This window comes from Podarcis cretensis, assembly GCF_951804945.1.
Source record: "Podarcis cretensis genome assembly, chromosome: 13".
NCBI classification, from domain to species: Eukaryota; Metazoa; Chordata; class Lepidosauria; order Squamata; family Lacertidae; genus Podarcis; species Podarcis cretensis.
The window spans coordinates 41224819-41333859 of record NC_137182.1 but is presented as its reverse complement, the minus strand read 5'-3'; the positions used below and the strand labels follow the sequence as shown (position 1 = coordinate 41333859).

Genomic DNA, 109041 nt, shown 5'->3' with positions numbered 1-109041 from the left:
TTTGGACAGTAAGAGCTGTTTGACAGTGGAATGGCTAAAGAAACATTGGAATAGAACCCCAAAAGCACTATAAGGTGGAACAATTTCTTTGTATTTTTTGGATGTCTTGTGGTTTAATTTTAACTGATTTTATCCAGCTGTATTTTATATTGCTCAGTTGCTTTGAGACTTTTTTGTATAGAGATTAGGAAATGTAATAACTAATCATAATCATAAATATTCTTGTTGCTCTCTCCTTTCCAGTGCTCCTGCTCAGCCCTGAGTTTAAGTGAGTGTGCAAGGGCCCCCAGGAAGGAAGGACTCCAAAACCCACTCAAGATTTTCCTGGGATGTTTTGGTTAGCTCTGAGTTTCTCCAGGGAAGGGGCTTTTTGTCCCTGGGATCCAAGGCTGGGATAAGGATGTGGAAATGTGGGAAGAAGCGAAGGGATGTAGAGGGCCAAGGAGCAACCATTCCATGCAGGTGGGGAGTGGGAAGCAACCTGGCTTAAAAATTTGGATTTTCAGCAATTCTGCTGTGCTCTCTGGTGGGCAAATTGGGTGTGTGTGATACTGTGCTGCCCTTTAGGATGTGTAAAAGGCCCACCAGGGTAAGGCACGTCATGCCCCAACCTGTAGCCTTCTAAAAATGGAAGACAAAAGGGCTGGCACAAAAAGGGGGCCCAGGACACCGCCCTTAATTCCAGAACTGTATTGAAGCACACCAGAATTCCACCTGCCTCCCCAGCCTGACATCCTTTGGGTAGCCAAGACATCTGCCTCCTGCAGCAGCCCTTTCAAGATGTTGTCAAAGCTCTCCTTGACAGGGAATGTGATGATGGAAAGAGTCACAATAGAAGCTTATAACTGAGGGGTTTTATTGTGTAAGTGCTATGCATTGTTAAATAAAACATGAGACTGTGGAGAGATGCTGTGTTAAGTGTCTGTCTATGTTTCATGCTCAGAAAAACAACTTCTGTTGATGTCCTTCTGTCAAGGTTTGAGGCCTTGTGTTGTTATTGCAACAATAATAAAACAACAATGACAACAATTGTACAGAAGGTCTGTTTAGCAGTAACTGCTTGGTGACAGGTTAAAAAAATTTACGTGGGAAGGAACTGTGAGACTTAGGCAATTTCCTGTCATTTTCTTGTGCTCTTACAACAATGGAATTCAGAAATAGTAAAAGAGCCACAACCAATGTCAAAGACCACAGAAAATACCACTGGAGTTCCCATTGTCTCTCTTGGTCTTATTTCCCCTCAAGGTCAGCAATAAGGAACTTGTGTTTGGATTTCAGTGCTTTGTAAAACAAGTCTTTGCAAGTGTTGCTCCAGCTTGGCACCAGCCTGTAGAGCTCCCTCATTTTTTTTTTCTGGGCTGGTTTCTCTTGAGGAGATTTTTTGGTACCGCTCCTCATCCAGGAGGGTGCCAAGCAGCACATGCAGAACCTCTTCGACATTGGTGATCCTCTGGATCAGCTGTTCCTGGTGATGGCCAATTAAATGCATCTCAGATGAGAATGGAGGGTGGATCTCTGTCAGATGAAAATAAAAAGAATTGACTTAAACACGCACACACAGTTGTAGATGGCTCATCTCTCCCCAGAATTCACTAAGTAGGGAACTTTTCTTCCTTTAAGCACTTCAGCCTCTCAGACAATTGCAGAGACTGAAAACAACTGAGAATATTGTTGGATTTGATTAGGTGCTAGGAAAGGTTATATTTATTAGATATCATCCTTTCTTCCTTAGAAAGACTAGCTTTAGCCATTTACTTTTAGTAATCCAGGATGTTTTACCGCCTTTTCTCTCCCTTAAAATAATAATTACACAAAAGCAGTCTTTTAAGAGGTAAAAATAGCATCTACTCAGAATACATCTTGAAGAATAACAGGTACAGTAGCTTGATGCAAGCAGGTAATTGAGTTACTAAGACAGGCTAAGTCTAGCTTAAAAATGGAGTCTGAGTTTGAGCTCAGCCTTAGAGATGTTCTACCATGGTGGAAAAGAGAAGAAAAGGAGATAGTGCTCAGGCAGGGAGGAGCATATATAACTATGCCCTCTTCCTGTCAGGACACAAAGGGGAAGTGATCTCATGGAGTTCTCTCCAGCAAGTTTATAGGAAAACTCTTTGAGCCTCAGCCCCTTCATGCACCTATCTGGCAAAACATGAATTGTTGGTTTGACTGTATTAAATATGAGGAGAGACTCACCGATTGTTGAAACAGTACTGAAGGACAGTGCAGAGGTCTGAATGCAGCCACTAGGACCTGGAAAGGAAGGGAAGAGAGAGCACATATGTATGAAGCATGCAGACAGAAGCAAAGCAGAGGGTGAAACAGGAGTTCCAAATTTTGTCCAAAGCTCTCTAGAATATCCTCCAGTTTAGATGCATGATCCCAAGTGTTACAACAAACACACAAACACTGATAGGGAAAGGAAGTCAGGATATACAAACTCAGAGTCTGAGTTGCTTTTGATATGAAGAATTTGCTGAGTTGCCAGCATTCCCATTTCTTGACAAGCGTGATTGATTTCATAATAAGAAAGAGAAAGTTTGCCGGGTGTAGAGCTGTAAAATCTAGAAGTTCTTAAGTGATGTCGTATGTGCCCTTCTGCACATTTCAAGCATGGGTGGTAGTGGTGGTGAATAACTATAAGTCAAAGGAAATAAACAAATCATTCTTGCTGACCTTGTGCTGGGTGCAAAACAGAAGACTTCAGCTCTTCTGAAAGAGATCAGGAAAGAGGCAGTCAAGGCATGTGGCTTGGATGTCCTTTTCCATCTTTCTATGGTTCACCCTTGTGGCGCTCCCTTGGTCAAACCTCACCTTGTCTCACATAGGCCTCCCATACTAGCTCATCCTTGTTCTTCTCTATCAGGCTGAAGCTGAATTTGTCTTGCATGTGTTCAGCATAGAGTTCAAGGTACTGCTGCTCCATGTCTGCAGGGCAGGTACTGAAGCTCCAGTAGCTTTGGGGGAAATGAAAACTGGAAAAGAAAAAAAATATGATTGTGGCTCAGCCCGTGGCCTTTTCACCCAGTCCATCAATCAATAGGGTAAACAGAAAGCTGAAAAGTTTCTGCTTTAGTTCCTCCAACCCTCATAGCTCACAGCCTCAGTTCTCTACCGGCAACACTTTCCATCATTTCTGTATCTCCCCTTGGGGCAGACCGTGACATGATCTAAGTTTTGCAGAAAGAAGTGAGATCCAATAGTCAGAGGTTTGATGGTCCCAGGGGGTTTCCTGCATTCTCCATGAAGGGCTCTTCAGCTTGTGGTGTTAGCCGGCAAACACCTTCAGATCATCCTGCCCCAAACCCTTCAGTGGGGAGGGAGGAAGGCGACTATCTGAGGTCCCAAGAGGTGCGGGGCAACCGGTTTCTGCCCTTCACAGACCTTGTCGCCCTTCTCTCCCGGAAAACTTCTCTCCAGCTTCTTCAGTTCTTCCTCCAGGGGCTCCTCCACCATCTTGCCTCTTCCCTACCTGTTGCAGTCCAGTAAGGAGTCTCACCCACGGGCAACAGAGAGGGGCAAAGAAAAGCTTGGATTCTTTTGCCTCCACCACTCCTGGCATTGCAACAGGAGGAGGGAGGGAGGTGTGGCTAGCCAAACTAGTCTTGTTGTCCTGTGGCGGGTTTCCAGTTTCTTCCCCTCTGTTAGAGGCCTCAGATGTGCACACCCCTGGAGACCTGCCTCACCCCATCTCAGTCTGTACCAGGAGTCTAGTGGCTCCTGGCAATGGCGGAGGAACCCTCTCCAGCCCCCAGGGCAGCACAGCCCGTATGGACTGCGCATATTCGGCATCCCACCAGTGCGCACTCCATATGGAATGCCACACATGCGCAGTCCGTATGGGATGGCACTTGCGTGCGGTGGTTGTACGGGCTGCCGCTCGAGCGGCATCCCGTACGGACTGCGCACGCATGGCAGCCCGGACAATCGCCATGCAAGAGGCAGCCCGTACAGCTGCTGCGCACGAGAGCGGCCGCCTGTATGGATACCTGTACGGACGCTGCGTGAGTGGTGCCCATACGGACTGTGGCCACCGTCGGCTGCTCTACAGCAGGGGGGAGGCAGGGGCCATCTTGTCACCCTCCTAGAGTGGCACCCGGGGCAACCCGCCCCCTCCACCCCCTTCCTACGCCACTGGCTCCTGGAGGGTGCCACTGCCCCATCTTGCGCTGCAGCTGATTTTATGGGTATTGAAATTGACGCATGCTTGGCTATTCCAGGAATTGTATCTTTTCTGGACCTATGAATTAGAAGGAGGCTGAGGCATACAACCTACCGCCTCCCCCCTCAAACTTATAACAGTTATGTAGCAGGATCTCTGTCTCAGCTGGCTGGTTCCTGTCTTGGCTGGTCTGGATCAGGATTGTCCGTGTAAATTGGCCATCATGACTCAGCCAAAGCTGAGTTTTCCCAATGCTCTAACCCAGGGGTCAGCAACCTTTTCCAGCCGTGGGCTGGTCCACCATCCTTCAGACCATGTGGGGGGCCGGACTATATGCCCCACAAATAACCCAGAGATGCATTTTAAATAAAAGGACCATGGGCTGGATTGAGAAGGCGATTGAGCTGCATCTGGCCCCCAGGCCTTAGCTTGCCTACCCCTGGGTTAGGGTGTTCCAAAGGGGTATTCTAAGGGTTAGGGACAGGCCAAACAAACCGTTTGCTAATCTTAAAGCCCTGACCATGCAGTGAAGGAAAAGACAGCTTTTAGGTAACCTGGTCTGCAGTTGTTTAGAGCTTTGCATGTAAGTAGCAAGACCTTAACTTAGGCTCAGTAGCTAATAGGTGGACTCCACAGAACTTTTAGCATGGGTGTGATTTGTTCCTGATGAGGAAAGGCCACTCGGCCTGCACAACCCATTAGAATAAATGGGTTTAATATACTTCATTGACACTAGACAGTGGTGTGATGCATTTTCTATTTGACTGTCAGCTAATTTAATAAGAAATTCATTACAGAAACAGGAAAGTCTAGCTGCAAAAATAAGTCACAAAACTAATTTATTTGCAAGTGATAGTTTAGTATTTTCAACACAGCAACACCTGCACCCTTTGAACCAGGAAAGCAATTCATCAGCGGTGTAGCTAGCCACATGGGTGCCCGTGCCGGTGTACACGCCCTGCACCTGGGGGCAGGGTGAGTTACCCATGGGGGCAGGGCAAGCTGTTCATGGGATGGGGTGAGCTGGGGCAGGGGCACACTGCGTGGAACCTCCATGGGGTCCACACACCACCTCCAGCGGGCAGATGCAAGCCCCGCGCTTCTGTTTTGGGCAGCACGGAGCCTGCAGGCACCTGAGCCACTGTGGCAGTCCTAGAGCCATGCCGCCTCTGAGGTCACGGCTCCATCATCTGAAGTAAAATGTACAAGGAGGAGGATAATGAAGCCTTGAGAAGGGTTGGGCAGCAGCTGCAAGAGGCTCCGCAACTCAACTTTGTGCTGATGGATGGTGGCCAGTGAGGGCTGCGGTTGTGGTGTGAAGTTGTTGTTGTCGTCATCGTCCTCCTCCTCCTCCTCCTCCTTGGAGTGATGGAAGCTCACGAGACCCAACCATAGCTCAGCTGTGGAGGCTTTCGGTCTCACTCTCTCTTCCTCACACAGTAGTTCTAAGGAGAATGAGGTGACAGTGGAGTGTTGCACAACCCCACCCACCAGTGTCCACTCCCAATGACATCAGCACCAACAAAGCTGAAGGCCCAAATGAGGGTGGGGGGAGAGTGGGGGAGAGAAATAAAGCTGATCATAGAGAGCGGAGGTGTTACAGCTCCATGCGAGAGTGCCTCTCAGTCTACAGCAGAACATCATAGAGAGGTGGGGATGAGAATGGTATCTGGGCAACTGCCTAAGGGAGCAAAGAGGTGACATACTTGACAGAGTAGAGAACAGCCTCCTCCAATCACACTCCAGTTCTTATCATGGGGATATTGGAGGGTATGCATGTAAGTTCTTGGGAAAATACATGGTATGGCTTTGTCTTCAGGAGTCACCTAGCAACAAGGAGGTGGATTTCTGGTGCCTTGAAAAGGGTCTTGCCTTCTGCCTTCCCTTGGGGCCTCATTGCCCTTCCAGGTCATTCACGAGATGTGGGTTTTTGGCCTTCAGTGCCTCATACAGCTTATTCTTGCACCGGAGGTCCCAGCTTGGCACAAGCTTGTAGAGCTCTCGCATCTTGTCTGGGTTAGTTTCCTGGGCAATGATTTTTTGGTATTGCTCCTCACTGAGGACGGAGGCATGCAAACTATCCAGCACTGGTTCCACTGGGATGGTCCGTTGGATTAGCGCCTCCCTGTGCCGCTCGATGAAGTGCACGTTGGAAGAGTTTGGAAACTGCGGCGCTGCCAGGAAAGAGAAAAAGAACAAAAATCTTGCTACACGTTCACACTGCAGGCTTAAAACTTGTTGCCTAACTCATTTCCTCCTCCCCCACGCCCTGGGAATTGTAGTTCCATGAGGGGAGGGATTGTGAACAGAGCATTCCTAGTAGCTCACCTGCCTAAAATTCCCAGAATTCATTGGGCAAAACCATAACTGTTGAAGAAGTATAAAACTGAAATAAGTGAGAGCTGTTGGAAGGGAGCCAAGGCTGGGGCCAGCCCTACCATTAGGGAGAGTGAGGTGGCATCATAATTTGGGGCATCATAAACGACAGCAAATTGTCAGGCAATTAATTCATTACTATTTCACATAGTATTATATTTAGCTTTATCTTTTCTTACTTTGGGACGCGGGTGGCGCTGTGGGTAAAACCTCAGTGCCTAGGGCTTGCCGATCGCATGGTCGGCGGTTTGAATCCCCGCGGCGGGGTGAACTCCCGTCTTTCGGTCCCAGCTCCTGCCCACCTAGCAGTTCGAAAGCACCCCTAAGTGCAAGTAGATAAATAGGTACCGCTTTCTAGCGGGAAGGTAAACGGCGTTTCCGTGTGCTGCGCTGGTGCTGGCTCGCCAGAGCAGCTTCGTCACGCTGGCCACGTGACCCGGAAGTGTCTCCGAACAGCGCTGGCCCCCGGCTTCTTAAGTGAGATGGGCGCACAACCCTAGAGTTGGACATGACTGGTCCGTACGGGCAGGGGTACCTTTACCTTTACCTTTACCTTTACCTTTACCTTTACCTTTACCTTTACCTTTACCTTTACCTTTCTTACTTTAAAGCCCAGGAATTGATAGAGGGTGGGACTGAATGACACTTGGAATCCCTCCAAACTCTACAAATTCTATGTTTCTATTATTATTGTTGTTATTGTTGTGTATTGAGTCAAAGGAATTTATATCTGTATTATTATTGTCTGTATGTGCATTAGGGTAAAGTAACTGCCTTTTGGTTCCAGAGGGTACAGCTACTATTGGTTCATTTAAGCTGCTGTATTTGGATCCTCTGTCTTATTGGTTTCCTCCAAAAGGCAGGACTGTGATTGCCTGATATTGTTCCCTCCAAAATGTATCCTTTCTAGCTAGTTCCCTGTCCCTATAAATGTATCTCTCCCCTCCTCAGGGTTCAGTCTTGTTGCTGCAATAAAGAAGTGTTACTAGAGAGCTGTCTCCAGCATACTATGTCAAGAGAGCTGAAATCACAAACCCCACGTCACAACAGTTATCATTACTGAACCCAGCTTTCTTCCACAGAGGCAATTACACTATCCCTATACGCTCTAGGACCCTCATACTTATGGGACCGCCTCTCCTGGTATGCCTCGCGGAGGACCTTATGGTCCACAAACAATAACACCTTGGAGGTCCTGAGCCTCAAGGAGGTTAGACTGGCCTTCTCGGCCCTGGCCCCAGCCTGGTGGAACGCTATGTCACAAGAGACTAGGGCATTGCGGCACTTGACATCTTTCTGCATGGTTTGCAAGATGGAGTTGTTCCTCCAGGCCTTTGGTCTGGGCCCAGTCTGACCCCCCTCTTTTTACAAGACCCTGCATGTAAGTGGCCACTCTCACTCCTCCAACTGGCTCATATAAGACCAGTACAAATAGCTGGGCCTGGTCAGCACTTAATGTTCCCAACCCCTATAGTTATAACTCATGGGTTGCCATCATTCTGATCTTAACTTGATTTTAAGTTGTATTTTAATCAATTGTTTGACTTTATGTTTTAATGTATTATATACTCTGATGTTAGCCACCCTGAGCCCAGTCCTGGCAAGGGAGGGCTGGATATAAATAAAAATTATTATTATTATTATTATGCCATAAAAACCTTATCCACAAGGTTATCTGTCCTTGGAAGAAGACAAAGTTATGGAACATTGTCTCACAGATTTATGAATTATGCTTTCGGTTTCCGAAAATTGTTCGAAAACCAGAACACTTACTTCCAGGTTTTTGGCGTTTGAGAACCTAGGCATTTGAGAACCAAGGTACCACTGTACAAAAGTTATTTTTCATTTTTGTGCAGTGTATGTTCTACTGTATCACCAGCACTTCCTATTGGGAGGAAGATAAGATACAAGTACAATGAAAGAAACAATTAAAACCTGCTGACCTTGGGCTGGGTGTATAATAGGAGAAACCATCTGCCCTGAAGTTAACTCATCTGAAAATCAAGAAGAAAAAGTCAGTCAAAGAGGGAATGTGACCCGTAGTCCTTTTCCATCCTGCCTCCCAAGATATGACTCAACCTCACGATCATCCCTTGTTCAAAACTCACTTTTTTTTAAATGGGCCTTCCAAACAACTTCAGTCGTGCCCTTCTTCATCAGGTAGAAGTTGAACTTCTCTTGCATTTGCTCAGCAGACAGTTCTACGTACTGCTGTAGTTTCTCTGCATCCAGGTATTGAAAATTCAGTTCCTGTGGGAAAGAATGAAAACTCTGTAGGTGTGAATCTGGTTTGGCCCAACCCACCATTGCAAGGGAGTCAGATTAAAGGGTGAAGAAGGATCCTCATTGAATTTCTCCCGTTCTCAGACTTCACAGTCTTGGTTGTGCCCCATCAAAAAACCACCATCATCTTCATGTCTCACCTCAGGATTCACTGTGACATCCTCTGGAGTACTAAGAGAGACCTGGGAGCCAATCATCAGAGGTTTCAGGGTGACAGGGGGTTTCTCTATTCTCTTTGAATTTACTTCACGCTTATCGACCGCCTGGGAAGGGTAAAGAAAGTCACTTTTGACATACGCAGACAGGGAACAAAATTTTGGGAAGACTAGATGCCTACAACATTCTTGGCATTGTAGCATCAGGTAATGCAGGAATGGGGAACCTGATGCCCTCCAGATGTCATTGGACTCATATCCTCCCCAACAAGCATGGGCCAAGGATGATGGGTTTCATAGTCCAAGAACATCTGCAGAGACACAGATTCTCCATATGCAATATAAAGAAAATTAAACCACTATGGCACTAGAAGCTAAAATGTGGAGCGGAGATTTCCTGGCCTCATGAGGAACTGATGCCAAGGCTCTTGGACTGGGCAGCCAGAACTATGAAGTGACCGAGAGGTACCATCAATCCTGGGTCCACCTGCATCTTCTCTTGATGAGACCATGCAGGAAACCACAGAAGCCATGAAACTTCATGATTTGAATGAAGCATAAGAAGACATTTTAAGGGAAAGTTTAAACTGAGAAGGCAATATGATAGTCTGCTTTATCTCCCATGTACCAACACTGCAAATCAGGAAGAATGTTTTTCCTCAGGAGTTATCTGAGAAAGCTCTACCAAGCTGATTCCTTAATGAATGAAGCAGTATTTGTTCATTGCTAAATACGTTTGCTCTGAAGGAAGTCAAAACAAAAAATTCCTTCCAGTAGCACCTTAAAGACCAACTAAGTTAGTTCTAGGTATGAGCTTTCGTGTGCATGCACACTTCTTCAGATACACACCAGTGTGTGTATCTTCTTCAGTGTGTATCTGAAGAAGTGTGCATGCACACGAAAGCTCATACCTAGAACTAACTTAGTTGGTCTTTAAGGTGCTACTGGAAGGAATTTTTTGTTTTGACTATGGCAGACCAACACGGCTACCTATCTGTATCTGAAGGAAGTGTTACTGATTTCAGGGAAGGCTTCCAGGAGAATGTGCTTAGGGCTTTCACAACTCAGTGACAACCCATTTGTTTAGAGAACCAGACAGTGTGTGTAACAAATGAAAAGGGCATATTTCAATATTGGAAAAATCACTTTAAAACAACAGTGCTGGTGGGAAGCTAAGTAACCCAGCAGTGGGCAACTTGTTAATCTTCTCTCTACTGGCATGTTGATGTTGGGTAGAAGAGATCAAGTCCAACAATTGTGCATAGTCAGGGTTAAAAAAGGTAAAGGGACCCCTGACCATTAGGTCCAGTCGTGACTGACTCTGGGGTTGTGGTGCTCATCTCGCTTTATTGGCCGAGGGAGCCGGCGTATAGCTTCCGGGTCATGTGGCCAGCATGACTAAGCTGCTTCTGGCGAACCAGAGCAGGACACGGTAACACCGTTTACCTTCCCACCAGAGCAGTACCTATTTATGTACTTGCACTTTGAGGTGCTTCGAACTGCTAGGTTGGCAGGAGCAGGGACCCAGCAACGGGAGCTCACCCCATCACGGGGATTCAAACTGCGGACCTTCTGATTGGCAAGTCCTAGGCTCTATGGTTTAACCCACAGGGCCACCCACATCCCTAGTCGGGGTTAATAAGATCAAGCAAATGACCCAGGCAATTGGGAATACCAGAGATGGAGGTTCCTGGTTACCTTTATTATCGAAGGGTCATTGGGCAGAACGTACAGGTGAAACGTTGGCGTTTCCAGCTGAAGCCTATGATAGAGCAGTACAACAGTGTTGATCTTTTGCTTAAACCACTTTTTGAAAATGACTCCAAGGGAAGAGAACTTGGGGTTTTCTAACACAGCATGGTGAGGCTCCACTCTGTCTGGTTTCTCCAGCCTCATCTCCCCATCAACAAAATGTGCAATGTAGACATGGGAACTGTCGTCACCTGAAAAGACAAACATGTTAGCAGTGGGAAAGTGACAAAAATCATCTTCACTTAACCCTCACTCTCCCTGTTCTACGCAAGTATATGTTTTCTCATCATCAACTAAGGTTTTTTTAACATCATTTCACAGGATAATGTGGGCATGGCGGCTCACCAGCAAGATACAAAACATCACAGAAAACAATGAAATAGAACTGTCTTCAGCTGAAAAGACGAACATGTTAACAGTGGAAAAGTGACAAAAATATCATCACTTAACTCTCCCTATTTCATGCAAGTATTCATTTTCTCATTGTCATTTAAGAGGTTTATAACATCATTTCACAGGACAATATGCTTGCATGGCAGCTTAAAACAGAATGCAAATCACAGAAAATAATAAAACAGCACAGTTGGAACATTTTGAAAAATTGAAACAAATCACAAAAGTCTGGTATGCCAGCACTCCTGACCTCTAGAACCCACCCATAGCATTCTGGAAACATCAATGGACATTTAGGACTCCTCCTATTATGGTTATAATGCTGGAAACTTCTTCCCTGCCATACCTTCAAGACACAAGAAATGAGGGATGTGAATGGCTGCCACAGCCTCTGCTGCATCCACCTTAAAGTTGAGCAGTGGGCCAGCGACATGCAACTCCTCAGTGTTCTGTTCTTCCAGGAGCTTCGGCCATGAATCAAAGTGGTATGTTACGGTCACAGCTTCTTTCACTTCACATATGAGACCAGTATCACCGCAATGGAAGGAGCCAGCCTCAGTGGAGCACACTCTGAATGGCACAAAGGGGAAGATGAAAAGGAAAAGGGGACCCCACTCGGTGTACCTTGGGATCTCAAATTTCAGCAGCTCCCTGGGCAACGCCAAAATTCAGCACCTTACCCATGCCTCTCGCACTCCGTTCTGAATAATAGTTGTGGCATCTCCTGCAGAGACCCTGAGGCTCCACACCCTGTGCGACTGAACTGGCTGTGTTCCCCTAAATTTGCCTTTGAATAGCTGACATTTGGGTTGTTGAACCAAACTGTGGGAATGTTGAGGGTGGCAAGAGAGGATATATTGATTATTAATACCCTAACTTGCGCTAGCAAGTTTCTTTATATAGCAAAGTGCATTCCCCTTCTTATGCAGCAGAATCTGGTTCCAGACTCGTGTGAGTCTCTTAAGACTATAGGCAATTCAATCTGGCTTGTATTCTATTATTCCTGGTAAGACCCCTTTAGGTAAAGGTAAAGGACCCCTGACAGTTAAGTCCAGTCGCAGACGACTCTGGGGTTGCAACGTTCATCTTGCTTTACTGGCCGAAGGAGCTGGCGTTTGTCCACAGACAGTTTTTCCAGGTCATGTGGTCAGCATGACTAAGCCGCTTTTGGCGAAACCAGAGCAGCGCACGGAAACGCCACTTACCTTCCCGCCAGAGTGGTACCTATTTATCTACTTGCACTTTTACGTGCTTTCGAACTGCTAGATTGATAGATTAAAGACCCCTTTAATCCCTCCTAAAAGAATAAAGACACCGCAGTCTTATTCATAAGTGCTAAAAAGTAGTTTACTTACATTCAAGGAGAACACAGTGGGAATCCTGAAGGCAGGCTTAAGGCTTAAAGTTGCAATTATGTACAATGTGCATTTACCCCATATTGGGGAATAACCCAGTGCTACTGCTGGCTGAGAGCCAGCAGTGCAGTCCAAGCTGGAAGCAGGTCGAAGGTGAAAGGTGAAAGAGAGAGGAGGGGTGCATGACTTGGCCTCTTATCAGGTCTGGCAAGGTCACAACCACCTGCTAGTCACATGCAAGAGGAAGGATGCTCCAGCCAAGTGCAATAGGAAGTTCAGCTGGCTAGACCCAACATTCCCCTGCATGTCCACTCTAGCAAAACAGGTAATGTAGTACTTGACTGCTCTGGTGGATTACATCCCACAAAAACTAGTAGAGAAGAAAAAGAGAAATTGATTTTGGGGCAATGGCAATAACGCCAAGGAAGGGACAGGGGACAAGAGGAGCTGAAATGACTCCCTTCCTTCAAGAAGCTCATTGGGTTACCTTGGGCCAGTCACTGCCTCTTAGCCTAAAGTACCTCACAGAGTTGTTGTGAGGGGGAAATGGAGAGGGGAAAACCATGCATGCCACCTTGAACTCCTTGGGAGAAAGGTGGGATATTTTTAAGGAAGAGAAACAACAATTCCTCCAAAAATCCAGACTCCAGATTTTTCACCTTTCTCAAACTCTGCATCCTTCTTTTGATGCTACCCCAACCTGAAAAGGGGGCGGGATATATACAACTGGAAGTTAGCAACAGCAGTTCTTCAATGTAATGTTTTTTTCCAGCTCTGCTCCATGGAACCCAGGAATTCCTCAGTGAAGACATCAGGAATGGTGGTTAAGCTTCCTTCAAAGAGAATTTGTCCACAACAACTGACCGTTCACTGCAATATGCACATCACAGATGTACTCTCCATAAGTTTTACTGAGAGCCACCATATGTGGTGACAGTGAGACCCACACTGTTGGACTCTGTTGGACAATTCAAAGTACAAACCTGAGGGGAGAATGTTTCATAGGGGAGGGAGGGGAGAGAGATAGAGATAGATAGATGACAGCTATAGATAGATGATAGATAGATAGATAGATAGATAGATAGATAGATAGATATAGATGATAGATAGATAGATGATAGATGATGATAGATGATAGATGATAGATGATAGATGATAGATGATAGATGATAGATGATAGATGATAGATGATAGATGATAGATAGATAGATAGATGATAGATAGATATAGATAGATAGATAGATGATAGATGATAGATATTGCGAGAGAGAGAGAGATCACACACCTGTAAGCTTCATGGCCCCTTTCTGAATCCCAAACCACCTCTGGTTTTATTTTTTCTGGAAGATCCTATAATGAAACCATAATCATTCATGTAGATGCCAGAATCCATATCCCATCTGGAAACGGGGCATTATTGTCTGTTCCTAAGACCCTTGAGACCACACCCTTCTAAAACAGATGTGACACAGGAAGATTCCACACTAAACTGGAATCACAGCATTAGAGTTCTGCAGTAGTGCAATGATCTTTTTAGATGGAAAGTGTTTAAGCACTGGAAAATATGGGACGATTTGAAACGTGACATCAACTGGACCGCCCGTAAGATAAGAGCGAGGCAAGATGATTCCTGACTAAATGGAAACAGTGTGCTAAGTGTGCATTGCAATGACTCTCACCATGAGTTAGTAGCACAAGGAAACAGCTGTTTAGATGCAGCCTTATTTCCTGCTACCAGGCTCTAGCTTTGAATAGCAAATATGTAAATAATTATCTAAGATGGGATAGTTGCTAACCTTAGGGGACCAGAAATTTAAATTCAGTGGCTTCATGTTAAAAATATCAATGTGTACCTTATTCCTGTGGGCGGGAAATGCACATCAAGACAGGTCGGCCTCTTACCTCACTGGGACACCGGCCACATAGGACACTTTCCCCAGGACCGGCCGGGTTCTCCATCTTCATGCTTCCTTCCCTCTGTAAACATGAGCAAGGCAAGATGATTCCCGGCTAAATGTAAGCACAGCAAGGCAAGAAGATTCCACATGAAACTGGAATCACATAATTACAATTGTGCAGAAACGCAATGCTTTGTTATTGATTTATTTTTTATTTTATTTTTTTAGCACTAGGAGCAACCTGTTTAGAAACAGCCTTGAGGCTCACTACCAGCAATTAGTACCGAGTAGCAAGATAATTAATTAATGTACAAAAATACCTAAAGAGGGACAAGGGCTTTTTACAGTGCACAAGAAATTCAAATTCAGAACCTTTCTGTTTGAAGTACCCATTATCATGGGTGGTAAATGCAAATGAGAAGAATGCCCACCCTTTACCTCACTGAGACACCAGTTGCTTGTGATAATCTCCTCAGAACCTACTGGGTTCTCCATCTTCATGCTTTTTTGTTCCCCTCCATATAAGGGGGATTCTGAGTGTTGCGCTGTAAAAGAATGACAATTATTTGCCTGCTATGACTATTGGAAGTTGGTTTGCAGGGTGAACACATAAAAATACAATATTTCTCAAGAACCCATAGGATGTGAAGAGTAGCGCCTTGTGTGAGGCCAAAATTCTGTGCCCCAACTTCTCTCTTTTCATACTACTCAGTTCACTATGTTATAGTTGCAAAGCCCTGCAGCACCCTCTAGGAACCAGTCTTACTGCCCAAAATCTGCCTCTGGTGTGTATTGTGGCTAATGCCATGTTTCTGGCTCAGGGTTGGCCCAATACATTTTTCTACCTGAGGCAAACCAGAAAATACCCCCTATGTAACCTGACTAAGACACTGAACAGAAACCAGGTGATCACTACTACCCACTATGATCTTAGACACATCCTTTTAATCCTTAAAAAAAAGAAAGAAAAAGATTTCTTCAGTGTTGTTGAGAGCACATTGAGCAGCAGGTTGGCCTTGGTGACTTCCAAAGTCTGTTCCAACCCCAAAATGCTGTTATTCCATTCAGAGCAAAAGCTCAGCCTTGGTCAACCTCGTGGTAGAGCCATCTCATCTCTCCTACTGACCTTGTTCTGGATGTGGGCCTGAAAACTTCAGCTCCTCTGAAAGAGACCAGGAAAGAGGCAGTCAGAGAGAGCATGTAGATGGGATGTCCTTTCCATCCTGCCTCCTGAGCTATGGCCCAACCTTGTGGTCCTCCCTCAGCCAAAGCTCACCTTGCCTCACATGGGCCTCCCAGACCAGTTCATTCGTACTCCTCTCTATCAGGTTGAAGTTGAGCTTGTCTTGCGTGAATTCAGCACTGATTTCAAGGAACTGCTCCTCCATGTATTGAAGCTCCAGTTCCTGTGAGAAAGCTCTGTAGGTGTGAATGTGACTTAACTGATGGACATTTTATCTCCAAATGCTGAGAAGAAGCTGAACTGAACTAGCAGACTTTACTCTGGGCATAATCACACTCAGACTCTGGGTTTAGGAGATGCAAGCAGCCATGGTTGTTTTTGCATCTCAACAGGAGAGACACCAAAAATGTCTCCAGTACCAAGATGAGGATAAAGAAAAAGGAAGTGGTAAATGAGATATCAGTGTAGCACCTGAGAGGATGTCAGCACAGGTTAGGTCAGACAGGACAATCTAGGAAACAGGGAAGTCTCTTTACTCCTCTGCCTCCCTTTCCCCATGCAGACACATCTGCCTCAAGTGCAAGCTGAGATGCATTCCAACACTTCTAGTGTAATTCCCCCACCTCCCCACCATTCAAAAGGGGGTGAACAAAAGACTGAAGGGATCCTGGTTTGGTTCCATACATTGTTAGAACTCACAGCCTTGGTTCTCTCCAGACAACCCCTGTAATCATCTCTGGTCTCCTACCTCAGGGCAGACTGTGACACCATCTAAACTTTGGATGAAGACGCGAGAGCCAATCTTCAGAGGCTTGAGTGCTCCAGAGGGTTTTGGCAGTCTCCTTGAAGGCCACATTTCCTCAAATTTATAGACATTCTGGGAAGGGCAAACATGGTCACTTTGGAGGCATGAAAGGAAGACACCAAATCTATGGAACACGGGGTCCCTTTGCTTACTCCTGCATCTTGGATAGAGAGGGATCCAGAAGAGATGTCTCCTCTCCCAAGGATGGCATGGAGAAGAAGGAAGTAGAGGTCAGCAACCCAAAGAATTTCTCTCTAGTCTGAAGGAAGGTCAGCAAAGGTTAAAGGAAGGTCTAGGAAAACTTAGAAAGTCCTCTCTCTAACTACTTTCACCCATGCAGCTACATCAGCCTTCAGCACATACTGAGTTGCATCGCAGCACTTCCAACAGAATAGACATTTAATAGTATCATTGTTTTCATAATGAAAATCAGGCTAATAATCTAGCCTGCCTGGAACACAAACCAGAGTTGGAGATTCTCAGTTACCTTTCTTAGGGAAGAGTCATTGGGTAGGAGGTACAGGTGGAATTTTGGGACTGAGATTTCCAGCTCCTGATAGAGCAGTGCCATGGCGTGGACCATTATCTTTCGCTTAAACAATGCCTTTTTGAAGATGACCCCACAGGTATAGAAGCGTGGGGCTTTCAATACAGCATGATACGGCCGCACATGATCTGGCTTCTTCAGTCTCATCTTTCCTTCAACAAAATGTGCTATGTAGACATGGGAACAGTCTTTACCTGAAAAGAAACACAAGGGAAACATGGGCAAACGTTTCACTATACTGTAGACTTGAGTTTGGGTGAGAAAACTCACCCCTTCTCCTTTCCTGTTTAATGCAAGTCAAGCCACTGGCCTGATCCAGCAGACCCATTCTATGTTCTTAAGTGTTTATTTTGTTATCATAATCTAGAGGTGTTTTTAAAAGCCCGCATTACAGAACAATGTCCTCCCAAAGCAAGTTACAGCACAAAATACAGTATACAGTAAGTCATATAAGTCATACAGTACAAAGTATAGTAAGTCAAAGAAAAAAGCAGAATTCTTGCAAAAAGACAAGAATTCTTGCAAAATCAAAAGAAGCCACAAAAGGCAGATAAAGCATTGTGATCCACTGAACCAGCCCATAGCATTGTGATCCACTGAACCAGCCCATAGTATTGTGATCCACTGAACCAGCCCATAGCATTATTCAGCCATCAAGGAATGTACATGATAGACAAAAGGAAGAATCTTAAGCAGGAATGAATATTACCACTCTATTCTTGGAAGCTTTTCTTCCTACCATACCTGTGAGACACAAGAAGTGAGGGAAGTGGACTTCTGCCACAGCTTCTTCTGGATCCGCTTGGATGTTGAGCAAAGGACCAGCGACAGCCAGCTCTATCATTTGCCATTCATGCAGGTGTTGAGTCCATGAATCAAAGTGGTATGTTATGGTCACAGCTCCCCTTACCTTAAATATAAGGTCAGTACAACAACAAAGGAAGGAGCCAGCCTCAGTGAAGCAAAATCTGAAGGCGAGAAAGACAAAAGGGGTTGAAAGAGATTGATGCAGCTTCCTGTACTGTTCCGGCTGATACTCTTATAAGCAATTTGGGGGTCATGTCAAACGTGCTCTCTTGATAACAATGATCATTAGCAGTATTTCAGTCCAGCATTGACTGGAATTTTGGTACTTAACTTTTGGTTCTTCATCTGATACTGTGCTGTGGCATGGGTGTAGCCAGGATTTATGTTAGGGGGTACAAGATTTATGTCCACTACTCATTTCCCACAGTGATGTGCACCCACAGGGGCAAGCAGAGTATGCCTTAGAGTGCACCACAATGTGGGAGCATCACCATATCCATATGCAATGCAGAAAACATTCTCTGATGGTAGGAAGTACTACTCACCTGTAAGTTTCATGGCTCCTTTGTGAATCCCAAACTTTCTCTGGTCTTATCTTTCCTGGAAGCTCCTACAACAAAGAATAAATTGTCTGAATTGATACCATATTCTTCCTCCCATCTAAAAATAGGAACACCCACTATGACCACACCAAGGAGCCCTTCTTGAGCTCCACCCCACAGCTCCACATTGCTAAAAGCTCTTTATACCTGCTGCATTTTGTATTCATTTTTAGTATAGTAATTGGACCTGTGCTGAATTCTGAAACACTGTGTGAACTGCTGATCCATTAAAAAAAAACTTTAAAAGAAGATATAATCTTCCAAAATATCTCATTATGGTGATTATAGCATGGCTGCAACCCAAACATCCATTAACATTTCCTCCCTAAGTACTGATGAGGGGGAAGAAGGGGACACTGTGGGTTGGCATTTGGTGTCCATCCATACCAGATTCTCCCACTCTCCTTTCACCCAGAGAATTATTTCTGGAGACACCTGTGGACATGGCAATATTGGAAAGTACTGTACCACAATGCATACAAATGAAGAAACATTTAAGCTCCAGGAAACAGGAGGATTGAAATGTAACAAATAGCTGGACCCCCCACAATATATGAGTGACGCAAGAAGATTTCACACTAAACTAGAAACACAATGTGATAAGTGCCCATTGCCCACTTGCTATGGTTTATTAGCACATGGAGCCCCCTGTTTTGATGCAGCCAGTACAACCCTTACCTCGCTGGGACACTGGATGCACATAACGCTTTCTCCAGGATCTTCAGAATGCTCCATTTTCTGGTTCCTCGTTTCCTTTCTGAATAGGAGGGATTCAGACTGCAGCACTGACTGGTCAGAAACCTGGACTTTATTTTTAAACCAGTATGACTGTTGTGAAAATGAAGAAAGAGGCAAAAAATGACCTTGAGGAATAAGAATGACGAGAAGTCAAATCCACCCAGTACTGCAAATAGCAGGATCCAAACAGAAGCTGGACGTACCATTTCTAAACATTCCAGGAACCGACAACAAGCTTGCTCTCCCCTTTCCAGGATTATACTTAGCAATTTTTTGATTTTCTCTTTAGAATCTTTCTCCATTTTGTAAACGTCTTTGTATTCTTGTAGTGTGATGACAGAGCAAGAGTGTAGGGTGTGCAAAACGAAGTCTAGGTCCTCTTCAAGAATTTCAATCAACTGTTCTCTTCCCTTGCAGATCATCTCATCACTAAAGAATGCGAATCTTTTCAATGACCTGTGGCAGAAACAGAAGCAGGGGGAGAACTAGAACCTGGTTAGGTGGCCAACTTGCAGCCAGAGGACCATCGGTAGCCCTCAACTGCAGACCTTGGGGCCCACCAAGACTTGGGGAACCTTGCCTTCTTTTCTTAGCCTTAAGCTGTGCAATTTCACCTTCATAATCAGGTGTGCCAGCAGGTGAAGAGGGAGCTAAAAGCGTACGTGTGAAATGAGTGGAGGGGAAAGTGGTGTGTGTAAGAGAGAGTGGGAATGAGAATTGTGAAGGTGGGTGTATCTGAGCAAGTGTGCAGGCCCCAACACACTACTCACCTGCACACACAGCCCTCAGGGATAAAAAGATTGTCCTGCAGTCCCCTATTCTACAACAACAACAACAACAACAACAACAACAACAACAACAACAACAACTTTATACCCTGTCCATCTGGCTGGGTTTCCCCAGCCACTCTGGGCGGCTCCCAAGAGAATATTAAAAACATGATAAAACATCAAACATTAAAAACTTCCCTAAACAGGGCTGCCTTCAGATGTCTTCTAAAAGTCAGATAGTTGTTTATTTCCTTCCTTGACTTCCGATGGGAGTCTATGAAATAGACTCCCTCGAATATCCTCCCAGTAACCCCAGTCAGTTTTTATCTTTAGTTCTTATCTTAGCATTATTATCTTTAAATGGGCAGGATGAGGGAGTCTGAGAAACTGTCCACACAGTGGCTTCGTTGTAGAGGCAAGATCTGACCCGGACTTCCCTGTTTCACAGCTCACTATATTCCACCAGCTCTGCACCTTTATGGTTGTGGAGTGAGGCAGGCCTGAAAAGTATCTGGCAGCCTGACAGCTTCAGCAGAAAATATGCACTTTGGTTTTACTGCCCAATGGTTGACTTAGAAAGTCATCTGTGGGCAGGAAACAGAAAGGTTCAACATGGTGATCTAAAAAATATTCTTTCTTCCAAGCAGCCTTTGCCTTTAAAAAGCACACACATAATTATTAAATTGGTGCTAAAGCATTTATTTGTTTTAAGCAGAAGAGCTTGCTAAATTACTTATAATATTTACAGTGGTACCTCGGGTTAAGTACTTAATTCGTTCCGGAGGTACGTTCTGAACCTGAAACTGTTCTTAACCTGAAGCACCACTTTAGCTAATGGGGCCTCCCGCTGATGCCGCATCACCAGAGCACAATTTCTATTCTCATCCTGAAGCAAAGTTCTTAATCCGAGGTACTATTTCTAGGTTAGCGGAGTCTGTAACCTGAAGCGTCTGCAACCTGAAGCGTATATAACCAGAGGTACCACTGTGTGTGTGTGTGTGTATCAGATATATACGTTTCACTGATTTTACAATCATTTTGACATTCAAAAACTTTACTTCCTTCCCCTTCTTTCTGCAATTCCTTAAATTTATTTTTATTTTCTGCATATCCAGATTAACTTAATTTACTTATTTATCTTCTTTACTCTTATATATACTCTTATGTAGCTGCAGGTTATTACAATAATCCTGCCAGTGTTTTTATCTGTTTACAATTTATCTGAAAATATTCAATAAACCATTTCCATTCTTTTATATAAAAAAGTTTGTTATCTTGGTTTCTTACTCTTCCGGTAAGTTTCTCCATTTCTGCATATTCCATAAGTTTTTGCATCCATTCTTCCTTTGCTTGGACTTCTTCTCTTTCCATTTTTGGCCAAGTAACATTCTTGTCATATAATGTTTAAAATTGAAGTGTTTTGCATTTGTTTTGCATTGAGAGTGTATTTTGATGTAGTGTTAACTGAGAGGGGAAAACACATTGCTAAAATGGTGGTTTCAGTCACTTAAGTAAAGTGTAGAAATTACCCTTTGGTGGCTCTTTCTGATGAAAGCAGTTCCTCCAGACCTTGAATAATTTTTGAAGACAATACTACAGCTGTCCGATGCCTTGAAACATGCTTTTCAGGGGGTTTCTCTGCTGTTAGATATATTGAGAAAGTGAGTACACATAAACAGTTTTACTTAATCAAACCCATGGCCTAGCTGAAGTTCTGCCAGAACCATCAGGGCCAGGAGGCATATATAAGTAAAGGGTAAGAGATAATATTGTGATGGCATTGATTTTATAAAATCATTGTGAAACTTGAAGAGATACTGACTCAGAGTCTTCGCTCCGATTTTGTCCAGAATATATATTCAGAATGCTGCACAGGTTTCAGACACACCCAAAGCCCGTCTAAGAAGCTTCCTTTACACCCAGCTCCACTCCTAGAAGAAGACCATCAGACTCAGCCAATGTTCTCACTTCCAAGTTCCTTACCTTTCCCGATGAGACGAAAGAGCCATTCTGGCAAGGGCTCACATTCAATGGCCTTCAGCACCTCTGACACCACTGCTACAGAATAATCCTCAGCACAGTATGTAAGCAGCAATTCTGTGAGCTCCCAAAGATTTGCTTCCTCCAGCAACCCCTTGGGGATACGGACATAGCCTTCCTTGAAGGGGAACACACTGAGTTTATCCTTGAACTTCTTCAGATCTGACTCCTTCAAGGTTTTCAGGGTGACCAGCAGGCATAAATGTGTAATCCTTACTGTTGGAATTATTGATGTTAGTAGCAGTATTGAACAGAAAAAAATCCAGCGTTCCTCCATTCCCCTTCCCCTTCTCTTCCTGTTGGAAAACCTTGAATAGGTAGCACTAAGTGGGAAAGGGCCGTGGATCAGCGGTAGATCACATGCATACAAAGGATCCCAGGTTGAATCCCTGGAGTCTCCAGATAGAGCTGGGAAATATTCCTGCCTAAAACCTTGGAATGAGCTGGACCAACTGGTCCAATGTGGCCCAAGGCAGCTTTCCATCTTTCTATGATTCCAGCAATTCAGCCTGACTCAGAAGACAGAAACCACTCCAAGGGGGTTAGGAAGGCCTGAAGACTCTTTTAGTTTACATGCCTCTTAACTACTTGCAAGCTTCAAGCATGAAGAAAAGAAAAGTAGACCCCACAAGGGAAAATCTGAACCTCAAGCCAAAGGACCACAAGAGATTCATGTAAACTGTTTCTTTGCTGTTCTCTGCATCCTAAGATGAAGATACTGTATTTGCAATTTCTTAAGCATTTGCAATCCGGTTGTTGAAAGCTACTGAGAATTACTGCCATCAGCCAAAAGCTTTCTATAGAAAACAGTGCATGTACTAAAAATATCTCAGCTTGATATTTTTTGTTACTTATTACTGCACTTTGGGGCTAGGCTAATCTAGGAGCAGGGAGTCTCAAGCCCTGTGGCCAAATGGGCTCCTCCAGGCCCCTCCTTCAAGCCCTTGGAATGCTCCCCAGGCCACACCCCTCACTGACCCCGCCTGGAAACCCTCCTGGGGTGCCTCGGCCTTCCTGGAATGGGGCCTTGAGCTCCGATCAGTGCTGGCGCACTCATGAGGCAAGGTGAGGCATGATCTACAGGGGCAGCAGATCCCAATGCAGATCGTTATTCCCCACCTTGTTCCTGATGTTCCTTCTTCCCTGGTGGGGAGTGGATGCCATTTTTTTTTGTTTCGCCTCTGGAGCTAAACTCTCTTGGGGCAGCCCTAGCTCCGATAATGCTTCTTTCTGGTCTAGATGGAGGGCAGAGGGATGTGTGAAAATACCAGCTCACTTTCCGCAGGTAAAAATGATTGACACCCATCATTCTGCTCCCTTTCACTGCTGGCCCTGCCTAACATTGGCCTTTGCTGGAAAAGTTGCCCCACCCCTGGGCGACTACAGCCATGGGAGGGAGCTGTGCTGTCAGTACAAACAGAACCCCGAGGTCTCACCACCACCAGCCGGATGGATCCACCCCTCTCCGGAGGTCCTTACTTAGCCTGATGAAAACAAAGAGAGAGCCCACCGGCGGCTTGTAGTCCATCGCCTGCAGCACCAGCGCCGTCACCTCCACGGCATAAGCCTCGCCATAGTAGTGGATTAATAGATCCCTGAGCTGCCGAGCATCGGCTTCCCTCAGCAACCTTTTGGGGATTCTTCCGACGCCCTCCTTGACCGGGAATCTGAGCAGCTCGCCCTTGAATTTCCTCCAGTCCTGGTCCCGCAAGTCCAGCAAGGTGCCCAGAAGGAGGAGCGCGGCGCAGTGAATCGCCCAAGGCTGCGGCTCCAGAAAGAGCGAGGGACCCGCTTTGGGCAGCCGCGTCGCGGGGAAAACGCTGCCCTCGTCGTCCCCCTTTCTGGGGGGAGCTGTGAAGGAGAGAGCCGGGAGATTGAGGACGATCTTCTTCGACATCGCGCTCCTTCTCCGCCAGCCCCAGCGCAGCAGAAACCACGGCCACCCAAAGACCCAGATCTGGAGACTCGGCCAAGGGAAGTGGGTGCCAACTCCCCGGGGGAGAAAGGCTTGGCGAGAGGGCAGCAGCGGGAAACCCGCTCCGAGAGCCGCCGGCTCTCTCTCCTCTCCTCGTCTCTTTCTGTTCCCTTTGGCGAGCAAACTCTCCTTAAAGATCCTGCCCTCCGGCAGCTGCAGGAGACTCGAGGGCGGGGTTTCGCTTCACCTTTCGGGCTCACCTGCTGCCCAGCCCTGCGCTGGAAGAACTTGGCCCAGAGGTTCCTCAAGGAAGGACTCCGAAGCGCAGTTCTCCGAAGGGAAGAGAATTCGCTCTCTCGCTCTCTCTTTGCGCAGGATCTGAAGCGGGGATGAGCGCCCGGACGGTGGGACAGGAAAACGCGTGAGTGTGCGAGAAGAAACTCCTCGTCCTTCGCGAATTTAAAGCACCCCCCCCCCCAAAAAAAAAGCAATATTGGGAGCTGTATTTTGTTAAGGGTGCTGGGACGCGTGTGCGAGGGAAACCATGGTTTCCAGGATTCTTATTGGGGGTGGGCTTGAGATGCGTGTCGGCAGCTTCTAGCGCATTTGTTGCGCACTCCAGGGCCAGGTTTCGTTCTCCTTTGGGGGATGTTCTTACTAATTCCCGACCCACAAAGGGCTGGAGGAACTCCTTCACGAGTCCCCCGGTAAGTTTTGTGACGCAACAAGTATTATTATTATTATTTTAACATACAAGCATATCTCTGCAAGTGATTGCAACAGGTAAAATCTTCTCTCTAACCAGATTCAACAGCCACGCGGCTGCACATTCTGTGTTACAATAGGTAACTGGTTTCGATTTCTCCACCTGGAAACCAATTTTCCTGTCTTGTTTGTAAGCCTCCATTATTTGAAAATAATGGAGCCAATCTCGTACCTTGGACTTTATTTTCTCATAACTTTGTAAGGATAAGAATTTCTTTTTGTACGCTACTACGGCAGCAAGGATTCTCCTAACAAAGTATTGGAAGACACAAGAGCTACCCACGCTGGAGGAATGGCAGGCGAAAGTGATCGACTTTATGGGACTGGCAGAAATGACCGGCAGAATCCGCGACCAAGAGAAAGAGACTGTGGAAGAAGATTGGAAGAAGTTTAAAATATATCTTAAGAGTTACTATAAAATTGAGGAGTGCTAAAATGCTGAGGGAGAGGAAGACGTAGAATTGCAGCGGTAAATGGTGTTAAGTTTAGGGTGAAATTGAAAAGGAGAATGAATTTATATTTAATTGGCTAAGAAGGGTTGCTGAACAATTGTTTAAAATAAAGGATGCAAAAAGGGGAAGGTATGGGGAAGTCCGGGAAAAGAGGATTATGGAAATGAGGTAAAGAAAGTATGACTTTTTATGTTTGTTTTTATGTTGTTTTTGTGTTTGTTAAAAATTTGGAAATTAATAAAAATTTTATAAAAAAAAAATACAATAGGTAACTGGCTCAGTTATTCCAATGATTAATATTCCATTTCTGCACCCACATCCTGTCCCCTGGCAGGTTTCAGACAAGAATTCAAGACCTCTACATCCTCCCTGAAATGATGTGAGGAGGGGAGAGAGGCGTATCCTCAGCATCCTGTAGAGCTGGAGGGAGTTTTGTAGGCCATGTGGTCTGAGGCACAAAATCCAGTCCTACAGCATGTTCAGCAGGTGGCTGTCAAGACTCTGCCTGAAGACCTCCAAATAAAGGAGCTCCTCACCCCAGGAACTGGCTCCATGAAACCATAGGATAAATTCACAAAATCTCCTGCAGACATTAATCAAAACAAGTCCAGGTATGTATTTTAGGGCACTGTTTTGTGAAGTATTCTCTGCATTTCCCCCATGCTTTTTGAAACTCTTGTCTAGTGTGATCTCTAATTGCCTCTGTTAATCTAGCCAGTCCAATATATTCTAACAGTTTGTCTTGCCAGTCCTTTTTTGTTGGTACAGTTTCTTTTTTCCAGTTTTTAGCAATTTGTGGATATTTAAGTTATAATTAGAAAAATCTTAATAATTATTCATAAACAGAAGAAGTACAGTAAATAAGGAGGCCAGATACAGGATAAAGGAAGTCTTTTATTTGGTTGTTTGTATTGTTGTATGTTATGCTCATTGTATGTTATGTTCATGTCTAATGAGGGTGGATTTCTGTATTGGGGGGTGGGAGGTTTATGTTAGGTTGTAAATAAAATTCCAATAAAAATTAAAAAGAAAAGAAACCATAGGATAAATCACCAGATAAAACTCTTCCTGCAGCTTCCTGCAAATGCCAAGCTGCATAAGCGACCAGGTGATTTTCTGCAGGAACCCACAAGCCCAAAGGTCATGTATGTATGAATTCATGTCAAACCTTTCTCCACCTTGCTGTCACCGCCCTTCAGTGCATTATACTGCTTATAATGTTTAATCTTGTTTACAGTAACATGCCTGAAACTCTCATGCATCAGCAAACTTTATTATCTGGATTGGTAGGCATAAAACTAAAGTTCAACTCCTCTCCTCCCGATTTTTATGGCAAGGAAAAAAACCACATATAAAATATAAACTGTTAACAGACACCAAAGAGAGTGGTGGATTTGGACTTCCGGATTGGAGAATTTACTACCAGGCTGCATGCTTAGGATGGATAAAAGACTGGGTTGTGCTAGACAAAACAGAGATTCTAGACTTGGCAGGATGGAACAACCGCTTTGGATGGCATGCCTATTTAATTTACAATAAAGGGGCAGTAAATAGGGACGTCCTGAACCACATAGTCAGGAAGTCTCTATATAAAGTGTGGGCAAATTACTGATGGTTCTTAGAACCTAAAATACCATGGTGGTTATCCCCACTAGAAGTATTGGCAGTGAAAAGAGTAAATATGGAAAAGGGCTGGCCAACATATCAACCGTTACTAATAAAAGAGCACGGTGAGATAAAAATAAGACCCCATGAAGAGGTTAAGAACTGTTGTAACAGCTGGCTACAATATCACTAGGTATTGCATATCTTCAACCAAGATAAAAAAAATAGGATTTGAACAAAAAACATCAAAATTACAAAGTGAACTTCCGCAACCAAAGAGGAAAATAATATTGAAAATATACAGCTTGCTCCTTGAATGGGAAGTGAAAGATGAGGTAATAAAAGAACCAGTGATAAAATGGTCACAAGAGCTGGGCCAGACAATTAATTTAGACAGATGGGAAAGATTATGGAAAATGGATATAAATTTTACAGTGTGCTATTGGATTAAGGAAAATATAATGAAGATATTTTACTGCTGGTACCTCACCCCAGTGAAACTATAAAAAGGGTATAAAAAGCAATCAAATCTCTATTGGAGATGCAAACCAGAGGTGAGGACGAAGTATCATATGTAGTGGGGGTGCAAAGTGGTGAAACAGTTCTGGATTATGATACATGAAGAGCTTAAAAAGATATTTAGGAGTTCAATCTTTAAAAAACCAGAGGCATTTTTGCTGGGTTTAGTATCAAGTGACATTCCTAAGGATAAAAGGAATGTATTCCTTTATGCAACGTTGGCAGCCAGAATTGTAGTGGCAAAAAACTGGAAAACTGATAAAATACCAGAATTATTAGAATGGAGAATCAAATTTCTTGAATTCGCGGAGATGGCAAAATTAACAACATCAGTTAGAGGCTACTCTTATAAAAAAATTAATAAAGAGTGGGAATGCGTTAAGGAATACATGAAAAAAGTCAGTGCTTAAAAAATAATATGCAAAAGTTTAAAAGGCGCAAGGAGATTGGATTAAGGATGGAATAACAAATAATGTGAATAACGCAACAATAACAAAAATAATAGTAGGTAAAGGAGATCGCACATGGGTGGAGGGAAGTACTGAGGAGGGAGGTGAAGGGATTAATTGAAACTGTTAAAGATTGGTATAGGATTTAAGAGATTTAAATTTCCATAAAGATTCTATAAGGAAAGCAGAAAGCAGCAAAAATATCAAGTAAAGGTATTGGAGAGGAGATCAGTGTACAGTGGATGCTCGGGTTGTGAACGTGATCTGTGCAGGATGCACGTCCGCAACCAGCAGCATTCACAACCCACGTCTACGCACACTCGGGTTGCGATTCAGCGCTTCTGCGCATGTGCGACCACTGAAACCCGGAAGTAACCTGTTCTGGTACTTCCGGGTTTCAGCGGTCTGCAACCTGAAAAAACACAACCTGAAGCGACTGTAACCCGAGGTATGACTGTAAATGGAAACATGAGGTTTTGTTACATATGATTTTATTTTGGAGTTGTCTGTTTATTTTGGAGTTGTTTGTTGTAAAGAATGTATATTATGTGAATAAAATAATAAAGGGGGGAAATAAAAAATAAAAATCAAACTAAAGTTCAAAGAACAGGTTCGTATCCTCTCATAAATTAGTACAGGGGAAGGCATGAGAAAGCAGGGGATGCGAACCAGAGAAATATATGGAGCTAAGCCTGGCAGGACAGCTTACTCTATGGTCTTAACCCCTTCATGCATTAATTAGTGTCAGACATGTAAGGGGGTGTATAGGGTATTGGGGAAGGGTAGTATCTCTGGTGGACGACACATCACGCTCCTTCGGGGGTAGTTTGCCCATCTTTTGTCCCTACCCTGCACTCTACTCTCATTTGTGGCGCCTTCAAGCATACGATAGTGGCCACACTCCAGGAAACAGCTTTGACTGGCTGGCTAAACCAGGTGAGGGTAGCCTAGGGTCTCAAACCCTCAGTGAGTTAGGTACTTCCCCTGCACGTGAAGACAGGTTCTGACAGCTTGAGCGGATAAGACCAATAGCGGGTCCAATGGTCAAGAAGGCAGTTTTTGTACATGCTGTAGAGGGAAGTGAGGGGTAGATGGTTTCCAGAGAGTGGTAGGGGATGCTTTATCCCATGTTGATGGCCTTTCAGCTGATTCCCTGGTGGCCCGCTGGAATGTGGAGTTAACCAGGGCTGTTGACTGTTTGGCTCCGAAGCGCCCTCTCCGATTGCATGGAGCCCGGACAGCCCCGTGGTTTTCCACGGATCTGAGGGCAATGAAACAATCGTTGAGACGGCTAGAGCGCCGGTGGCGGATAACCCATTCTGAATCTGACCGGACACAGGTTAGAGCTCAACGTCGAGCCTACCAAGTGGCGATAGCGACGGCGAAGAAGACTTTCTTCACTGCCTCTATTGCATCTGCAGAAAACAGCAGCAGGAGACTCTTTCAGGTGGTTCACAATTTAGCGGAACCACCTGTAACATCGGGGCCCAGTACGGGCCACATGTTCTCCTGCAATGATTTTGCAAATTTTTTTGCAGATAAAATCGCTCAGATTCGGGAAGAAGTAGACTCCACCGTGGGAGCAGGACTGGGGCGGGAAAGTGCTAGAGTTCTGTCTGGTCAAGTTGAGTGGGATCAATTCCAATCTGTTACCTCCGAGGATGTGGACAGGCTGCTTGGACGAGTGAAACCAACCACCTGTCTCCTGGATCCTTGCCCATCCTGGCTTATAAAAGCTAGCCGGGAAGGACTGGGCGATGGGCTTCGTGGGGTGGTGAATGCTTCCCTCCGTGAGGGAGCCTTCCCAGACCCGCTGAAAGAGGCGGTTATTAAACCGCTTCTTAAAAAACCATCTTTAGATGCGGCCACGATGGCCAACTATCGCCCAGTCTCAAATCTTCCATTCTTGGGCAAGGTGATTGAGCGAGCGGTTGCCAAACAACTCCAGGCATGCCTGGAAGAAGCGGACCATTTGGATCCCTTCCAGTCGGGATTCAGGCCTCATCATGGGACTGAAATTGCCTTGGTCGCACTGGTTGATGATCTCCGGTGGGCTAGGGACAAAGGTGAGAGCTGTTTCCTAGTTCTGCTGGATCTCTCAGCGGCGTTTGATACCATCGACCATAACATCCTTCTGGACCGTCTTGAGGGGCTGGGAGCTGGGGGCACTGTCATACAGTGGTTCCGCTCCTTCCTCCTGGGCCGTGTTCAGAAAGTGGTGGTGGGGGATGAGTGTTCAGACCCCTGGGCTCTCACTTGTGGGGTGCCTCAGGGTTCTGTCCTCTCCCCCATGCTTTTCAACATTTACATGCAGCCGCTGGGAGAGATCATCAGGAGGTTTGGGCTGGGTGTTCATCAGTATGCGGATGATACCCAGCTCTACCTCTCTTTTAAATCAGAACCAGTGAGGGCGGTGAAGGTCCTGTGTGAGTGTCTGGAGGCGGTTGGAGGTTGGATGGCGGCTAACAGATTGAGGTTGAATCCTGACAAGACAGAAGTACTGTTTTGGGGGGACAGAAGGCGGGCAGGTGTGGAGGATTCCCTGGTCCTGAATGGGGTAACTGTGCCCCTGAAGGACCAGGTGCGCAGCCTGGGAGTCATTTTGGACTCACAGCTGTCCATGGAGGCACAGATTAAATCCGTGTCCAGGGCAGCTGTGTACCAGCTCCATCTGGTACGCAGGCTGAGACCCTATCTGCCTGCGGACTGCCTCGCCAGAGTGGTGCATGCTCTGGTTATCTCCCACTTGGACTACTGCAATGCACTCTACGTGGGGCTACCTTTGAAGGTGACTCGGAAACTACAACTAATCCAGAATGCGGCAGCTAGACTGGTGACTGGGATCGGCCGCCGAGACCATATAACACCGGTCTTGAAAGACCTACATTGGCTCCCAGTATGTTTCCGAGCACAATTCAAAGTGTTGGTGCTGACCTTTAAAGCCCTAAACGGCCTCGGTCCAGTATACCTGAAGGAGCGTCTCCACCCCCATCATTCTGCCCGGACGCTGAGGTCCAGCACCGAGGGCCTTCTGGCGGTTCCCTCATTGCGAGAAGCAAAGCTACAGGGAACCAGACAGAGGGCCTTCTCGGTAGTGGCCCCCGCCCTGTGGAACGCCCTTCCAGCAGGTGTCAAAGCGAAAAACAACTACCTGACATTCAGAAGACATCTTAAGGCAGCCCTGTTCAGGGAAGTTTTTAACGTGTGATATTTTACTGTATTTTTGGTTTTTATGGAAGCCGCCCAGAGTGGCTGGGGAGGCCCGGCCAGATGGGCGGGGTATAAATAATAAATTATTATTATTATTAGTAGTAGTAGTAGTAGTAGTAGTAGTAGTATTAGATTTGGCTTGTAAACCTGGGAAGGTAGCCCATCTAGGAAAAGGAAAACTCTGGTCCTAAACTCCACTGCCTTGTGAGATATATTCAGGAGAAGAAAAGGCTAAGGAGTAAACACTACACAAATCCAGAGTGGAGTTCCTAAGATGGCTGGTTGGCACCTTGTATGCCTCCTTCTGGCAACTCCTGTAGCCAAGCTGGTGCCAGACGTATTGCTCTGCTTTTCTTTGCACTGTCAGCATTTTTCTTCTCTCCCATTGCTGGATGTGTGATTGTTACATCAAATGTCTATGTTTACATTCCATGCTTGGAAAGTGTGGGAAACGGAAGCTAGTCCTATCTCTTCCGTTGTATTGTATTCCCTCTCTCTCTCTCTCTCTCTCTCTCTCGGAGAAGATGCGAGAGGGATGGCATGATTTCATTCTCCTGTATATATTAGTTAATAAACTTAGATGCCACACCTCACAGCTGTTCGAGTGTACACATGTCTTCGGATATGTGTTGCTGCTGCGCACCGGGACTGAAGAATTACGATCATCCTGTGCTGCGTCCAGAAGGAAGACGCCCAGAGAGGTTTCTCAGTTTGGGGACTGTGATATCGGGGTTCCGATATCGGTTATGGGCCCAGATCATCAGTGAGGCTGAGGGGTGTGTGTCTTGTCATCTGGGCAGCCCAGTACCTCCATGCACACTGACCAGGCTTGTGCCCTGGGAAGGTCACTTCAGTGCTGCTAACACAGTGGTTTGACACCCAGAGATGCACTCCATTGTCTCTTGGGACAGACGGATGCCAACAACAACAATGCATGTCAGTTATATGAGGCTGATTTATCCCACAGATTTATCCTACCAAGACCCAGGAAGTGGCCTGCCAAATTCCTTAGCTCCTACCCTGAGCACCCAGGGTTTATTTCAGTTACAGTCCAATAATAGCCTCATTAAAACAATGCCAAATTACTTTTTTTTTTAGTAATATTTTTATTAGATAATAATTTCTGTTAGTTCAAGTAGATAAATAGGTACTGCTGCAGTGGGAAGGTACCGTAAATGGTGTTTCCGTGCACTCTGGCTTTCGCCATGGTCCTCCAGGCACCAGTAGCTGGCCACATGACCTGGAAAGCTGTCTGTGGACAAACGCTGGCTCCCTTGGCCTGAAAGCAAGATGAGCGCCACACCCCAAAGTTTCCGTTGACTGAACCTAACAGTCCGTGGGTTCTTTACCTTTTACCTTACTGTGGTATAAAGTTTTCCATCCCCACAGGTCCCATGAAGAGATGATTGGAATCAATCTCCCTCCACTCACAGGGGGGCGTGGGGCTGGGGCAGGTGACACTCCATTTGCCCTACCTCACAGCAAATTCCACAAGCTAGTACTCCTCCTTTATCACCTAGTGAGGCTGAGGAGCCTCTTTGCCTCATCCCTGCAGTTGATGGCATTGAGCACATCAACCGTCACCTGCACAGCATAATTCTCCATGTAGAAACCCAGCAGGAGTCGGCTCAGTTCCATGGCATTCGCTTTCTCCAGTGGCCCTCGGGGGATGTTGTCAAAGCTTTCTGGAATAGGGAACTCATTGAGCTTGAACTTGAACCTGTTGAGATCATCCTCCCTCAGGTTCTCCAGGGTGGACTCCAAGTGGTCTCTGATGGTCTTCTTCATCACTCTGCATTGTTGCCCCCCAGAGGCAGGGAAATGCAGGCACAAAACAAGAGAAGCTCAGCAAAGGGACTTCAGACTATTTGGAGGTGCTGCTATAACTTCTGCAACTTAGATCAGCACAGAGGGAGCAGGAAGAGCTGTAGCCAGAGAGGGTTCTAAAGCTTGGAGAGCCATCTTCGATTACTGAGCAGCAAAACACCTTAAAGAGCAACTCTCCTGCCTACTCTTTAAAGATTGCAAAGCAACAGCGCTAGCATGGGTGGAACTTGCATGCAGAGTACAAGGCAACATGTCTAGCCCTCTCCACACTAGTGCAGGGAGTGGGGTGGGAGAGGCACCATGCACATCTGTTTCTGTGTGAGAATGTACTATTAACTCCCAACTTACACAGATTTCACTTATGTGTGTATGTGACCCCCAAGCCAAGAAGATAAGTTACTAACCAACCTTTTGAAGACATCTGAAGGCAGTCTTGTATAGGGAAGTTTCTTAATATTTTATGTTTTGTTATGTTTTTATATATGCTAGAAGCCACTCAGAGTGAATGGGGAAACCCAGTCAAATGGGTGGGATATTATTATTATTATTATTATTATTATTATTATTATTAACACCCCTATTTTCATTGGATAAACACTGGAGGGTATGCGATTGCAGCTTTATGTGCTTGGCCTTGGTGGGATCCCACTGAGATCCCACTGAGCGCATGCAGAGCCCATGCAAGAGTTTTCCAGAACCCAGTAAGCAATGCAAAAAGCAAAAAAGTGCTTTCTGTGACAGGAAAGCCCTGTGCAAAAAGAGTTTTTAAGCTCTCCACCTTGCTTACTTGGCTCTGGGAGAATCTCACACAGGCTCTGGTGGCTCTCGTGAGATCTCACACTGGCTCAAAGCAAACCAGCTGAAGTCTACAGTGCACCATGATGAGATTGACTGAGAAGGAGGAACTAAGAGTAATTTGCACTAAGCTTTTTCAGTTAGCCTTAGGTAACTTTCTGTAACTATTATTTAAAGATATTGTAACCCCATTAAGGCAAATGTGAATAAGTCTTCAATAAACAGTAACATACCACCCACCCACACCAAAAAAAATCTGCTTCCTGCCAGACGCAGCTGCCTCATTATGCCTAATGGCAGGACGGGATCTTATTGGGGAAACGGAGTGTGAGAGAAAGGGTTAAGCCCTACCTGCTTTCCCCGCCATGTCCTGAGTCAGTTCTTCTGGGTGATGCATTGGTCAGGCAAGAGTCTGGAAAGAAGAGAGAGTGTGGATATGTACCAGGCAAGCAGGGACCTTTGAGAAGATGAATGATCATGGTGGGAGATGAACCCAGGACTTCCAAATATCATCTAAATTGCTCCTCAGTCATGTTCCCCAAAATAGGCACCAACTATAGGGGGCTCTGGGGGCCCAGCCCCCACAGAAATAATTGTGGGTGCTTGGCACCTACAGTGTGGGCTCCGACACGACTTCCGGTACCAACTGGAAGTTGCGCTAGAGGTCTCCCAAGGCTTTGTACGTGATCTCCAAGGCTCCGCAAAGCCTCGGAGATCACGTTCGAGGTCCTGCCACGCCTTCTGATGTGACTTCCAGATGGTGCTGATGTAACCTGGGGCCCAAGTTGGCGCCTCTGATCCCAAGTGTGTGACTGAAGGGAGTTGAAAACTAGCAAGTAAACAATGGCTGGGAAAGAAAGTCAGAAATGAAGAAGCACTTCCAATGTGAAGAATTTGCAGAGGAATTTTGGCATTGCAGTGACCAATCTATTCAGAAAAACCCAGTTCTTATGGGTGCTGTGAGTTGTAAGGAGACCCTTAATGATCGAGTTTACAAGATTCTCTATGATTATTGAGGTGATATAAAGCAGACTTTAAATGTATGGTGCACTGCTAGAAGCCCACTGTGGCTGACCACCCCACATGATGACTCCTAATCTGTCATGATCTCCAGAGATCCAATGATGTATAGGGAAGTTTTTAATGTGTGATGTTTTACTGTGTTTGATGTTTTAATTTGTTGTAAGCTGTTATTGTTATCTTCATGTGACACCAAAAAAAGTCCATAAAGCCAACTCATCTCTATTTCAGAATGTTACAATTCCCGTTGCTGTACCATGTATATAGTACCATATCACCAGCCACAGGTTAAGCAGGTTACAGGGATACAGGGATACAGGTTAAGCAAAAGGAAATAAGTCATTAAATCCTGCTGACCTTGTGTTGAATTCATCTCATCTGAATTTAACTCCTCTGAAAGAGAACAGGAAAGACACAGTCAGACAGGGAATGTGACTAGTGGTCCTTTTTCATTCTGCCTCCCAAGCCACAATCCAGATTGTGGTCCTTCACTGAAAAAACCCTCACCTCGTTTCACATGGGCCTTCCAAACAAGCTTATTTGTGTGCTTCTCTATCAGACAGAAGTTGAACTTGTCTTGTATTTGCTCAGCAGACAGTTCTAGGTACTGCTGCAGCTTCTCTGCATCCAGGTATTGAAACTCCAGTTCCTGTGGGAAAGAATGAAACCTCTGTAGATGTGAATAGGGCTTAGTATAGCACCCAGTTCTAAGGGAGTCAAATTAAAGGGTAGAGAAAGATCCTGGTATAGTTTCTCCCATTCTGGGTTCTCCCCCGGCAAAACCTTTTTTCTTTGTTTCTCACCTCAGGACAGACAGTGACATCATTCGTCTCCACGAAGAAGCGAGAGCCAATCGTTAGAGGTCTCAGGGTCCGAGGGGGTTTCTCTATTCTGTGTGAAGGACATTTTACTTCATGTTCATCAACTGCCTGTGACGGACAAACAATGTTACTTTTGAGACATACAAAGAGGGCACCAAACTGCTAAAAGCTGGATCCCTACCTCTGCTTTGGCATTCTCACAGCACATAAATATTGAGGCTATGAATATTGTGCATTTGGAAGTGAGAGGACGAAATAAAAATTGCCCAGTGTGAAAATATGTTTCAAAATCTTTACTATCAGAACTTGATCTAAAATAAACTTTCAACAATGATGTTACATTATAGTTGCATACTAATATCATGTGCTGATCCCAGCACAGGTAAAAATATCTTAGAAATATAAACATCTTCATTCAGAGCTGAAATCAAAGCTCTACCTCTCCCATTCCAGCCTCCACTAGCCTGAGGCTGCATTCTAGAGAGAGAATCATACATCTTTTTCTCTTTGGTGCTTTCAGACACAGAGCTAATTCACACCACCAAAATGGAGACCTGTAAAGGAATACCTCGTGATCTAAGTTAAACACCTCGTGACAGAGTGGTAGAGATACATTCTCACTAATCATTAACTGTTAGGCACTCTGCAGCTCAGTAGAAGTTTCCATAACATGTTGCGCTTTTAGTACTACACATACAGAATTATTTTCCATTTCAATGTACAATTAAACAATTATACTTAACAATACAGCCACCTCTCCTGATGAGACAACCCAGGAAACCATAGAAGGCATTACACTTTGATCAAAACATAGGACAGTATTCTGAGGAGCAGTTGAAATTGAGAAGGCAACTTATCCCTCATGTGCCAACTTTGCAAACCAGAAGCAACATTTCCCTCATGAGTTCTTGGAGAAAGCTCCTAGTAAATACCAAACCAATTCCTAAACAAAGTAAGATGAATTTCTTCATTGCTAAATACATTTATTTTGAAGGAATCTCCATTAACTTCAGAGAAGGCTGAGTGTACTTAGAAATAGTAGCATAAGGATATTTTGTTTTCACAATTCAGTGACAATGCTGTTGTCTATGGAACTAGGCATGGCATTTGCCCTCTGGAAATGAGGTTGCCTAGCACTGGAAATGTCACTTTTAAACATCACTACTGGTGCAAACCAAAGTAACTCAGTGAAGGGCAACTACTAATCTTTCTAGGGGCATGTTGATGTTGACGAGCAGTTTGGTAAATTAGTTCATGAACCATGACACACTCTCATGCATAATTTTGCATAGCTACTCTGTCAGGCTTCCTATGTTCAGGCAAATGATCCAGGCTGTCTGGAATACCAATCAGTTGGAGAATCCTGATTACCTTTCTCACAGAAGAGTCATTGGGTAGGAGATATAGGTGAAATGTTGGTGCCTTGAATCGAAGCATTTGATAGAGCAGTGCCACAGTGTGGACCTTAATCTTTCGCTTAAACCATGACTTTCTGAAAATGGCTCCACGGGGAGAGAAGGTAGGATTTTCCAACACAACATGATATGGTCCCACTCTGTCTGGCCTCTCCAGTACCATCCCTTCTTCAACAAAGTGAGCAATATGGACTTGGGAACTGTCTTCATCTGAAAAGGAGCACAAAGGAATAATAAAGAAACCTGTTACAAGTGGGAAAGGCTGAACTTGAGTCTGGGTGACAAAACTCATCACCCTCCCTGTTAATGCAAGCATTTATTGTGTTGTTGTCATCATCATCATCATCATCATCTAAGGTTTTTCCCCCCGGTCTCCTTACAGGCAATGTCCTCTCAAGGCAGCTCACAAAGAAAATATAGAAATCATAGGAAATAAATAGCAGAGTTAAAACTGCAAAACTGAAACCAAGTACAAAAGATAGGTAAGTGAGCACTATTGATACATAGAACCAACACTGCTGGCCCCATAGCATTCCTGATCCATTATTCTTGCTAAGGATTCTACTATTTGGTCGTACTATTGGAAGCCTTTGTTTCCTAGCATACCTTCAAGACACAGAAAATGAGGGAAGTGAACAGCTGACACAGCCTCCACTGGATCCACTTGAATGTTGAGCAGAGGGCCAGCAACATGCCATTCCTCGGTGGTCTGTCCTTCCAGGTGCTTAGGCCACGAATCAAAGTGGTAGGTTATGGTCACAGCTTCTTTCACCTCACATATGAGATCCGTATCTAAACAATAGAAGGAGCCAGCCTTTGTGAAGCGCACTCTGAATGGCACAAAGGGAAAGATGAAAGGGGAAGTAGGTTGAACATGGATAAAGAGAATTTCTATTGTTCTAATTTACCATACTTTTCCATCTATTAGATGCCCCTGTGTATAAGGGACCCCCCCCCCCATTTTGGGGGACTCAGTTTTGAGAAAATGAGGGGAGATGGCCCAAAGTTGTTGAGTCTCTCCCCCCACGCAGCTGTGGGCAGGAAACATCCCTAGATCATTTCCTGTGCGCAGGTACCGAGTGTTTCCCTCGTGCAGCAGCACCAGGGGAAGTTGTGCTCCAGCCAGCCAGCGCCCCCAGATCACTCCCTGCTCACTGTGGCATTGGGAGAAGCTGCATGCCACCAGCCAGCGCCCCCAGATCACTCCCCATGCACAGCAGCATCTCCCCCCATGCCACTATCTGTGTATTGGGTGACCCCAGTTTTTTGACATATTTTTGTTCAAAAAACCTCATCCAGTACATAGAAAAATATGGTATATTTTTTTGCAGGAGATGCTTCCTATACTGAATTAGAAGTTGAAACTTTTAGGGAAGGAAACCTCCTGGGCAAGCATCATTCTACACACTCAGCATTATTCCATGGAGAAGCAGGTTTGCTGTGAGGCTGCCCTGTGAGTAAAAAAACTAGGTGGACTTGATAACCCTCATGGTCCCTTCCAACTCTACAATTATATAGTTATAGTCTATTATGCTACCCATATCTTCAAAGTGGATAAACAACTGGATATGTGCAACAGAATTGCTCCAGAGTAATGTTTTCCCCCCAACTGTGTTCCAAGAAACCTAGAAGCTCCTCATTGAAGATATCAGTGAGAACTTGCCCATCATGACTGAACTTTCATTGCAATGTGCAGGTCTCTAGTGTAATTGGATACATTTTAGAAAACACCACCATGTGTGATGACTATGAGATCAACATATACCAAATGTGTTCCATGGTCTCTGAATCCCAAAAGGAAACAGTTCAAAAAGATCACTCACCTGTATTTTTCATGGCCCTTTTCTGAGTCCCAAAACACCTCTGGTCTCATTTTTTCTGGAAGATCCTGTAACACAGCAATCGTTAATATGGCTGGCAGACCTTTTGTCCTATCTGAAAACAGAGCATTCTTGTCTAAGACCCCTGCAGCCACACCAAGGAGCACTGCTTAAAGCCAAACCCACAACTACACAAAAGGCTGATGTTCTCATTATGTCAACTGGGGTGCAGAGCTTAGAGGCATGCAGTACTGACCTTTCTCACCTCACATATGAGATCTGTGTCACAGCAACAGAAGAAGCCAGCCTCAGTGGAGCCCACTCTGAATGGCAAAAAGGAAAGATGAAAGGGGAATCAGGTAGAACATAAATCGGGATAACTTCCTCCACTGGTCTAATTGATGTTTTGGCAGGAGATGCTTCACATGCTGATTAAAGGAGGTAAAAAATTGATAGAAGGATATCTCCTGGTGAAGCACAACTGAAGAACAACTGCTATGAGGCCACCCAATAAATAAAAAGGTGTTTTTTTCTTATACTGAGCCGTTTTTAAAATGGTGTCTTAAAACATAGCAAAGCAAGCTGGTGAAAGAAACTACTAATCTTCTGTTTACCTGTGTGTTGATGATACTAGAATGCCAGGGAAATTTATCATACTCAGTAACCATGGTAAGACTTCTGTAACCCATGTACCCATTTAGCTCTAACCACTGGACCAAAAAGCAAACTGTTTTAAAGTAATGGGGAGGAGCCAGTTCTAATAAGGGAAACAGCCACTATCACATCTAGCTTGGGCCGTGGTAGCTGTAACAGCTCGTTGCATGCTATTTAAATAGGAAAGTTCTGGTGAAAAGCCCGAAATATATATGTACATACATTGATTGATTGATTGATTTTTTTTTTTTACCCAGGCTTTACCATTAGCTCCCAGGGTAGGTTATGTGGGATGTAACATAAGCAGTCAAGTACAACACTTCCTGTTTGCCCAGAGTGGACATGCGGGGGGGGGTGTTACTCCAGCCAGGAGGACTTCCTGTCAAACCTGGTCTGGAGCTTCCTCCCCCTGCATGTGACCAGGTAAATGGGTATGACCCTGGGAGACCCCATAAAAGGGCTAGTCATGCAGCCATCTCCCCCCCTTCTTTTTGTTGTTCTTCTTTTGATGCTGATACTGATGTATTTTGCTGTCTGCTGGCTCTCAGCCAGCAGCACAAGGGGCTCATTCCAATATGGGATGAACTCAAACTCTGTTCTGTAACTACAAGCTTAAGCCTGCCTTCAGGGATCCAACTGTGAACTGGAAATTATGATAAGTATAGAGTACATAAGATCTTTACAAACCACATAGTAAGAAATTCCCTGTTTAGAGTTTGGGGAAAATATAAAAGACTCTATATTGGATATCGCCAGTCAAAGCAAACATGGTAAAAAAGAACATGAAAGGAGACTGGATAACATATAATTCTTTATTGTTAGAAGAGGACGGCCAAATTAAATTTAGAAAATATGAGGAGATAAAAGACCAGCTTTCTGGTTGGTTGGAATACCATCAAATATACAAAATATTTAAACAAGATAAAAAGACTTGATTTGATAATCAGCCCTCTAAACAGAATTAATAAATAATAAAATCAGAGTAATTTCGAGAATATATCAACTCCTCCTGGAATGGAAGGTTAAGGAGGTGATGGTTAAGGCAACAATGATTAGATAGGCACAGGACATTGGACGTCCAATAATGATGGCCAAATGGGAAGAGCTTTGGAGAACAAATATGAAATTTACAGCGTGTTATAACATCAAAAAAAAAATATGTTAAAGATGCAGCACAGGTGGTACCTCACCCCCTCAAGACTATCGAAGATGTATAAAAAATTAACGAATACTTGTTGGAGGTATGGTGGGAGTAATGGCGACATGTATCATACGTGGTGGACATGTAGGAAGATCAAAGTATTCTGGGGCTTAATTTATGAGGAGTTGAAAAAAATGTTTGGAATAACTTTTTTAAAAAGACCAGAGGCATTTCTGTTAAGCCTTGTTGGCAGGGACATCCCGATGGCCTTTAGGAAGGTATTCTTATATGCAACAGTCGCAGCTCGGACTTTGGTGGCAAAGGGGTGGAAGGAACAAGAAGCCCTGACAATAATGGACTGGCATTACAAGCTACAAGAATTTGCTGAAATGGCGCAGTTAACAAATACCCTGAGAGGCAATTCAAAACAAAAAATTATGTAAAAGTGGGATCGGTATAAAACATGTTAAAAAATACAGTAATGCTTCGCTATCTATGCTAGCATTTGATTGACGTTGGAGCGAGAATGAGTTGAGAAATAAGACTAAAAGCACATATTGATGTAGGAATGTATTAGATAAAATGTAAAGAAATATACAATAATAAGAGTACATTCATTTGTAAAAAAGGAATATACAACAGAATAGACAGGAAGTCTAGTGTGTTCGTATGTATATGATCTTTTGGGGGGGAAATTGTTTTTGTTTTTTCTCTTTGTTCTTTCTTTCTTTTTGTTTTATTTTCTTTCTAGGTATATAAAATTTGTATATAATTTTTGTATACATGTTGGAAATTATATTATAGTAAGTCCTGTAATGTAATATGTCAACATTTACCAATGTAATATAAGAATGTTAAATAAAATGCAAATTCAAAAAAGAAGAAGAAAAGAAAAACAAGCAGGTCTGTACCTGCCTTGGTCCCAGTTGTCTTTTGTCCTCAGAGGGCCCCTGGTCTGGATCCTCTCACATAGAATGAGATGGGCAAGTTGCACTTGAGAACATCTGACCATGAAATATCAAAGAATGCAGAAAGCTACTCAAGACTGTGCACACCTATACTCTGGCTTAGAGATGTGGAAACACAACTCCAATACCTCAAGTGAAAAAAATGGCATGAGTGGTTTTTTTTCTAGTAGGAAAGAACAAAAAAAAAATAGATTTTAGGGGAGTGGCCAGAAAGCTTATGAAATGGGAGGGAGGGAGGGAGGTAAGGAGACAACTCCCTTCCTTCAAGAAGCTCCTTGGGCCAGGCACTGCCTCATAGCCTAAAGTACCTCATAGGGTTCTTGTGAGGGTAAAATGCAGAGAGGAAAACCATGCATGTCACCTTGAACTCCTTGGGAGAAAGGTGGAATATGACTTAAATCAAATCAATAAAAATATATTTAAGGAGGAGAAACAACAATTCCTCAAAAAATCCAGAGTTCCATATTTTTCACCCTCCTGGAAATAATAAGCAACAGCAATGCTCCAAGGTAATGGTTTTCCAGCTGTATTTGAGGGAGTTCCTCAGTGAAGAGATCAGGACTGGTGGGTAAGCTTCCTTGAGACAGAATTTGCCCACCATGGCCAACTGTTCATTGCAACGTGCAAAACATACTGTAGATGTACTCTGTGTATGTTTTAGGGAGCACCACCATATCTGATGACTGTGAGACCCACTGAAACCAGATGTGCTCTGTGGAACAATTAAATGTAAAAACTGTACCCTGAATGGAAAAGGTTTTTAAATGTCTGATGGAGAGATCACTCACCTGTGTGCTTCGTTGCCCCTTTCTGAGTCCGAAACCACCTCTGGTTTCATTTTTTCTGGAAGATCCTATAATGAAACTGTAATCATTTATGTGGATGCCAGAATGTGGATCCCATCTGAAAAGGCGGCATTCTTGTCTGTTTCTAACACCCCTGTGACCACACCAAGGAGCACCACTTGAGGCCAAAGCCACAACTACACACTGCTACAGCTTCTTCTTCACCTGCTGTGCTCTGTATTCATTTTGGCCACAGTAGACTAACCTAGACTGATTCCTGAAGTACAGTGTGTTAGTAAACTGATGATATTAGCATTATTTTTAAAATGTATGTTTAATACAACATTCTTCCTTCTCATTGTAAGATCTCATTACACTGAAACACATTCAATAATATTCATCATCCAGATAAGTAGGGATAACAGCAAAGGAGTATCCTGTAATTTAGAAAATATGCATATAACCAGGAGTCAAGATGCACTCAGAGAATTATCTTCTGGAGACAGGTGTTCACACACTGACATCTGAAGATGCCTAACATGAGTTGAATGCGTGTTAATAAAAAATGTTTAAAGCACTGAAAAATATGGGAGTTTAACAGATGGATGACCACATCAAATGGGCCCTTCTAAACCAGATGTGACTCAAGAGGATTCCACACTAAACTGGAATCACAGTATTACAATTGTGCAGACGTGCAATGATCTTATTAGATGGAAAGAGTTTAAGCACTGGAAAATATGGGAGGATTTGAAATGTGACATCAACTGGCCCATAAAATAAGAGCAAGGCAAGACGATTCCTGACTAAATGGAAACAGTGTGACACTCACCATGAGTTATTGGCACAAGGAGCTGTGGGATGTAACATAAGCAGTCAAATACAACATTTCCTGTTTGCCTAGGGTGAACATGCAAGGGAATGTTGGTCCAGCCAGTTGAACTTCCTGTTACACCTGGTCTGGAACATCCTTCCTTTGATTGTGACCAGGTAGGTGGGTGTCACCCTTCCAGACCTAACAAAATGTCCAGTCACGCAGCCACCTTCCCTCTTTTGATGCCTTTTCTTCTCTTGGAGTTCACTTCTGGCTCTCAGCAGCAGCATGTGGGATGAGTTCTCATATGGGATGAACTCAAACTCTCTTCTGTAACCCTTCAGGGGTCCAACTGTGAACTGAATGTGAGTAAACTTCTTATTGCTTTTAAAAGAAGACTGTTGTGTCTTTATTCTTTTACGAGGGAATCAAAGGGGTCTTGCCATGAATAACAGAACTTAAGAGATTCTAACGAATCTGCAACTAGCTTCCTGCTGTGTAAAGAGGGGAATGCGCTCTGCTGTATGAATAAACGCACTAGTGTGAGTTAGGAAGGATCATATTAAATCAATATATCCTCAAGGATAATATTAAATCAATATATCCTCTCCTGCTACCCACAACATTCCCTCAGGAGCCACCTGGCTAGATGCAGCCTTATTTCCTGCTACCAGCCATTAGCAAATATGTAAATAATTACCAAGGATGGGATAAATGCTATCCTTAGGGAACTAGAAATTTAAATTCAGTGGATTCATGTTAAAAATATCAATGTGTACCTTATTCCTGTGGGTGAAAAATGCACATCAATAGAGGTCAGCCTCTTACCTCCCTGAGACGCCGGGCACAAAGGACACTTTCCCCAGGACCTGCTGGGTTCTCCAGCTTCCTGCTTTCTTCCCGCTGTGGTGCTATTTGGCCAGCCGCCTTGAATGGAGTTTGATCCAAACCTGTAAAAGGAAGACAATTATTTGCCTGGCATGACTGTTGCAAGGAGGAAGTAAGTTGAACTGCCCTTGAAGTTTAAGTCAAACTCACCATGCCTTGCAGACAGCAAAATCAGAACTGAACCTGGACGTACAATTTCTATGCATTCCAGGAACCTGCAACAAGCTTGCTCCCCTCTTTCCTGGATTATACTCAGCAATTTTTTACTTTTCCTCTTTAAAATTTTCCACATTTTGAAAATGTCTCTGTATTCTTTCAGAGTGATGACATAGCAAAAGCATAGCACGTCTAAAAAAAGTTCAATATCCGCTTCAAGAATTTCCATTAATTGTTTTCTTCCCTTGCAGATCATCTCATCACTAGAGATTGTGGATCTTTCCAATGACCTGTGGCAGAAACATTTATTTTATTTAGGCAACAGAAGGTGGGGAGAGGAGAATTAGAACGTAGTTAGGATGCAGACTGCTCCCTTACCATAAATGCCAGTAAGGGTCCTTTGGCCAACCCCCCAATATTTTCTCCCCACCACTGCCCGCCCACATGCCTTCCTGTCTCCCTCCCTTGGTTTGCTGTCTACCCCCAGCCAACCATCACTCTCTGTTTCTATTTCACTCTCAGTTATACTGGGCCAAGGCCACCTAGGGCTTTAAAGGTCAGCACCAACACTTTGAATTGTGCTCGGAAACATACTGGGAGCCAATGTAGGTCTTTCAGGACTCGGGGTCTCAGTGACCACTCCCAGTCACTAGTCTAGCTGCCACATTCTGGATTAATTGTTGTTTCCGGGTCACCTTCAAAGGTAGCCCCACATAGAGTGCATTGCAGTAGTCCAAGCAGGAGATAACCAGGTATGCATCACTCAGTGAGACAGTCTGCGGATAGGTAGGGTCTCATCCTGCATACCAGATGGAGCTGGTAGACAGCTGCCCTGGACACAGAATTGACCTGCGCTTCCATGGACAGCTTTGAGTCCAATATGACCTCCATGCTGCACACCTGGTCCTTCAGGGGCACAGTTACCCCATTCAGGACCAGATAGTCATCCAAACCGGCCTGCCCCCTGTCCCCCCAAAACAGTACTTCTGTCTTGTCAGGATTCAACCTCAATCTGTTAGCTGCCATCCATCCTCCAACCACCTCCAGACACTTGTTAAATTAGTGCTAAAGCGTTTTTGTTTTAAGAAAGGAGAGCTTGCGAACTGACTTGTATTGTTTTAAGAGCAATAGATTTTACATTTGCTTTGGATTGGAAGGGTTAGTTGAGTGGGGGGAAACATTGCTAAAGCTGTAGCTAAAATTGTGGCTTCAGTCAATTATATAAGTACAGAAATTACCCTTTGGTGGCTTTTTCTGATGGAACCTGTTCCTCCAGAGCTTGATTAATTTTTGACGACAAGAATTCAGCTGACCGGTGCCTTGAAACATGCATTTCGCAAAGTCGCTCTGCTGCTAGATATTGAGAAAGTGAGTGCACATCAGAAGCGTTACTGAGTCAAACCCTTGGCCTATTAGAATTGGAGAAGAAGTCAAGATGAAGCTGAACTGTCTCTTCCCAGTTTCACCTGGGCTAGCATTTATCCTGGCATGGGAGTTCTTATCAGGAAAGAAATGGCCATGAAAAGGCCTCCTAGGAGCAACTGCAAACTCATGGGGACCATAGTTTGTAGTGGAATAAGTTCTTTGCTCTATGGTTTAACCCACAGCGCCACCCGCGTCCCGGAAACCAGGTTAGGGACCAATAATTTCTTTAGCTCAATTACCAATTTACCAATGGTTGTATGATGAGACAATATCTCCTAATTGACAGGAGCCCAGCACAGCTGAACTTTGTTTAGTCTTACAGACCTTGAGATCTAAAGGCTCCCCGCTTTGACATGTACCAGGCTTCTGAGCTGTAAATTACTTAATTGCCTCTTGCACCTTTTCACACCCAATCCACATTCAACCCCCAGCTGTGCCAGGACCTGCAAATCAGATAACATCTCTTCCTGCCCAAAGCCAGGATGCAATTTGATTCACACTTCTAAAGACAGAGAGTTTTACAATTAAAGAGACCAGATACACATTCCCCAGAAGGCCACAGTTTTAACTCTCCCACATGCCTCACTCCTGCATGAACCAACCTTTAACATACCAAGGTTTCCCAACTTCACTACAGAAGGGCTGTGAGGGCCGACCAAAGTTGTTAACCCTTTTTAAGGATTGAAGTAGTTGAGGTTTTTTAAGGATTTTTTTTACCCCAGGAAATAAACTGCCATGGAAGGGGCTGGATTAAACCAACCGATGGACTGGATTAGGCCCCTGAAATGGACTCTGGACATGCCTGGTATAGAAGGATTCACTTCCATCTCATACAGGTCAGTCTTCCAGTGATGTGGAGATATCATTTTGGGTGTCCTAGAGCGTAATGTGGGATGCATACACACGACTTGCTCACTCCTTCCAACATTATTTTGGCTGTTAATGTCATGGCTGACCTACTGAAGGCACAAAGGTGGAGTAGACAATCCCAACAAGAAAGAAAAGTGGGAGGCATCTAAAGAAACCAGTGTGGGTGCATAATGAGCTTTCAGATGAGCTGAGAGTAAAGAAGGGCATGTATAAGAAATTTAAGAAAGGGAAATCACAAAGGAGGAGTATATACAAGTAGCCAGTTCTTTTTTTAAAAAAAGTATTTACGGGTACTCTCATTTTCATATTCATATTGAAATACTTCCCCTCAATGAGGCCAAACTTAGATTCACAAAATGTTTAGGCATATGTGTACCCCTGCACCCCCCCAAAAAAAGCACTGCAAGTAGCCAATAGTTACAAGGTGAAGGTCAGGTGCACTAAAACTCAGAGTGAGCTCAGGCTTGCAAGAGAGATTAAAAATAATTTTAAAAGGTTTCTCAGGCTATGTTTGAAGCAAGAGGAAGAACAAACAAGTGATAGGTCTCTGCGTGGAGAAGACAGAGAAATGCTATTGAGTGACAGAAAGAAGGTGTAACTGCTCGACGCCTCCTTTGCCTCTGTCTTCTTCCAAAAGAAAAGCAATGCTCAACTTGCAACAATAACATAATAAATTTTGTAAGGAGGGAGCTGCAGCCCAAGATAGGAAAGAGGTGGTCGGGGAACACCTAGCTACTTAAAATGAATTCAAATCACCAGGGCTGATGAGCTGCACCCAAGTGTACTAAAGGAGTTTACAGAAGTAATCTCAGAGTCTCTGACTATAATCGTTGAGAATTCTTGGAGAACAGGTGTATGTTTAGCTTGGAAAAGAGGAGACTGAGAGGAGATATGATAGCCATCTTCAAATATCTAATGGGCTGTCACATGGAGGAGGGAGCATGCTTGTTTTCTCCTGCTCTTGAGGGTAGGACACAAACCAATGGCTTCAAGTTACAAGAAAGGAGATTATGACTAAATACCAGGAAGAACTTTCTGACAGTAAGAGCTGTTCAGCAGTGCAACTGACTCCCTTGGGACGTTATAGACTCTCCTTCCTTGAAGGTTTATCAGCAGAGGTTCTAACGAATCATCAACTTGCTTCCTATAAGTTGAAAAGGGTATGTGCTCTGCTATTTATCACTAGCGTGAGGAGGGATAATATCAAAACAATATACCATCTCCAACCTTCCTTAACATTCCCACAATGTCAAGAAGACATACTCAGATTGGCACAGATTTCACACACACATACACACACACACACACACACACACACAGCCCTGTTCAAGAAGCCTCCTCTCCTCCCAGTCCCATCAGACTCAGCCAACGTTCTCCCTTCCAAGTTCCTTACCTTTCCTGGTGAAACTTGGGGGACATTCTGGCAGGGGCTCACGGTCGAAGGCTTTCAGCACCTCTGATGCCACTTCCACAGCATAGTCCTCATCACAGTATGCAAGAAGCAGTTCTGTGAGCTCCCAAGCATTTGCCTTCTTCAGCAGTTTCCTGGGGATACTGACATAGCCTTCCTTGACGGGGAACTTGCTGAGATCCTTCTTGAACTTCTTGAGATCTGACTCCTTCAAGGTATTCAGTGCGGCCAGCAGCCATAAATGTGTAATCTGCACTGTGGTAATTATTGATGTTAGTAGAAATATTGAACAGAAAAATCCAGCATTCCTACATCCCCCTTCTCTTCCTATTGGAGCACTTTCAGACTGGACTAAGTAGGGAAATGCTGTGGATTTGTAGTAGATCACATGCATGCAAAGGATCCCAGGTTTAATCGCTGGAGGATCCAGAAAGGGCTTGGAAAGATTCCTGCCTAAATCCCTGGAACGAACTAGATGGATCCACTGGCCCAATGTGCTCTAAGGCAGCTTCCCATCCTTCTAGCCTCTCAGGTGATTGAAGGAGCTCAGCCTGGCCCAGAAGAGAGAAACTGATCCACGAGGGTTTGAAGACTCTCTTGATTTACAGGCCTCTTTTTAACTATTTGCAGGCTTCTACATTTATTTCCCACCCTGTTTCTGATGTTCCTTCTTCCCTGGTGGGGAGCGGATGTTGCGTAGTGTTTTGCCTCAGGTGCTAACATGTCCTGGGCCAGCCCTGGTTTAGATGGAGGGCAGAGGGAAGACGCCACCTCACTTTACACAGGGAAGATTTATATCCACCATTCTGCTGATTTCACCCTGCCCCATTGGCTCTTTTTCCCCGCTCTGGAGGGTAGGACTCCAAGCTGCAAAAAAACAACAAAAAAACAAAAAAAACCTTCTGACAGTAAGAGCCGTTCAGCAGTGGAACAGACTCCCACGAGAGGTGGTGGACTCTCCTTCCATGGAGGTTTCTAAGCAGAGGTTGGATGGCTATCTATCTATCATGGATGCTTTAGCTGAAATCCCTAAATTGCAGGGGGTTGGACTACCGTAAATGCCACTTCCAACTCTAAGATTCTAAGATTCTTTGCCCAGGACGATATGCGACTCTCCTGCTCGAAAGGTTTCCCCACCCAAGGACGAAGGCAACCATGGGAAGGAGCTGAGCTCTCGGTACTGAGAGAACCCGCGAGGTGTCAGCACCATCAGCCGGATCGAACCCCCGCCCCGCTCCCAGTCCCTTACTTAGCCAGGTGATAACCGAGGGATCGTCCACCGGAGGATTGTAGTCAATTTCCTGCAGCACCAGGGCCGACACCTCCACAGCATAAGTCTCACCGTAGAAGCCAATCAGCAGCTTTCCGAGCTGCACAGCATCGGCTTCCTGGAGCAACTCCTCGCGGATTCTTCCGACGCCCTCCTTGAATGGGAATCTGAGCAGTTCGCCCTTGAATTTCTCAATGTCCCCCTCCCTCAACTGCAGCAAGGTGTCCTGAAGGAGAAAAGCGGCGGATTGCATATCCCGCATGAGGGCACGCGACGGATTTGTGGAAAAGAAGAACTTAGTCCCCATTGCGCTCATTCTCCACCAGAACCAGCCCAGCCAAAGCCTCGGCCAGAGAAAAACTCAGAAGATCTGGAGACTGTGCCAAGGCAGAGAGGCAGGTGGGCGCGATCCCCGGGCCACCTCGCCGGGAAAGAGCGAGGCCTGGCGGGTGGGCAGCAGGAAACCCGCTCCGAGAGCCCGTCTCTTGCCCTGCGCGTCGCCTTCTTTTCCCTTTGGCGAGGAAACTCTTGGAGATCCTTCCCTCCGGCAGCAGCAGGAGACTGGAGGGCGGGGAGGGCGGAAGGGACGTCTTTCCAGCAGCTCACCTTTCGGGCTCCCCAGCCCAGCCCTGCGTTGGAAGAACTTGGCTGAGCGGTTCTCGGGGGAAGACCTCGGAAGGCAGCCCTCGCAAGATTTGCAGGGGCGCTTTGGCTACAAGACTGGGGTGAAGAGAGCCCGCTCTTGCTCTCCCTTTGCTCAGGATCTGAAGCCGGGAGGAGCACCCCACCCACAGAAAAGGAACCTGTGATTTTGTTCAGGGTGCTGGGACTTGTAGATCTCTCAGAGGTGAACTGTGGTTCCCAGGATTCTTCCTGGGCGTGGGCTTGAAATGCGTGCCTTCTGGCACTTGTGCTGCGCTCTCGGAGGCTAGTTTCTTTTGAGGAGGACACAGCGCTCCCCTCCAAGAAATGCAAAATACCCACCCCGCATGTCAGCCAAGTCATGCCCCACCTTGTAAGGGCTGCAGCTGAGGAGACTGGCACAGAAAAACCAAAGAGCCCACCGGAACATTTTACACACACACACACACACACACACACACACACACACATCGTGGCAATCGAACGCACTGGAATAGAACAAACATAGGCAGTGAATTATATTTTAACTGCGTGAGGCATAATCCTGCCGCAGAAACTTTCATTTAGTTGCAGCGTGGCAGCCTGGTGGGTGGGGGTCAGGAGTGCCAACTTGAAAAATACATCGGGGGGGGGGGCGGAGAAGCCCAGCCCTGCGATGCATACACTGTCAGTCAGCATTTCTTCGTGCAGAGTATTGATATGATGTGTAGAGATCTTTCCTATTCTACTTAATTCAAGAGTCATGGATTGAATGTCAATGACTGTCAACTTTTTTGGGGGAACTCATATTTTATGGGGGAGGGCAAAGGGTCCTTGGCCACTAGGAGTTGGCTCCTATGACCTCCAGTGAGGGAGTTCCCTCCCCAGGAATTGGCTCCATGAAACCATATGAGAAATTTCCAAATAAAACCCTTCCAGCAGTTTCATGCAAATGCTAAGCTGCATCAGAGGCCAGATGGATCTCTGCAGGAGCCCACAAGCCCAATGCTCATATACGGATTCATCCATGCCCGATCTTTCTCCACCTTGCTGCCTACAAGGAAGAGATCACTGGCCCAGCCTTTGTTTACAGTAACCTGCCTGAAATCCTCATACTACCAGGAAACCTTATTAGCTGGGTTGGTAGGCATAAAACTAAAGTTCAAAGTACAATGTAGGGCAGGTGTAAATCATAGAAATATAGACTCCTTGTGCCCTGGGAAGATGTTTGCAGAAACACTTTGGAGGTTCATACTCAAGATCTACTGATGCTGTGGAATCACCATGCTATAACCAGTCAGGGTGATTTCAGAGGGACAGACATGCTACAAAGGGGGAAATACAAGCCTGGGTTTAGAAACCAAGCACACCTATTTCTTTTTCTGTGTTCCACCACATTATATTTAATTCAACTTAGAATTCCTGCTGTTGTGGGTATTTTCAGATGGTGTGTCATGGCATCCTGGGGTGACTTGAGGAACATTCAGGGAAGCCGTCCTTTCATTAGCCGTCCATTCATTAACTTGCAACCCTGATCTTCCTGCATTCTCTCTCTCTCTCTCTCTCTCTCTCTCTCTCATTCTGAGGAACATTCAGGGAAGCTGGCAGCTTTAACTTGCAACACATTACCTTCCCAAAGTAAAACAGTGACAAAAAAAGAGGGAAACACTTTTGCATGACTGTTTATATTCTGAAAATCTCTCTCCTCCATACAAAAATCCTCCCCAGCTTCAGTAACTAACAGTTCCTTAGTTTTACATAGAGGGCTTGAGAAATGCAAGAAACTAACAAAGTAGCTTGATGGGGTGTGCGTGCATTCAGGAGAATGTTGCAGGAAAGGATCGTGTCTGCATGTTTGTCAAGTGCTGTGTGTTTCTTGGTTTTCCTTCCCCATGGTAACAAAAAAAAATCTTCTTCTGATCCTATTCTTGTTTTGCCCTCTCCATGCCCCCCACCCAACCAAAGGGAAGCTGGGCTGCCATGTGGAGTGCATCAGCTTAGCCCTGAAGAGCAGTGGCGTTTCTTGGCTTCCCATTGACACACGCACTCCCACTTACATGTGTGCCAAAAATAGGGGTGGGACAGAATGGAGAGATTCCCCAGTATGTATGCCTTGTAGCAGAACCCCAGCGTCAGTGGCTCCCATAGGGGAGCTGCAGAAAGGATGAGTGGCTGGTCAAGGAAGCCGTGGACTTAAAAAGGTTGAAAACCACTGGGTGAGGTGAGACACAGGAAGTGAAGAAAGTGTATGGAACTGCTTGGACCAGCAACAAGGAATTGTCTTCCAGTCGTGCAGATACTTAGGCCATGAATCAAAGTGGTATGATATGATCACAGATCCTCTCATCTCACATAGGAGATCAGTACTGCCGCAAAATAAGGAGTCAGCCTCTTTGGAGCACACTCTGAAAGTGAGGAAGCCAGGAAAGCAATTCACCCAGCAGTTTGTGTGCCCAGCTCACAGCTGTCCATGTTGCCAGTCATTGAAGCACCCATTACCAGGATCTCTCTGGCCTCTGGGAAAATATCCTTAGAACGTGAAACAACTTCTTTGTTGAGGCAGGCCTGCTCAGAGAGCTAAAGCTGACAAGTGTTTTAATATGCACTTTACTTTTATAAAGTTATATTTATTGAATTGTGAAGGGATTTTTTTTACAACTAAGTGGTATACACATTCAATTTTTTAAAAATTGACAGCTGAAGAGCACTAATTCATGTGGGGGTTGCAGCCATAAGAACACATGTTCTGCTAGACAGTACAGGGCTAGTATACACAGAGTTCTTGAACTTCCTAGAGAGGACTCTGTGTGTGTGGTCATTTCCTTTGGCTCCTCTGGGCAGGAACTCTGTAAAAAAGTAGACAATTATTTATATTTCCTTCTGCCTGTGACAAGACTCTCTCTTTCCACCACGCCTTCAAGCTGAGCAGACCTGTGTGGCTGAGGCTTCTACTTTCAGTCATGTTTGTTAAGACTACTGCAATTTTATCGTAACTTAGAAGTATTTTTCTGCATACTATACTACTTTTTCTGTATATGCTGCTTGCATGGAAATGTAAGGAAAGCCTTTTCCAATTATCTTACTAAAATGTGTGGTGCATTCTCTGCAATGGAGGTGAAGAGGAGGAAGGTAAGCAGACTGCAATTGAAAGGGATTGAATGGTGGGTTTGCTTAATTCCTAAACTTGAATAAACTGCAAAACTCATAGGTGCTTGCGAAAAAGGCTTCACAGCTAGATTTCATTTGCATTTCTCCCACACACTTAGAAGAGGAGGTTTAGATCAAAATCTACAGATTTAATCCTCAATCCATCTCCCATAGTTTGGCCATCACTGATGTATCACTTTCCTCCTTCCGGCTCCTTAGCCCCCAAGTAGGGATGATCTGAACTGCTGTCCATGTTGGGGGTGGGCTGCCAGCATTCCTCTTTTCTTACCACTTCCTGCAATGCCCGAGGAGCCTCTCTGCCTCATCCCTGCAGTTGATGGTTCTGAGCACATCAGCTGTCACCTGCACGGCATAATCCCCTGTATAGAAATTCAGCAGAAGCCGGCTCAGGTCCACCACATCTGCCTTCTCCAATGTCCCTCGGGGGATGTTGTCACAGCCTTTCTTAACAGGAAACTCATGGAGCTTGAGCTTGAACTTCTTGAGTTCGTTCTCTCGCAAGTTCTCCAGGGTGGACACCAGGCTGTCTGTGATGGTCTTCTCCATCCATCTGCATTGTCACCCCCCCCCCCCAGAGGCAGGAAAAAACAGACACGCTCACAAGATTCAAAATGGACCACCCGTCTAAAAAGGTTGGTGACTCCTGCTTTAAATACTGTGATAAAGGATTGTAAGCTACATTTATGAAAGCAAATGTAAGTATGCCTTAAAAAACAGTAACAAAACAAAGTAGAGTATTCATTGTGGGATGTGAAACACAAGAGCAGTCAAGTACAACATTCCTAGAGTGAACATGTTTACACATGGGGAGGGATGTTTGTCCAGCCAGCAGGTAAACTTCCTGTTTCCTTCTGGGCTGGGACAGACTTCCTCTACATGTGACTAGAGGTGGGTGTGGCCTCACCTGTGCAGGTAATGACAAAAGCACAGAGCAGGGCAGCCATCTCTCTCTCTTTCTTCACATGCATCAAAGAAACAGCATCTACTAAGCCAAAGATGCTCTCTTGGCTTCCAGCCAAGAGAGGACAGAGGGACTGTCTTCTTAAGAGATAGACTCCAAATGTATATTACTTCATTAAGCCTAAGTCTGCCTTCTGGGATTTGATTGTGAACAGAATGTGAGTAAACTCTTTTTATACTTTTGTAAAAGACTGTGTCGTCCCTTCTATTTTATGAGGGAATAAGGGGAAATTACCAGAATAGTTATTATAGAGGCTTTAGCGAGCCTGAGCAAACGCAGCCGCTGCAAACTTAAAATAAAGGGGAATGTTACTCTGCTGAAATTGTGGAACTTGTTAACACAAGTTAGATAAGGATATAATCAGACAATATATCCTCTCCTGCATCCCTGAATATTCCCACATTCATCCCATCATACCTTTATAGATTAGAATAAATCAAGAATATAATGTTACATTTATTTCATTAAAACAGTGTCTGGCAGTGTACCACATCAAAATTACCATAACTAGTGGGATACAGTTCAAGGCATTGTTAAAGAGCAGAGTACAGGTAAATGTTGGCTGGGGTTAGGTGAATCTGCAGTGGTAGATAAAAGCTCCAGCCATAAATAAATTGGTGCTCCCCCCACCATTTGGTGGAATCTCTCTCTCTCTCTCTCTCTCTCTCTCTCTCTCTCTCTCTTTACAGGAACACACATATCTGTTTTCAGAAGTGTTCATCATACATGCAATTTCCCCGAGAATTTATCTGAATTCTGAGTAACGACTTTCAGAGCCTCCCCATTGCTTCCCATCCTCCAATACCTGTTGCCCACCTGAGGCAGCTGCTTCACTGTGCCTAATGGCAAGATTGGTCTTTTTTGGTGAAATGGAGTGGGGGAGAAAGGGTTAAGCCTTACCTGCCTTCCACATTATGTCCAGGGTTAGTTCTGCTGAATGATGCATTGGTTGGTGTGCAGCCACAAGCCCCTGGGAAGGTGAAGAGGGAGGGAATACATACAAAGCAGGCAGGGGCAACGAATAAAATGAGCATGGTGGGAGATGAGCCCAAGACTTCCAAATCACATCCAAGTTTCTCTTGGATATGTTAAGAACTGATACTCAATTTAAAATGGAAAAGCTCAAACTGTAAAAATTCAAGGGAGGAATTCAATGTCAGCAAAAGCAGTTCTGCTACTGTTTCATCAGCCCTCTGTGCTCCTATTGGGAGGGAAGTGGGATACACATACATGCAGAGAAATAATTAAAACCTGCTCACCTTGTGCTGGGTGTGGAATAGGAGAATCCATCTCCTCTGAAATTAACTCTCCTGAAACAGAATAAGAAAGAGGCAGTCAGAGGGAATGTGACCCGTGGTCCTTTTCCATCCTGCCTCCTAAGATATGACCCAACCTCACGATCTTCCCTTGATTAAAACTCACTTCGTTTCAGATGTGCCTCCCAAACAATTTCAGTCGTGCCCTTCTTCATCAGGTAGAAGTTGAACTTCTCTTGCATTTGTTCAGCAGACAGTTCTACATACTGCTGCAGTTTCTCTGCATCCAGGTATTGAAACTTCAGTTCCTGTGGGAAAGAATGAAACCTCTGTAAGTGTGAATCTGGCTTAGCCCAACCGGCCATTGCAAGGGAGACAAATTAAAGGGTGAAGAGGGATTCTGGTTGAATTCCCATTCTCAGACTTCACAGTTTGACTCTTCCCCATCATATTTGTCTCACCTCAGGATAGACTGTGACATCCTCTGAAGCCTTCAAAGATACCTGAGAACCAATCATCAGTGGTTTCAGGGTCACAGGGGGTTTCTCTATTCTCTTTGAATTTACTTCACGCTTTTCGACCGCCTGGGAATGGCAAATAAATTCACTTTTTAGATATGCAAAGAGGGAACCAAACTTCTTGAAGACCGGATCCCTACGACCTTCTTGACACCGTAACACCAGTTAAGGCAGGAATGGGGAACCTGATGGCCTCCAGATGTTGTTGGACTCAAATCAACCCCAACCAGCTGGGGTCAGGGATGATGGATGCTGTAGTCCAAGAGCACCGGCAGATGCAGATGTGGAATCTATCTGCAGTATGAAGAAAATTAAACCACTATGGCACCAGAAACTACACATGGGGAACTCAAGCCAGAGCTCTTGAACTGGGCAGCCTGAACTAAGCCTGAGCAAGTTGGCAGAGAGGTACCAGCAATCCTGCGTCCACCTGCATCTTGTCTTGATGAGACCATGCAGGAAACCACAGAAGCCATAAAACCTCAATATTTGAATGAAGCATCAGAAGGCAATTTTAAGAAAAGTTCAGATTGAGAAGGTAATATGATAATGTGCTTTATCTCCCATGTGCCAACACTGCAAATCAGGAAGAATGTTTTTCTTCAAGAGTTCTTATAGACAGTTCATAATTATCAAGCTGATTCCTTAATGAACAAAGCTGAATTTGTTCATCAATAAATCTGAAGGAAGCCTTACTTATTTCAGTGAAGGCTTCCAAGAAAATGTGCTTAGAATTTTGTTTTCACAAGTCAGTGACAACAACGTTTGTTTAGAGAACCAGACAGGACATTTGGCCTCTAGCAAGCAGGCTGGCTAACAAAGGAAAAGGGTGGATTTCAATATTGCAAACTTCACTTTGAAACAACAGTGTTGATGAGAAGCTAAGTCACCTGGTGGAGGGCAACTGTGAATCTTCTCTCTAGTAGCATGTTGATGTTGGCTAGAAGTTTGGTAAAACAGATCAAGTCCAACAAAGATAAGTATAGTTTATGCACCCTAATGAATAATTTTGCATAGGAATTCTCTCATGGTTAGAGTGATCAAGCAAAAGATCCAGGTAATCTGCAATACCAATCAAAGTTGGAGATTCCCAGTTACCTTTACTATAGAAGAGTCATTCGGCAGGAGGTACAGGTGAAATGTTGGTGTTTCCAGTCGAAGTCTCTGATAGAGCAGTACGACAGTGTTGATCTTTTGCTTAAACCACTTTTTGAAAAGGACCCCAAGGGAAGAGAACTTGGGGTTTTCCAACACAGCATGGTGAGGCTCCACTCTGTCTGGCTTCTCCAGCCTCATCTCCCCTTCCACAAAATGTGCAATGAAGACATGGGAACTGTCGTCACCTGAAAAGACAAGCATGTTACCAGTGGGAAAGTGGGAAATAGGGAACCCCTCCCTATTTCAGCTCCTGCCAACCTAGCAGTTCGAAAGCACGTCAAATTGCAAGTAGATAAATAGGTACCACTTCGGTGGGAAGGTAAACAGCGTTTCCGTGTGCTGTTCTGGTTTTGTCAGAAGTGGCTTAGTCATGCTGGCCACATGACCCAGAAAAACTATCTGCGGACAAATGCCGGCTCCCTCAGCCAGTAAAGCAAGATGAGCACTGCAACTCCGGAGTCGTCTGCGACTGGACTTAATTGTCAGGGGTCCTTTACCTTTTTATTTCATACAAACGTTTGTTTTCTTATTGTATTTTAAGAGGTTTGTAACGTTGTTTCACAGGACAATATGCTCACATGGCAGCTTACAACAGAATGCAAATCATAGAAAATAATAAAACAGCACAGTTGGAACATTTTGAAAAATTACAAAAGACTGGTAAGCCAGGACTACTGATTTCTAGAATCCACACCGCAGGCCCCATAGCATTCTGGAAACATCAATGGAAGTTATTCCTGTTTAGGATTCCTCCTATTATGGTTATAATGCTGGGAACTTTCCCCCTGCCATACCTTCAAGACACAAGAAGTGAGGGACGTGAATGGCAGTCACAGCTTCTACTGCATCTACTTTAATGTTGAGCAGAGGGCCAGCGGCCTGCCACTCCTCAGTGGTCTGTTCTTCCAGGTGCTTAGGCCATGAATCAAAGTGGTATGTTACGGTCACAGCTTCTTTCACGTCACATATGAGATCTGTATCTCCACAACGGAAGGAGCCAGCCTCAGTGGAGTGCACTCTAAATGGCACCAAGGGAAAGATGAAAATGGAATCAGGTTGAACATTGTATTTGAGAGCAGAAGCAGATTTTAGGGGAGTGGCAAGAAAGCTTATGAAATGGCAGGGAGGGAGGGAGGCAAGGAGACAACTCCCTTCCTTCAAGAAGCTCCTTGGGCCAGTCACTGCCTCATAGCCTTAAGTACCTCATAGGGTTCTTGTGAGGGTAAAATGCAGAGAGGAAAACCATGCATGTCACCTTGAACTCCTTGGGAGAAAGGTGGAATATGACTTAAATCAAATCAATAAAAATATATTTAAGGAGGAGAAACAACAATTCCTCAAAAAATCCAGAGTTCCATATTTTTCACCCTCCTGGAAATAATAAGCAACAGCAATGCTCCAAGGTAATGATTTTCCAGCTGTATTTGAGGGAGTTCCTCAGTGAAGAGATCAGGATTGGTGGGTAAGCTTCCTTCAGAGAGAATTTTCCCACCATGGCCAACTGTTCATTGCAATGTGCAAAACATACTGTAGATGTACTCTGTGTGTGTTTTAGGGAGCACCACCATATCTGATGACTGTGAGACCCACAGAAACCAGATGTGCTCTGTGGAACAATTAAATGTAAAAACCGTTCCCTGAATGGAAAAGGTTTTTAAATGTCTGGTGGAGAGATCACTCACCTGTATGCTTCGCTGCCCCTTTCTGAGTCCCAAACCACCTCTGGCTCTATTGGGCCAGCTGCCTTGAGTGGAGTTTGATCCAAATCTGTAAAAGGAAGACAATTATTTGCCTGATGACTGTTGCAAGGCGGAAGTTAGTTGAACTGCCGTTGAAGTTTAAGAACTCGAAGTCAAACTCACCATGCATTGCAGATAGCAGAATCAGAATGGTACCTGGATGTGCCATTTCTACACATTCCAGGAACCTGCAACAAGCTTGCTCCCCTCTTTGCTGGATTATACTCAGCAATTTTTCACTTTTTAAAATTTTCAACATTTCGCAAATGTCTCTGTATTCTTTCAGAGTGATGACATAGAAATAGTATAGCACGTCAACAAAATGTTCAATAGCTTGTTCAAGAATTTCCATTAATTGTTTTCTTCCATTGCAGATCATCTCATTACTAGAGATTGTGGAACTTTCCAATGACCTGTGGCAGAAACATTTATTTTATTTAGGTGACAGAAGGTGGGGAGAGGAGAATTAGAATGTAGTTAGGATGCAGACTGCTCCCTTACCATAAATGCCAACCATGCTCCCTTGGCCAGCCCCTAATAATTTTCTTCTGGGGACACAACCCCCTCAATATTTTCTCCCCACCACTGCCCACCCACCTACCTTCCCATCTCCCTCCCTTGGTTTGGTGTCTACCCCCAGCCAAGCATCACTCTCTGTTTCTGGCTTTCCTCCAGGAGGAGCAAAGTGGGACACAGCAGTGGCGGGGGTTGGGGGGTGGATGTGAGTGTGTGGTTTGTGTGTGTGTGTCTGTCTCCTACCTGGCTTCCCATCCCTCCATCAATTGCTCACTCCCTCTCTCTGTGTGCCACCCTCCTGCAGTGGGGACAGCCACCACCCAACCTACCATGGTGGCAGCCTGAGCAAAGATGAGCATGCCTGGCCAGTGGGTGATGACAGGCATGGGCAAGGCGGATGCCTGGCTGAGAGGACGGAGCTGACGTAGGGACAGAGGGAGGCAGAGCAAGCACCCTGGCCGTGCTGCAAACACCAACACCAGCTGCCTACACTCAATGCAGCTGCCTGGGTGCACACTGGCCTGACACCAGACTTAGTGCAGCAAGGGGGCGGGGGAAGCAGGCAGGCCTGCCCCACCCATATTTTGTTTAAGTTGGCGCCACTGTCTCTCACACGGAATCAAACTGTTGGCCCACCTAAATTCATATTATCAACATGTTACGATGAAACTATTCTCATTTGTCATATTATTATGAAGTTGCTTTTGTAGTGTTTGAAATTGGCTTATGGGTTGCCCTCTAGCCTCCCACCTCAGTGTTGCCTCAAGTTTATGTGAACCATACCACTCCTTGCTGTGGTCCTTTCCTTCAACCCTCCCCCAATCTTTGGGTTCCCTGCCCCTTAGGGGTTCTTTTTCCCAAAACAAATTCCAATCCTTACCGTGCCCTCCCATCTTGTCCCTCCACGGGGCGGGAGTGAGATGATAATCCCAGCCAAGCTATCCTGACTGTGAGCCATTCACTGACGACCACTTTGTCCCCTAAGCAACTGGAAAGTTCCCTGCCCTCAGACCAGCTTAATGTGGCATACAGGGCTGGAGGGTTCAAAAGGTCTTTCAGATACCAAGAGTCATTTGCTGGGAAGGCTCTAGCTCTTGCTTTCCTGCTTCAAGCAGCAGCTGGACTAGAATAGATGGCCCACCGAGTTCCCTCCAGGTCTGCTATTCTATGACACAGGCAGGATACCTGCAGCCAGTGGACCACAGGTAGCCCTCGGATGCGCTCCCTGGGGCCTTTCCAAGGCCTGTGGAGCCCTGCCTCCACTCCCCAGCTGCCTTTAAAGTATCTGGCAACCTGCCAGCATCAGTATAAAATATACACTTTGGTTTTCCTGCCCAATGGTTGACGCAGAAAGTGGTAAAGGTCCAAAATAGCAATTTTCAAAGTATTTTTTTCCCAAGCAGGGGCACACACACATTTATTAAATTAGTACTAAAGCATTTTTGTTTTAAGCAGGAAAGCTTGTATTGTTTTAAGATTAATGGATTTTACGTTTGTTTTGGATTGGAAGGGTTAGCTGAGAGGGGAAAACATTGGTATAATTGTAGCTAAAATGGTGGCTTCCTTCAATTATATAAGTACAGAAATTACCCTTTGGTGGCTTTTTCTGATGGAACCAGTTCCTCCAGAGCTTGACTAATTTTTGACGACAAGAATTCAGCTGACCGGTGCCTTGAAACATGCATTTTGCAAAGTCGCTCTGCTGCTAGATTTTGAGAAAGTGAGTGCATGTCAACAGCTTTACTGAGTCCTTTCCCCTTTCTACACATTTTTAACCATTATTTGGCATTGACATACAGATTTGGCATTGTATTGCATGAAAGACAGCATTGGTATAGAAAGTATTCACTTCCGTCTCATACAGGTCAGTCTGCCAGTGATGTGGAGGTATCATTTTGGGTGACCTAAAGCTTAATGTGGAATGCATACTTCTTTCCAACACAATTTTGGCTGTTAATGTCATGGGTGACATACTGAAGACACAAAGGCAGACAATACCAAGAAAGAAAAGTGGGAGGCATCTAAGAAAACTTATTAAGAATTATAGACCAATTTCACTACTAAACATGGATTATAAAATATTTACAGGTATCCTGGCTAACAGGCTAAAAAATTTCTTAAACAGGGTAATAGGAAATGATCAAGCCGGCTTTTTACCGGGGAGGCAAATAAGAAATAATACAAGGATAATTAATGACTTACTGGAATATACATAAATGGAACCAAGCAAAAAGGTAGCAATGCTACTGGAAGAAGGCTTTCGACAGCATATTGTGGAACTTCTTAATTAAAACTTTTGAGAGCTTGAGAATAGGAAACAACATCATGAATGGAATTAAGGCAATTTATGACAACCAGAAAGCCAAAATAATTATAATGAAATCACTGAAGAATTTAATATAGAAAGAGGGACTAGACAAAGTTGTCCCTTGTCCCCACTCTTATTTATCACAACGTTGGAGACTCTCTTAATAGCAATAAGGAAAGACCAGGAAATAAGGGGCATCAATTTAGGTAGTCTATATTACAAGGTGAAGGCATTTGCTAATGATATGATTATTACTATAGTCATACCTCATGTTACGTCCGCTTTATGTTACATTCTTTCAGGTTACATCCCACAGTGACCCGGAAGTACCGTAAAGGGTTAATTCCGGGTTTCGCCACTCGTGCATGCACACAAGTGCAAAATGACATCCCGTTCGCAACCAGAGGTACCACTGTTCTGAAAACCCAATTGAAGGCATACAAAAAACACTAGTGAAAATGAATGAATTTGGCGAGGTCTCGGGATTTAAACTGAATAAAAATAAATCTAAATTATTAACAAAAAATATGGAAGAGATGGAACAAGAGGACCTAGAAAGAATAACGGGTCTAAAGACCACAAATAAAGTAAACTATCTAGGGGTCTAGATTACAAATAAGAACACTAATTTATTTAAAGACAATTACAGTGGTGCCCCGCAAGACGAACGCCTCGCAAGACGGAAAACCCGCTAGACGAAAGGGTTTTCCATTTTGGAGGCGCTTCGCAAAACGAATTTCCCTATGGGCTTGCTTCACAAGACGAAATGTCTTGCGAGTTCCTGCGGGTTTTTTCCCCTCCCCCCCCTTTTCCTAAGTCGCTAAGCTGCTTATCGGCTGATCCGCTAAAAGCCGCTAAACCGCTAATAGCGCTAATCTGCTAAGATGTCAATGGGCTTGCTTTGCAAGACGAAAAAACCGCTATACGAAGAGCCTCACGGAACGGATTAATTTCGTCTTGCGATGCACCACTGTATATTAAAAAATAGAAGGAAATTAAAGGAAATTTAGAAAATTGGAGTAAATTGAAGCTGTCATTATGGGGCAGAATATCAGTGATTAAAATGACAATACTACCAAAAATCCTCTTTCTCTTTCAGACAATTCCAATAATTATTGGGACAAAATGTTTTAAAGATTGGCAGAGGGACCTGGCCAATTTCATTTGGCAGGGCAAAAAAGCAAGAATGAAATTTAAATTGTTGACGGAACCCAGAGAAAGAGGAGGGTTCACGGTCCTGGACATCAGAATGTACTTTGAGGCCGCATGGTGGACTTAGTTGAAAGACTGGATGTTGCTTAGGAATACCGAAGTCTTGGATTTAGAGGGCTGGGACAAGGTTTTCGGATGGCATAAAAGCACATAAAGGCTTCACGAACCACCTAATGAGGAAGGCCTTATTCGAGGTTTGGGAGAGGAATAAATCCAAAGTTATAACAAAAACCTCTTATAATAATAATAATAATTTATTATTTATACCCCGCCCATCTGGCTGAGTTTCCCCAGCCACTCTGGGCGGCTCCCAATCAGTGTTAAAAACAGTACAGCATTACATATTAAAAACTTCCCTGAACAGGGCTGCCTTAAGATGTCTTCTGAATGTCAGGTAATTCTTTATCTCTTTGACATCTGATGGGAGGGCGTTCCACAGGGCGGGCGCCACTACCGAGAAGGCCCTCTGTCTGGTTCCCTGTAGCCTCACTTCTCGCAATGAGGGAACCGCCAGAAGGCCCTCGGCGCTGGATCTCAGTGTCCGGGCTGAACGATGGGGGTGGAGACGCTCCTTCAGGTATACTGGACCGAGGCCGTTTAGGGCTTTAAAGGTCAGCACCAACACTTTGAATCGTGCTCGGAAACGTACTGGGAGCCAGTGCAGATATCTCAGAACCGGTGTTATGTGGTCCCGGCGGCCACTCCCAGTCACCAGTCTAGCTGCCGCATTCTGGATTAATTGCAGTTTCCGGGTCACCTTCAAAGGTAGCCCCACGTAGAGCGCGTTGCAGTAGTCCAAGCGTGAGATAACCAGAGCATGCACCACTCTGGCGAGACAGTCCGCGGGGAGGTAGGGTCTTAGCCTGCGTACCAGGTGGAGCTGGTAGACAGCTGCCCTGGACACAGAGTTAACCTGCGCCTCCATGGACAGCTGTGAGTCCAAAATGACTCCCAGGCTGCGCACCTGGTCCTTCAGGGGCACAGTTACCCCATTCAGGACCAGGGAATCCTCCACACCTGCCCGCCTCCTGTCCCCCAAAAACAGTACTTCTGTCTTGTCAGGATTCAACCTCAATCTGTTAGCCGCCATCCAACCTCCAACCGCCTCCAGGCACTCACACAGGACCTTCACCGCCTTCACTGGTTCTGATTTAAAGGAGAGGTAGAGCTGGGTGTCATCTGCATACTGATGAACACCCAGTCCAAACCCCCTGATGATCTCTCCCAGCGGCTTCATATAGATATTAAAAAGCATGGGGGAGAGGACAGAACCCTGAGGCACCCCACAAGTGAGAGCCCAGGGGTCTGAACACTCATCCCCCACCACCACTTTCTGGACACGGCCCAGGAGGAAGGAGCGGAACCACTGTATGACAGTGCCCCCAGCTCCCAGCCCCTCTAGACGGTCCAGAAGGGTGTTATGGTCGATGGTGTCAAAGGCCGCTGAGAGATCCAGCAGAACTAGGAAACAGCTCTCACCTTTGTCCCTAGCCCGCCGGAGATCATCAACCAGTGCGACCAAGGCAGTTTCAGTCCCATGGTGAGGCCTGAATCCCGATTGGAAGGGATCCAAATGGTCCGTTTCCTCTTGGTGGATATCACCTATAGAGTCAACTGACATTCATAAGAATAACATGAACAATAACTGGCCAACTTAAAGAGACTTGGTGGATGAGATAAATTATTGCCCCAAACTGAAAAGGTTTGAAGAACTCAAGCAACTAGGGCTAAATTGGCTAGAATATTACCAGCTTAGGGTGACTTTTGAAAAAGATAAGACTTTAAAAGGGTTTGATAATAAAGCATCAATCTTAGAGGAGGTTTTACAGAACAACCAAAAGACTCTCTCCAAAATGTACAAGCTGTTAAAGAATGCTCAAATAGAAAAAGAGGAAAAGGGAAAGGTCATAATAAGATGGGAGCAGGACTTAGGTTATGTAATAGAATATAAAGAGTGGAAAAACTGTGGACAGGACAAAAAATATTAATTTTACAGCATGTTATTTAATAAAAGAAAACTACCTGAAAATGCACCATAGGTGGTATTTAACACCGGAGAGATTGGCTAAAATGAACAAATCACTTAGTAATAAGTGTTGGAGATGTACAAAGCAGATTGGAACTTTCTACCATATGTGGTGGACACGTCCAGAGTTCAGAAAGTTCTGGGACATGATCCATGAAGAGAAAAAAAAGTTACTAAGAACTTCACATGGCAAAAGACCAGAAACATACCTTTTGGATATACAATGGTACCTCGGGTTAAGTACTTAATTCATTCCGGAGGTCCGTTCTTAACCTGAAACTGTTCTTAACCTGAACCACCACTTTAGCTAATGGGGCCTCCTGCTGCCGCTGCACTGCCAGAGCACGACTTCTGTTCTCATCCTGAAGCAAAGTTCTTAACCTGAGGTACTATTTCTGGGTTAGCGGAGTCTGTAACCTGAAGCGTATGTAACCCGAGGTACCACTGTATTAAATAGTGATATTTCTAAAGAAAATACTAACTTCTTCCTGTATGCGACATCTGTGGCAAGAATCCTGGTGGCTGAGTACTGGAAGGGTAACCAGGTACTGACCAAAGAGGAATGGTTATGTAAATTATGTGAATATTTGGAACTGGCCAAATGGTTGGATATAATAAGACTAAAGCCAATGAATACAATCAAGAAGGAATGGAAGTGCTTGAATGATTATTTAGAAAGACAAGGTTCTAATGTAAAAATTTGGCTGTGTCCAATGACCTCGTGAATGGAAAAAGTATGAAGAAATAAATGATCAGTTATAGGAATGGCTGGAATACCACCAGCTCTTTGAGACATTTAAACAAGATTTTAAAAATGGATTTAATAACGAGCCCTCAAAATTAGAAAAAGAACTGTTAAATAATAATAACAAAATTATTTCCAGAATGTACTGACTCCTCCTTGACTGGGAAGGAGTCAATAAGTTTTTTCCCTGGCAAGGGAAAAAGCCCAGAATTAAATATAAAATACTAAGAGTTTCAAAAGCGAGAGGGGGATTTCCCCTGCTAGATTTGAAGATATACTTTGAAGCTGTGACTTTCTGCTGGATCAAGGATTGGATTCAGTTAGACAATGCTGATGTATTAGATTTGGAAGGATTTGACAATGTATTTGGATGGCATGCATATGTATGGTATGATAAGATATCGGCTCATAAAGGTTTTACAAAATCATGTAATTAGAAAATCATTGTATCATGTTTGGATAAGGTATAAAGATCTCTTAGAAAGAAGAACACCCAGGTGGATTTCACCAATAGAAGCAAAGGCACACAAAAAGTAAAATATGGAGAGTAAATGGTTGAAATACACTGATTTACTGTTGGAAGATAATGAAGGATTTAAATTGAGACCATTTGACCAAATTAAAGATAAATTGGATGGATGGTTATCAATGAATTGTATAAACTTGATAAGAAAAATGGTTTTGCGACAGAAAAATCCAAATTGGAAACGGAATTGTTAGATACCAATGTTAAAAATCTCTCTAAAATGTATAATTTACTGTTGGAATGGCATACAAAGGATGAACAAGTTAAATCTGTGATGATTGATTGGGCAAGAGATGTTGGACACAATATAATGTTGGATGATTGGGAAAAGCTATGGAAGAAAGGGGTTAAGTTTACTGCATGTACTGTATTAAAATAAAATATTATGAAAATGATGTATAGATGGTACTTAACCCCAGTAAAATTAGCAAATATCTACCATACAAATGAAAATCTTTGTTGGAAATGTAAAGAAAAAGAAGGTACTTTTTACCATATGTGGTGGACGTGTCCTAAGGTGAAAGACTTCTGGGGAAAGATTTATAATGAGTTAAAAAAAATGTTGAAAAATACATTTATTAAGAAACCAGAAGCCTTTCTACTTGGTATAATAGGATTGGAATTGCCCAAAAAAGATGTTAGACTGTTTGTTTATGCCACTGCAGCGGCAAGACTTTTATTAGCCAAAAATTGGAAATCGCAAAAAATACCAACAATAGAAGATTGGCAGAGGAAGATGTTGGATTTATTGACTAGAAGAATCCGCGACCAGAAAGAAGAGGAGACACAAGAGGATTGGAAGAAATTTAAATAATATTTAGCTAAATATTGTAATATAAGATAACTAGAAAATTCTTGGAAGCAACTAATAGGCTTAGGGGTAGAATAAGAATATGTGTTAGTAAATATTAAGGATTATAATATTAATAAAGGAGAAGAGGTTAGTAAATGTTAGGAGTCAATATTATTAGAAATATGAATTTGGAGGACTGTCATACAGGTGATATAATGAAATTCAGTTAGAGGGGATGCGAGGAAGTCAGTTATAATGTTATGAGAATTAAATATCTGAAGAAATATTTTGTGTGTGTGTTTAGCTTACTGTATTGTAAAGTGTTTTTCTTTGTTGTGTGTTTTGTAATGTCTTTTTTGTCATAAATGTGGAAAAACAATTTAAAAAATGGGGGGGGGGGAGAGAAAATAATCAGAGAGCTTGTCTTGTGTGGGAGAGCCTATCGACCTGACAACCCGTAGTATATGTGAAAAGGATCTAGGGGTCTTAGTTGACTACAAGCTTGACATGAATCAACAGTATGATACAGCAGCATAAAAAAGATTCTAGGCTGAATCAACAGAACTATATTGTCCAGATCAAGGGAAATAATAGTATGAATTTATTTTGCCTTGGTCAAACCATGTCTGGAATACAGTGTCCTGTTCTGGGCACCACAACTTAAGAAGGATGTTGATAAGATGGAACATGTGCAGAGGGGGGCAACCAAGATGATCAAGGGTCTGGAAACAAAGCCTTATGAGGAGCGCTCAAAGGAGATGTGTATGTTTAGCCTGGAAAAGAGGAGACTGAGAGGAGATATGATAGCCGTCTTAAAATATCTAATGGGCTGTCACATGGAGGAGGGAGCATGCTTGTTTTCTCCTGCTCTTGAGGGTAGGACACGAACCAATGGCTTCAAGTTACAAGAAAGGAGATTATGGCTAAATACCAGGAAGAACTTTCTGACAGTAAGAGCTGTTCAGCAGTGCAACTGACTTCCTTGGGAACTCTCCTTCCTTGAAGGTTTATCAGCAGAGGTTCTAACGAATCATCAACTTGCTTCCAATAAGTTGCAAAGGGAATGTGCTCTGCTATTTATCACGAGCGTGAGTGAGGAGGGTTAATATTAAAACAATATATCATGTCCAACCTTCCTTAACATTCCCACAATGTCAAAAAGACATATTCAGATTGGCACATAGGTTTCTCTCTCTCTCTCTCTCTCTCTCTCTCTCTCTCACACACACACACACCTGTTCAAGAAGCCTCCTCTCCACCCAGTCTCATCAGACTCAGCCAACGTTCTCCCTTCCAAGTTCCTTACCTTCCCTGGTGAAACTTGGGGGACATTCTGGCAGGGGCTCACGGTCAAAGGCTTTCAGCACCTCTGAAGCCACTTCCACAGCATAATCCTCACCACAGTATGCAAGAAGCAGTTCTGTGAGCTCCCAAGCATTTGCCTTCTTCAGCAGCTCCCTGGGGATACTGACATAGCCTTCCTTGACGGGGAACTTGCTGAGTTTGACCTTGAACTTCTTCAGATCTGACTCCTTCAATGTATTCAGTGTGGCCAGCAGGCATAATTGTGTAAACTGCACTGTGGTGATTATTGATGTTAGTAGAAGTATTGAACAGAAAAATCCAGCATTCCTACATCCCCCTTCTCTTCCTATTGGAGCACTTTCAGACTGCACTAAGTAGGGAAATGCTGTGGATTTGTAGTAAATCACATACATGCAAAGGATCCCAGGTTTAATCCCTGGATCCTCCAGAAAGGGCTTGGAAAGATTCCTGCCTAAATCCCGGAACAAACTAGATGGACCCACTGGCCCAATGTGCCCTAAGACAGCTTCCCATCCTTCAACCCTCTCAGGTGATTGAAGGAGCTCAGCCTGGCCCAGAAGAGAGAAACTGATCCAGGAGGGTTTGAAGACTCTCTTAACTTACAGGCCTCTTCTTAACACTTCTACAATTATTCCACACCCTGTTTCTGATGTTCCTTCTTCCCCGGTGGGGAGCGGATGCCGTGAAGTGTTTGGCCTCAGGTGCTAACATGTCCTGGGCCAGCCCTGGTGCCAATAAGGCTTCATTCTGGTTTAGAAGAAGAAGAAGAAGAAGAGTTTGGATTTGATATCCCACTTTATCACTACCCCAAGGAGTCTCAAAGTGGCTAACATTCTCCTTTTCCTTCCTCCCCCACAACAAACACTCTGTGAGGTGAGTGGGGCTGAGAGACTTCAAAGAAGTGTGACTAGCCCAAGGTCACCCAGCAGCTGCATGTGGAGGAGCGGGGACGTGAACCCGGTTCCCCAGATTACGAGACTACAGCTCTTAACCACTACACCAGTGTTTCCCAACCTTGTGCCTCCAGCTGTTTTTGAACTACAACTCCCATCATCCCTGACTAGCAAGACCAGTGGCAAGGGATGATGGGAATTGTAGTCCAAAAACAGCTGGAGGCACAAGGTTGGGAAACACTGCACTACACCACACTGGCTCTCAGATGGAAGGCAGAGGTAAGACGCCACCTCACTTTACACAGGGAAGATTTATATCCATCATTCCACTCACTTTCACCCTGGACCTCCACCCCCCACCCCACTCCCGGAATTTGGGTCTTTTCTCCTGCTCTGGACTCGAGGCAATGGCTTCAAGTTGCAAGAAAGGAGATTCCAGCTAAACATTTGGAAAAAGCTTCTGACAGTAAGAGCCGTTCAGTAGTGGAACAGACTGAGAGGTGGTACAGAACAGAACGAGAAGTGGTAGACTCTCCTTCCATGGAGGTTTTTAAGAAGAGGTTGGATGGCTATCTGTCTGTCATGGATGCTTTAGCTGAAATCCCTAAATTGCAGGTGTCCATTGCGGTCCCTTCCAACTCTTAGGTCCTATGATTCTTTGGAATGTTTCCCAGGAGGATATGCGACTCTCCTGCTCGAAAGGTTTCCCCACCCAAAGACGAAGGCAACCATGGGAAGGAGCTGAGCTCTCGGTACTGAGAGAACCCGCGAGGTGTCAGCACCATCAGCCGGATCGAACCCCCGCCCCGCTCCCAGTCCCTTACTTAGCCAGGTGATACCCGAGGGAACGTCCACCGGCGGATTGTAGTCCATTGCCTGCAGCACCAGGGCCGTCACCTCCACAGCATAAGCCTCACCGTAGTAGCTGAACAGCAGCTCTACGAGCTGCACAGCATCGGCTTCCTGGAGCAACTCCTCGGAGATTCTTATTCCCTTGACCGGGAATCTGAGCAGTTCGCGCTGGAATTTCTCCCACTCCCCTTCCCCCTCCTTCAACTCCTCCAAGACGTCCAGAAGGAGGTACCTGGCGGATTGCAGATTCGGGTACTCAGGATTTAAGAAAATGAGGGCACGCATGTGATTTGTGGAATAGAAGAACTTCGTCCCCATTGCGCTCATTCTCCACCAGAACCAGCCCAGCCAAAGCCTCGGCCAGAGAAAAACTCAGAAGATCTGGAGACTGTGCCAAGGCAGAGAGGCAGGTGGGCGCGATCCCCGGGCCACCTCGCCGGGAAAGAGAGAGGCCTGGCGGGTGGGCAGCAGGAAACCCGCTCCGAGAGCCCGTCTCTTGCCCTGCGCGTCGCCTTCTTTTCCCTTTGGCGAGGAAACTCTTGGAGATCCTTCCCTCCGGCAGCAGCAGGAGACTGGAGGGCGGGGAGGGCGGAAGGGGCGTCTTTCCAGCAGCTCACCTTTCGGGCTCCCCAGCCCAGCCCTGCGTTGGAAGAACTTGGCTGAGCGGTTCTGGGGGAAGACCTCCGAAGGCAGCCCTCGCAAGATTTGCAGGGGCGCTTTGGCTACAAGACTGGGGTGAAGAGAGCCCGCTCTTGCTCTCCCCTTGCTCAGGATCTGAAGCCGGGAGGAGCACCCCACCCACAGAAAAGGAATCTGTGATTTTGTTCAGGGTGCTGGGACTTGTAGATCTCTCAGAGGTGAACTATGGTTCCCAGGATTCTTCCTGGGCGTGGGCTTGAAATGCGTGCCTTCTGGCACTTGTGCTGCGCTCTCGGAGGCTAGTTTCTAAGGGCGCAGCTGAGGAGACTGGCACAGAAAAACCCACCGGAACATTTCACACACACACACACACACACACACGACAGCGTGGCAATCGAGCGCACTGGAATATAACAAACCTAGGCAGTGAATGCTTTTATTTTTTAACTGCATGAGGCATAATCCTGCCACAGAAACTTTCATTTACTTGCAGCGTGGCAGCCAATATATTAAACCTGGTGGTTGAGGGTCAGGAGTACCAACTTGAGAAACACATTGGGGGCGGGCGGAGGGGAGAAGCCCAGCCCTGCATTATCGATCACATGAGGCGATGCACACACTGTCAGTCTGCATTTCTTAGTGCAGAGACTATTGATAGGATGTGTAGAGATCTTTCCTATTCTACTTAATTCAAGAGGGTTCTGGAAGTTTCTCTGTGTGAAAGAAACAAGCAGAAGTCACCATGATTGCTATTTCTCTCTTTTTTGAATGTTTGGCTATCTGCTCATCCAAGTCTTCAATCTTGGAAAGATCACTGCTGTTTCTTTCTCCTACAATTTTTACCCATAACCCTCAATCTGCTTTTCATCCTTAAAGTAATGGTGTTTTTTTCAAAAATTTACACATCCTTCATATATAATGCTACTCCTCCTCCCTTCCTGATTGGTCAATCCCTACAGTCCAGTCATAAGTCTCATCCCACCTGGTTTCAGTAATACCTACCAGGTCGTATTTGTGATCCTGGATAAAAAGCTCCAGTTCATCTTGTTTGTGTCCCATGCTTTGTGCATTATGGAGAGACAAATGAAACCATGAGTTGTTCTCTGCAGCTGCTTGCTTCCTGCAGTTTCTTGCCCTTTAGCAGGTTTCTAGAGCATCACCTCAGTTTCCTGTGACTAAACTAATATCTTTAGTCAGCTGAGATTCTTCAGCTGAGATTGCTGCATTGCAGGGGGTTGGACTAGATTACCCTTGGGGCCCCCTTAAACTCCAAGATTCTATGATTCTAACCAGATTCACCCACCCAATGCTGCGGATTCTGCATACAAAAGGGTTGCAACAGGTAACCGGCCCAGTAATTAATATCCAGATTCTGCACCCACAACTTGTCTGCAGACAAAGTCTCAGACCTGAATGCAGGACCTCCACCTTCTCCCTGAAATAATGTGAGGAGGGGAGAGAGGAGTATCAGCAGCATCTTCTATGGCTGGAGGAAATTTTCTAGGCCATCTGGCCTGATGCAGAAAATCCAGCCCTATAGCATTTTCAACAGGTGGCTGTCAAGAGTCTGCCTGAAGACCTCCAGCAGGGGTGCCAACTTGAAAAAATATGAACAGGTTGCAGATTTAACATATAGAAGAGAACAAGAAGAATATATCACAATATGTGGTACACACAAACCTTTTGAATGTCAATGACTGTCAACTTGGGGGGGGGGTCCACATATTTTATGAGGGGGCAAAGGGTCCTTGGCCACTAGGAGTTGGCTCCTATGACCTCCAGTGAGGGAGCTCCCCACCCCAGAAATTGGCTCCATGAATCCATATGAGAAATTTCCTAATAAAACCCTTCCAGCAGTTTCATGCAAATGCTAAGCTGCATCAGAGGCCAGATGGATCTCTGCAGGAGCCCACAAGCCCAATGCTCATATACGGATTCATCCATGCCTGATCTTTCTCCACCTTGCTGCCTACAAGGAAGAGATCACTGGCCCAGCCTTTGTTTACAGTAACCTGCCTGAAATCCTCATGCTACCAGGAAACTTTATTAGCTGGGTTGGTAGGCATAAAACTAAAGTTCAAAGTACAATGTACGGCAGGTGTAAATTTGTGCCCTGGGAAGATGTTTGCAGAAACACTTTGGAGGTTCATACTCAAGATCTACTGATGCTGTGGAATCACCATGCTATAATCAGTCAGGGTGATTTCAGAGGGACAGACATGCTACAAAGGGGGAAATACAAGCCTGGGTTTAGAAACCAAGCACACCTATTTCTCTTTCTGTGTTCCACCACATTATATTTAATTCAACTTAGAATTCGTGTTGTTATGGTTATAACATTGTTTTCCAACTAGTGTGCCAGGGCACATTGAGAAACATTCAGGGGAGCCTTTCTTTCATTAACTTGCAAGCCTGATCTTCCTGCATTTTCCCCCTCTCTCTCTCTCTCTCTCTCTCTCTCTCCTCTCTCCTCTCTCCTCTCTCTCTCATTCTGAGGAACATTCAGGGGAGCTGGCAACTTTAACTTGCAACACATTATCTTCCAAAAATAAAACAGTGACAAAAAAAGAGGGAAACACTTTTGCATGACTGTTTATATTCTGAAAATCTCCCTCCTCCAAACAAAAACCCTCCCCAGCTTCAGTAACTAACAGTTCCTTAGTTCTACATAGAGGGCTTGAGAAATACAATGAGGTAGCAAAGTAGCTTGATGATGATGGTGGGTGGGTGTCCACCCTATAAAGAGGGTTTTAAAAATACAGTGGTACCTCAGGTTAAGAACTTAATTCATCCTGGAGGTCTGTTCTTATCCTGAAACTGTTCTTAACCTGAAGCACCACTTTAGTTAATGGGGCCTCCTTCTGCTGCTGATACGCCGCTGCATGATTTCTGTTCTCATCCTGAAGCAAAGTTCTTAACCTGAGGTAATATTTCTGGGTTAGTGGAGTCTGTAACCTGAAGTGTATGTAACACGAGGTACCACTGTAACCCTGAAAGTGAGCAGTGTCTTTTGTGTTTCTCACTCCTTCTACCCTCAACATCACTCTCCCCCCAGGCAACCCCCTCCTCCTTAACAGTCAGCCAGCTTTATGGGGAGAGGGAGAATGTTGCAGGAAAGGATCGTGTCTGCATGTGTGTCCAGTGCTGTGTGTTTCTTGCTTTCCTTCCGCATGGTAACAAAAAAAATTCTGCTTCTGATCCTAATCTTGTTTTGCCCTCTCCATGCCCCCCACCCAACCAAAGGGAACCTGGGCTGCCATGTGGAGTGCATCAGCTCAGCCCTGCAGTGACGTTTCTTGGCTTCCCATCGACACATGCCTCCCCACTTACATGTGTGCCAAAAATAGCGCTGAAAAGGGGTGGGATGGAATGGAGAGATTCCCCAGTACACGTGCCTTGTAACAGAACCCCAGCGTCAGTGGCTCCCAGAGGGGAGCTGCAGAAAGGATGAGTGGCTGGACAAGTAAGCTGTGGACTCAGAAAGGTTGAAAACCACTGGGAGATGAGAGACACAAGAAGTGAGGAAAGTGTATGGAACTCCTTGGACCAGCAACAAGGAATTGTCTTCCATTCGTGTAGAGCAGGCATAGGCAAACTTGGCCCTCCAGATGCTTTGGGGCTACAGTTCCCACCATCTCTGACCACTGTTGGCTAGGGATGATGAGAGTTGTAGTGCCAAAACATCTGGAGGGCCGAGTTTGCCTATGCCTGGTGTAGGTGCTTAGACCATGAATCAAAGTGGTACGTTATGATCACAGATCCTCTCATCTCGCATAGATCAGTATCGTCACAAAGGAAAAAGTGAGCCTCTGTGGAGCACACTCAGAATGTGAGGAAGCCAGGAAAGCAATTCACCCAGCAGTCTGTGTGCTCAGCTCACACCCAGCTGTCCATGTTGCCAGTCATTGAAGCATCCACTACCAGGATCCCTCTGGCCTCTGGGAAAATATCCTCAGAATGTGAAACAACTTATTTGTTGATACAGGCCTGCTCAGAGAGCTAAAGCTGAAAAGTGTTTTAATATGCACTTTATTTTATAAATAAAATGCCTTGAAAGGGGTCTTGCCTTCTGCCTTCCCTTGGGGCCTCAAAGCTCTTCCAGGTCTTTCACGAGGTATGGGTTTTTGGCCTTCAGTGCCTCATACAGCATATCCTTGCACCGGAGGTCCCAGCTTGGCATAAGCCTGTAGAGCTCTCGCATCTTGTCTGGGTTAGTTTTCTGAGCAATGATTCTTTGGTATTGCTCCTCACTGAGGACGGAGCCATACAATCTATCCAGCACCGGTTCCACTGGGGTGGTCCGTTGCATTAGCGCCTCCCTGTGCCGCTCGATGAAGTGCACGTTGGAAGAATTTGGAAAGTCCGGCGCTGCCAGGAAAGAGAAAAAGAACGGAAATCTTGCTACAGGTTCACAGTGCAGGCTTAAGACTGGTTGCCCAACTCATTCCCTCCTCCCCCGTGCCCTGGGAATTGTAGTTCCATGAGGGGAGGGATTGTGAACAGAGCATTACTAGTAGCTCATCTGCCTACAGTTTCCAGAATTCTTTGGGCAAAGCCATAACTGTTGAGGAAGTATAAAACTGAAATACAGTAAGTGAGAGCAGTTGCAAGGGAGCCAGGGATGGGGCCAGCCCTACCATTAGGGAGAGTGAGGTGGCATCATAATTTGGGGTATCATGAAACAACAGCACATTGTCAGATAATTAATTTCACATAGTATTATACTCAGCTTTATATTTTATTGCTTGAAAGCCCAGGAATTGATAGCTCCTTCATTGTAGTGGGTTGGACTAGATGAGACTTGGAATCCCTCCAAATTCTATGCTTCTGTTATTGTTGTTATAATTACTGAACCCAGCTTTTTCCCATAGGGAGAGAAGAGACCATTTCGCTCACTATCCAAAAGCCATGAAAACTTTGCTCACAAGGTCTCTGTCCTTGGAAGAAGACGAGCCTATGGAACATTGTCTCACAGATTTATGTATTATGCTTGCAGTATCACTTCATAACAAATGACAATAAAAGCAAGTAACAGTTAATATTTAAAAGAACTGACACTCAGTATAAAACTGATAAGCTCAGACTGTAAAACTTAGAGTGAGGAGTTCAAGGTCAGCAAAACCAGTTCTGCTACTGTTTCATCAGCCTCTGTGCTCCTATTGGGAGGAAAGTGGGATACAAATACATGCAGAGAAATAATTAAAACCTGCTCACCTTGTGCTGGGTGTGGAATAGGAGAATCCGTCTCCTCTGAAATGAACTCTCCTGAAATAGAATAAGAAAGAGGCAGTCAAAGAGGGAACGTGACCCATGGTCCTTTTCCATCCTGCCTCCTAAGATATGACCCAACCTCACGATCTTCCCTTGATTAAAACTCACTTTTTTTCAAATGCGCCTTCCAGACAATTTCAGGTGTGCCCTTCCTCATCAGGCAGAAGAAGAACTCGCCTTGCATTTGCTCAGCAGACAGTTCTACGTACTGCTGCAGTTTCTCTGCATCCAGGTATTGAAACTCCAGTTCCTGTGGGAAAGAATGAAATCTCTGTAAGTGTGAATCTGGCTTAGCCCAACCCACCATTCCAAGGGAGTCAAATAAAAGGGTGAAGAGGGATTCTGGTTGAATTTCTCCCATTCTCAGGCTTCACCATCTGGGCTCTGCAAAACCTTTCATCATATTTGTCTCACCTCAGGACAGACTGTGACATTCTTTGAAAACTTCAAAGAGACCTGAGAGCCAATTGTCAGAGGTCTCAGAGTCACAGGGGGTTTCTCTATTCTCTTTGAATTTACTTCACGCTTTTCGACGGCCTGGGAAAGACAAATAAAGTCACATTTGAGATACGGGGAGAGGAAGCCAAGACTAGATCCCTACAACTTTCTTGGCATTGTTACACTAGCTAAGGCAGGAATGGGGAACCTGATGCCCTCCAGTCAGCAAGAGTCAGGGCTGATGGGTTTTGTAGTCCAGTAACATCTGCAGAGACACAGATTCTCCATCTGCAATATGAAGAAAATTAAAGCACATGGTACCAGAAACTAAAATGTAAGGAGAAGATTCCCTGGCTTCATGGGGAACTCAAGCCAGGGCTCTTGGACTGGACATCCTGGTGGCCGAGATGCACCAGCAATCCTGGGTCCACCTGCATCTTGATGAGTCCATGCAGGAAACCACAGAAGCCATGAATCTCATGTGCCAACACTGCAAATGAAGAAGGATGTTCTTCCTCAAAAGTTCATTTAGATAGCTTGTATGAATTAAGCAGAATTTGCTCATCACTAAATACGTTTATTCTGGAGGAAGCCTGATTTCAGTGAATGCTTCCAGAAGAAATCCATTGGGACTCACAATTGTTTCACAATTCAGTGACAACAACGTTGTTTGGAGAACCAGACAGGGAATTTGGGCTTTATCAAGCAGGTTGTTTAAGGAGTGAAAAAGGTGTATTTCAATTTTGGAAAAATCACATTAAAGCAACAGTGTTGGTGAGAAGATAAGTAACCCAGCAGAGGGCAACTTGTTAATTTTCTCTCTACTGGCATGTTGAATAGAACTGATCAAGTCCAACTATTGTGCATAGTCGGGGTTAATATGATCTAGTAAATGATCCAGGCAATTGGAATACCAGAGTTGGAGGTTCCTGGTTACCTTTATTATCGAAAGGTCATTGGGTAGGAGGTACAGGTGAAACGTTGGTGTTTCCAGTCGAAGGCTCTGATAGAGCAGCACAACAGTGTTGATCTTCAGCTTAAACCACTTTTTGAAAATGACCCCAAGGGAAGAGAACTTGGGGTTTTCCAACACAGCATGGTGAGGCTCCACTCTGTCTGGTTTCTCCAGCCTCATCCCCCCTTCGACAAAATGTGCAATGTAGACATGGGAACTATCTTTACCTGAAAAGGAGCCCAAAGGAAACATAGACAAACATGTTACAAGTGGGAAAGTGAAAAAAAATCACCATCACTTAACCCTCACCCTCTCTGTATCATGCAAGTATTTATTTTCTCATCATCATTTAAGAGGTCTATAGCATTGTTTCACAGTACTGTATGTTCTCATGGTAAAGGTAAAGGACCTCTGACCATCAGGTCCAGTCGTGGATGACTCTGGGGTTGCAGTCCTCATCTCACTTTACTGGCCGAGGGAGCCAGCGTACAGCTTCCAGGTCATGTGGCCAGCATGACTAAGCCGCTTCTGACGAACCAGAGCAGCACACGGAAACACCATTTACCTTCCCGCCAGAATGGTACCTATTTATCTACTTGCACTTTGATGGGCTTTTGAACTGCTAGGTTGGCAGGAGCAGGGACCGAGCAACGGGAGCTCACCCCATTGAGGGGATTCGAACCGCCGACCTTCTAATCGGCAAGCCCTAGGTTCTGTGGTTTAGACGACAGCTCCAACACATCTTACAACAAAATACAAAGCATCACAGAACAGTAAAATAGCAGAACAAATTGAAACAAATCAGAAAAGACAATTTAGCCAGCACTACTGATCCCTAGAACCCACACCACTGCCCCCCAAACATTCTGGAAATATCAATGGAAGTTATTCCTGCTTAAGATTCTTCCTATTATGGTTATAATGCTGTAAGGTTTTTCCCTTGTGATACCTGAAAGAGACAAGGAGTGAGGGACGCAAATGGCTGCCATGGCTTCTACTGCATCCACTTTAATGTTGAGCAGAGGGCCAGCGATCTGCCACTCCTTGGTGTTTTGTTCTTCCAGGTGCTTAGGCCATGAATCAAAGTGGTATGTTATGGTCACAGCTCCTCTCACTTCCCATATGAGACCAGTATCACAGCAATGGAAGGAGCCAGCCTTTGTGAAGCGCACTCTGAATGGCACAAAGGGAAAGATGAAAGGAGAATCAGGTTGAACATGAATTGGGAGAACTTCCTCTGCTGGTCTAATTGATATTTTTGCAGCAGGTGCTTCACACGCTGAGTAAGGAGGTAAAAAAATTACGGAAGGAAATTTCCTGGGCAGGCACCACTCTGCACACTCAGGATTTTGCCACAGAGAAGCAAGTTTATTATGAGGCTGCCCAAAAAGTATTCTTCTGATACTGAGAAGGTGACTTTGAAATGCCTGCGTTCATGCAGAGTAAAGCCAAGTGGTAGGATTAACTACTAATCTTCTTATTCCTGTTGTGTTGATGATACTAGAACTTCAGGGGAAATTCTCATATTCATTGAGCAGGGCAGGGGTTCTACAAGCCATGAACCCATTTTGCTCTAAACCAGTATTTCTCATAGTGGGTGATCCCACCCCCTGCAGGGTGCTGGAATGATTGAGGGGAGCAGTGGGAGCTTCAGGTGCAATTGGGGGGCATTGAATAAAAATAAGGGGGCAGTGAAAGCATAAAGAAGAAAAAAGAAGAAAATTTTGAAAAAACATATGTTGTGTAATGACGTTTACCGCAACCTGCGCACTGTTGTGAGACACTGACAATACCTCCCCTTGATTTGATGGTTGTGCTGGAGGTGAGGGGTTTTCCTGGGTTTGGGTGTATCCATTTTAGCTTCACCCAGGCCCAGGAAGTGGATTGCAGCTTGACTGCCTATTTGGTCAATGGCAGGCTGGCTGCGACACTGGCACCATCCCTGGGGCAGATTGAACTGACATGACAGGCTTAACTCTAGTCCTCCTCATAGGTTTTTAATCATGGGCCTAGTCCACCTCCTCATCCAGTTCTGAAAAACCATTTGTACATGTTTCATCCGTTCTGTAACGATGCTTACCAATGTAACATGGAGTTAAAGTTGTAGTGATTATTTTCCAAATAAACACACAAAATGCATGTTATAACTGATCAGTGGTCAAGTCCACCAGCGGGCCTTACTTGCGCTACAGTACAAAAGTTTTAAATTGCATTTCCTTCATTGTATTTAGAGGAACATGGGTAGAGATAGCAACCATATTTGATGACTGTGAGACCCACAGAAACCAGATGCGTTCCGAAGAACAATTCAATATAGAAACCATTCCCTGAAGGGAGAAATTTTCAAGAGATTGGGGAGAGAGATCACTTACCTGTAAGCTTCACGGCCACTTTCTGAGTCCCAAAACACCTCTGCTTTTATTCTTTCTGGAAGATCCTATAATAAAACCACAATCATGCATGAGGATGCCAGAATCCTTCTCCCATCTGAAAACGGGGCGTTCTTGTCTATTTGCAGCACCGCTGCGACCATACCAGGGAGCACTGCTTGAGGCCAAAGCCACAACTAGGCAGCAGCGCGCTCAGGTTGCCGTCGTGGTCCTCCTCGCTACCCATCTCCAGCCTTCGGAACTCCTCTTCCTGGGCTTCCTCGAAGCGTCCCCTGGGAGTCTTCTTGGCCATCGCGCTCCTTCCCCGCCAGCCCCAGCCCAGCCAAATCCTCGGCCAGCGGAAGACCCAGATCCGGAGACTGTGCCAAGGCAGAGAGGCAGGAGAGCCAGACTCTGGTGGCCAACTCGCGGCGCCTGATGCCCCGGAGGAGAGATGCCTGGCCCGAGGGCAGCGGGAAACCCGTCGCTCGCTGCTCCCTTTGGCGAGGAAACCCTTTGAGATGCTTCCCTCCGTCCGCGGCAGGAGACTCGAGGGCGGAGCGAGCGCAAGAGGCGTCTTTCCCGGGAGCTCTCGCTCTCTTTCCCAGCAGGTTCTGAAGCAGGGAGGAGCGGCAAGGTGTTGGAGCAGGAAAATGTGTGAGCGTGAGAGAAGAACCTGCTCCTCCTTTGGGAATTAAAAAAAAACACACAAACCTCCCCCTCAAAAAAGAGCAGTCCTTGAAGTTGCTTGGGGGAGAGCTGGATGAGAGTGAAGCAGCCAAAGAGCTGCTCATCGAGGAGGAGCACAGAAAGGGCGCCTGCAGGACCCAGGTATTACAATGAACAATTATTTTCTTACCCAGAACCATCTCTTTGTGTATGATTGCAACAGGTAAACTCTAATCTCTATCCACCAGCCAAATGTTGCATATGAAAGGTAACTGACCCACTTTTGCCAGTAATTCATATTCCATTTCTGCACCCACATCCTGTCTGACAGCCAAGAATGCAGGACCTTCGCATCCTCCCTGAAATGATGTGAGGAGGGGAGAGAGGCGTATCCACAGCATCCTACAGAGCTGGAGGGAGTTTTGTAGGCCATCTGGCCTGATGCAGGAAATCTAGCCATACAGCATGTTCAGCAGGTGGCTGTCAGGACTCTGCCTGAAGACCTCCAAATGAGGGAGCTCCTCACCCCAGGAATTGGCTCCATGAAACCATGAGAAATTTCCAGACAAAACTCTTCCAGCAGTTTCATGCAAATGTTAAGCTGCATCAGAGACAAGATGGATCTCTGCAGGAGCCCACAAACTCAAAGGTCATATATGGATTCATCCATGTCAGTTATTTCTCCACCTTCCTGCCTACAGGTAAAAATAAAAGGTTAATTAACCATTGGATGGTTAAGTTCAGTCAAAGGTGACTATGGGGTTGTGGCGCTCATATTGCTACAGGCCAAGGGAGCTGGTGTTTGTCTGTAGACAGCTTTCCGGATCATGTGGCCAGCATGACTAAACTGCTTCTGGCGCAATGGAACACTGTGACGGAAGCCAGAGTGCACGGAAATGCTGTCTACCTTCCCATCACAGTGATACCTATTTATCTACTTGCACTGGCATGCTTTCAAACTGCTAGATTGACAGAAGCTGGGACAGGGCAATGGGAGCTCACTCGGATCGCAAGAGACTCAATGGTTCAGACCACAGTGCCACCCTACAAAGAAGAGATCACTGCCCATAACATGCAGTTTTTCAATGCAATGGGTCTGGCTCTGTTTACAATAACATGCTATCAGCAAACTTTATGATCTGGATTGGTAGGCATGAAACTGAGGTTCAAAGAGCAGCTTCACATCCTCCTACAATGTAAGATCAAGGGGGGTGGAGTGACTGTGCTGAGAAGACAGGTTGCAACATTTGGGACTTTTTAGTTCAGGGAAAGAGCGAGTCAGAGCTGACATGATTGAAGTTCATACGGCATGGAGACAGTGGTTGGAGTAATGTTTTTCTCCCTCTCTCATATCAGGAGAACCTGGTAGCATCCAATAAAGGTGAGTGTTGGAAGATTCAGGACTGAAAAATGAAATTACGTCTCCATGCAACGCAGAATTAAACGATGGAACTTGCTCCCATAAGAGGCAGTGCTGGCTACCAACCTGGATGCCTTTAAAAGAGGGTTAGACAAATTAGTGGACCGGGGGCTGTTGTTGGCTGCTAGCCACAATGGCCACCCTCTGTCTCCAGTTGGAGGCAGCAATGATTCTGAATACCAGTTGCAGGAAACCACAGGAGGGAGTTGTGAGCCCTTGTGCTCAAATCCTGCTTGCTGGTTCCTGACAGGCAACAGTTCGGCCACTGTGAGAGCAGGATGCTGGAGTATATGGGCCATTGGCCTGATACAGCAAACTCTTCTAATGTTATTTTGTGTCCTTTTGTAAACCTCTAAATTAACCATAATCTCTTTTCTCACTTGACTGTTGTAAGGACAAAGAAAGCAGAACCCTGAATCAAACTAACCATGACCTCTTGTGGCAACCACACAGGGTCCCGGGACGTTTAACGGTCTAATGATCCCTGTGCCACCACTGTGCTCACTTCCCCGCTGCCACCAACCAGTTACACTCTGGTGAAACACTGAGTCCAGTCAGTTATTAAAAGTGAACAAAAAAACTGAAACAAAACAAGTTTATTTTACAAACATTAACAAGTTTATGGTTTCTCAGATAATATTCCTGTCGGTATGTTAACTTTAGTTTCTTTACTGGCCTATACCTTCCTAATACCTTCTGACTGATTATCTCAACTGTTTGACTGACTTCTCTTAACAAATTCTCTCTCACACACACACACCAGGCTAGCCCAAACCACAGACTTATCTTCTTTGTCTCTTCTAACTCCAGACTGTCTTCTCAACAACTCTAACTCCTAAAAAACCCCCTCTGTGCTTAAACCTTATACAGTTAACTCTGCCCCCTGGGTTCCCCTTGGTTAGTCATTTTACAATTAGTTAATCCTTTCCCTATGAACCCAGCATGATGTCACACACCTAGGAGGGCAAACGCCACTCCTATATATTGCCAGGCCTGATCTGAACCTGCTTTGTCACTTCTACACATTCCAGGAACTAGCAACAAGCTCCCCCCCCCACACTTTCCTGGATCATACTTACCAATTTTTAACTTGCCTTTTTGGAATTTTGAGCATTTTGAGTGAGTTCTCTGGGCTGGCGCTATCCTCAGTCTGTCTGAGGCAGGTGCCTCAAGCACCACTCTGGAAAGGGTGGCATACAGTGGTGCCCCGCAAGACGAATGCCTCGCAAGACGGAAAACCCGCTAGACGAAAGGGTTTTCCGTTTTGGAGGCGCTTCGCAAAACGAATTTCCCTATGGGCTTGCTTCGCAAGACGAAAATGTCTTGCAAGCTTCTGCTGGTTATTTCCCCTTCCCCCCTTTTTCTAAGCCGCTAAGCCGCTTATCAGCTGATCCGCTAAGCCACTAAAAGCCGCTAAACCACTAATAGGGCTAATCCGCTAAGCTGTCAATGGGCTTGCTTCGCAAGACGAAAAAACCGCTGGACGAAGAGACTCGCGGAACGGATTAATTTCGTCTTGCGAGGCACCACTGTATTTGTATCTGGGTGCTGTGCCCACTCCCTGTCCCCTTGCTTGTGGCGCTGTCGCCTCCTACTCCTTGGGACAGTTTCTTCAGGAATGCAGGAAAGCTGTTCCTCCTCGCCCACCGTTTTCCTTCTCCATTTCGTCCCCCTTGCTTTCCTGCATTCTTTCTTCTCCCTCTGTTTTCCTACTCCATTTCACACCCTGCTTTCCTACTTTCCCTCTCCCCCCATTACGATAACCATCCTACAATACTAATCTATTTTCCCCTGCTGTTCAAAGTTCACTCACTTTATTAAACGACAATTAATGTACCACCTCCTCTCTCTGAGTGTTTTATCAAATGACCTCTCAGCGATCCATGGACACTTTTAGACTTTTCCATGTAGGAGTCAGAGAATCATAGACTTGTAGAGTTGGAAGGGACCACGATGATCCTCTAGTCCAACTCCCTGCAATGCAGGAAGCTTTCACCCAAAGCGGGGCTCAAACCATGAGGCACAGAGGAGACTGTGGTGTCTTTATTATATTTGGTTTATTTACACATATATACAGCCTGAGCCTACTGTTCAAAGCATTACATTCCAAGGGGGTCCATTGCTTCTCCCATAGGTGCAGCAGCTTTGAATCCAAAACAGAAATCTGCTCTCCATTTACAGACTTTCAGCCCACATGATTCTTTGCCCCCACTTCTTGCTAGTCACCACTAATAGACCCAAAGGATTTTTCCTCCTGTCAACATCAGGTGAACCTATTGGCCTTTGTTCATCTAACTCCCTCTGGCTCAGGGTGGGCTACATCCAGAAGATTCTTTGCCTGGTTGGTGGCTTTCTTGATTGTCATCACCCTGCCTTTGTTTGCTTATGACTCGACCATTATCAGGCTGCCTCATGAATAAGCTGTCTTGTGTTATTTCCAACACTTGCTAGATCCACGGATTTAGGGGGTTGCTTAAATGCTAACTCTTTTCGGAATCCAGTGATTTAGGGGAGTCTGCCCACCCCCCTCAGCAAACTCATAACCATACATTGTGATGCATCCATGGGCTTCCTTGAATGAGGGGCTTTGCTTATCATATACAAGAGAATCTTAGTGTGGAAGGCAGGCCTGGAAATCTACTGCAAAAGTCCTCTAGAAGAATGCTATACCAGGACTGCCAGTTCTTGTCTCTCTCTCTTATATACACACACACACTGCCTTTCTCTTTGTCTTACTGAGTCGTTTTTAGGAAGTACTAATAATAATAATATATTTATATCCCGCCCACCTGGCTGGGTTTCCCAACAGAATTAAAAGCACAATAAAACATCAAACATTAAAAACCTCCCTAAACAGGGCTGCCTTCAGATATCTTCTAAAAGTCAGATAGTTGTTTATTTCCTTGACATCTGATGGAAGGGCATTCCACAGGACAGGTGCCACTGCTGAGAAGGCCCTCTGCTTGGTTCCCTGCAACCTCACTTCTCGTAGGGAGGGAACTACCAGAAGGCCCTCAGAGCTGGATCTCAGTGTCTGGGCTGAGTGATGGGGGTGGAGTGTGGGAATGTTCAGGGATACAGGAGAGGATATATTGTCTGATTATATCCTTATCCAGGGCTGATTTTTCTTTGGAAAAACAGCAAATTTTAAATTTGGTTAACAAAACAAACAAAAAACAAACCCTTGAACTAACTTTCTGAAATTTGGCCGTTACTTCCCTCTGGAGGGACTATCATTTGTCCAAATTACATGCACCTATGGGAGAAAACAAATAAGTTATGGCCCTTTGGTTCCCCCATTCTGAGTGAATGAGAATACTGAAGATTCAAATATCTAGGTTGTGATTCAGATCCAGGGTCCTGATTGGTTCATATTGGGTCTCGGTTGCACCTAATCAGGACCAGATACCAAACTGATTGTACAATGCTTGCATCTGCATTTCCTAATAGTAAACACCACTCCCACCAATGCAGTCCATTGGACCAGCTGTTTCCAGTGCCCCTTGATGAAATGTGGCACTGATGCAATACGCTGGCTGGGGCTGATGAGAGTTGTAGTTTGGAACATCTGGAGTGCAAGAGGCCAGCCAAAGCTGAAATTCTTCTATCAGTATGTATTTTCCTGGAGAGCTGGGAACTGTAGACACAGTTTTTTACAAAAGTAAAAAAAGAGTTTACTCACATTCTGTTCACAATCAGATCCCAGAAGGCAGACTTAGCTTAATGAAGTAATATACACTTGGAATCTATCTCATAAGGAGACAGTCCCTGTGACCTATCTTGGCTATCATTGTTCGCTGATAAAAAGCCAAGAGGGGGCATCTTTGGCTTAGTAGATGCTGTTTCTTCGATGCATGTGGAGAAAGAGAGAGAGAGAGCTGGGGACTGTAGTTTCTGTGGGAATGTTCAGGGATGCAAGAGAGGATATATTGTCTGATTATATCCTTATCCAACTTGTGTTAACAAGTTCCACAATTTCAGCAGAGGAAGACATTCCCTTTTATTTAAGTTCACAATGGTAACGTGTGCTCAGGTTCGCTAGAACCTCTATAATAATTACTCTGGTAATTTCCCCTTTATTCCCTCTTAAAATACAAGACACGACACAGTCCTTTACAAAAGTATAAAAAAGAGTTTACTCACATTCTGTTCACAATCAGATCCCAGAAGGCAGACAGGCTTAATAAGGTAATATACATTTAGAATCTATCTTATAAGGTAATATACATTTAGAATCTATCTTTCTCCTCTCTTGGCTGGGAGCCAAGAGGGCATCTTTAGCAGATGTTGCAAGAGTGATGGAAGAGAAGCAAGAGGCAAGAGAGAGATGGCTGCCCTGCCCTGTGCTTTTGTCATTACCTGCACAGGTGAGGCCACACCCACCTGCAGAGGAAGTCTGTCCCAGCCCAGAAGGATACAGGAAGTTTACCTGCTGGCTGGACAAATATCCCTCCCCATGTGTAAACATGTTCATTCTAGGAATGTTATACTTGACTGCTCTTGTGTTTCACATCCGACAGTTTCATTGGAAGCTTGGGTTGTTTTTGTTTCTGTTTGAGATAATTGTTAGCAGTTTGCTAGACTACAATTTCCAGGATTCTCTGAGGGAAGACACTGCATTATAAAACTGGAAAAAGTTCATAGTACTGAAGTGTTGTAGAGGATTCTGGATGGCAGCCATGGCTGGGCTGAGACAAAACAATTTGACTTCCAGATATTTTTGGAGATTGGCAGGATCAGATAAGGCAGGAGAGGGGTCACCATTGTTCGCTGATAAAAAGCAGAGGTTTTAACAAAGAACTGCTAGTTCCTAGGAGAGAGAGGGAGAGAGAATGAATAAGTTTATATGGAATACAATTAAATACTGCCAAGAGAAGAAAGAAGGGAGACTTCACAGCCAAAACAAAGCCCCACTGAGCCTTCAACCTCCTCGGCCTTCTCTTTGGGCTCTGGGAAGGTTCTCCTCATGAGCCACGATGACCTTCCCGCTTCCCCCTCCATTTCCAGGTTCCTGGCACTACGCATACATGCGGCTGCACACCAATAGTTCACGTGCAAGAGGGGAGTTGCCTGTACATCATTTTATTTTATAAAGTGTATATCTTTATGGCTGATGTTTTTTACATTTTGAATTTTTTTAACTCAACTCATCGTTAACTTCTGACCTTTATATATAAAAAACCCAACAACATATAAACTGCTTAGAGGTGTTTACAGCTAAAAGATATGCAAATCTGTTAAGTAAGTAAAATAAATGAAGAGCTGATGGGCACTAGATTGGCTGGCCCTGATATAAGACTTGCCTCCTTTCTCCCCCATGGAGACATGATCAGAATCCATCACTCTCACCTCACAGTAGGTGGGGCGTCAGGGGCGACTGGCCCTCCATATGCCTTCCCTCCCAGCGTTTCATGAGATGGCCTTCCTTCTTTCTTACCTCTTCCTGGTGAGGCTGAGGAGTCTCTGTGCCTCATCCCTGCAGTTGATAGCTCTGAGGACATCAGCCGTCACCTGCACAGCATATTCCTCCATGTAGAATCCCAGCAGGAGTCGGCTCAGTTCCATGGCATTCGCTTTCTCCAGTGGCCCTCGGGGGATGTTGTCAAAGCTCTCTGCAATAGGGAACTCATTGAGCTTGAGCTTGAATTTCTTGAGTTCATCTTCACCCAAGTTCTCCAGAGTAGACACCAGGCAGTCTCTGATGCTCCTCACTGTCGCTCTACATTATCACCCCCAGACGCAGGGAAAAGCAGGCACAAAACAAGAGACACTCAGCAAAGGGACCTGGGAAGGAGCCACACCATCAGTAAGTGCTGCCAACTTCCATGCCTGGGATTGGCACAGAGGGAGCAGAAAGAAATGCAGGTTGCCGTGGTGCTTAAATTTATCCACAAGAAGGGCCAAGCATCACAATGCTGAGATGGCAGCTAAACTCCTTCCTCCTGCTCTTTAAAGTTTAACAGGCAACATCTATCCACTTCAGGGTGTTTAGTCCTGTGTGAGAGAGAGTGTTTCATTCCATTTCCATTTCAGTTAATGAATTGCTTCCTACGAAACCGCTGAATTTACTTACCAAAATATAAAACCATTCCAGATCCAATACTGCTGCTGACTGGGGGATAAAGATCTCCACCAGTTGAAAAAAACAAGGTCTTCAAAAGGAGCATGGAGACAGTGTTTAACTGATGCATAACAGGAGGCAGTTCTAAAGGGCAGCTGCTGCCAGAATAAAGACTCAATTTCAAAACGGACCTCCTGAAGAGATGGTTCCAGCAGGAGGTTTTGTCCTGAAAAGTGTGCAGTAATCCCTGGGGTATAATGGGATAAGTCTATCATTTTGGCATCCTGATTTCACACGGAGTAGTAGTAGTAGTAGTAGTAGTAGTATAGTAGTATTATTATAATACTACTATAGCATTATATTATTATTATTATTATTATTATTATTATTATTATTATTAATTTTATATCCCGCCCATCTAGCTGGGTTTCCCCAGCCACTCTAGCCAGCTCCCAACAGAACACTAGGAACAGAATAAAAATTCAATCATTAAAAATTTCCCTAAACAGGGCTGCTTTCGGATGTCTTCTAAAAGTCAGATAGTTCTTTATTTCCTTGACATCTGATGGGAGGGCATTCCACAGGGCGGGCGCCACTACCGAGAGGGCCCTCAGCCTGGTTCCCTGTGACCTCATTTCTCACAGGGAGGGAACTGCCAGAAGGCCCTCAGCGCTGGACCTCAGTGTAGGGTTTTGTACGAGGAATAGTTTGTGTGTATGTGTGAGGTGGAGATTTATGTGACATTGTGTGTCTGAGGTGTGTGCCTTATGCCTGGTGAGCTTGCATGCTCCATAGGTGTGCTTCTGTGCAATGCATGTGCAGTATTTGTGTGCGTGATCTCTGTGTGTTGTGTGCACATACATTGGCCATGCCACCAGTGGCCTGTGACCCTCAAAGAGATACCTGACCATCCTCAGGCCAAAAAGATTAGCTGCCTCTGTCCGAAAGAATTATGTCTCCCCCTCTTCCGCTGCCCCATTCCAAATTGTGCAACAGGCTAGGCTTATAATCTCTTGGCCATGGAATAAAAAAAAGCAGCCGTGTCTCTCTTCCCTGGAGGGAACCTTCTATGCAACTGATAGGTAGAGTGACCCAATTTAGCTTCTGTTAAATTTGCAGGTTTGTATGTTTCTGCCCCTCCAGAGACTGCAGTGCAGCCAAAGCATAAACAGCACCACCCCTTCAATATCTGCTGCCTGCCTGTGGCAGCTGCTTCATTGTCCCTAATAGCAGGACAATGTGGGAATGCTCAGGGATGAAGGAGAGGATATATTGTGAGATTATATCCTTATCCAACTTGTGCTAACAAGTTCCCAAAATATTAGCAGAGGTAAGACATTCCCCTTTTAAGTTCGCAACGGTAACGTGTGCTCAGGTTCGCTAGAACCTCTATAATAATTACTCTGATAATTTCCCCTTTGTTCCCTCTTAAAATACAAGACACGACACAGGCTTTCATAAAAGTATAAAAGAGTTTACTCATGTTCTGTTCACAATAGGATCCCAGAAGGCAGACAGGCTTAAAAAGGTAAAATACATTTAGAATCTATCTTATTAGAAGATAGTCCCTTTCTGCTCTCTTGGCTGGGAGCCAAGAGGGCATCTTTAGCAGATGTGGCTTCTTTGAAGGAAGATGGCAGAGAGAGAGCATGAGGCAAGAGAGAGATGGCTGCCCTGTGCTTTTATCATTACCTGCACAGGTGAGGCCACACCCACCTCTGTTCACATGCGGAGGAAGTCTGTCCCAGGAAGTTTACCTGCTGGCTGGACAGACATCCCTCCCCAGGTCTTAACATGTACACTCTAGGAATGTTGCAATTGACTGCTCCTGTGTTTTACATCCCACATTCATGAGAAAAGGTTAAGCCCTACCTGCTTTCCACACTGTGTCCTGATGCAGTATGGGACAGAGTGAAGCAACCAGCACCTGGAAAAACGAGAGAGAAGGTGTGTTTATGAAACATGCAGGAACTATGGGAAAATCATAATCACTGGACATGAACCCAGGATTTTCAAATCTCTCCAGCATTTCGCATCATGAACAAGTGTGTTGACTCAGTTCACTACCAACAAGCAAATGGGAGCAGGGAAAGAAAGTCAGGAAACCAGAAGCATTCCCAGTGTGCTCTGTTTGAAAGGCTGCATTCTTGACAATTTCTGGGCTGGACTGAATTATTTCTTTTTAAGAAAAAACAAAACCCAGAGAAAGTGTGCCTGGCACAGCAGGAAACCCTCTGTTTAGAAAAATGTGATTGCTGCTGTGTGGGGTGATAGTGAGGGTGCTAGGAGTTGTTAATAATAATAATGATAATGATGATGATGACAATAATAATAATAATAATAATAATAATAATAATAATAATAATAATTTATTTGTACCCCGCCCATCTTGCTGGGCTTCCCCAGCCACTCTGGGCTGCTTCCAACAAAGATTAAAAATACATTAAAATGTCACACATTGAAAACTTCCCTGAACAGGGCTGCCTTCAGATGTCTTCTAAATGTCAGGTAGTTGTTTATCTCTGACATCTGACGGGAGGGCGTTCCACAGGGCAGGCGCCACCACCGAAAAGGCCCTCTGCCTGGTTCCCTGTAGCTTTGCTTCTCGCAGTGAGGGAACTGCCAGAAGGCCCTCAGCGCTGGACCTCAGTGTCTGGGCAGAATGATGGGGGTGGAGACGCTCCTTCAGGTATACTGGGCCGAGGCCATTTAGGGCTTTAAAGGTCAACATCAACACTTTGTATTGTGCTTTAGGAGGTGCTTAGCAAATTAAAGCTCCCAGGATTCCCCACCACTGCTGAAATGGTGTAAGAGGGCTTTTTAAAAAGCATGGTGTGGTGATACAAGCCAACTATGGTTTCCTGGCCCAAACTATGACTAATCAAATAAGACAGTCCTAATAGTCTATCAAATGTATTTCTTAAGGAACCAGTCACTCTCTGTCCCCAGTACTGGAATTACATGGCTGGAGAGGGGGAGGTGGCCTATAGGAAGGAAGCTGAGCAGTTGGGGGAATGGTGCAGGTAAAACAACTTACTCCTTAACTTAAAGAAAACAAAAGAGATTATTGTGGACTTTAGGAAATGGAAATTGAATATTCAGCCACTCATTATTGAGGGGAAGTGTGTGGAACATGTCTTGGTGTTCCGATTTCTGGGAATGGAGTTGAGAGATGACCTAACCTGGGGAGAAAACAGTAAAGACCTGATGAAGAGAGCACAGCAGAGGTTATATTTTCTGAGAACCCTCTGGAAAAATAATCTCTCAAAGAACCTGTTGATGGCATTTTACCATTGTGCTGTTGAGAGTGTATTAACTTATGGTTTGTGTGTGTGGTTTGGGAGCTGCACGGTTAGGGGGGAAACTGCTGTCCATGGGTTGTAAAGACTGCGGAGAGAATAATTGGGTGCACTCTTCCCACCTTGGATCAAATCTATGCTTCCAGGTGTCATAAGAAAGCTGCAGATATAGTGCAGGATAGTGCGCACCCCGGAAATGATCTCTTTCAGCTTCTGCCTTCTGGAATAAGGTACAGGGTTATAAAGACTAGGACTAGCCACCTGAGAAACAGTTTCTATCCAAATGCAATTTTGGTTTTAAACACAGTGTAAGGTAGTCTCTATGGGAGTATATTGTATTTAATTATGGGGTATCAGAGTTTTAAGAGGGGGATTAACCGGCTGGGATAGCTGGGGTAGCAGGCTTGTTGGTTTTTGAATGTCTGATGTAGATTTTTTCAATTTCGTTGTTCTGTATGGGACAATGACAATAAAGATTATCGTATCGTATGAAAAATGATATTTTAACAACTGACATTCAGCTGAAAACTGAGAAGTCCAGGCGGTAAAACATACCGGGAGAAATTAAATGTCGCCCTCTGTGACCTTTCCTGCTTGCCAGACAGAGCTATCCCTCCCCAACAGCCAAGTACACACACTGCACCCTTTCTGGCTGTTCTGGAGGTTCTCCTTGACCCTCCAAAGTGCATTTGAGGGAAGTGGCGGGTGAAGGGAGGAAAGCCCAATTGAAGTATCGTGAGCATTTGCACTGGATTCCGTTAGCACACTGGGTGTGCTGAATCCAAGCCAAAGCTGTTTCTACAAAATTTAGCTGCGTTGAAAGAACTTCATCTGGCACCAGAGGAGACTATAAAGCAATGGGGAACCTGCACCGGAAGGTGATTCACTAACATTACAAAAATGACTTATCTATGGTACTGTATCACCAGCCACTCTGTGCTGCCATTGGGAGGAAGGTGGGATTTAACTATGAGGAAATAAGTAATTAAAACCTGCAGACCTTGCTTTGAGCTTGAAGGAGAAGACATCATCTCAGGAGACTTTAACTCTTCTGAAAGAGAACAGGAAAAAGGCAGTCAAAGAGGGAATGTGACTGCAATGTCCTTTATCATCCTGCCTCCCCAATTATGGTCCAACCTTCCAATTTTCTTCCAACTAAGCTCACCTTGTGTCACAAGGGCCTCCCAGATGAGTTCATTCTTGGGCTTCTTCATCACACTGAAGTTGAACATGTCTTGCATTTGCTGAGCAAACAGTTCCACATACTGCTGCAGCTTGTCAGCATCCAGGTATTGAAACTCCACTTCCTGTGGGGAAGCATGAAACCTCCTTATGTGCAAACCAGGCTTAGCCCAATCGACCAGTCCAAGGGAGTCAAATTAAAGGGTGACAAGGGATCCTTGTGAAGTCCCTCCCGTTCTCATACTTCACAGCCATGCCTCTGCCCTAGCAAAACTTTATCATCTTTGCGTCTCACCTTGGGACAAACTCTGACAACATTTGTCTCCACAAAGAAGCGACAGCCAATTGTCAAAGGTTTCAGGGTCCAAGGGGGCTTCTCTATTCTCTGTGAAGGACACTGTACTTCATGCTCATGAACCGCCTGGGAAAGGCAAAGAAGGGCACTTCTGAGTTATGCAAAAAACGTAACCAATTTCTGGAAGACTGGATCCCTACCCCTTTCTTGGCTTTGTTGCAGCATTTAAGGCAGGGATGGGGAACCTGCAACCTGCCAGATGTCAGGAATGATGGGTTTTTTGTCATCCCACAGAATCTGAAGGGACACAGGATCTCCATCAGTAATATAAAGACAACTAAATCACTCTGGTAGTAGAGACCAAAATATGCACAGGTAATTTGATGTTGGCTAGCAGTTTGGTAAATTAGCTCAAGCCCAACAAAGGGAGATACAGTTCATGAACCATGACACACTCTGAGGCATAATTTTGCATAGCTACTCTGTCAGGCTTACTATGGCCAGGCAAATGATCCAAGCCATCTGGAATACCAATCAGAGTTGGAGAATCCCGATTACCTTTCTCAGAGAAGAGTCATTGGGTAGGAGATACAGGTGGAATTTTGGTGAGCTGAATTGAAGCATTTGATATAGCAGTGCCACAGTGTGGACCTTTATCTTTCGCTTAAACAATGACCATGACGTTCTCAAAATGGCTCCACGGGGAGAGAAGTTTGGGTTTTCCAACACAGCATGATACGGCCCCACTCTGTCTGGCTTCTGTAGACCCATCCCCGCTTCCACAAAATGTGCAATGAGGACTTGGAAATCACTTTTGCCTGGAAAGCAGCACAAAGGAAAAACAAACAAACATGTCACAAGTGGGAAACTGTGGACCGTCTGTCACCTGGTGTCAGTGAAGTCAACTATTCAAAGAAAGAAGGCAGGCTTAGTGAGCATAGCAACTCATTCTGGTAGATCTAGCCCCCAAAGGGGAGTTCCCTAAGGCTCCTTCCCACCTGGGTCCTTCCCAAGCAATCTGAGACTCCGTCACCATATCTGTATTTGCTCTGCTCTCTTCATATCTCTTTAGTGGTGTGGGGTGAACAGTTATGGTGTGAGGCACCAGCTTGTGAAGGCGATTTTTTTGGGGGGGGGTGGCGGCGACATTGTGACGTTGCATGCATGAGTATAGCACCTCCCTCCCTAAGCCAGGCAGAAGCTTCCTGGGCTTTGGGAAGGGGCACCAGGTCTCTGAAAGGATGCTGAAGCCTTGCTGCCTTCTTCCCAATGTCAGGCGAGCTTTGAGAAGGGGACGGGAAGGCTCTTGCACCCATCAGAGTAATGTGCCTCTCTTCCTAAGGCAGGCAGAAGCTTCACAGGCTTTGAGAAGGAGGTGCCAGGAGAACACTTAGGAAACTAGCCTCTTCCCCCAAGCCCACTGACCACATGCCACTGTACCTCTTCTGGTTCTGGGAGACCAGTGGGGAAGAGAGCTTGTCGCAGCAGGAAGGAGAGACTCCCCAGGCTTCTTCAGCAGCCTGCCTCACATCTGTCTCCTGGCCCACCTCCTCTCCAGCCTCCACTTCTGCCTCCGATTCTGGACTGCTCTCGGCCACAGCCTCTCCCTGCTCAGTAAAGTACCGTATTTTTCGCTTCATAAGACACACTTTTTCCCTCCTAAAAAGTAAGGGGAAGTGTCTGTGCTTCTTATGGAGCAAATGCCTACGGATGGCGGGGGGATCCTGCTGAAGTCACGAGCTGAGCCGGGGAGGAGGGAGAGAAGGAGAGCCCACTTGCTTTAAAGGAGCAAAGTGGGAGAGGAGAGGAGATGCTTACATGGGTGTAAGAGGCTCCTGTCCAGTTGGCTGCTTTAAAGTGAGCATGCTCTCTTTCCCTCCTTCCTCCCCGGCTCACCTCACTGAAAAGCTCTTTCTCTACACACCCCACAAATGCTCCTTGTCCATTCAGTGTTTTTCCTTCCCTCCCCACTTAAAACGTGGTTACAAAGCACAGATCCACATGGACCCTTAGGATTTTTGCATTGGGTCATCCCAAATTCACCATCAGATCACATAGCATGTCCATGGCTACAGCCTGCACTAAAGAAATCACACACCCACTGTTGCCTGGGGGCGCAAGGGCTCAAAAACGTGGTTACAAAGCACGGATCCACATGGATTCTCAGGATTTTTGCATTGGGCTACCTAAAACTCACCTTCAAATCACATGTCTGCGGCCACAGCATGAACCACAAAAATCATACATCCACTGTTTCGTTCAGAATATTTTTTTTCTTCTTTTCTTGCTCTAAAAACTAGGTGCGTCTTATGGAGCGAAAAATACGGTGCCTCGGTTTTTGAACATCTCTGTTGATGAACATTTTTGTTTTCGAATGGCATAAACCCAAAAGTAAATGCTTCGGTTTTCGAATATGCCTTCAAAGTCAAACAGGATACGCAGCTTCCACTGAGTGCAAGTTATTTGTTTCCCTAACTGCAAACAGTACCTCAGGTTTTGAATGTTTCAGAACTTGAATGGTCTTCCGGAACAGATTACGTTCAAAAAGTGAGGTACTGCTGTATTTATTTTGTTGCAAGCTTTTTTACCTGTCATACCTGCAAGACACAAGAAGTGAGGGAAGTGAACAGCTGCCACAGCCTCTGCTGGATCTGCTTCAATGTTGATCAAAGGCCCAGCGACAACCCAGTCCTCCATGTTCTGTTCGGCCAGGTGCTTAGACCACGAATCAAAGTGGTAGGTGATGGTCACAGTTCCTTTCACCTCAAATATGACATCAGTATAAAAGCAAAGGAAGGATCCAGCCTCCGTGAAGCATAGTCTGAATGGCACAAAGGGAAAAATGGAAAAAGAAGTGGATTGAACATCAGCCGGACACCCTCTGCATCTTCCTGATGGGAAGCAATCACCGCTCCAAAATCGCCCCCAACCTTCCAGGGAGGAGGAAGAGGAACACAGTATGGGGGGCGGGTCTTTGCTGGGGTCTGGAATGCTTTCTAATGATAAAATGTTAGCTGTGCATTGCTCTGGCTCTCCCATGATTTCCCAACTTTCCCTCTCATCTGACTCTGAGCTGTGACCTCCCTCAAACCCCTGCTGTAAATCTATACTGTCTCCCCCACTCCTCCTCTGGCCTGTCCCTGACACAAATGCAGTTTGGGAACATTTTAGAGAGCACCACCACATGTGATGATTGTGAGACCTTCATATACCAGATGTGTTCTGCAGAACACTTCTCTGAAACCTAAAAAGAAAATCAACTTTCCCTTAAAGGAGAAAGCTCTGCAAGATCTGAGAGAGACATTGCTCACCTGTATCTTTCATGACTTGTTTCTGAGTCCAAAAACACCTCTGGTCTGATTGTCTCTGGAAGATCCTGTTACAAAATAATTTACCATTAATATGGGCACCAGACCCCTTTTCCACCTGAAAGCAGGACATCCCTGTCTGTTTCTAACACCCATATAACCCACCAAGGAGCACTGCTTGAGGTAAAACCCACAAATACAAATATAGCTACTTTGTTCTGCATTCATTTTGGCCATAGTAGTTCTCACTCAGGTCTTACAGTTTCTTATGAAAGGTTTTTTCTTTCACCTCAGCAGTATTCCCCCTGTTCCTTACAGAGAGCCCCTGCTCAGGTTTCTCCCTATTAACATTTAGGGATCTTTCTCTTTCTGTTTCACTTTAATATATATATATATAGAGAGAGAGAGAGTTTATTTACAACATACACACACACTTGTCAAACTGAACATGAAAATAATAATACAGAATCAAAAGACAGACAAACAACAAATAGAAACAACAAAACAAAAAAGTACAAATAAAACATAACGTATCAAAACTTATACAAAACAAGTAGTCACACGTACATACACAAACACCCACACCCACCCACACAATATTACACTTCTTCTTTTCTTCCAATTGACTTACTTCATCCTCAATATGATTATTTTATCGTTTTTGGTAAACTGTCTCCTTTTGAGTTCATTATTACCCCTTTTTCTTTCTGTTTTTAACTTAAGTACCATACACTATTTTGCAGAAGTTAATCAAAACAAGTCCAAGTATTCATTTGAGGGCGCTGCTTTTTAAGATATTCTCTGTATTTTACTCATTCTTTTTGGAATTTTTGCTTGGGTTGGTTTGACCCCTAATTGCCTCTGTCAATCTGGCCAATTCAATATAATCAAATAATTTGTCTTGCCATTCTTTTTTTGTTGGGATTATTTCTTTTTTCCAATTTTTGGCAATTAGTGTTCTTGCCATTCCCGTGGCGTAAAGGAATATTTTATTATTTTCTCTGGCAATATCTGTGTCTAGTTTCCCCAATAAAAAAGGTTCTGTTTTCATAACAAAGTTTTGTTTAAACATTTTCTTTAACTCTTCATACACCATATCCCAGAAGCCTTTGATTTTATCACGTCCAATACATATGTATGACACATATGTATTTGTTACACCTCCAACTTTGATTTGATTTTGTTGTATACATTTTACATATTTTTAAAAAGGTAACGGTCCCCTGACAGTTAAGTCCAGTCATGAACGACTCTGGGGTTGCGGCGCTCATCTCGCTTTACTGGCCAAGGGAGCCTACATTTGTCCACAGAAAGTTTTTCTTCGTCATGTGGCCAGCATGACTAAGCCACTTCTGGCGAAACCAGAGCAGCACACGGAAACACCATTTACCTATTTATCTACTTGCACCTTGACGTGCTTTCAAACTGATAGGTTGGCAGGAGCTGGGACTAAGCAACGGGAGCTCACCCCATTGTGGGGATTTGAACCGCTGACCTTCCAATCGGCAAGCCTTAGGCTCAGTGGTTTAGACCACAGTGCCACCTGTGTCCCTTTTACATGTTTTGGTTGGTGTTAAATACCATCTGTAAAACATCTTTATTAAATTTTCCCTTATCGCTTCACAAGCCATAAATTTCCAACTCTCTTTCCATAATTTTTCCCATGATGATAATTTGGTAGTTTTACCTATATCTATAGCCCATCTAATCATTACCTGTTCATCCTTCACCTCCCACTCCAGTAGTGTTTCATAAATTTTAGAAGTTACCTTGGTCTTATTTTGTAATAACTCTTTATCTAGTAATGAGATTTCCTTTGTAAAGCCTCTTTTCTCATCTGCCTTGAACACTTCATTTAGTTGGTGATACTGAATCCACCCCGTTAGATGATGCCTTATTTTCTTGTAATCTTTTAATATCAGCTTTTTTTTCTTTTAATAAATCCTTATATGTAGCCCAATTTAGTTCTATATTTTTTCTTTTTTACCATTATCGCTTCTAAGGGTGAAATCCACCAGGGTGTCTCTGGTTCTAATAGTTCTTTGTATTTTGCCCATACTCTGTATATCGATTTTCTTATGATATGATTTGTAAATCCCCTGTGAACTTTCACCTTTTCGTATCCTAAATATGCATGCCACCCATAGCGGTTATTAAACCCTTCAAGGTCCAATAAATCTCCATCCTGTAGCAATATCCACTCTTTTATATACATATGCTTTATTTTTCATACTTGCATCTGTACATCAAAGACATACCTTCTTTATTTTACATTAGTCAATTTTGTCAAAACGAAAATCCAACAAAAGAATGTAAGTCCTCCTACAATACATTTAATACATAAGCTTGACTTCCTGTCCTTTCCCAGTTTTTCCGCTCTAATAAACCTATTGCCTCAATATATTACTCATGAAATTAAATCTGTTTTCTCACAGAGATTACTCAAAGACTGCTATCAAGTTCAGATTGCAATAATTGTTCTTTAAATATCTCCTTAGAGGTTCCCAGTTTGAAATGAACTCCTGTTTTGACTTATCTTTGATCTATTCCGAGAGACTGTCTAATTCAGCATATTCTACCAGCTTTAGTAACCATTCAGATTTAGTGGGAATTCTGTCACTCTTCCAATGTTTTACTCTAAGTACCCTTGCAGCAGTGGTGGCATACAGAAAAACTTCTTATCTTCCTAATAATGTCTCAGTATCCTGAGATCTCTCTTGGCAGCCATTCTCCCTCCTCACACGCAGAGAGAGAAGCAGAACAGTTGAAAAAGACAGTTACTGGTAAAACAGTTGGAAGAGAATGGAATGCCTCTCTCATGTGATCCACAGTCAGCCAATCACGTGAGAGATACAGTGAAAGGAACACACACACCCTTAAAGTACACAGTCATTTAACATAAGAAAAAATCTCCATTCCAGGAATTGGGAATGCACTGCCAGAGAATAGGTCTTCAAAGAGGCTCCAGTCTGTGTTCAGACGGACTCATTCTGCCAAGTTCATTGTAGTCACCCTCTCTCACATTTACCGTAATCATTACCAGCTCCCTAGAGAAACAGGTGGCTGGTTTGGCTCCAGTTCCTGAGCAGGGACACTCAAGAGTAATCTGTCTGGCTGTGTCTTGCAGATTTGGAATGAAATGTCTCAACAACTGCTATACGCAACAGCGGCCGCCCGAACCTTAATTGCAATAAACTGGAAAGGGGAAAGGGTTCCAACGAGAATGGAATGGCAGAATAAATTACTAGAATACGCATAAATGGCACAACTGACTAATTGGATGAGTGGTAATAAAAAACAATCATTTATTCAAAAATGGGACATGTTTAAGCTATATCTACAATAATGTAACAGTGGTGTGATATCTATGGCTATATTTGAGTGACCCTTGTGTAAAATAATAACAGAAATAAGGAAAATTGGTACGATATGTTGTAAGAGTGTATTAAAAAATATAAATAGATGAAGGTAATAATTATAAGTACGCTCGATATTAGAAATGTTAAATGCATTGGTGAAGGAGGTGAGAACAGGTGACCCCACCTAGGCCCGAAGTCACCCCCCCCCCAGGCCTCAAAACTGTCCAAAATTCCTTTTCTCTCTTCTAAAAAATCCACAGCTAAAATTTTCCTCTGCTTTTCTCACAAGATGCTGTTGCATAGGCAAACTGTTACTTTTATCAGTACGAGAGAGCTTCAAAAAGGCTAATGAATAGGCTCTGTCAAAGCAAGCCTGGGAACTGACTCTTATCTCATTCGGTTGTAACACATCTTGGACACACTGAACGCAAGGCTCCACGACCCCCTTGGCTTCTCATCCCCCTTTTCTGGGAAAAGCGCCAAGAGCCCAAAAGAGTCCCAAGACAGGAGCTTTCTGTTCATGCTCAGGAAACTCATCATGGGGCAGGGCTCCTGAGGAAGAGGAGAAAGGGGAGGGAACTGAAGGGGAATATATGCTCTGTGCAAATGGCTGTGAACTCGTGCTTGTTTGTGACTCTATCACACTTGCTCCTTCTACCAGCCGGATGGTAGAAATAAAGCTTTTTCTCTGAAACTATTCCTTGAGTGTCTGTTGACTCCCATTTCCCCGTCCCGGGCACAAAGCTCTTCTCACCCGAGGCTAAAAAGGCTACATTGGGAGTTAATGGGAAGTCTATTACACTTTAGTAAGAATGTTGAACTAAAGAGATTGTATAAGATTGAATCAATTTTTATCTGTATATTTACATAAGATTACTTATATAAGGTCATTTTAGGTTTGTTTTTTGTTATTTATGAAACTCAATAAAGCATTGAATTGGAAAAATTAAAAAAACACTTTTTCACCCCAAGTGCTCAGAAAAATCTGTCAAAATCTTTCTACAATTTCTACTTTTAGTTAAGTATTTTTATTCATTTACTTGATTGGGTGGAGACAGCTGCGCCACCCCCCCCCCCCTGATCTGGGCCCATGTGTTCAGCCACTTACCTCACTGGGACACAGATTACACACAACACTTTCCCCACAAACTGCTGGGTTTTCCATCTTGCTGCTTCTTCCTTCCTCTACAAATAGGGAGGATTCTGACTTCAGCCCTGAGGGGCTTGTCGCCTGGAACAATTTTTTACCTGAGCCTGTAAAAGACAATTCTTTACCTGACATGACTGTTGCAAGGAGGAGGAAGGTAGCTGAACTGTCCTTGAAGTTCAGAAAGTACTCTAAGTCAAACTCACCATGGACTGCAACTAGAAGAATCTGAATGGAGCCTGGATGTTTCCTTTCTACTTGGTCCAGGAACCAGCAACAAGTTGCCTCCCCCCTTTCCTGGATCATATCCAGCAATTTTTCACTTTTCCCCTTGGAGTCTTCCTCTGCTTTCAGAAAGTCTTGGTATTCTTTCCATGTGATAATATAGCCATAGCTTAATAAATGTATAAAGAATTCTAGGTCCTTTTCAATAATTTCAAGTAATTCTTTTCTTCCCTTGCAGACTATTTCATCACCAGTGATGATGACTCCTTTCAGTGACCTGTGGCAAAAACATTTCTTTTATATTAGGCATTGTTGTGGGGAGAGAATTAGAGCTTCATTAGGATACAACTGGGGCTTAATTTTTCCACCCCTAGTATACTGCCTTCACTGATCCTCTAAGCCTGCTGAGCTCTGCTTTTCCTTTGCAACCTGGAAAATATGTTGATTTACTCCACACTGCAAAGAAAGCATGATGTAATTTGCCACCCCATTTCTAATGGCCAAGAATATGCACAGTCTTCATGATACATTATGCACTCCTCTCTAGGTTGCATCCAAGGCAGGCGCCCCTGCTGACTTCGCTATTAGGCAGCCCATGAAGAAGGTGAGGCAAGCTGCCTTGGGGGGGCATACCTGGACCCTCCTAAAAGGGGTGGCAGATCTGCCTGCCACTGTCTCTGTGACCAGCTCTTCCACGGGCTCTCATGCTGCCTCTCCTTCTCCACCGACCGCTAACTCACCACTTCCTCCTCCTCCTCCTCAACTGCACATCTGCCCTTCCTTGCAGGTCTCTATTTTGAAAATCGAAGTGTTACAACTTCATCCACACTCCTAAGGAACAAGGAAGGCAAAGTTGTAATAGAGTGATTTTCAAAATGGAGAACTGAAAGGAAGGTGTGTGGCAGGTGGTTGGTGGGGGTGAAGCTGCGCTGGTGGCCTGAATCTGCAGCAGGGACTCAAACCAGTCAGCTGCCTCTCTTGTCCATACTTTTCCGTCTTCCTGAGAAAGGAAGATGCAGCAATATTTGGAGAGTAAGGAATCCTTTGGGAAGAGAGGGAACCTTCTTTTCTGAAGCCAAAATGACATGGACTAGAATTGACCAAATATGGATAACTAGAGGTATGGCACCAAAGATAAAGAAAGTGGAAATCTGCCCCAAAACTTGCTCTGACCATAACACCGCCTTAATACAACCTTTGAAGGAAGTCTGCAATGAGATTTTGGAAGGGAAAAGGGCGCCAGAGTCGTGGAAAGAAGCATACATCACGCTTATACCGAAAACAGAGACTGAAAAGACTCAACTTAAGAACTACCGCCCCATATCCTTATTAAATGTGGATTACAAAATTTTTGCTGATATTTTGGCTAGAAGATTGAAAAAAGTAGTGATGGAAGAGATTCATAACGGGCTTTCTCCCGGGAAGGCATTTGTCTGACAATTTGAGGAACATAATTGACATCTTGGAAAAATTAGAAGTGAATATAAATACGAAAGCAGTTTTTATATTTGTGGATGCGGAGAAAGCCTTTGACAATATTTCTTGGAGCTTTATGAAAAAGAATCTACAGGGGATGGGGGTAGGGCAAGGTTTTGAAAATGGTGTAGGTGCAATATATTCTGAACAGAAAGCTAAATTGGTTGTAAATAATGTGGTTACAGAAGAATTTATGATAGAAAAAGGGACACGACCGGGATGCCCAATTTTACCATTGCTGTTTATATCGGTCCTGGAGGTCCTGCTGAATATGATTAGAAGAGACCAGCTGGTTAAAGGTATACAGGTCGGAGCTAAACAGTATAAATTGAGAGCTTTTGCAGATGAATAATTTTGACATTACAGGAGCCAGAATCTAGTACTAAAAGGGTTTTAGACTTAATTCAAGAATTTGTTCAAGTGGCAGGTTTTAAACTGAACAAGTTAAAAACTAAAGTTTTAGAGAAAAACTTAACATCAACTGAAAAAGAAAGGTTTCAGAATGAGACTGGTTTGACTGTGGTTAAGAAAGTGAAATACCTGGGGATTAATATGACAGCAAAAAATGTGAACTTATTTAAAGATAATTATGAAAAATGCTGGACAGAAGTGAAAAAAGATTTAGAAATATGGTCAAATTTGAAACTTTCCTTGTTGGGCTGAATTGCAGTTATAAAGATGAATGTATTGCCTAGAATGTTATTTTTGTTTCAAACATTGCAGATTGTGGACAGGATGGACTGTTTCAAGAAGTGGCAGAAAGATATTTCTAGATTTGTCTGGCAGGGCAAGAAGCCCAGAATAAAATTTAGGATTTTAACTGATGCTAAAGAAAGAGGGGGATTTGCCCTGCCAGACCTTAAACTTTATTATGAATCAGCAGCATTTTGCTGGTTGAAAGAATGGCTGCTTCTTGAGAATACAGACAGAAAGAAAATTTGGCTTGCTTATCTACCAAGTTAATAAGAGGCTTCAAAGCGACTCATTAGCTTGACTGCCCATCTTCTAGAGCCCACCACCCACAGATCTGGATTCTGTATACATTTAGGTGTTGAATTTCAAAAAGGGGGGTAGTGTGTGCACATAACATGCATTGTGGAAAAAGATTGCCACCTCTGGTTAAAGACCCCTCTTAACTGCATGAGATTTCCCATTTCTTTTTCCTCCTCCATGAGAGGAGCAGAAGCTAGGAAGGATGCTGCTAAGCCAGGGTCCTCTCTCTCCGCAGCTCCCTCCTTCAGTCACAATGGCTGCTGCATCTTTGGTGGCTCTCAGGTCACCTTTTCCATCACAGCCTGGCTCAGACCCCTGGCTCCAGCGCTGCCCCACCCACAGCCGGGCAAGGGTCTTCCTGGCCACTGATGCTGTTCCTGCCACTGCTTATCACTGGTTGGGCTGCTGAGAAGGAAGGCAAGAAGGAAAGAAAGGAGACAAGTGTTTTCCCTGTGTTTCGTGTGTGTGTAGAAATAGAAAGAGAGAGAGTCCCTTAGCAAACTACAATTCCAGAGGGAGAACCAATTTGATTTGCCTCAGGCACCAAAATGTCTGGGGCCAGCCCTGCATGCAAACCATGCTGCATAATAATAAGCAGAAGCTTGAAGTCATAGAAATGGCTGAGAAGTTGCCCTCTGGACTCACACACAAGCCTTTCTCCAAGGCTGCTTCTCCCGTTCCCCCATCCATCAGGTTCCTGAGGACCACTGAACTACTTGTGTCTCTTTACTAGTACACCAACATCACCTAGCAACCCTGTTTCCTAGGAAGTGATACTTATTACTAAATCCCTTAGCACTGTCCATTCCAGTGACACATTTGCCCATCCTTTTTCCTGGATGAAGCTCCCTCTCAAGCTAAGATCTGCTTCTCACACCATCCAATCAATGCTCTTCCACTATAAGCTGCAAGTAGAATTGCAGTGGGACTTACCACACATTTTTCTTTCGTATATTCCTCCGCCTATCAGGGAGCACGAGACTGTAATCTGTGGACAGGTAAGGGAGAGGTCAAAACTGGCTGTTTTATCCCTGCCCCCAGCAGTCTTTTGCTATATTTAATTAGCACCAGTGCATTTCTTGCTGGGTAAGCACTTCTTCCTTTAACCATTGATGTTTGTGTGACACAAGCCCTTTGGGATATCATACTGTGAAATGTATATGAGAGAAAGAGTAGGGGCGAATGGTCAATTGACACTTAACAGCTCTAGTTCTAACAAGAAATGGAGTAGAACAAGGGTCTTACTGGCACCCCTGCTGTTTAACATTTATGTAAATGATGTAATAACTAGAACTAAAACAACCATAATTTTTTCCTGTTACACTATTATCCCATAAGGTATCCATCTTGCTATATGCCGGCAATATGGGTTTTGAGCACAAACATGTGGGTATTGTTATCATAAAGCAGCAATGCAGCAGCAAGCAAAGGCTATAGCAGCCAAGTCAGCTGCTTGTGGCTGGAAAGCCAAACAGGATGTTTGTGACTGTTGCCATGGGAACAAAGGGGCAGTCCATTCTGTACTGAGCACCGGATGTTAGCTCAGTGTGTGTGTCATATGACCCGTACTGGAAGTACATGGGTGGAGTTTATTCTTACTGCTATTGAGTGCAGACATGTTTTTCTCTGTATTGATGTAAAAGACAGAAATAAAAGATGTAAATAGATTTCTGTCTGCTTCTTTCCCCTCCCTGGGGACACCAAAGGGGAGAGAGAAGGAACGGTGTGTTTTTCTCACAGCCTGAGAAAAATCGCCGAGACCTCGCCTGCTTATCTGCCGGGAGTAGCAGCCGGGAGGTCGCCAAGGAATATCTGCCGGTGCCTACGCTGTGGCACATTCCTCTGACCCAGGCAGAATTCCAACAAATAAAGAACTTTGGGATCGTTTGTCCTAACAAAGGTTTTAATATAAATTATTCCAAGACAAAAACTGTAGTATTTGAGGCACAGCCTGAGAAGCATAAATGGTTCCTAAATGAGCAAATAATTGAACAAATGAGACATTTCAATTATTTGGAGATTTGTTCTCCGATAAAAGTACTTGGTACTTGGTACCATATAGCAGCACTTAGGCCTTGAAGACATCAAGATCTGCACAAGCAATTCTTAGTTTTACCAGAAGCAAAGTCGGCACTGAGAACAAATAATGGTTAGGTGCTCCCACAGTTAACGTATTGGGGAGAAATTAATTTCTAATAAGACTACTAGGTTTATCCCCCCCCCCCAACTCCAGCAGCTAGTATTATAGCAGAAACAGGAACTATGCCAGTACAGTGTCAAATTCCTATGGTCTTATTTAGGTACAGTGGTACCTCGGGTTACATACACTTCAGGTTACAGATGCTTCAGGTTACAGACTCTGCTAACCCAGAAATAGAGCTTCAGGTTAAGAACTTTGCTTCAGGATGAGAACAGAAATTGTGCTCCGGCGGTGCAGCGGCAGGTCCCATTAGTGAAAGTGGTGCTTCAGGTTAAGAACAGTTTCAGGTTAAGTATGGACCTCCAGAACAAATTAAGTACTTAACCCAAGGTACCACTGTATTATTTTAAACTCTATAATATGGAAGACTTTTTGTGGAACAACAAAAATTACAACAGAATATTTCTTGGGAGAGATGTGTGGCTCGGGTGCGCTGCAGGCCCCAGCGTGGAGTCTGAGAGAGATGTGGTGGCTTGGGTGCGCAGACTCCACGCTGCCAAAACGGTCCACCCGCTGCCTCCCCCCTCCCCCAGCTGTAGGGCGGCTGAGTGGGAGGAGGCAGGCAGACTCCAGAGGCCCCGTGGTGCACCCCGCCCCTATGGGCAGTTCGCCCCGCCCTGGGCAAGCGGCCCCAGGAGCCTGAGCTGCTTCCTCCACCGGTGGATAATTGGTGACTACGTTATAGAAGGGCTACCCTGTAGGTCTACCTATGTGTAAGCTAAAGAATTAAAAGTGTGCCTTTGTTGAGGGAAAGCCGAACAAAACAGGACTGATTGCTACCTAATGTCAAAAAGTTCAGTGTTTTATATTTGTTTTTTATTGGAATAGGTTTTTATGGAGGAGAAAACATCACTAAAATGGATCCCTTCCAGTCGGAATTCAGGCCTCATCATGGGACTGAAACTGCCCTGGTCGCACTGGTTGATGATCTCTGGCGGGCTAGGGACAAAGGTGAGAGCTGTTTCCTAGTTCTGCTGGATCTCTCAGCGGTGTTTGATACCATCGACCATAACATCCTTCTGGACCGTCTTGAGGGGCTGGGAGCTGGGGGCACTGTCATACAGTGGTTCCGCTCCTTCCTCCTGGGCCGTGTTCAGAAAGTGGTGGGGGGGGGATGAGTGTTCAGACCCCTGGGCTCTCACTTGTGGGGTGCCTCAGGGTTCTGTCCTCTCCCCCATGCTTTTCAACATCTACATGCAGCCGCTGGGAGAGATCATCAGGGGATTTGGGCTGGGTGTTCATCAGTATGTGGATGATACCCAGCTCTACCTCTCTTTCAAATCAGAACCAGTGAAGGCGGTGAAGGTCCTGTGTGAGTGTCTGGAGGCAGTTGGAGGATGGATGGCGGCTAACAGATTGAGATTGAATCCTGACAAAACAGAAGTACTGTTTTTGGGAGACAGGAGGCAGGCAGGTGTGGAGGATTCCCTGGTCCTGAATGGGGTAACTGTGCCCCTGAAGGACCAGGTGCACAGCCTGGGAGTCATTTTGGACTCACAGCTGTCCATGGAGGCACAGGTCAAATCCGTGTCCAGGGCAGCTGTTTACCAGCTCCATCTGGTACGCAGGCTGAGACCCTATCTGCCTGAGGACTGTCTCGCCAGAGTGGTGCATGCTCTGGTTATCTCCCGCTTGGACTACTGCAACGCACTCTATGTGGAGCTACCTTTGAAGGTGACCCAAAAACTACAACTAATCCAGAACGCAGCCAGACTGGTGACTGGGAGCGGCCGCCGAGACCATATAACACCAGTCTTGAAAGACCTACATTGGCTCCCAGTACGCTTCCAAGCACAATTCAAATTGTTGGTGCTGACCTTTAAAGCCCTAAATGGGCTCGGTCCAGTATATCTGAAGGAGCGTCTCCACCCCTATCGTTCTACCCAGAGACTGAGGTCCAGCACCGAGGGCCTTCTGGCAGTTCCCTCGCTGTGAGAAGCCAAGTTACAGGGAACCAGGCAGAGGGCCTTCTCGGTAGTGGTGCCCTCCCTGTGGAACGCCCTCCCACCAGATGTCAAAGAGAACAACAACTACCAAACTTTTAGAAGACATCTGAAGGCAGCCCTGTTTAAGGAAGCTTTTAATGTTTGATGTATTACACTATTTATTTATTTTTTTGGAAGCCGCCCAGAGTGGCTGGGGAAGCCCAGCCAGATGGGCAGGGTAGAATTAAATAATAAGAATAAGAATAAGAATAAAAAAAATGTGGCTTTTGTCAATTGTTTAAGCACATACATTGCTCTTAAAGGGCTCTTTCTGATTAAACCTTTCTTGAGCTCCTGAATTATTTTCCATGTACAGAATTGGGCTGATCTTAAGGAAGGTTAACCAAAAGTTTATTGTGGGGTGGAAACCCAGTTCCTTATTTAGAATAATCATTTGACGTCATCCTCTAATAATGGGCATGCAGCATGTTCAGCAGACAGCCATTTGGAGACTATGCTGTAGTGGCAGTATTGAACAGAAAATCCAGGGAACCTGCTTGTACCATCATAAAGCATGGATATCCCTCCTCCTCTTCCTAGAGGAAGCTATTTGCAGGACATTCTGCAGGCAGCACTTCCAGCTGGATGACCAGGGAAGAGCCATGGCTCAGTGGCAGAACATCTGCTTTGACTGCAGAAGGTCCCAGGTTCAATCCCTGGTGTCTCCAGGTAGGGCTGCGAAAGACTCCTGCCTGGAACCCTGGAGAGCCGCAGTCAGGCGATATTAGCAATCCTGAGCTAGATGGACCATGAGGCCCATTTGGGACCTTCCTCTGTTCCAGAGATGTCAGTCAGGATGGCCTGCAAACTTTCTAAACATACAGGCCTGATTAAATTTTTTTGCAGGGCTCAAGCAGGAAAGAAAAAGGAGTCTCCTTTCTACAAAGAACAACTTCAACCCCGAGTCCTAAGGACTTTGAGCCCTTTTGCTTAAAGCTGATTCTTTGCTATTCTGTGTGTCCCAAGGGCGCTGAAGGTATTTGTAATATTTTAAGCAATAGCAATCAGACAGTTGAAACATACCAAATTATTCCATATGCGCTAAATGCCTGGCGCTATGGTTGTTTTTCCTTCCCTTCTTCATGGCTGCAGCTCAGCGCTGGGCTGGCGCAACCAGGGAAGGAAAGATCTGCTGTCAGAGTGAACGGCTGCGAAAGTCAGGATCCAGCAAAGCCTTACCTTTCGTGAAGGAGAGGAGATCGTCCGCCTGGTCCTTGCAGTCAGCGGCCCTCAGCGCGCCGGCCGCCACCTCGACGGCGTAAGTTCCGCCGTAGTAGCTGAGCAGCAGGTCTCGGAGGCGAAAGGCGTCTGCCTCCTGCAGCGCCTCCTCGGGGATGCGAACGAAGCCCTCCTCGAGCGGGATCTCGCGCAGTTTGCGCCGGAACCTCAGCAGCTTGTCCCGACCCAAAGACCCCAGGCAGACATGCAAGTGGCAAGCGATATCGTGCAGAGCGAGAAAGCGATTCTCCGGCTCAGAGAGAGACAGCGGGGCGAAGGAGTGCTGCAATCGCCACAGGTGGAGGTCCCAGGCGGCGGCGGCGTCGCTGCTGCTCCTCCTCTGGCTCCCATAAAGCGCGAGCCGTCGGGGCCCCTGGAACTCGAGGAGGGGATCCTCCTCCCTCTCCCCTCCCTCCCTCCCCCCCTTCTTCTCGGGGGACCTGCCGGCCTCTTTCGCCTTCAGCTTCTCGCCTCCTTCCTCCAGGGGCTCCTTCGCCGAGGGGTCTTCGGGGGTCGCCATGGCGCCCCGGCCCAGAGGAAAGTCTCGCCCCGCGGCAGAGCCGGAGAGGCGGCAGCGCCCGATGGAGGAAGAAGGAAGCGGGCGACGCCCTCGGGGAAGCGGCTCCTCCGCGGCGCTTGGCGGGGGGGGGGGGGTCCCGAGGTTTCCTCCCTCCGAAAAGAGAATCAGCGCCCGGTCTGGGAAGGCGAGAACGTGCGAAGGGTCTTCCCGGCGCTCCCAGAAGAATGGCTGGCAGGCAGGCAGGCAGGGGGAAAACGGCAAAATGAAAACACGCCGCTTCCTTCCTAGTTTGGCTCAACTTCTAATCGTGTATCAGCCACCAGCATCTCCTCTCTCCCCCCGCTGCCAAAAGGAGCACATCCGCCCTTGCTGAACTGCAGGACCCAGAAGGGCAGAAAGGAAACCGCCTGGGGAGCCAAGAAAGAGGGTGGAGCGCGCCTCTTTCTCAGCGCGGAAGGGAAGCCCTTGGCCGCCGCCTCTTCCTCGGAGAACCCAAAGCGGCTGCCCACCTTCTGGCTGCGCGATCCCGAAGACCG

At 44.9% G+C, this 109041-nt stretch overlaps 4 protein-coding genes and 2 long non-coding RNA genes across 9 annotated transcripts; 2 read left to right on the top strand and 4 right to left on the bottom strand.

The window, feature by feature from the left end:
* Positions 1-4606: 4606 nt before the first annotated feature.
* On the bottom strand, positions 4607-23774 carry LOC307201222 (uncharacterized protein). Of its 4 annotated transcripts, XM_079950250.1 has the most exons (21): positions 23343-23774; positions 21807-22079; positions 21353-21464; positions 19257-19509; positions 18994-19143; positions 18259-18323; positions 17651-17874; positions 16847-17100; positions 16303-16431; positions 15648-15777; positions 15498-15533; positions 14810-14916; positions 14376-14450; positions 13759-13823; positions 11465-11688; positions 10672-10916; positions 8959-9081; positions 8644-8785; positions 8479-8529; positions 6033-6333; positions 4607-5696 (listed from the first exon to the last, which is right to left on the bottom strand). In XM_079950250.1, exons 1-20 carry the CDS (start codon positions 23758-23760, stop codon positions 6053-6055), a joined length of 3357 nt encoding a protein of 1118 aa, XP_079806376.1. In that variant the 5' UTR covers positions 23761-23774; the 3' UTR covers positions 4607-5696; positions 6033-6052. The 4 variants fall into 4 exon arrangements, with proteins under 4 accessions (XP_079806376.1, XP_079806375.1, XP_079806377.1 ...); XM_079950249.1 differs by lacking the exon at positions 4607-5696 and having other exon boundaries at positions 5701-6333; XM_079950251.1 differs by lacking the exon at positions 4607-5696 and having other exon boundaries at positions 5701-6333; positions 21353-21461.
* Positions 23775-24065: 291 nt separating this feature from the next.
* LOC307201286 lies at positions 24066-35360 on the top strand. Its single transcript, XR_013832662.1, has 3 exons — positions 24066-24199; positions 25330-25606; positions 35229-35360. It is a non-coding gene; the product is annotated as an uncharacterized lncRNA (long non-coding RNA).
* On the bottom strand, positions 26942-49954 carry LOC307201226 (uncharacterized protein). The gene is made up of 16 exons (XM_079950259.1): positions 48838-49954; positions 47571-47843; positions 45121-45235; positions 43877-44172; positions 43667-43788; positions 42028-42092; positions 38733-38799; positions 38480-38544; positions 37263-37486; positions 36613-36866; positions 35224-35349; positions 34928-35069; positions 34778-34813; positions 33752-33812; positions 32195-32570; positions 26942-27306 (listed from the first exon to the last, which is right to left on the bottom strand). Exons 1-15 carry the CDS (start codon positions 49172-49174, stop codon positions 32291-32293), a joined length of 2463 nt encoding a protein of 820 aa, XP_079806385.1. The 5' UTR covers positions 49175-49954; the 3' UTR covers positions 26942-27306; positions 32195-32290.
* A 2171-nt stretch (positions 49955-52125) lies between these two features.
* LOC307201229 (uncharacterized protein) lies at positions 52126-70251 on the bottom strand. The gene is made up of 13 exons (XM_079950264.1): positions 69449-70251; positions 67712-67984; positions 60386-60500; positions 58403-58692; positions 58223-58307; positions 57335-57558; positions 56481-56725; positions 55326-55448; positions 55031-55172; positions 54868-54918; positions 54509-54578; positions 52916-53197; positions 52126-52325 (listed from the first exon to the last, which is right to left on the bottom strand). Coding segments are annotated over exons 1-13 (2256 nt in total). The 5' UTR covers positions 69804-70251; the 3' UTR covers positions 52126-52324.
* Positions 70252-85834: 15583 nt separating this feature from the next.
* On the bottom strand, positions 85835-108647 carry LOC307201228 (uncharacterized protein). Its single transcript, XM_079950263.1, has 13 exons — positions 107947-108647; positions 103516-103570; positions 100095-100390; positions 99850-99995; positions 95386-95450; positions 94672-94895; positions 92633-92892; positions 92075-92200; positions 91763-91904; positions 91598-91648; positions 89171-89225; positions 86675-86956; positions 85835-86047 (listed from the first exon to the last, which is right to left on the bottom strand). The coding sequence occupies exons 1-13, from the start codon at positions 108503-108505 to the stop codon at positions 86041-86043; spliced, it is 2268 nt and encodes a 755-aa protein (XP_079806389.1). The 5' UTR covers positions 108506-108647; the 3' UTR covers positions 85835-86040.
* LOC307201287 lies at positions 98028-99438 on the top strand. The gene is made up of 2 exons (XR_013832663.1): positions 98028-99097; positions 99238-99438. It is a non-coding gene; the product is annotated as an uncharacterized lncRNA (long non-coding RNA).
* Positions 108648-109041: the final 394 nt, after the last annotated feature.

Excerpts from the sequence above, each read along its gene's own strand:
- LOC307201228 (XM_079950263.1), bottom strand. The coding sequence starts at position 108,505 with ATGGCGACCCCCGAAGACCCCTCGGCGAAGGAGCCCCTGGAGGAAGGA. Across the intron at positions 99,996-100,094 it reads TCTTCTAGTTGCAGTCCATG|GCTCAGGTAAAAAATTGTTC; the intron begins GTGAGTTTGACT and ends TGTCTTTTACAG. Across the intron at positions 95,451-99,849 it reads GTAATCTGTGTCCCAGTGAG|GATCTTCCAGAGACAATCAG; the intron begins GTAAGTGGCTGA and ends ATTTTGTAACAG.
- LOC307201229 (XM_079950264.1), bottom strand. The coding sequence starts at position 69,803 with ATGAGCGCAATGGGGACGAAGTTCTTCTATTCCACAAATCACATGCGT. Across the intron at positions 67,985-69,448 it reads CTCGGGTATCACCTGGCTAA|TGCAGTTTACACAATTATGC; the intron begins GTAAGGGACTGG and ends TAATCACCACAG. Across the intron at positions 60,501-67,711 it reads CCCAAGTTTCACCAGGGAAG|CAGCAGAGCGACTTTGCAAA; the intron begins GTAAGGAACTTG and ends CTCAAAATCTAG.
- LOC307201226 (XM_079950259.1), bottom strand. The coding sequence starts at position 49,174 with ATGAGCGCAATGGGGACTAAGTTCTTCTTTTCCACAAATCCGTCGCGT. Across the intron at positions 47,844-48,837 it reads CTCGGTTATCACCTGGCTAA|TGCAGATTACACATTTATGG; the intron begins GTAAGGGACTGG and ends TAATTACCACAG. Across the intron at positions 35,350-36,612 it reads ATGACTCTTCTGTGAGAAAG|GCAGTTGATGAACATGAAGT; the intron begins GTAATCAGGATT and ends TGTCCGTCACAG.
- LOC307201222 (XM_079950250.1), bottom strand. The coding sequence starts at position 23,760 with ATGTCGAAGAAGATCGTCCTCAATCTCCCGGCTCTCTCCTTCACAGCT. Across the intron at positions 15,778-16,302 it reads GTGTCACAGTCTGCCCTGAG|GAACTGGAGCTTCAATACAT; the intron begins GTAGGAGACCAG and ends GCTTTCTCACAG. Across the intron at positions 14,451-14,809 it reads GCAACTGGTGTCTCAGTGAG|AGGGAAGGAAGCATGAAGAT; the intron begins GTAAAGGGTGGG and ends TCATGTTTACAG.